The sequence below is a fragment of the Lissotriton helveticus genome, chromosome 2_1, assembly GCF_964261635.1.
Source record: "Lissotriton helveticus chromosome 2_1, aLisHel1.1, whole genome shotgun sequence".
Classification (NCBI taxonomy): domain Eukaryota; kingdom Metazoa; phylum Chordata; class Amphibia; order Caudata; family Salamandridae; genus Lissotriton; species Lissotriton helveticus.
In genome coordinates this window covers 1658344724-1658488902 of record NC_136059.1, presented here as the reverse complement: position 1 = coordinate 1658488902, position 144179 = coordinate 1658344724, and the positions used below count along the sequence as shown (strand labels likewise).

At 43.9% G+C, this 144179-nt stretch overlaps 2 protein-coding genes across 2 annotated transcripts in view; both read left to right on the top strand.

Moving 5' to 3' along the window:
• LOC144819888 (cis-aconitate decarboxylase-like) overlaps window positions 1–814 on the top strand; it is a 3158-nt gene extending 2344 nt beyond the window's left edge. Inside the window, exon 4 of the mRNA XM_078677605.1 lies at window positions 1–814. This exon is cut by the window's left edge and continues 108 nt beyond it. Within this exon, the coding sequence (XP_078533731.1) occupies window positions 1–814 (814 nt within the window).
• A 61738-nt stretch (window positions 815–62552) lies between these two features.
• LOC144819146 (uncharacterized) lies at window positions 62553–124478 on the top strand. The gene is made up of 9 exons (XM_078677126.1): window positions 62553–63326; window positions 85371–85641; window positions 110502–110582; window positions 117683–117933; window positions 118494–118548; window positions 120060–120247; window positions 121678–121770; window positions 122063–122268; window positions 122760–124478. The coding sequence occupies exons 1-9, from the start codon at window positions 62553–62555 to the stop codon at window positions 123679–123681; spliced, it is 2841 nt and encodes a 946-aa protein (XP_078533252.1). The 3' UTR covers window positions 123682–124478.
• Window positions 124479–144179: the final 19701 nt, after the last annotated feature.

The window sequence follows — 144179 nt, the reverse complement described above, 5'->3', positions numbered from 1 at the left end:
TCTGACGGGAGCACCTATGGCCAATGCTGCAACTCTTGCCAAGCCTCTCCATATTGGCAATGCGACCCGCTTTGGGATGGAAGCAGCACTTCTAGCTGCCCGTGGGATGGAAGCCAACCCACTTATCTTGGACGATGTGCCAGGCTGCTCAGGGTTCAGTGCTTTTTATGGTGACTACCAGCCCTCGTCCCTGGCAATGCCAGATCAAGATTACAGCTTTCTTTTGGAGAAGCAAGACATTGCCTTCAAGAGGTTCCCAGCTCACTTGGGCATGCACTGGGTGGCCGACGCTGCCATCTCAGTCAGAAACAGAGTCACCAATATAATGGGCTCCTTTAACCCTGCTGACATCCGCGCTGTTCTTCTGAGGGTCCCAGTCTCAAAGTATATCAACAGGCCCTTCCCAGAGTCTGAGCACGAGGCGCGACACTCCTTCCAGTTCAACGCCTGCACTGCCCTTCTGGATGGTGAGGTGGGCATCTCTTCCTTCAGTGAGGAAAGCCTTAGTAGACCAGATCTCATCAACCTGTTGAAGAAGGTGGTAGTGGAGCACCCTGAAGATAATGTGGCCAACTTTGACAAGATGTACGGAGAAGTAGTGCTGCTCCTGGAGAGCGGAGAGATCTTGACTGGCAGATGTGACACCTTCTACGGACACTGGAGGAAGCCCCTCAGCCAAGGATCACTCAATGAGAAGTTCCTCTCCAATGCTACCCATGTGCTCCACAAGGACCAGGCACAAGCAATTATTGAGGTGGTGAAGGAGATAGAAAGCCTTACAGACTGTTCACAACTGGCATCCTCTCTGCAGTAAACATGTTCAATCAAAATTAATTCCTCTCACAAAGTGGGGGTAAAACTTTAAATGAACTACAGTTGCAATTATCTTTAGCATAACTTGTTTTACACGAGATTGAAAATCGACTTAAGGAGAAGGACGTTACCAATTCATTCTATGAAACGACGAGAGTCAATGATGTCCTCTCATTTCTTGAAAGGTGCTGTTATGTTTCATGGTACAGTGAGGTCCCCTTTTAACCTAAAACAATACAGAAGCATCTGGCTGGCCAGAAAAAAAATATGCTTATGTTTCCTAGTAACTCATCGGTACTTTGTAAGGACTGTAAAATGCAACGTGTATTTATTGTTATTTATTATTTGTTTATTTGGCCTGACAAGGTAGTTGCAAGCTGCGTGAGCGCTTAGCGCGCACTTTTCTCTTTGCTGCTTTTAAAAACTTTAATTTCGTTTTTTGTCTGTTTACCCCTGTTTTTAACTGGCCCCTCACTTGCACTTTAATAGGCCCCCGCACCGCCGTTTGGGCGGGTCTGGTTCTGGGGTGGGTGCCCTGTCCGTTTTTGGCCGCCATATTGGAGTGGGGTGTTGGATCGTGGTGCCTCTAGCCTCCAGCGCTTCAGTGCGCAGGAGCAGCCTGGGAACACCTACTTAAGGCGAGTCCCTCCCTGACACCGCCCCTGACAAGGTAGTTGCAAGCTGCGTGAGCGCTTAGCGCGCACTTTTCTCTTTGCTGCTTTTAAAAACTTTAATTTCGTTTTTTGTCTGTTTACCCCTGTTTTTAACTGGCCCCTCACTTGCACTTTAATAGGCCCCCGCACCGCCGTTTGGGCGGGTCTGGTTCTGGGGTGGGTGCCCTGTCCGTTTTTGGCCGCCATATTGGAGTGGGGTGTTGGATCGTGGTGCCTCTAGCCTCCAGCGCTTCAGTGCGCAGGAGCAGCCTGGGAACACCTACTTAAGGCGAGTCCCTCCCTGACACCGCCCCTGACAAGGTAGTTGCAAGCTGCGTGAGCGCTTAGCGCGCACTTTTCTCTTTGCTGCTTTTAAAAACTTTAATTTCGTTTTTTGTCTGTTTACCCCTGTTTTTAACTGGCCCCTCACTTGCACTTTAATAGGCCCCTGCACCGCCGTTTGGGCGGGTCTGGTTCTGGGGTGGGTGCCCTGTCCGTTTTTGGCCGCCATATTGGAGTGGGGTGTTGGATCGTGGTGCCTCTAGCCTCCAGCGATTCAGTGCGCAGGAGCAGCCTGGGAACACCTACTTAAGGCGAGTCCCTCCCTGACACCGCCCCTGACAAGGTAGTTGCAAGCTGCGTGAGCGCTTAGCGCGCACTTTTCTCTTTGCTGCTTTTAAAAACTTTAATTTCGTTTTTTGTCTGTTTACCCCTGTTTTTAACTGGCCCCTCACTTGCACTTTAATAGGCCCCCGCACCGCCGTTTGGGCGGGTCTGGTTCTGGGGTGGGTGCCCTGTCCGTTTTTGGCCGCCATATTGGAGTGGGGTGTTGGATCGTGGTGCCTCTAGCCTCCAGCGCTTCAGTGCGCAGGAGCAGCCTGGGAACACCTACTTAAGGCGAGTCCCTCCCTGACACCGCCCCTGACAAGGTAGTTGCAAGCTGCGTGAGCGCTTAGCGCGCACTTTTCTCTTTGCTGCTTTTAAAAACTTTAATTTCGTTTTTTGTCTGTTTACCCCTGTTTTTAACTGGCCCCTCACTTGCACTTTAATAGGCCCCCGCACCGCCGTTTGGGCGGGTCTGGTTCTGGGGTGGGTGCCCTGTCCGTTTTTGGCCGCCATATTGGAGTGGGGTGTTGGATCGTGGTGCCTCTAGCCTCCAGCGCTTCAGTGCGCAGGAGCAGCCTGGGAACACCTACTTAAGGCGAGTCCCTCCCTGACACCGCCCCTGACAAGGTAGTTGCAAGCTGCGTGAGCGCTTAGCGCGCACTTTTCTCTTTGCTGCTTTTAAAAACTTTAATTTCGTTTTTTGTCTGTTTACCCCTGTTTTTAACTGGCCCCTCACTTGCACTTTAATAGGCCCCCGCACCGCCGTTTGGGCGGGTATGGTTCTGGGGTGGGTGCCCTGTCCGTTTTTGGCCGCCATATTGGAGTGGGGTGTTGGATCGTGGTGCCTCTAGCCTCCAGCGCTTCAGTGCGCAGGAGCAGCCTGGGAACACCTACTTAAAGCTCCTCCCCTAGCGCAGCGGGATCGCGCAGCGGGCGCGTCCTCGCGTGGCCGGAGTCGTGCCAGAGTCCTGCCCGTCTGCGCCCGTCCGCGCTAGGGCGCGCTGGGCGTCGCGGTACTCTGGTTATTGACTATTATTCCATCCTGGGTCCACCATGCTGACGTATTCGCGGGATTGCCTGTTTGCCATCGGTCAGGTAAGCCGCTGTTGTACCCTTCCACCGGTACACCCATTGCGTGGCCCATACCATTGCCCTTGTAATGGGTGGGCTCTTGACTCTCCGCGCCCTCTCCCAGGGATTTTGCCCTCGGAGACCCGCCGTACTACTGACATTCCTTCTACCCTGAGGATCTTGAATCTGAATGTGAGGTCTGCGTTGAAACACTACCAGAACATCTATGACCTCATTGAGGAGGAAGCTCCAGACTTATTTGCCATGACTGAAACGTGGCTACAGGATGCCGACACCGCTATCACTAATCTAGCCTGCCCACCCGGCTATTCTATGTACACCTTGAATAGGCGGTGTAGGGGTGGGGGTGTAGCGTTAGTGGTAAAATCCATCTATTCCTGTGTCTGGACTGCCCTAAGCATCTCTGGGTGTGAAAGTGCCTTGTTCAAGGTCTCTGTCAGCCCTGAGTTTACCCTGTCCGGGATGGTCGTTTACCGTCCACCCGGCAGTGATGTGGCGTTCAGAAATGCTTTCCCCGATATTGTTGGCCCTCTGGTCGCAGACTGTGCCAACTTCTCTATCATGGGTGATTTAAACCTGCATTTCGACACCCTCTCTGGCTTGACAGTGCGTTCCATCTCCTCTGACCTAGAGGCCTTTCAACTCCCTCAGATGGTTTCCCAGCCTACCCATTCGGGGGGGCATATTCTGGATCCCTTGTTCACCAATCTGCCGGGGATTCAAATTACCTCTGTTTCTCCGGTGGAGTGGACAGACCACTTCTTGGTGTCCATTCTATGCCCTGTCTCTGCCACTCCTTCCATCTCTTCGGCTAGACGGGTTCAGAAGAGGGCTTGGAAAAAGCTTCGGTTAGAAGACTTCCATCGTCTTCTATTAGAGGAGCCGCTCGGCCCTTTGACGGATGTAGAAAAGGGGTATGACCTCTTCTGTTCTTGGATCACCAGGGCCTTGGACTCTCTGATACCTATTGTATCAACTAAAATCAACTCCAGAGAGTCGAGTCCCTGGTACGATGGCGCTCTTCGGGCCCTAAAGGGTGCCTGCAGACGGGCTGAGAGGGCTTGGAGGAAGACCTATGGGGCTGATCTAAAAGCTGCATACTCCAGGTCCGTCAAGCTCTACCATCGAGCCATCTGCCGAGCTCGTGCGGCTTTTTATGCCACTGAATTCCGGAACAGTTCTAATCCGTCGAAAGCCATCTTTAAGGCCGTAAAAGATCTTACGACGAAGCGGACTACCTCTACGACCGTAAGCTCCCTTTCCCACTGTGAATCCCTTGCATCCTACTTCCTGGGGAAGGTGCAAGCTATTTATCGGACATTCCCTGGCATAGGGTACAGTGAGGAAAGTACTAATGGGGTTCACCATCAGACTACTCTGCTTGTTTTCCCCCCCCTCACCTTGGACGGTTTTGACAAACTTGCGTTGCAAGTTAAATCTGGATCTCCATCCGATCCAGTAAGGCCTGCTCTCTTTCGTGATCAGGCTTTTATGGGGCGTCCTGCTGTATGCTCCCTCGTCAACCTGTCCTTGGAAACGGGAGTTGTTCCAGCCAAGTGGAAACAAGCCGTGGTGTCCCCAATTATTAAAAAGCCCACCCTGGACCCGTCTAAGCCTGAAAGCTACCGCCCCATCTCGTTGCTACCCTGGCCAGCCAAGATTACTGAGGCCCATGTCAATCTGGCCCTGTCTGAGCATTTGGTACGGACCAATGCCCTCGATCCCACACAAAACGGATTCCGTGCTGGGCACAGTACGGAAACTGCGTTACTTGTGATGGTGGAACATCTCCGGGCAAGGCTGGATGCTGGTCAAACGGCGGCGCTTATTTTGTTAGACCTTAGCGCCGCCTTTGACACGGTGGACCACAGCATCCTCCTGCATCGGCTCGAGGAGACTGGCATTGGCGGTCAGGTGCTGCAATGGTTCCACTCCTTTTTAGATGACCGCTCCTTCTGTGTTGCCATCCCTCCCTTCAAGTCCAATTACCAACCGCTGGCCATGGGGGTTCCGCAAGGGTCCTCGCTGAGTCCCACGTTGTTCAACCTTTACGTGAGACCGCTGGCTGATGTCGCTAGGCAGTGGGGCCTAACTTTGGTCTAATATGCCGACGACACACAGCTGGCGGTTACTCTCAGCGGGGATGCGGAAATTGAGGCCCCCAGGTTTCAGTCTGGACTGAAGGCGGTGGCTAGTTGGCTGACAGGCAACTGCCTTCAGCTTAATGCCACAAAGACGGAGGTGATGGTCATCGGTAAGGGAGTGGAGCTGTGGGGCGACCAATGGTGGCCTTCAGAGTTGGGACCTACTCCGATCCCGGTATCGGAGGTGAAAAATCTGGGGGTATGGCTGGATGCTGGCCTTTCCTTCGTAGGGCACACAAAAAAAACTGCGGCCTGTTGTTTTGGACTCCTAAGGGGCTTGAGACCTGTTCTCAAGTTCTTTGATGCCCCAACCAGGCAACTGGTGATCCAGGCTACTATCATCTCTCGCCTGGATTATGCCAGTTCTCTCCTAGCTGGGGCTAACCAGGCCGAACTAACCCGTTTGCAACGGGTTCAGAATGCTGTGGCGAGAGCGATTGTTGGCCTGCCCAGATTCAGTTCGGTGGCAGGTGTCCTTCGCTCTCTACATTGGCTTCCGGTTAGGAAGCGCATTCTCTTTAAGATTTTGTGTCTTGCCTTTAAGATCCTGAGAGGTATTGGCCCGGAAATCCTGTCGAGCTGTCTTTCCTTTTATGTTCCCACCGCAGCCTCCGTTCCCAGGGTTTGGCCCTCGCGGTGGTCCCCAGATTCAGGCTCAGTCGCATGGGAGGCCGCTCGTTTAGGGTCATGGCCGCGTCAGCATGGAATTCCCTGCCTGTTGAAATCCGTCTGATGGAGGACCTTTTGACCTTCCGGAGGGCGATAAAAACTTTCTTGTTTTAGCTGTGTTGCTTTTATTTCCTGTTGTGTTATGTTCTACCTTGTCTCTGCGCCGGGACGCTCCTTGGCTGGAGTATCTGTGCGCACAATAAATCACCCTAACATAACATAACATAACATAACATTTATTGTTTAAAAAATGTTGACCTCATCTCACTGAAATACCATTTCTTTTTCCAACTAAGTAATCCTCCCCTAGTGGCCAAAGATAGGACGAGCTGGAACTTCAATATTGGTCTAGTACTGAATTCTCCCTATGCCGCGCTCTCTTATGTGTACATTTCTAAAAACACAGGACAAAATAGGTCACTGCAAGGACTTTCTTTTACAATCTCTCATGTTTGTCAGTGAAACGTATTTTGTGCTTTCTGTGCTTATTTAATTTTGAATAAAGTCTCTGAATTCATTGTACAGTGATTGTAATTTTTGATATGTAAAGCAGCTGACATTTTAGATGCTAACCACGGCTTGGTCACAGTGAGACTGGATTTTCTCACATACAGACCTTACATATGAAACTCTATTTTTCACCTGTTGCTCAACATGCTAGCCCTCCTACTAGAGTTTCACAATCTTCCCTGTTTTAAGAAACTTCCTTTACATGCACAACTACTCAAATCAAATCAATCAAGCTTTATTAGGTATATAGAATTATAACCATAAAACATTCTACAATAAAAACATTTAATCATTAATTTTAAAAATAAATTTTTCGTATAATAAAATTCCACAAAAGGCACATTTCCTCACAAATGTAAGTGAAGCGTATCATTAAATGTTTGCATATCTTTACAGTATGCACTAAAGATCGACAGAAAAATTATACATGAATCCATGCAAAGTAATTAAAAAAAAAGTCAGATAGCAGCTTATTGTCATTAAAAGCTTTGTATCAAGGTGTATAATATTAAAAATATATACGTTAAAATGCAATTTATTCGATTTCATAATTCAGCATTTGCAAATATGTAAGATCCTTTCTCCGTTTAATAGCCATCTGAATGAAACGGTTGACCGCATTACATATCGATGCATTTTCCAGATTACAGACATGATAAAAAGCAGATTTATAAGAATGCAACTTATTTATAATAAAAGTGGTCATAACATTAGTTTTCTAATGTCCCTATAAAAATTACAAAAAAGTATAAAATGCAAAGTACTCTGGAAGGTTTTACCATCACATGGGCACCTGGGTAAGTTAGAGCTCCACTTGCCCATCCCAGATAAAGCTACTTGAAAGTGGAGAGTACTTAACCTTAATCTTGTTAAATAAAATCTATGTATTACATTTCTTGTAAATATAAGATACGGTTGTGTGCCCAAAGAGAACGGTCCTTCACTGTAAGATCTGACACCTAGTTTTGTACTGAGTTCAGCTACCCTCATTGTTTCTCTAGATTTCAGGTATCTCTTCTTGAGCTCCGCTTTACTATAAATCTGGATGCTCTTGGGATCTCTAAAGTTAGTTACCATGTTGCACTCAGTTAAAAGTCTCTAGATGTAACTTAACCATGGTATATTCCTATAATAATCTAATTTAAGGCAATCCAGGATTATATCTTTAGTAAAGTGTGCTTCGTCTTTTGTCCAAATTCGATGCCACAGTCTGAGGGCAGCCACATTGATCAGGTCACTCATATATGGTGCATCTAGCTCTTTGTGAGCTATATTAGTAGAAGCTGAGTTTGGGACCAATAATACCCTTCTAAAAAATGTATTCTCAAGGGTTTGTAATGGGGAGATATCTGCCATGCCCCTTAATGCTCCACCATAACAAACCCCTGTGATGCACTTGCTCCCATATAACTTTAAGAACTCATGTATCGGCTTGTTGTCTATTTTCTGAGAGAATCTAAAGATAACCTCGCTTGATCTCAAAAACTTTAATTTACAAGAATGCACGTGTGTAGTCCACGGTCCTTGGCTATTAAAAAGTAACCCCACATAAAAAAAGTAGATGTCCTTTCAATGGGTGTCCCCCCAACATTATGGGTTCTGCTCTTAATTTTCCTTTTCCCACATGTCATGACAAGTGTTTAACTCAAATTTATTTTTAATCATTGAGGCATCCATCTCTGCTAATGTTCGTCATAACTTATAATGAATGACCAGGTCAAACGCATTTTAGAGGTTGACAAAACAAAGATGGTGTAGACCTTCTTTGGCAAGTGTATATTTCCCTATAAGTAGCTCGAGGTTGATGCACTGCTCAACCTTTCCAATACCCCTTCTAAAGCAGTACTGGGCTTCGGTTAAGATGTTTTTGTCTTTTACCCAACATTCCAGCCTGGATAGCAAAACTCTACCTATTATTTTAGAAGTGGAATCAAGAAGGGATATTGGTCGGTAGTATTTTGCGCTACCTCTGTCAAATTTTTTTAAAATCGGGACCATCACACTTTCAGCCCAGGTAACTGGTAACACCCCATTAATAATAGCATTTAACAGAATGACTAGAATAGGGGACCAGAGATCTACACCATGCTTAAAGACATCAATGGGGACCCCATTTGGTCCAGCAGCCTTTCCACTTGCTCTATTTTTTAAAGCTATTTTTTATCTCTTCTAGGGTGATTATTTCTATTTGGGAGTATTTATTATGGTAATGTAGCAATTTCTGTCTATTTCCATATGCTGTTGTGAAGGGTTACAAGTATTTTCAAAGTGGGTTAACCATTCTTCTGGCATAACTAATGTATCAGCCTTTGCAGATGAGACATCTTTAAACAGAGGTTGGTCTATACTTTTCCAAAAGAGGATAGAGTTCTTAGTCTCGACTGCTTGGATGAGATTATCCCAAGCATTCTCCTGTATTTCAGTTTATCTCAACTTTAGAGCTTGCTTATAGCTCTTCCGAAGACCACAGATTTTTTCTCTATTCCTAGGTTTACTCTTGAATTCTTCCTTCAAGTCCCTATTTAATCTGGAGCAGTGATGGTTAAACCAACTTGGACAATCATCACTGTTCTTCTTATTTTTAACTTTCATGTCCTTAAAGATTTCATCAGGCTGAAACAATGTCAATGCTTCTAGATAGTTTTTCCAGGCATGTTTTTATGTGATGGTTATTTTTTTTAAATACATTTCTCACAAAAACTGTAGGGTCAACGCCTGTCGACTTTATCGATCTCTCACTTTTACCTTGCATTTTGATATTGGTTGCAAGGGCACTTGTCGTCGGTCTATAATATAATTTGGAGTTTGTTATTAGCAAAAGGGGATGGTGGTCACTAAGCAGACTAGGTTGTATGAAACATTTATCAACCAGGGGCCTACAGTTACTATATATTAAAAAGTGGTCAATACATGATGGCAACCTAGCCCCCTCATATGTATGATTAACATGAACTCCCTCATGGGAGCCCAGCTCCATGATTTCTAAGTTAAATGTATACATACCATGATTAATTGTTTCACCATAAGGATTGTGAGGGAAATGGGGAATCTGATTGCCAAGAACGTCTTCATAGCCACTTTGGTCCCCTATAATACATTCACATAATTCGCTGTTAAAATCCCATGTCCAGATTAATATGTTGCCCCCTAATTCCTTCAGTGAATCCCATGTTTCAATGGAATTATCACAAAGTATTGGGACATTTTTTAAGACAATAACATATGGAGTGGCTTGGGGTGGTAAGCTAAACAATCCCCCCTGGTGCTTCTAAGGTCGATGATAGCCATCAGTCACTTGATTATGTTTTGTGCCATTTTGTGAGTTACCGTTTATCTTGTTAATATCAGATTGTGATCTAAATTATCCTGGTACTTCCTTTCCTTTGTTTGCAATACAGGCGGTTGATGATTGTTAGCCTTTACTACTTCACTTGCAGGGCTTCGAACATTTTGTTGTAATTTCTTATAATCATTCCTACTAAACATACTAAACAAGGGTTTCTGGCATATAATATTAACATTTGATGTCTGCAAGGCTGTGACCAGTTCCATTAGTGTGGTAATGTCTTTTTGCACTATTTTTATCTCAGACATAACCCGCCTTTCAATAGAGTCTATTTTTCCATGCCGTTTTAAAAAAAGAGTCTCAATGTCTTGCATGTGTCGTGCTGCGTCTTCTGGTCCTATCACAATATCCCTTTCGTCTTGTCTTGATGTCTTCCCCTTCATTTTACTTTTCAGGAGACTGTTCTTTGGCGGTGCTGGTGCAGTATGCTGCTTACACATTTTTGCGGGTGGAGATATCAAATCGGGTGTATCCGATGCTGTGGATATTTCAAGGGGGGTTGTCAATACACAAGGACCTGGCCTAATTAAATGTTCGGGTTTGGAGACGTTGGAGCTATTGTCCTTCAAGCTACTGTTGTTCCTGCCATATTGGTCGCCAAAATCCTGTGCTTCTAGCTCGGATTCAGTGCTAATTTCACTATCTAACATGACAAATTCAGTTTCCTTTTGGGCAGCGTTCAGGGCCGTTTTGGTAGCAGATAGCGGCTCCTCTACCTGGACAATCTCACTGTTAATGATACCCATTGCATTTTTCAGATAGTTTGTGATAGTTTTGCCTGCAGCCATTTCACTTGGCTGGCCTCGGTACAAGGAAGAAGAAATTAAAAAAGCCTTACCAGTGATTTATTATGTCAGATCATTGCTCCAAGAGAAAAGGCCCAGCGCAGCCTCGTCCGGTCTCGGATGGGCACAGATGGGCCCGCCCTTGGCCCGGGCTTTGCCCGGGCAGGCCCGCATGCATCCCGTGCTGCGGGAGCCCTGGCCGTTATTTGACCACCTCCTGGAGCTCTCCTCAACGTCGGCGGAGTGTGCACCGCAAGGGGTGCAGGAAAGTGTAGTCCCTCTGTTTCTGTCCCCCGCAATACCGGCAATCAAGAATCCAGCAGGCCAGTAGAAAGAACGTAAAGATGGCAATGTTCAAAGGCTCAACTACTCACATAACAGCAGGAATATACATATTTGAACAAGTGCCAAAGACTGAACCGATCATGGCACAAATTTTAAATGTTAACATTTTTCGGCTGTTGCCATCCAGTATCTATTAGTTAGATAAAACAATTAGAAGAAAGTTTTGAAACTCTCTGTGGAATAGTTTTAGAATTATTGGAAGTCCACCATCAACAGCAGGCAGGGAAGATAAAAGACTTCTATTTGTGAAAAACAAATTTTATTTAAGAATACACCTACTGAGCAAATAACATTGTTCTTTAACATAAGCCACTAATAGGCTCAGATTTTATATTGTATTGCAGTATTTATTTAGTGCTAACTACCCCTTTTTGGGGCACTGGAGTGCTTACCTAAATGTATAGCAGGCTACACCATATAGGGTGTGTGGTTGGAAAGGTGTTGCCTTTGTTTCGTGATTCTTTGTTGGAAGTTTTGCATGTGAGGAATGAGGACCACCGAGGTGCAGTTATCGTGCTACAGGATGTAGTGCATGACAGTGTGGTGAATGATGAATTGTGAGGGACAGACATGTAGTTTTGTGGCTTTCAGTAAGCTGGCAGCTTTGAATAGCTCTGAAAGTCCTTTTATTGTATTGCTTATTGTTATAGTCTGCTTAGCTGGTCCTCAAGGTGTTGTCCAAGCTGAGATTTTGTGTGTATAGTTGTGGTCATGTGCTGGAACAGTTGGAACGAGAGAGAGATGGAGAGATCTGATGGGACTAGCATTTTTTTTACAATCATTCCATATCTGAGTATCATTGTGGGATGTAAAGACAGGGTCAGAGCATATAGATATTTGGGATCTGCACTGGTGGACTAGATTAAAGTCCTCCAAATTGTCCAGCAGTGTGAGACCGATGTCTTCACTTAATCCATTCCTTTCCATTTGGTGACGTCTGGTTTTGGCTGTGTTAATTCATTTTTATACATTGGTAACTAGGACCTTTGAGGCATCGTAGCATCTGTACTATGAATTGAATACACATACATCATCCATCTATATAAATAAAAATGTAAATGTTTGTTTGTTCAAAATCGTAAATCTCCGAAAGTTCTTCACCGATTGCTTTGAAATTTTGACACAGCGTTGGATTCGAATACGCGCGTGTTTTTATATACACAACGTTTGATTCGAATACGCGCGTGTCAAATACGCGCGTGTTTTTAATCGAAAGCATGAACAGACACATAAAAATGTAAATGTTTGTTTGTTCAAAATCTTAAATCTCTGAAAGTTCTTCACCAATTGCTTTGAAATTTTGACATAACCTTGGATTCGATTAAGCGCGTGTTTATATATACACAACGTTGAATTTGAATACGTGCGTGTGCAATATGCATGTGTTTTTAATAGGGGTGGGGGTACTAGGCGTAGTCACGCTACGCGAAGCTACGCGAAGACATTCTCGCACTATGCGAGCTTCGCAAGCGTGCGTTGTAGCTTGTCGGGCCAATTCGCGAGGTGCTTTTCTTGCTCGGGAGCGCGTTGTGCGTGTTCGTGGCGCTGTCTGCGTGCTTGTGGATCATAGCTCGCGAACTTACCCATACGGTGGGCTATGGGCGTGGCCATCTTGTTTTTTCAATTGTCCCGCCCGCTCGCGTTGCCTTATTTCCTATTCTGGGTCGCGTATAACGTGTTCGCATTGTGCAAGTCATGTTCGGGAACGCTATCTACTTGTTCTCGACGACTAGTGCGTGTTAGCGAGAAATATCGCGCAAACTTACCCACATGTTCGCGGCGGGTGCGGCCCTCTTGTTTTTCACTCTATGCTAAGGTTCTGGGCCTAGTTTTCTATCCAGCTTTAATCTTTGAAATCTTAACTTATTTTTACTGTTTTTCTCACTTTTTTTAATTTATCGTCTCTCTGTCCACAAGTTTATATTTTGTGATTTGTTTCTACTTTTACTGTGTTTTTGTTACTTTTCTACTGTTTTATTTTACTTCTTTATTCAAATTCCTACTTCTTACCCCTAACTTTATTTTTTCCTTCTTTTCTTTTCTGCCTCCACCCCAGAATCATGGCCAAGGGCCGCAGTACCGGCTCCAAGGGCAGGACGCCGGCGCCCAAGAGCCGGCTGCCTTGCGGCAGAATGCACCCTGCAGGGGTGCAGGCCCGATAACTGTTCGGCGAGGTGGAGGTGGCCGCCCTGGTTTTCTTCGTCCAGCACCACCTCCCCTTGACCTTTGCAGCAGGCGGCAGGCCAGGCTCCGGGTACCTTACCCAGGAGCGTCACCGCCGGTGGGCCAAGGTGCACCAGGCAGTCTTTCGCTGCTCGGGGATACGGCGCACCCACCAGCAGCTATCCCACCGGTGGACCAACATCCTGGACCGGGAGCAGGACCCGTTGGGCCTGCTAGGTGTCGAGGTCGTGGGGCTTGGTGAGTAGCTAGTAATATATAGTAGTATAAGTATTGTGTATAATTCTTGGACGAATAACATGATTACTGGTGCGCTTAGTTACATTGCAGATCAATTCCGTTTCAAAATCTTCTGTGATTGTATGACGCAGGTGCTGCTTGGCACTTCTCTTACTTGTTTGTAACTTTGCGCTAGCTTGGGCTGATTATTGATGTTAGAGTTTACTTTAGAGAACTGAAGTTAGTTAATGCTACTGCTAGATAGAGTCTAGTCCTTCGATTGTCCTTCAGTGAAATAGTGGTGGATGGACAATAGGTTTACTTAGTATTAGTTCATGTTCATATTTTTTTACGGTCTGCGTGATGCCTCCTCTGTCACTGAATGCTTCTTACCCCAGTCCTCCATAGAACCTTTTTGTAGTTTTAATGAGTGGTAGGCTTAGCAATAGCATTGTCAGTCAGTAGCAGAACAACCTATGATGCAACCAACCAATAGTTTGGTGTATGCACAAATTTATGCATGTGTCCTCCATCCCATCTATGCATTTTTGCTGGCAAAAATAAAATGGAAATGCAGACTTAATGAACAATTGGCCCGTCTGGAATTGGTGGTGTAGGTCACGTGGTACTGGCTTTGTTAGTATTCTGCAATCAGAATGATTATGGAAGATTTGATTAGTGTTCATATAAGTAGACGGTCCGTGAATCCTGAAAGCCAGTAGTCCTTTAGATAGGTCAATTTTATTGCAATTGTTGTTTCCCAAAATGTTTGAGCGTTTTTTTTAATGATTTGTTTTACAGCACTCAATGTTTCTCTCTTTCTTTATTATTTCTTACATGATCAGCACCCAGGGGCAAGAAGACGGGGTCCGCGTCGGCGGGACAACCACCAGAAAAGCGCTCCTCTACCGAGGATCTTGCTGCTGGCCCCATTAAGTCCTACAGTGCTCATATTATTAACAATTATATTTCCCTAACTTTTTTTTTTTTATTGAGGTATTTTCCCCATTTTGATGTACAGGGCACAGCAAAACACATTAACATTACATTTACATTTACCACATTCCTAAAGTAGTCTTAACATATAGTGCAAACAAAATTAAAATACACATGTATAGCATTATATAGCAATCTAGCCACTATTTTCCTCCTTCCATCTACTTATAGGTTCCCAAATTTGCCTACCTAATTTCCTTCCCTTTTTCCCCCTCCTTGCATAAATTGCTTTCTCTAAGTTATAAGTCGCCAGTAATTTGGCTAGCCATTGATGATAGGTCGGTGGCAAGCAGTCGAGCCATGCAGAAGCGATACATAACCTTAACACTGCCATGGCTACAAAAATGAAGTATCCACCTTCCATCTGTCTATCAGCATCATTCACTCCAAGGAGTATTATCAATGGTGTTAAAGTAATCTCTATTCCTAATGACCTTTGAAAGAACACCTCAATATCGTTTTGTGTTGTTTGCAAGTGACTACACGTTGCAAAAATATGTACGATATCGGCCTCCAAACTCCCACATCTTGGGAAATTAATTCCCTTTGTCCACCTATTGTGCAATTCTTGCAGGTGTATAATATAATCGGTACAAAGTTTTATAATGTTGTGCCTGGAGAGGCGCTGAGCACAGAATGTTCTGCCCCATATCTAACGATAAGTGGAAGCACTCCCTCCCTATACCTAACTTCAGTGCCCATTTATCCCCACACTTTTCCAAATTGTCCTGCTTATACTCTATCAATTCAGAATAAAACCTTTTAATTGTACTGTCTGAGCCACCCTGGACAATCTCCATTACTGAGTTCTTTTCAAATCCGGCCGGCCCTCCCTTTTTTGTCGCTATAAAACTTCTCACTTGCAAGTATTTAAAAAATAGTCTTGAATCTAATCCATACTTTGTCTGAATCTCAGAGAATTGCATCGTTCCCTGTATGCCCATAATGTCCCCAATCTTTGTTATCCCCTGTCTCCCCCACTCTCTAAAAACTAAATCAGAAAAAATTTCTTGGGGAAATGTAGAATTCTAGTATACGCGTTGTATTTCCCTAGGCCAAATTTTTTCGTCAAAACCTTCCAGATGTTATGCGCTGCGATAATCGTCTTGAATCGGGTCCTTTTAAAATAACTAGAATCAGTGTGTTTCAAAAGTACATTCTCCGCCTCCCCCCCAGAGCTAAGGCGTATATTGCTATTGTACCCAGCTCATCCTGCCCTTCTACCTCTGCACCCCCCAGTAGGCCTGTCATGTACTGTAGAGCAGCTGCCCAATAGTAGAGTTTTAAATCCGTCAGCGCCCATCCTCCCCTATCCCTTGGGAGTGCCATATATCTCAATGCTCTTCTAGTCTTTCCCTTAGCCCAAAAAAACCTACTAATCATGTGTTCTAAAATCTTAAACCACTTGGCTGAAAAAAATAACGGGATTGCTCTAAAAACATAAAGAAACTTAGGGAGGAACATCATTTTCACAATATTGGTGCGTCCCACTATAGAGAGATGCAAGTTCTGAAGCCTGTCCAAGTCCTTCCTCACTTTAATAATTATGGGTGTTATATTTGCTTCAACTAAGGTGTCTAACTCAGAAGTAATCGTAACCCCTAAATATACTCCTGACTGAACTACCCGCTGGTCAGAGCAATCCACATTTTGGTTCTTTATTATTTGCGTTTTGGAGGTGTTCAAAGCATATCCTGAAACCTGGCCAAACTTCAGAGCCTCAATCTCGACCTGTGTTATAGCCTCTGTGGGGTTTGGTGTAACAACAGCCACATCATCGGCATATGCCAGTATCTTGCAATGACCCCTGTGTGTGGTCAGTGGGGTGATGTTATCATTCATCTCCATTCTACGTATCAAAGGGTCCAAATACATAGCAAATAACAGTGGTGAGCATGGGCACCCCTGCCTCGTTCCCCGCTTGATTTGTAGTGGCGAAGTAGATCTTGCATTTACTCGAACACAAGCTGCCGGGGCTTTATATAATGCTTGTATAGCTTTGACGTACCTGTCCCCAAAACCGTCTCTTCTTAAAATATACCACAGGTAGTCCCAGGAGACCCGATCGAAAGCCTTCTCTGCATCTAACAACATTACCGCCATCGGGTCTCCTGCAACTTCTGTGGCATCAAATAAAGTAATAACCTTCCGAGTGTGATGTGTGGTGCCTCTCCCTGGAATAAAACCATGCTGATTGCCACTCACCAATGTGTCTATTATACTAGCGAACCTTATTGCCAGTGCCTTAGAGTAGACCTTTGTGTAAGCATTCAATAGGGTAATTGGCCTATATGAGCCAGGTTCAGCAGGTGGTTTCCCCTTTTTCAGAATGATAACAATGTCCGCCCCTGCCCAGGATCCCGGTATAGATACCCCTGCCTGTGCCTGTTGCATTGTATTTATCATATCGTGACTAAGTGTATTCCAAAAAACTTTAAAAAATGCGATTGGGTGTCGATCTGGCCCTGCCGCCTTCCTGGAAGGGAGATTCATTGTGGCAGCCTTGATCTCTTCTGGCTCCAGGGGTGCGTCTAACCTTTCACGTTCTTCTTCAGCTAAAATTGCCACCGGTATATCCCGTAAGTATGCACCTATTTCATCAGGATTTTTTCCTTTCTTGTTCATCATATTTTAGGTAGCATAGAATTGCCTAAATACTTCGCGAATCTCATCTGGGTCTGTAAAGAGTCTTCCCGTCATGTCCCTAATTTCCCTTACTTCTCCTGTAGCTACTTTTTGTCTAGTACGTACCGCTAGGGTACGTCCCACTGTTTCACTAAACTCATGGCATCTCTCACTACTTGCTAGAAAGATCTTAGCAGACTTATTTGCTACATCCTCTTATGCATCCATTTTTGCCTTTGCCACTTTGATAAGGACCTGATCGAGCGGCGCCCCTGTTATCACACATTGAGACAACTCCTCCTCGGCGTCCAATACTGCCTTGGTTAGTTCTATGTTTTTCACCTGCTCCTGTTTCTGTATAAAAGTGTTAAAGCTTAGGGTCTCCCCTCGAACTCCCGCTTAAAGGCATCCCAAACAATGCCTGCAGCTGTACTGTCCCTATTAATCTCAAAAAAGGTTTTAATCCATTGTGTCATGTGTTGTATATAATTCTCATCATTCAGCAAAGCTCTCTCAAAGGTCCATACCCTCTCCCTTCTCTGCATTATTGCCGAAGTTAAGTTCAGAATCAGAGGATTGTGGTCGGAAAGTATCCGAGGAAGCCTTTCAATTTTTAATTGAGAGAGCAGAGAATTAGACGTTAAGAAGTAATCTATCCTTACGCATACCCTGTGTGGAGCTGAGTAAAATGTAAACCCTTTTTCCCCAGGTTTTAAACTACCTCATACATCTGTCAGCGCATTATTCCTTGCGAGGCTAAGAACTACTTGGCATACCCTCTTTTTCCTGCCTTGGTATCTCCCATGTGGCCCTAACCCTAAACCACCCGCACCATTAATATTAAAATCACCGGCCAAGATAATACAGGGGGACCAGGTAGCTAATTCCACATCCAAAAAGTCAAAAATCTCTGGATCATCTTCAGTTGAGCCATAAATTGAACCTAGGATAGTCCACTCCCCATTGATTAAACACTCTACAAGCACCCATCTACCCCACTGATCTTCAAGTTTCTTTCTCGTTATAATGTCCCTACGTTTGGATAATATAGCAACTCCTCTATTTCTAGACCCCTGTTTTGAGTATGCCAACACATGAAATCCTAATTGTTCTAAAATGTACCCTTGTGTCCCCATAATGTGTGTTTCCTGAAGGCATGCAAAATCCACCCTCATCTTTTTTAATAGTGTAGACACCCTTTGTCTCTTCTGCCGATCATTTAGACCACAGAATTCCATGTAACTAGTCGGGTACCCATTAAAATACATCCAGTGGTTGTCCCAGCCACATACCCCTACAATTTTTATTTTTTATTTTTCCTTCGTTACCTTCCTTGCATATTTCAATCGTTAACAGTTCATTACCATCTGTGCTCAGCCAACTTGCCACCCTTCCCAATTCACCCACATGTTGTTTCAATGTGCGGTGCCCTGTACCCACTCTCCCCCCCGACCTCCCGCCTGAGACCCCTCCCTGACGAGCCCCCCTTACTGGCAAATAGGTCAATCCTGACCTATATGTGACAGCTATGATCCCGGGTTGTCCCTCCCCCCTCTTTTCTTTCTTTTTTACATCCTTTTACATCTTTTTCTTTACTGGCACTACTGCTAATGCCTAATCTAAAGCTGAAGTCTTCAACCTTGATTACCCAATTAACTTTTCCATGTTACTATTGGTGTGACTTCCGGTTTGTCTGCCTCACAGCGACCGTCATACTGCTCTGGCCCCTATGTTCCCTAATCAATGTGAGATACTCTTGGGCCTTCACTTCTGAGTAAAACACCCTGAACTGCCCATTTATCCCTACTTTGAGGCGACATGGGAACATCAAAAAGGCTTCACACCCTAAGTTTTGAAATGGTGTTAATAATTGCCTCATCCGCCACCTTCTTTCGACAGTGGCGTGGCAGAAGTCAGGCCTAGCAAAGAACGTTGTGTCCTTGAACGTGTGTTTAGCCTCAAGCTTAGCCTTGCTCATAATCTCTTCTCTCAACAAGAAATTCCCTATATAAACCAGTATAGCCCTCGGCTTATCTGCTATGTTTCCCTTTCTCTGAATCAAAGGAAAACGTGGGCACGCTGCACTACATTTTCCCAAGCCCAGGTGGTTATTTCAGGGAACCCCCCTCTGAGCAAGTCAATAACATACGCCCGAATGTCTTGTCCTTCCTTTCCCTCTGCCACACCCAGCAGTCTTATGTTGTTTCGTCTTTGTCTGTTCTCGAAATCCTCGAGCTTCCATAAGACGTCTGATGATGTTTTCTCCTGGTCCTGTCTGAACTCCTGCCATTGTACAACTTCATCTTCCTAGATGGCCGCGGTCAGGCCGGAGGGAGTAGTCGCACTCTCTCCCCTCTCCCGTGGTTACTGACTACTACTGACTACTGCTGAGAAATAACGCAGATTATCTATGAAGTATGCTGAACTTTGCTGAACTTTGCTGAAGTATGGTCTTGATACCTAACTGGACCCAGCAGTTACTGTGGTGGCTCTTCTCAAGCGAGATAAAACAAGCACGCCCGCAGATTCTGAATTTGATCAGCGGGATAACGAGACAGTGTTGCCGCCTTGACAGGTGGAACCTGATGCAAGCTATGGCGCCGAAACCACAGAAAGCACCGAAGGAGCAAAAGGAGCAGAGAGAGAAGGACAAGGAGAAAGCGTGCTTAGTGATCCTGGAGTCCCAGCGGCTAATTTGAGAACAAAAGCACAGACCCGGAGACCCATGGAGAAGAATTTCGAGGAGCTCAAAGTGGCCGCGAGCAGCAAGAAAACAAAGGAGAAAAAAGAGAAAGAAAAAGAAAAGGGCATTGTTGGAAAAAGAGGCAATAAGGTACGGCAGAATGATGAGGATGTAATTAAGGAAGCTACTCTACGCCAACCTACCTTGTTCGAGGCTTTCGCCCCAGCGTCAATACAGAATCCACTGAGTCTACAGCCATCCATCCCTGGAGCAGCCGGAGGCGCGCACATCCAAGGAGAGTCGAGCAGCGATGATGCGGATCGGCAGGTTGAGACGCAGGCCGTTGTTGTGGTTGCCGATGGACAGACTACAGAGACTGGGACAGCATGCAGCAGCTGGGAACGCAGCGTGAGGACCTCACAGCGTCTCTGCATAGAATAGAACGCCGAGACCACCAGCCAAAGCAGGCCCGCAGACCTCCCAGGGCTCGCAGGTAGGGGGAGACAGTAGTGCGGGTTCGTTCAGAGTGGCAGCTATCTGCGCCTTAACTGAAAACGCTAGTGACTGTGATGGCGAGGGCACTCGAGGGGGTAATACTGGACAGTCCTTATGTTTGAGCAATGAATCAAATATGTCTCCCATGTTTAGTGGTACAGGAGCATCAGGACAGGTGGGGAAGAAACCTGGAAATAGATGCACTGAGATAAATGAACAGGCTACAGGGGAGCAGTCAATGAGCCTGAAGCATGCTATAATGGTGGAAAATGTTAACGAATTACCTGCTAATAGTATACCCACTGCACAAAGGCCACTCACTACCACTTTAATACCTGGCTTACCCAGTGATGATTGTTTCTTTTCTGTTAACGATGAAGACGGCAAGGAGGAGGAGGAGGAGGAGGAGGAGGAGGAGGAGGAAGGATCAGGCTCACTCTCGTCAGCTGCAGATAGTTGCACAGAGGATTCAGAGTTGGTATCAGATACTTCAGAGATAGAGGGTAACACAGTACACAGGGCCCGCTCTCACCGGAAATCTAAGAGCAGCAAGAATAGATCGCGCAATAGAGCAAAAAGGACATTAAGCCCTTCACAGCCAGAAGTGGCGAAGAAACTGGACTAGGACTACCCCGCTACCTCGCAGCTATATCAAGAGGGGGTAGGACGCAATTCTCAACAGCCACACTTTCAGAGTCAAACACAGACCTCCAGCCTTGACCTCGTATATACAACCTTGAAGCAGATGCAGGGGGAGGCCAGATCTGAAAGCCGTAGAGCTAGACAGGCAAACAAGAAAATACAGGGGTCACTGCGAAAAGTAAATAAACTATATGCAGACATAGCAGGCAGGGTTACGGAGGTCGAAGAAAGGAGGTCGAACTGGGAAGTTGGAAGATTACGTTGTAAAATGGCAGGAGTTCAGACAGGACCAGGAGAAAACATCATCAGACGTCTTATGGAAGCTCGAGGATTTCGAGAACAGACAAAGACGAAACAACATATTTCCCTAATTTTTAGCGCACCTTATATTTTCCAAACTGTTAATTACACTTCCTCCTAATTCAATTTTTAACAAAAGCTTCTTTCATCTTCATTATCTGTTTTCCAAATATTGGATATCCCTGCCTTTCATTCCCTGCCAACTGCCCCTGCTATGAATCTCTGTACTACTATTAGACTGTCTGTAGCTAAGCTTGCCCTGTTGGCCACTCTTTAGTTAAGGTTTTCTTTTGAATAAAGCTGTGATAGAACAATAGCTGTAGCCACTGGGTCCACTCCTGTCCTTTGCGTTGTCCTCTTTAATTTCTAGGCTTTGACAATTCCCACCAACAAAATGCGCAACCAGATGTTTGTCTAGTATTTTTTGTTAGGGTAGTAGTACATACTACTACTACTGTTGTGGGTAATCTGCACAGCCACATACAGAACTATGCACAAGAAAATAGGATGTTGGTGATGGGCGGTTGGACCCTACTTACACCTCAGTCAGAGAACTCAGAACCCACAATTCACTGACCGACTAGCTATAGTGTCTCAGTCATTAGTCATTATTATGTCCCGACCCCCCACACGAAGATACCTAATGATTTTATTACACAACCCAGAACATAACACCTTTCGCTCACTCACTCGTGTAAATCCACTACACCACTGACACTCCAAATATACCACAGAGTCTATGTGCAAGTTTAAAAGCTTTATTTTTTCTAATTATAATAATTAATAACAAGCTTTGTAAGTTGTTCCATGAAATTACATCCAGCTCCAACATGCAAAATAAAGAAGATTAAAAGAAAACATTTGTATAACTAGTGCATGATAGACATCTGTGTGAATTGTGGGAGACCCCTCACCGTTGAACGTATACTTGTTACATGCATCTTTCGTAAGCTCTGCAAATCTCTGGTTCACAGAAGGCAATCTTCTCATCTGTCTATTATGAGAAAAATGGGGCACGTTAAACAGTATGAAATAATATAATTATGCAAGCTTTTTGCAGTCAAGAGTAACATTATGGCTAAGCAATAGGGCCTAACCAAACTCCATAAAAAAGTGGCTTGTTTTTCAACCTCTTCACTTGTATACAACACTCATGTGGCATCAAAGGCGTCTTACTGCGCAACAAGCTGCGAGGTAACATGCGCAAAAGAGTAGACATGAATCTAAAATGGTTACATGACTCAGGCTAACCTTGCAAAGACTACAGTAGGAGTAGAGATGAGATGACCCTAGGGACCATATATAATACTACTAATGTCTGTCTACTGACTTTACTGTAGTACGCAATTTGGACTAGTGATGATTTATGTTGTACTTTAACTGTTTTTTCAATCTTCCTTCCTGGTGAAAACGAGTAAAAGAGGGGGAGGTGTACAGGTATCTAAAAGGCGTACTTGTTTTTATAGGGGCACTACCAGTACCAACTACCAGTGCCGACGGGGCCAGCGGCAATGCCAATGCTGCCATCCAGGAGGGGGCAGGAGATGCGGCACCTGCAGGAGCACCAGTGGGGGAGGAAACAGCAGCGGTGGGCGGTTGTAAGTTATATTCATTACTTATTGGCATTACTAGCTGGAAGGGGAACACTTCACTCACTGTACTGTGAGACTTATTAAGTGTGTATGAACTTGAAGTTGTACTGAACAATATACAACGGTTGAAGAAGAGAAGACACCATTTACTTAGCATTACCAATGCATTAGCAATAGCATTACCAGCGTGAGTTGAGTAAACAAATGCCTCTTCAATTAGACTCCAACCCAGCTGTGAAAGTTATGGAGAAGACTAAAAGTCAGATCAGATTGTAGTGTAGTTCCTATATTCTCAATAGGCTCTGCGCATTGTAATAATATATCCTGTAGCTTAGACGTAGGACTGAGGTCGACTACGTCTCTACCGAATATATTAGACTTCATTGTGAGTGCCAGCTAGCTCAGAGGTCACTAGAAACTTTCTCGAATTCACAAGAAGGGATTAGTTTCTGACAACCGCATAAACATGACAACTTTGTTTCCCAAGAATAAGAAATCAATCTCTAGAGTTGCGAAAACAATAGATAGCTATCAGTCAATTGTGCATGCTTCGTTTCACCAGCGGTGCTGAGAAATAGAGAGACAGGTGTTTTCAATAAAAAGTATTTTTTGAACAGTCTTCTTTCTCAAGGATAAGAAATGTACTGCTACAATCGTAATACTGGTTATAAAGTACAATGCATATAATACGAAAAGTATTATAAAGTAGTACTGTAAAAGCATGGTATGGTTTTTAAGCCATATAAAATAACATATAATACATAAAATACATACAGTGATAAATAATGACTAAAAGTACTCAACTGGTGCTTCTAAAATACGCCTACCCCGATGTACCTAACCTAAGTCTAGTTCAAGGGAAGAAGTAAGTGAGGTGTAGTTTTAGTTTTAGTATTCTTTGCCAAGAATCTATTCCAAGAATTCTCTAAGGGTCTAATCAGCTCTGTACCTTTGTTTTAGAATGAAGGAGGTCTTGCATCTCTCTCTTAGGACTCGATTTCCCAGCAACCCGCAAGGGTAGCCTGGAAACACTGGAGCTGGATTTCTCGGCAGGAGAAAAGACAGCGTCTCTCAGTGCGTCAGCTGGAGGGTCGGCTTCCTTCGGCACTTGCTGCTGCAGGGCGCGTTGGGCAAGTAGATAGTCGAACTGCTCCAAACCACCGTGTGTTTGTCTGGGCAAATGTAGGCATATTTATACCTTGAAGGTGCCGAGTTTGACGTATGATTGGACATAATAACATCATCAAAGACTCAGTTCTTTGAAAACTCCATGATTTTCTAGATAAATTAGTATTCAGGCAAGGGGAAGTTGAAGGACTGGACTTTTATCAGTACCAGCGGTGCCAGGGAACAACACCTATAACCTTCATGGGATACCTGTTTCGGCGCACAAACTACAGAGACACGGGACACTTCCTTCGGCGTCAAAGATTCAAGGTTTATTACTGCAGGGAACACAGAAGTCACGACAAGTACAACACGTGCAACTTGGGGAGACTGCTTCAAATTGGTTCTGTGGATCGCTCCTTTTATACAGATTTTACCCATAGGACATCATGATACACAAAGTTTACAACCCGGTTCCCATAATTATCTCTCAGAGGGGTCGCTTTGGTCACTTTGAAGCACATAAGGTCCGGAACATAAGTGCGGAAACATTTGGCGGTTCCCAACTGTAAAAACCCATCTTCCCAACATTAGTGAATTCCAATCGGCAGTAAAACAGATCGAAATAGGAACTAAAACAGGTGAAGAGGAAGATGGAAACAGTGAGAGAGTCGAAAAGGGTGTAAAGGGGAGGTATCGGGAAACACGAGATACAGGCATCAAAGGGACGTGCCTAATGAGATGCACGGCTGAGACAATAAACTGGCACGGCAAGATGAGCCTCGAGCGGGGCCATCTGCCTTACAGTATCATCCCCCTCATCATAAAGACACTTACAAAGAACATGTGTCTTCCGCAAATATCGTGGGAGTCCCAGGGTCGCGAAGCGGACAGTGTCCGTTCGCTGGCTACTTGAGGGCAAGAGACAAAATGGATGCCGTATCTAAGATGGAACCCGTGGGTACAGATGGAAAACTTACATATCAAATGAACGGTTTAAGTTAGCACAGCGAAACTGCGCACACTTACTAAACTCGTCATTTACGGTTCTTAGATACCAGACTCGACCATTTTCGTGCGAGTCGAAAACATCACCTAAAATTGTCACGGAACCTCAGACGCTCCTTTTGCCCTCATGTAGGCAAGCACTAGTCGGAGTCATATTCGATATTCATCAGATCCTCGAGATGTTGCTGTAGCATAGCTCTGTCCAATCGAGACCCTTTGGTAACAGGTGGCTGTCTCATACACGTTGTAGCACAGAGGCCACATAAGGCAGGACCGCACTGCACACAAAGGCAACATGTGAACAGGAACACTACAACGACTCCAATGATCGTCAGAATTTTCCAACCCCAAGTCGATATCAGGCCCCAAAACCATCCAAGTAGCGTCCAATCCCCTACATCCACGTGTATGGATTCGGAGATCTTATGTAACCTCGAGATGGCTTGATAGACAGTCGGAGCGTTATCAGGAATGAAAATACAGCAAGATGAATGGATCACCTTACAAACCCCACCTCGATCTGCCAAGATCACATCTAAAACCATACGGTTTTGTAACGTCATAAGTCTATCCGCCTGAAGTTCTGTGGTGATATTACCAAGGGCACTGGCAGTAATATTAGCTGTCGATTCTACCACTCGAGTCAATTGTCTTAGGTTTCTACTATTAACCATAGGTCCCCAAAACGGGAGGAAACCCTTGAAAAAGTCTCCTGCCTCTTGACCGGCAGTATCTTCTTCACTAATTACGCCTCTCACAATTCTAGTCTTGTGATAATCTGCATCTACAGTGAACGTCGGAGGCAACAAGTTGGCAATAAAGCATGCGCCTGTAAAGTCAGAGGGCAACCATGCATATGCACGATCATGGCAAATAAAGTAGGTACCCTTGGCAGCCAGGAACACAGGGGAGGAGACCATTGGCAGAATGTAATTTTCAGTGCAAGCACTCTCTCCAAGTCGGGCTTTCGATCTACGGCCGCGACCTATTAGACAAAAATTACCAATGTGGGGTACAACCCATATCGGAGGCGAACTTTTAAGCTGTTTTTCATTAGTGAACACACTATATTCGCCTCTACTTAGGACCCTATAGGCTTGTACTTCTTCTTCAGGGATAAGCGAAGGATCATAGATATCGCTATCTAAATCCTCTATTGCTATCGATAAAGATTTTTGGTACGAAGTAGGACCAGAGTAAGGGGAACGTGGTTCTCGAATGGGGTGGAAACCCAGTGCGCTTCGAAACATTGTTTGAAATGCTCGAGCAGACCCTTGGGAGCTATACGGTAACACCAGATATGGAATTCCCTTATCCGTAGTATGTGGCATCAACCCACACACCCAACAATTAGTAGTGTTAACCACTAACTGATGCTGATGAAGGAGTTGAATAAAGGAATTATTGCGGAATTCTGCACGTCTAGCCTGCTCGTGTTCAGGTAAGATGTGAAAAGAATGAGGAGAGTCAGTGGGGATGAGTTTAAGGTCAGGGGTAGGAATAGGTATGATAGAAGACAAGAAGTGAAACATTGTGTAATACACTGCACCTACCAAAAATGCAGAAATAGTCATAAACAGTACGAATATTTGGAATATAAAACATTTGGTACGACTGAGTTGCTGCAGCTTGAATCTTCTTGCTTGAGCTCTTTCCAAATCTATCAGCTTCAAAAATGCCATTCCCTATGACCGTCCGCAACGTTTCTTGACGCACTTCGTTCTGTGTAGCAATAGTCAATTCCTAGGAGTTCCCAGGAATCAACAGTCTTTAACCTAGCGTCAAGACCTACTAACCAGAAGGAAGTACACGCGCGGCCCTACGGCCTTTATTTCACAATATATATATATATCAAAAACAAATGTCTCTCAGCTGTGGAAACAAAAAGTGTAAGGAACGAAGCTCAATGAATATATACAAAATAATTACAATGGTGTGAGTGTTCAAACTGATCATGGAAAACGGGATAATGCACTTGTCAAGGGACAGAACGGGGTTTTTTTATTAGTCTTTAGTGCTGGATCTTAAAAAATATCGGGTTTTCCCAGGACGTGTCTGTTCGTTAAACAAAAGATCCGTTGAAGGGACAACGCCCTGTTGATCAGCTGAATGCTCTGGTCTTGAGTTTTATGATGACAAGTGTTCAATAATGCCTCTTTGCTGCACTGAGGATTCTCCGACAGGTTGTGCGTCGCTGAAAGGTACAAACGCCGGCAATCCTTCGGTTTCAGTTGATGCAATGCCTTTCCTCACCCACGAGTCTGCTGGCAACGGAATGGGGACTTTCTTGGTGTGGGTAGCATGCACCCAATTTCTGCGCCCCTCAAGACGAACTGCAGTTCTCGTGGCAAGGAGGACTTGGTAGGGTCCAGTGAATCTAGGGTCCAAATTGTTCTTGCGTGAGAAGTTGCGCGTCACCACCCAATCTCCGGGCTGGAGTTGGTGGCCTGGACCCTCCGTCTGTGTTGGCAATGCTTCGTAAACCTGTTGGTGAATTAACCTCAGTTTAGCAGTCAAGTCATGAAGATAATCGATTAACATTGGATACTCAAGTTCACAAAAGACACCTGGTCTAGGGACCCCCCAAACATTGGCAGGACGACCGAACACTATTTCATAGGGACTGAGCCCTACTCGGGAGTGTACAGTTGCCCTTGTTGACAGTAATGCTAAGGGTAAAGCGTCAGGCCACGAAAGACCTGTCGTAGCCTGAATCTTTGCTAGTTTTAGTTTAAGGGTGCCATTGTACCCTTCAACCAAACCGGCTGACTGAGGATGGTTGGCACTATGAAATTTTTGAACAATCCCTAATCCGCGACACACACTCTTCATCACGCTCCCAACAAACTCACTTCCGTTGTCTGACCACACAATTCTAGGCATTCCGTAACGGGAAAAATATTCTTTGAGTAAAATTTTTGCCGTGGACAAAGCCGTATTATCCTTAAGGGGGTAGGCCTCAATCCATCGGGAGAATGCGCAAACAACAACTAAAACATATTTCAGGTTATTACATCGCTCTATATGGATGAAGTCTAACTGGATAACTTCGAAAGGGTATGCAGGAGGGGCAAAATGGCCAGGTGGAGTGGGAGTGCCCTTACCAGGATTGTGCATCAAACACACCATGCAATTCTTAACCAAACGTTCAGCACATTTCGTAATACCATCATTCTTCCACACAGAAAACAGCAATTTACAGATACCTTTCGCGCTAATATGTGCTAACCCGTGTGCCATAGTCACAACAGCCAGCACATACGCATCAGGCAACATCCATCTTTTCTGTTCCGACAAGTCAATCCAACAACCATTCGCATCCAACTTCCCCGTACTTTCTTTCCACTTCGTCTTTTCAGTTTCGGTGGCCTCATTCTGAATTGCTTTCACACTCTCGATAGTGTTTTCACACATACTTGATTCTGCAGGCCACCTAACCGAACTCGTCACATACATTCGAGTGCTAAGGTTCCGAGCAGTCTCTTTAGCAGTTTCATCCGCAAATGCATTACCACGACCAACATCATCCGTCACCTTACGATGCGCACTACATTTAACAATCGCCACTTGCTTAGGCAACGTAAGTGCATCCAAAAGATCATTCACAAGCTGGCCATGCTGAATCTTCGTACCATGCGATGTCAGAAAACCTCTCTCTCTCCATAACCGTCCAAAACTATGTGCCACACCAAATGCATACTGGCTATCTGTAAACACATTCACCCGTTTATCTTTAGACAATACACACGCTCTCGTTAGAGCAACTAGCTCAGCAGCCTGAGCCGAATTTTGATTTAACCTTGCGCTCTCCACAATCGTTCTCAATGTAACTATAGCATACGCAGTCGTCACATCACCATTCGGCAACTTGAAACAAGAACCATCCACATACAAAGTACCATCGGGATCTGTCAATGGAGTATCCTTTAGGTCAATGCGACCCTTGGTTTCCTCCTCAGTTCTGAGGTAGCAGTCATGTACTGCTTCACTGCTTGATTCTGTGTCGATCGGCAGCAATGTTGCTGGATTCAACACATTACATCGTTTTATCCGTATATGACTGGCCAGCAATGTCAACTCATACCCAGACAATCTTGCGCTCGTCAGATGTTGAGTTTTCGTTCGGTTCAATAGAGTGTCGACTGCATGCGGAACCATTACCGTGAGCATATTATCCATGACTAGACCTGCAGACTGTCGAATGGACGCCGCAGCTGCCGCTGTTGCCCTTAAGCAACTTGGCAAAGCTCTTGCTACTGGGTCTAAAGTCGAAGAAAAGTAGGCACATGGGCGTTGCTTACCACCAAAAGATTGTGTCAAAACACTCAACGCGCAACCATCCCTCTCGTGAACGTATAGTGTAAACGGCTTACTGTAGTCAGGGGTACCCAACACAGGAGCCGAACACAACGCATCACGCAATTCAGAAAAACTTTTCTGACATTCTTCAGACCAAGGTACTGGGGATGAAACATCTTTGCACGTAAGGGCTATCAATGGTTTCGCCAATAATGAAAAATTTGGAATCCATTGTCTGCAGTAGGACGTAATACCTAAAAAGGCACGAACATCTCTCTGGGTTTTTGGCACAGTCATTCGGGAAATTGCTGCAATTCTCTCTGGGGTCAACCTTCTCCCTTCTCTTGACAATAAGTGACCTAAATAGGTAACTTCTTGGCAACAATACTGTAGCTTCGAAGGTGATACCTTGTGGTGCAAGTCATGTAGATAGTGCAATAATGATACTGTAGCCGTCTTGCAAATAGCTTCTGTATCAGCTGCCACTAAAAGATCGTCAACGTATTGAATCAAAGCTGCACCTTTAGGCAATACAAAGGCATCAAGCTGACCTTTAAGTGCTTGGCTGTAGATTGATGGACTCTCACAGTAACCCTGTGGAGCGCGTTTTAGCCTAAAACTGCGACCTCCTAATGAGAATCCGAACAGGTCTCTGCTTTCCTCTGCAATCGGAATGCTAAAGAAAGCATTCTTTAAATCGATCACTGTGAACCAGGAGGCAGATGCCGGAATCAGTGTTAATAAAGCCGTAATGTCGGGAACCACAGGAAACTGCGGAACCACTATTTTGTTTACCTCTCTCAAATCTATAACAAAACGATACACAGGAGGTTTATTTGGGTCAGTTCGTTTCAAAATTGGCAATACAGGGCTATTGCACACGTTTCCACGAGTTTCTTCAACAACACCCTTTCCAATGAGATCATGAACAATTTCTAACAGCGCTCGTTCGCCCTCAAGAGAAATACGATATTGAGGTAAACGCGGTAATCGCGCATTTGGTTTCAATTGAATCACATAGGGTGGAATGTCTAACAGGCCCACATCATTGGGACCTGTGGCCCATAAGGACGCAGGAAGGGAATTCAATTCCGGTGGGAATTTATCAACCGATAAATATATGGGAGAGATCACTCTCCTTCCCAATGTAAGTTCCACTCCTTCAGGGGAACAATACAATGTAGCATATAATCGTTTCAACAAATCTAAGCCCAAAAGATTTTCGCCACAACCTGTAGATAGAATCAGTGGAGCCGTTAGCTCACGAGATCCAATCATAAGAGGCAAAGGGTTAGAGACTGGGTTACTGACAGGGGCGCCAGAGAATCCGACGGAAACATTCGTTAAGCCAGACAAAGGTGCGCCAGGGAGTTTTGAATGCATGATGGAACTTTTCGTTGCACCAGTGTCTAACAGAAAAGGCTCAACTACACCTGATGTAGTCACTGCAACGTAAGGCCCACTCTGATCGACCGGAACTGACACTACTCCCTCTCTTTGTCGTTGGCTGTCCTAATAGTGGTCATTTGCAACAATCTCGTGATCTATATAATAATCATCCACATTATACTGTGCAGACCGGACTGACCCCGTATTTCGCTGGTCAAAATAATTATTTGCATCCGATTGATTTTGATAACGGTCATTCTGATTGTGGAATGTACCACGACCTCTACCACGTGGTGCCTGTTGAGGACCACTGCCACGATTTCCTCGTGCTGACACACCATTTAAACGGTCTTTTAAAGCAAGACACTCATATTTTAGGTGTCCTTCTTTCCTACAATATGCGCACTGATTATATCCAAGTGTAGATCTGGGATCAAAGTTGTCAGAACGCTGCTGCATCCTATCAGTCTGTGCTCGGGGTCGATACTGCTGTTGCGAATCATTTTGGTTCGATCGTGGAGGGTATGCTTGCTGCAACAAAACCTTCGTTTTGAGTTCTTTCGTTTTCTTTTCTACACGATCACTTTCTTCCTTTTCCCTATTCTCATAATACTGAGCCGTTGCTAATATTTGCGCAGGGGTTGAAACTGCCCACGCACTTTCTGAATTCTTTAATTTGTTGCATAGCTCAGGCAGCAAATTTGACACAAATTTGTCAACGAATAACCGCTGACCTCCCTCAGCGCCCATGTCCTGGCCGCTGTGGTCGATAAACGCTTCCTCAAACCTTGTAAAGAAATCTGAGACACTCTCGTCTTTCTTTTGCTTACAAGCTGATAACTTATCCCAGTTCACCTTCATTGCGGGCATGAGAGTTTTCATGAGCGTAATGATTCTCTGAGGCAAATCCAAGATCAACTGTTCAGGTTTAGCCCCACCAACTTGTAATGCATCAGCTGCTAGCAGTGCAACCCAATCACCCCCTAATTCAACTGCGTGATTAGCTTGACGAATTTTAGCCCAAACTGGTTGCGGTACAACATTGCCAAACAACATGTCGATGTCGGCAATATTCATAATAGAAGCTTCCACCAGTTGTGATAACTCCTTATAATAACCAGCCGGATTTTTACGTGGATCGGGTAAGGATTGCTTCACCTGCAAAACTTCCGATCGTTTCCATGGAAGATGTATCCACACCCTTTGAAAATGTGGTAAAACCGGAGGGTTTGCACCGGGGTCACCAGGTACCCATAGCGGCGGAACCTCTCTCATAGGATACTGACCAGGAACCGCTTTCCAGTTCTCAGTGGTATCATCTAATGACACTCGAGAACGTGCTGTGGGTCTGAATGCTAATAAGCGTTCCACGGCACGTCGTACATCGTCTCCTATAATCATACCATTCGAAAAGTGACTCTGGAGTTCAATTATGTCGGACGGTACATCATCTACATCATTATTGTACCATTCTTCTCTCAAAAAGTTACACATCTCCTCAAATACGAATCTCTGCGTAGGCTCATTAAACTGAGAAAACGTATCGAACACTACACGTGGAGTGTAATTGGCAGGATGTCTTATCCACCTGCGTGCCATTGTTATTAACGTCTCTTTCTCCCTACCACTAGGGATCTGACTCCGTCTCTGAGGAGTATCAGATGAATCCGACGAAAATAACGGACCAGAAAGAGGTGAATAAAGGGTAGCAACAGAGTTAGGAACACGCTTACGAACAGAAGGAGAAAGAAAAACAGGAGCAACAACACTAGAGGTAAAAGAAGGCATAGTAGGAACAGACAAGATAGTCGGAGTAGCAGAAACATCAGTCTGAGAAGGTGCAGGTACAGGAGCAGTAGGAACGAGGACAGGTGGTGGAACAAACGTAGGGTTAACAGCGGGCTGGCCCGCAGCCGCTGGAGCAACAAGGGGAACAACAGGAGGTATTACAGGAGGAACTACAGGAGCAGTAGCACCCTGTACATAAGGAGGTGGTGATTTCATCAAGTATGATAGCAAGCAATCCTCCTTCATATCTTCTTCTTTCTTTTCTAATTTATTCGGTAAAGCTGGATAACATTTATCTATTCTCATATGATGTAATCTAGTAGCTATTTCCATATCTTTTTCTTCTTTGTCTTGTCTACATTCTTTTATAGCTTGCATTATCGGAACAAATTCTTGCTTTTTATCCTTTTTAAGTTGTTTGATTTCTTTCTGTTTGGCCTCTTTACGCCATATCCGAAAAGAATCAAACATAGCTGGCCTAGCTTTCTTTAAAAATAATTTAGCCTCAAGATTATCTAAAATCGAAAGTTCAAAAGTCCCATGTGGTGGCCATCTAAGGTCACCATCTTTCTTTGTGTAGCGGATCCAGTAATCATTATAGATTATGGGACCCACACCGTGTCGACTATATAGATCATGAATAGGAGTTCCAACTGGAGGTATCGGACATGAGTCCTCCAACCGGGAATCCATTGCGCAACATTTGAAAATACGAAACAAATCACTATGGCTAGGCATCGTGCACACTAACCTAGTATCAAACTTCAAGGATTACCGAAGCAAATAAAACCTCGTGTAAGTCAAAACCCTCGGTTTTTGGCAATTGCAACTGTCAAATAATACTAAGAACCAATACTAAGAACCACAAATGCAATGGAACCATGCAATACAACAAAGCCGTAAGGCTATTACAAAGCTCGGAGAGCTATTACCACAAAGCCTGAGGAGGCTATTACAAAGCTCAATGAGCTATTACAACAAAAACCTTAAAGGTTAACACCAAAGCTTTCAAAAAGCTAAAAACAATCACTAAGGACTGGGAGCGACCCACAAATACTTAACTCAGAACTTCAATGGCGTCACCAGGAAGGCCCGTCTATCGTCTCGCTTTGTACAAAGGTCTACGCCGGGCGTCGAAGACAGGTCGACAGTCAGGGCATCGGTCCGTCGCAGCCGTCAGGAGGCGGGAATCTTCGCAGGGAAAAACTTCGGGCCACTTATTTCGACAACAGGATCGATGAAGCGGGGTGCACCTTCCCTCGGAGATTTCACACGAAGTTCCTCACGAACATCAGGCTTTGGACCGGACCGGTACCGCTGAAGTCGCCCCACGTTGGGCGCCAACTGAAGGACTGGACTTTTATCAGTACCAGCGGTGCCAGGGAACAACACCTATAACCTTCATGGGATACCTGTTTCGGCGCACAAACTACAGAGACACGGGACACTTCCTTCGGCGTCAAAGATTCAAGGTTTATTACTGCAGGGAACACAGAAGTCACGACAAGTACAACACGTGCAACTTGGGGAGACTGCTTCAAATTGGTTCTGTGGATCGCTCCTTTTATACAGATTTTACCCATAGGACATCATGATACACAAAGTTTACAACCCGGTTCCCATAATTATCTCTCAGAGGGGTCGCTTTGGTCACTTTGAAGCACATAAGGTCCGGAACATAAGTGCGGAAACATTTGGCGGTTCCCAACTGTAAAAACCCATCTTCCCAACATTAGTGAATTCCAATCGGCAGTAAAACAGATCGAAATAGGAACTAAAACAGGTGAAGAGGAAGATGGAAACAGTGAGAGAGTCGAAAAGGGTGTAAAGGGGAGGTATCGGGAAACACGAGATACAGGCATCAAAGGGACGTGCCTAATGAGATGCACGGCTGAGACAATAAACTGGCACGGCAAGATGAGCCTCGAGCGGGGCCATCTGCCTTACAGTATCATCCCCCTCATCATAAAGACACTTACAAAGAACATGTGTCTTCCGCAAATATCGTGGGAGTCCCAGGGTCGCGAAGCGGACAGTGTCCGTTCGCTGGCTACTTGAGGGCAAGAGACAAAATGGATGCCGTATCTAAGATGGAACCCGTGGGTACAGATGGAAAACTTACATATCAAATGAACGGTTTAAGTTAGCACAGCGAAACTGCGCACACTTACTAAACTCGTCATTTACGGTTCTTAGATACCAGACTCGACCATTTTCGTGCGAGTCGAAAACATCACCTAAAATTGTCACGGAACCTCAAAGTCTCTAGCTGCTGAAGGCGGGTTTTTCTAAGAAATCGTTGTTGATTCTCGGAACTTAGTGGAAGTAGCCATGCCGTTTTTGGGCTGCATAGGCTCAGTCTAAATATGGTGATGATTTCTATGGCTATATAAGGATTGGGTAATTTATACCAATATATGGGCATGAATCGGGAAAGTTACATCAGGGTCCTAGATTCCTACACAACAAGATGACCTTGATGGATGTGTTGAACAAAAAGGGAAAGAACTAGGGTGGAAGGAGGAAAGATGAAAGAGATGTAATACTACTAGCAGAGAAGGATACTTTGGAAGCAGCATGCAGGTGGCTGATAGGAATCAGATGCATGGGTTGTTGAAGGATGGGTGGAAGGTGAAAGAAGATGCCTGCCTGGGTGGGCGACACAATATGGGTGGATAGTGGATAGCAAGAATCATCAGCGGTGTTTGTGTCAAACCCAATGCCAAGGCAAGGAAGGAAGGAGTGGGCGCATGGGTGGTTGTTGGTGAAAGTGAAACCAGCTAAGGTTTGTTAAGCAATACCTTTAAACAAAAGAATGATAGACATTTACTTTTAATGGATGGATGCCCCCTGGAGGGATTGTATTCATCATAGGTGGAGACTGTCACTGGATGCAGACGAGTCTTACTTTAGAGATAATGTAAAAGAAAGTGCGCCAGAGTAGCAAAGCAGAGGCTCATCATATATTATATAAAAGTAGGATTTCATTTCAGAATACAGTTGATGACTCAGTAGGTTGCAAGTACATCATATATATTATCAAGCGCCTTCCTCTGAATCCAAGGACCACTTCCTACCTATGTTAAAAAAAATAGATTTATATTTATATGTTTACTTACCCGTAATTGTCCACAATCCATAGTTTTCTCCCCCCACCCTGCCCCTCTCCATGTCACCGCCTGCCAGCACTCCCACCTCTGACCGCTACTGGACTGATATGTCATTCCATATAAGTAATGATCATTGGATTATAAGTATATTATATTATTATTAATCTGCCTTTTTGTAGTCGGCAGGGCACAGTGAAAGTGAAATTGAGCAATTGCCCTTCATGTAACAGAGAGAGTATGGCCAGTGCCACCTGTAATCAAAAAATATACGAGCTTCCCCACCTGCAGCTTAGTTAATAAAAGTAACAGGCGTCTGCATATTGACTCGTATGTTGGTGTTGGACGCAAGCTTTGCTGACTGAGCTGGCTTGCCGACTACAGCCTTCAACAAGGTTATCTAATTCATGTCAACTAGATAGAAGAAAAAGACTGGTGTTCTTCTGTGTACTGGAGTGCATCCATAGTACTAGGGCAAGTATAATGCCGGAAAAAAACTTCAACAAATGTTAGAGGCCGGGGAAGCAGGAGGATAGATACTTAAAGTAACCACAAATGCTATGTACTTTGCTTGCTAGTGCTACTGTGCTACTGTGTGTTGAATTCATTTTGTGTTACTGTTTTGCTAAGAGTTTTGGTTATAATTCTGTTTCTTTCTTTATAGATACTCCTTCCCAAAAACCAACAAGGAAGGAGTTGGCAGCCAGGGCCCGGCAACGGAAACTGCAGGCCATCGTTGATGAATACCGCCGGCTGGTGGCTCAGGCCGAGGAGGAGGAGGAGGAGGCGGCAGCAGCAGCTGCTGCCTCTTCCAATGCCCCGGGCCCTAGACAGGCCCACCTGCAGGAGTACGGTGCCGCGGTCAGGCAGCCACCCACCGTCGCCATTTGTCAACATCTGCCAACCCCCCACATGGATGCAAATGTAGGTGCCGTGCGTTTCGCCAGCAACTTCTCCTCCGGATGGTACAGCTGGGGGACCAATTAGAGGAGGGCGTCAAAATCCTGGTGGACAAACACCTTGAAGCCCTCCGATTATAGATGGACCCTGTTGATTTGCCCCTTTTTTAATACTTTTGTTGGTGGGTGGGAATTGGGTGTTGGGGTTTCTCTTCTTTTTGGGACATTCGTTGGACTTGGACATTGGTTGGGGTTAGGGAGAGGGGTGGGTGAGGTGTGGGATAGGCTATTTTTGTAAAGAAAATAAATGTTATTTATTAATACTTACACATACAATGTTAGTGTTTTGTGGTGGGGTTACTGTTTCACTAATTATTGTACGTCACAAGGTTTACTTGCAGATGCAGAGCAGCAGCCAGTGTAAATAATCTGCCAATTTTGTGACATGCAAACAGATAGATGCGGTACCCCTCACTGAGTTATATTTGTCCTACCAGTACTACCAGTACTACCAGTCACTCCTCCTACTCCATTATACCTCCCAGCAAGCTTATCTTACCTGTGTTTGATGAGGATTAAGTTCGGCACAGCAATGGCTGCATGGTTTCCCAAGAGAATGGAGAAGATGCCGTGGTTGTAGTGGTAATAGTAGACACTGGTACTAGCATTTGCAAACAAAAAAAGAGACTGTCATTTGCCTGAGAGAGACTGTGGGAGTAGTAGAAAAGTACAGTACATAAGATTAAGAAGACTGCCAAACAAATATTGCAACTGCTAAACTAAAAGAAAAAAAAGGTGTCGGGGACAGCCTAGTACAAGAAGTTAAGAAGTTAAACTGTAGTTGTGTTGAAGGAGTCACTTAAACACAATCCTAATTTGTAAACTTTAATGCTGTAAATCCAATCAATGCCGGCAATTAATTATGATGTATTCGGTGGGTCCCTTTGGAAAATTAATTGGCTTGTACATACACTGAGCATGGGTGGTCAAGAAGAAGAAGATCCTCGCCCCTGCCTCATAGACGTTTAATTAGTGTTGCTTTCACCACATCTGCCCCAGCAAGCGTGTGATCAATTGTTGGTGTAGATTTAATGTAGTCACATCACACCTCAATATAAAACCACACAGCCCGGGGTAAGAGGGTTAGGGTTTGATGAATGGATGGGAAGGGGGGTTTGGGGAAAGGTTTGACAAAGAAAAACAGTACGCATGGAGACAACAAAAGCAAAACAATGAAGACGATGATGATCCACTATCCAATAAATCTATAAACTAAAGGTGGAAAAAGGAAATGCATGCATGATGAAGATAACTTGAAGGTTAATGAGTAGCACTTAGCTACTACTACACAATTCGACAGTACAAGGAAGTAGTATTATATGAAATTTGTCTTGGCTGTATGCCCTCAGAGAAACCCTAATTACCTGCTGTACCGGGCTGAAAGCTAGCAAAGAAAATTAAAAAATAGTTGTAGGGAGAAACTAGCAAACAAAGTCACACAGTCGTAAAATGAATGAAGAGACAAAAGGAATCAAATTATTAAAAATCCGAAAATGATACTAGTTACTTTATTATCCAGCTCCAAATGTGTAGTTGTATCTCGTCATTCATCTTGGTCCTCCCTTCCATGGACACTCTGAACATCATTCTTGGATGCCACTGGCTGACTGATGAGGATTGGTAAGGTAAGTGTGAGTTGTTGCTCCAAGTATAATCGCACTGGGTAAAAGGCCGGCCTGTAAGTGTTGATGGAAAAACAAAAGGGGTATTGAAAAATAAATTAATGAAAAAAAAACCATCAATTACGGTGTAGTGCAAAAAGACAAGACTCTTGAGCGAGAAGACTTTCAGACTGAGGCGACTTGGATACATTGTGTCTACTCTACTAGTTACACAGCATTAATCTATAAGAACAACAAGATAGGAGCCAGCACAGAACAGGCCCACAGCACCGGGCCGTGACTCTAACTCCATTTACCTTAATTTTTGACAGAGCCAGACAAAAGACATACACAGCAACCTAGCATTTTCCAAATCAAGTGACTAAATCAATGCGCCACTGTCAGACATCATTATACCACTATTCGACTCCACCACTGCACAGACATGTAGCCTAGGTCTGCTGTGTGTCTTGCTGATTGGTTGTGTTTACCTTTTATTCCACTTCCTGAAACGTATTCCATCAATCATCTCAGATCCAACTGACTGACTGCGTGCAAATATTGTATGGTTATCATCATCATCATCATCACGTGTGGTACGTGTACTTGTTGTCCCACAGACCAACAGCAACTCAGTCTGAAGTGAGTGACTCCGATTAAGTAAGTCCAGACTGCACCTGCAGTAGTAGGAGTACAATTGGTTATTATTAACCCCTTGCATGCTGCCGCGATTCTGCGCCTGTGCGGCACATTTCGATCGCGGGTGCGGTCATGACGGCCCCCAGCCGTCATCAGCGCACGAGCACTGTAGTGCATGACGGCTGGGGGCCGTCATCAGCATGCAAGGGGTTAAACAACATGGAAACATTGACTATCACTTGAGTCACTTCTAGGTTGTTATTATTTAAACTCCTAGTTTAGTTTTACTTCATGCACATTTGGTCAGAGTCAGCAAGCATCCAATGCAATGCATGGCATCATTTATTAATCATATACCTGTCTTGCTCTTCTCTTTGGCTCTCAGATCAGAGATGCCGAGCCTTCTGAAAGTGATGACGAGTTTACTTTAGTTTTGAATGCTTGCTCAAGTTCTGACAGTGAAGAGTTGTGTATGCCTGCAGACCGAGGTGATAGCCTTAAGACAGTGATGAGTTTTGGGTTGGAAACAAAACAGAAGATGGCTATAGTCACGTACGTTGCACTTGTTATGGAGGGACTGTTAGAGGCTACATTATTGTACTATTCCCCATCTCCATCCAATGACTGGCATGATGGAAATGTATTTAGGGCACGCCAGAAAGATGAAGCAGGACTCTGAGGAGTGGAGTGGACAGTTAAATGCACAGACGTGCAACTCCAATAGGTAAATAAAAATAAGAGACGGTGGTGATGGATTTGTTGTGGTTTGATTTGAACCAGTAAGACAGATATACACACAAATAAAGGAAGGGAGAAAGTAACAACCTGGTGGTTCGGACAGAAGTAGGTCAGGTAACCCACTACTTATGTCTTCGGAGTCGCTCTCTTCTTCCTGCTGTGTTTCTGGTATTTTGTAGTCTGGTGGTATAAAGTGCTGATTCATTTTGATCATGGTTAACCTTTCCATGCTTTTGGGCAAGAGACTGGTCCTTTTCACTGTTAAAATGGCACCAGCAGCACTGAAAACATGCTCAGTATCTGGCTTGCGACAGGGCACGCCAGATACTTTATCGCCAGCCTGCTGAGCACTCGCCATTGGCTTCTTTTCCCATACCAATACACCAATGGGCTTTGCTCCATGAACACCTCTGTTGTGCATCCAGATAGGCCTGGACCATCCGCTCAATGTTCAGTGGTGCTCCGATTTGCTTGGCCTCTTTTGACTTTGCACCAGCAACGGACTTACCCATCCCTTTCTGTAGAAACCAAGCAGCTATTTTGTTTGCTTTGTCTGATGAATCAGATCCTGTTGGTGCTGTTGTTGATGTTATTGGTAGTGTTGGTGACTGCTGGGAAGCAAACGCACTGCTTTCTTGCTCTGTAGAAGAACTTGACTCTGGAATCTGCCCTCTAGCACTTGCACTGTCCTGGGCTGGCACTGGCAGGCCTCTAATTGAGAGCCGTTAGTTTTCTAAATCAGTGGCTTCCTCAGCTATTAAAGTTTTGTACTTGGCAACATCCATTTTAGAAAAAGGAATTACTGTATTACTGTTCAGAGGAGGCTGCCGCCGCCTCCTCCTCCTCGGCCTGAGCCACCAGCCGGCGTTATTCATCAACGATGGCCTGCCGTTTCCGTTGCCGGGCCCTGGCTGCCAACTCCTTCCTTGTTGGTTTTTGGGAAGGAGTATCTATAAAGAAAGAAACAGAATTATAACCAAATAATTTGTACCGTGGATCCAAAATTGTGGCAGTAATGTAATGTCGATGTGACACAATCTTATTTTGAATCCTTGTATTGTCAGATAAGCGGACGGCTAAGGAGTTTGCCAAATAACATACGTCTACTTTGTCTTCCACACCTTCGTATGTTTCAGACACCTCCTTCAGCTCTTGCATAAGCATGTACAACAATGGGATAGCTTGGCCCATAGTAAAGTCCTACCTGCTGACTGCACGTGTGAAGACCTCAAAAGGAAATAGAATCTCTGTCAGGCATTTAATGAGGTCCCATTGTCACATCTCAACAGTCATGGCTTTCACAGTAGGATCCCCTAATCTTCTTGTCATGACATAAGCATTAAGTGGTATGTACTGCTCAAACAGACGATCAAGCATGTAATAAGTTGAGTTCCAACGTGTTGGCACCTCCTGGATGAGTACTTTGACTGGCATTTTATGCTCACGTTGAATGCCCCTTAGCTGCTTCAGGGCTTTAAAAGAAAGGTTGAAATGTGTGCATATTCTTCTGCAGTTGGTCAGTAAGTGGCTGACTTTGCTTTCATTTTTCAGAAAGTCTTGAACAACAATGTTAATGCAGTGTGCCAAACACGGAACCCTGAAATAGCCATCATCTTTCATGGCCTTAACTACATTACTGCCATTGTCCGTGGCAATAAAACCAGTGTTAAGCCCTCTTGGTCGCAGCCATTCAAAGACCTTGCTGTTAAACTCAGTCAAAATGTTTGCAGCAGTATGAGATTTCTCCATAGCAAACATGGCTACAGTTGCATGTCTGCGAGTCTCATTAAAAATATCAACAGTGTCAACACCTGCAGATAGTTTGTCTCTAACACCTGAAAAAGAGATCCAGTGTGCAGTGATGCACATGTAATTAGTGGCTTGGCAACTGGTCCACATGTCTGTTTTCAGGTGGATACTATGAACAGCACTCTGATGTAAGGCTTTTCCAAGCAATTCCAGCACGTCGTGATGTAGTGCTGGAACAGCAACTCTGGCAAAATAGTAGCGGCTGAGCACCTTCCATTTGGGCAGATGGTTGACACAAATTCCAGAAAACCCACCCCTTCAACAAAAGAAAAAGGGAGAAGGTCCAGTGCTAACATTTTAACAAGCTTAGCATTGTACAAATGTGCTATTGGGTGGTTGCGTTCGTACTTTCCCTCCTGTCGATACATGCTAAGAAAGCTGCTTGGTATTTTTTTCTGTTCGGCTCGACACAGCACTTTGCATTGCAGACTTCGCAGTATTTCTTGGTGTCTCCGGCTGACTCTTACTCTTGTGCCTCTGAGATATTGTTGATGCGGAGGATGTGGGCTGTACCACTGCAGTGCTGGGGACAGGGCTACTTTGTGCACCACTACCAGATAGAATGTCTCCCTCTTCTTCTTCTTCCTGTTCGACCGTGAGTGGACCTTGTACTAGTTTATCCCCAGCAACATCAATGGTTCCAGTTTTTATGCTACGAAGGTGGTCCTCCCACTTGATTGCGTGGTGTCTCCAGTACCATAGTTTGTACCAAGCTTACCAGGACTAACAGCGGAATGACAAATGGAGCATATAGCAATGTTCTCCTCCTTTATGCTAACCGTAAAGAAGTCCCGCACTGGGGAGCTTAACTTTTGTCTCCTGCTAGAGGTGCCACTTCTAATGCCGGATGAACTGGAAGGTGTGTGTTGAATTTGACTATTTGGCTGCGCAGTAGTACCACTACCTACTTCTGCTGAGGTGGTGCTTGTGCTGGACGTAGGACGCTGCCGGCCCTTTGCTAATGTAAATATGGAAGCTGGAGGTCGTGTTGGTGTTGCCTGTGTTGGAGGTATGTGTGCTACATCTCTACTAGTCGCAGCCATTCTGGATAGGGTAAAAATGTTGGTCTCCATGTCCACGGGGCCAGGAGTGATGCTTGTGATGACTGGGTCAGACTCATCATCATCATTATCCTGCTGTTCTACATTGACCTCCATAAGTATAAGGCTTTCTGGAACCTTCCATTTCCCTAGCATGGTCTTGGGACGTGTCTCCCACTCATGCTCAGGTTGTTGTGGCTCCCAAGTGAGATCTAGATCATCAAAAGGGATGCTTGGTGAAGCACTCGATGGACAAACCCTCCTTTGCCTTGGTGGGGCGTTGGAAGACAATAGATCTCCTGCATGAGTGGCTTCCTCTACTTCTTGCTCTGCATGAGGCTCAATTTCCTGAACTGCCCCTACTTCGGGAGGAACAACAACTACTATTGCTGGCGGTGGTTGCGGTTGTTGTTGTTCACCACTTATCTGCTGTGTTCCCTCATGCGTTGATTGTGTACTACTTTGCGATAGCGATAAGTTTAGGTCAGGCTCAACAGCACTGCTTTCCACCATTAAGTTGGCTACCTCTTCCACACTCATCTGCTTGGACCTGGGTTGGTGGGTTGGGCCCACTGATGCGGAGGTGCTGGCCCCAGCTTGCACCCCGGACACCGCTGCTACAGGCGTACTTTTTGGTTTCCCAAAAAAGGTTTTGGGGTTAACACCAGACTTAAGTGTCACTTCCTTCTTCTGTTCTTCCTTCTTCTTCTCAGCAACTTTCTTGGTCTTGGAGGACCTGGTACCTGCTTTCTTTGGGCCCATCTTCTTCAGATGTCAGCAGCACTCAGTTGCACAAGTTGCAGAGATGTCTGCTCAGGTCACACCACACATCACGTACAACAGAAGGACGTCCGTCTGGCAGTACAATGGGTGATGAATGATGACAGACACCTCCTCCTCAGTCTTTTGTGTACCTACAAGCAAAGAAGGCAGAAGAACATCCGTCAAATGTGGAATTTGTTGAGCTTTAATTGTAATTACTAGTAGTGTTAGTACATTCAGTAAGAGTAAGAATAGCAAAGAACTAAAATACAAAGGTTGTGGAAGTGGAACTTGTTTATCCTTAATTTGTGCATCATGTCGGATGGATGCAGCATCAGTGACCTGCAGCAGATAGCAATGGGGATGGAAACAGTAAGCCAACAGGAACAATGTTAAGACACACAGGCCTATGTGGCAAAAACAAAACAGCACACTACTACTAGCACACTACTACTACCACCACCACGGCACCCAGGCACATGGTCACTCATGACAGGCACATGGGTAAAGCCCAGAAAAGAATAAACTCAAGCAGGCCTATATCCCTGTATGGCCAGACAAAGGAGGATGCCTGTTACACATCACAGCTTAAAGCAAAAAAGAAAATCCATATGGCTAAAATGGTTGGAAAGTTACACAACAACAACACATACAACAAAGGCATTTATTAACACACATCCAAAAAGTTAACTACACCCCAAACACCACATTTGGGAATTTAAACCAATGCCATCCATGCCCTAAATGATGTTAAATTCAATAGACAACATAGAAACAGCTACATCAAGCACCCCCGATGACTACCTCTGGAACTCTAGGCCTACTGGCAGAATAGGCAACAAGTTTGGAAGCCTATGGCAAAAGCACAGTGAAAGATCACACAAAATGGCTGCCACCACATGGCCTGGCGACCCACAACAATATGAAAAGAAAGAGAAGACAGACAATACATGCCTATGGCAAAAGGACAATGCTTGGCTTCACAAAATGGCCGGCACCCACATGTTCAGCCCACCTTCAAACAACAAAGTACATACAAAGGACAGGAACAGGAAGTTGAGGTCTCTGGGGAACTTCCTCCCTCTTTTAAAAAATAAAATGAACAGAAAAATGACTCCATGCTCCAAATACTACAACTAAATGAGAACCTGAGTTTTTTTTTTAGCAAAATGAACACAATCATCATTTTTGAGAAGGTTTTATGCAACTCGAGACATATTGCTCACGAGATTTCAAATTCGGCGTGTTCGGCAGCGCAAACTGTACAAAAAGTCATTATCGTGTGTCCGAGCATGCAGATTGAGCATGCGAAGAAGACAAAACTGTAAGGTCGCGTTGTCGCACTGTGCAAAGTTACCAAAACTACGCGAGCTGAATTCCTGGGGTTACCTACTGGCAGAAAAAGCCATATTATTTACACACACACAAAAACGGAAATTCCACACCAAAAACCACATTTTGCAAATCAATCCAAAGACATCCATGCCACACATGATGTTACAAATTAAACAAACACCACAAAAACTGTTGATTAACTTTCATGCACCCATGATGACTCGATTAGTACCTCTGGGCCTACTGCCAGAGTAGGCCACAAGCTTGGAGGCATATGGCAAAAGCACAGAGGCTGGTCACACAAAATGCCCTGTATAGTAAAGTTTGTGTTCTTCTGTGCACTCGTTTGTAAACAAATCTATTTGAATTATAGTCTTTTTTTATGGTGTGCTACTCCATCCAAGTACGCTGTCTGGGGGTACTTATATTCAATGTGAACCATGTGCTGCAGAAAAATCTATTCCAAGGGATGTGTGCACTGTTTTACTCGAACAATAAAGTTTTCTTCTATATTTTCCATTCTTTAAATAATAAGTTTAAAGCATCTTTTCTTATATGTCAAATTGTTTTTATTATTTCCTCATTTTCATAATCAAAATCAAAATCTTTTTCCATCATCCATAGATACCATCATGCATATATTACTTCATTAGTTTAGTTTTCGTAAACCCAATGCATTTCGGGTCATATTATAGACCCTTCATCAGGGGTCTGTAAGGAAAGTACAAGAAACTATAATGAGCTAGTCTTAACAAAAACAAATTCATTTTACATGTGCAGATATCGTTTTCATTAAATAAACATAGTAATTAACATTACATACAAATTTGATTTTCGCAAGTGCATATTAATATTATGTCAAGCATGGCTATTATTATCAAAAATAAATATACAATGAAACTATGTTTCTATGTAATCCTGTACTGGCAGTAAGAATATCCTGTCCGGATATCGTAATTTCGAGTGAATCAGTTCTGGGTAAATTAGAGCGGGTGGGTGAAGAGAACGCAAGTTCGCTGGGAGACTACTATCGCTAATTCTATTAAACCTTGTATACAAGGTTTAATAGAATTAGCGATAGTAGTCTCCCAGCGAACTTGCGTTCTCTTCACCCACCCGCTCTAATTTAGTTGACTTTTAAAGCGCACCGGCACCTTACATCTAATCGTACCCAGAACTGATTCACTCGAAATTACGATATCCGACAGGATATTCTTACTGCCAGTACAGGATTACATAGAAACATAGTTTCATTGTATATTTATTTTTGATAATAATAGCCATGCTTGACATAATATTAATATGCACTTGCGAAAATCGAATTTGTCTGTAATGTTATTTACTATGTTTATTTAATGAAAACGGTATCTGCAATTGTAAAATGAATTCGTTTTTGTTAAGACTAGCTCATTATAGTTTCTTGTACTTTCCTTACAGACCCCTGATGAAGGGTCTATAATATGACCCGAAATGCATTGGGTTTACGAAAACTAAACTAATGAAGTAATATATACATGATGGTATCTATGGATGATGGAAAAAGATTTTGATTTTGATTATGAAAATGAGGAAATAATAAACACAATTTGACATATAAGAAAAGAAGCTTTAAACTTATTATTTAAAGAGTGGAAAATATAGAAGAAAACTTTATTGTTCGAGTAAAATAGTGCACACATCCCTTGGAACAGATTTTTCTGCACCACATGGTTCACACACAAAATGGCCGCCACCACATGGCCAGCCCACCCACAGAAAGTACATACAATGAACTCAAGCAGTCCTACACTAACTATATGAACTCCTAGGGTTACCTATTGACTGAAAAGCCAATATTTAATTAACACACACACAACAACTGAAATTCCACTCCAAAAAACACAGTTTGCAATTGAATCCAATGCCATCCATGATGTTTAAAAACTTGAAATTCAACAGACACCACAGAAACATGGTTAGACCCATGGGTACCTCTAGGCCTACTGGATGAAATTTAAAAAAAAATACAACTTGGCCCCTCATGAAAGTACAGGCCTCCCTCAACAATAATTTTCAACAAGGATTGAAAAGCCCAGAAAACTAGGTAAAAAAAAAAAAGCCCAAATCATAAAAACATGTACACCAATTCTCCAACTTACTTGCAAAAGAAAATTTCAAATCCAAAAGTCCTCAATAAATCCAATCGAATGATATGATGCAGCAGACATACACAAAAAGTAAGTATGGGCGGAAAATTAGTTCCGCTCACGGAATTTGCGAGTTTTTGGCAATTTCGCTATCCACGAATCGTGCGAAATTGCCCAAAAATCCGCAATTCGCGAGTTGGTGGATTTTTTTTTCTTGTTCGCGCTTCAAAAATACAATGTCGTGCGCGCTGCATTGACTTACCATGATTCTGTGTTCGCTGATGAGTTTTCCTCCCTGTTCGCGTGCGCTGCGAGATTTTGGTAGCTGGCCGAGCGACGCCGTGATCGTGAACACTTCATTGCGACCTAAAACATCAAATTGCGAACGTGAACACGTCATTGCGACCCGAAACAGGAAATTGTGCACGCGAACACGTCATTGCGACCCGAAACAGGAAAAAGGCATCGCAAGCAGGCTGGTTAAGTCGAAACAACATGTTCTCTACCACTGCGACCGCTTGCGCAAGTTCTCATTCCCGAACTGGTAAAAAAATCTTGCGAACTAGCAAAAAAAATATTTCGCAAGCACGCGGAATTTGGCGGATGTTTGCGAATATTGATTACGAATTTGCGCGAATACACGTATCTCTAATTCGCAAATTCTGCCCATGCTTAACAAAAAGTGATCCTTCCAGCTCCAAAATCGAAATGAAAGTGAACACCACATGGTCAAAGCACTGGGAGGAGCCTGATGGACAGGAACAGGAAGTTATAGACACAGGGGCACTTCCTTACTCTTGGAAAAAAGAGTAGAAAAAAGAGGACTCCTTACACAAAAGACTACAGCCAAATCAAAATTTGAGGGGTTTTTCTGAGCAAAATGACAATTTTCGAGAAGGTTTTATCATGCTCGAGAGATATTCTGTGCCAGATTGTAGTTTGTGCAAGTTCGGAAACGCGATCTTACCAACACTGCGCCGGAAGGAAGATCGCGCGTCCTAATGACGTGATCGCGCGTCCAAATGACATGATCGCGTTCGCACAGTCTCGCGGGATTGTGCGGCTGGATTTCAAACCTCGTGGCGCATGCGACCCGGAGAGAAAATCGAGAAGGCGAATGCAGAACCACGGTAAGTCGTTACCGCGCTCGCGAGAACGCTATTGAGCGGGCGAGAAAGAAAACAACTACGCTACGCTGTAGATTGCGAAGTATTCGACAACTTCACGTTCACTGCGAAGCGCGAAGTAGCCGCTACTTCGCAAACTCCGCGAGCGGAGCGTAGTTCACTGCCCAGGGTTAGTTTTTAATCGAAAAGGCCGAACAGACCCTATCGATTTGGTAGCTGCTCAACAACTACAAGGGACGCATAGAGACAATAGTCTACATATATTAGGATGGACAGTTGGTGTCAGGATGGCAGACCGGGAAGTGGGTGGAGGGAGGGGGGAGGAGTTGGTTCACTTTGCAACATTAAGCAGGGACGCATAGAGACAATAGTCTACATGTATTAGGCTGGACAGTTGGTGTCAGGATGGCAGACCGGGAAGTAGGTGGAGGGAGAGGGCAGGACTTGGTTCACTTTGCAACATTAGCGCATGTTTATATATACACAACGTTGGATTCGAATACGCGCGTGTACAATACGCGTGTGTATTTAATCAAAAGGCCGAACAGACCCTATCGATTTGATTGCTGCGCAACAACTACAAGGGACGCATACAGACAATAGTCACAAAAACATATTGTATACCCACAAGCATTGTGAAATGAAACATATTATAAATGTCTGCTCACTCTTTTCTTTCTCTTCCATTTAACCAGACTGAGCCACAGCAACGCATGGCAGGGAACAGCTAGTATATAATAAGAAACATATGAAGAGTAGATTAACTAAGAAAAGGCAAATAATGTGCTAATTATACACCCAGAAGTATAGTGTGCTGTGTATATGAGAAAGAGAGAGAGGACTTACATGAGAGTAAGTGCAGATGTGTACATAATATATAACACGGCATGAATGAGCTAATTGCAACAGTTGGTGAGGATGTATATACAGAGTTATTGATTGATTGACAGTACATGTATGTGTGCATTGCTAAAGATGTGGCTTAGGGACAGCCTGTTGTCATTTACTGTAGGGAAAGTGTCGGCATAGCATTAGCATTTTACTTAAAGAACTTCATGAATGGGGTTTAGGGACAATCTAATGTCATTACCTTAGAGAAAGTGGATCGCATCAACTTTTTAAGTTATTTTTTAATCAGTTGTTGGAAAATGGGTGTCACTCTTAAACTTTCTGCTTTCCTCCTCCACTTTTTGTGACAACATTTTTGTTGGACTTAGGACTCTGAGCGCTTTAGCACTGCCTTCCAGTGCTAACATGCATGTTATGTTATGTTATCAGCATTTGTAAAGCGAATGGCTGCCCCCGCATCGGGGCATCCCAGCACTGAGCCTGAGTAGAGGTGGAGAGAGAGGGAGTAGACTAAAGATTGGAAAAAAGCCATGTCTTCGTCAGCTTCCTGAACGCCCTGTGGTCCTGCATGCCGTGAGCAGCAAGAGGGATGGTATTCCAGTGGGCGGGGGCCAGTGCCCTGAATGAACACCCCGACTCTGGACCTGCGCACCTGCTGGACATGCCGGGCAGGGCACGAGCTGAGATATACACTGAGCAAAGATCGGTCAGAATTTGTGGTCCCAGGCCATGCAGTATCTTATGTGTGGTACATAAAGACTTGAAGTGAACTCTCTGTTCTATAGGTAACCAGTGAAGCCATTGGAGGAGGTCAGTGGCATGACAGTGTTTAGGTAGTGCAACAAGTGTGTGGGCAGCCGCATTCTGTGCCCGTTGAAACCTTGTTGCCACAGTTTTGTTAGCGCCAAGTATTAGTCAATTGTCTAAGCATGACAGCACAGTGGAGTGAGCAATTGTCTATTGAGCGGGTGCATTAAATAGCCCCAGGATGGGTTTTAGGCTTGGTAGGAGACCAAAACAGGCACCTGACACAGCCTTAGCCTGCAGTTAGAATGAGAGGGTGCTGTCTATCAACACTTCCAGATTCTTACCCATACTTTAGGCCACCCTTGATTGCCCCATAGGTGGGTATCCTGACCCACCAAAAGCACTTCTGATTTTGCGGAGTTCAATTTTAAGTAGTTATTAGTCATCCATTCAGAAATGGCTGTATGGTCTCGCCTGGTCTAGTTTAGTATTGCTAGAGAAGGTCTAGCAAAACAGAAAAGGTGGTAGGGGAAATTCGCGCAGGGAAGTGATAATAGTAATAACAATGGGTATCCTGTTAGATGCCAATGCTTAAGGTCACCATACAACAACCACCTCACGTTGTAAACTGTAGGCAAAGCCCACCAAAAGCTAATTAAAAGGTTGGTGATCCGAGCAAAAAGCATATAAATCAAAGTAACAAATAAAGTCCAAATGTATGTATAGGGAAATTTGTTGTTAAGAGGGCATGTATCCCTGCAGAAGTCCTTGCGACTTGCAGATCATAGGTCTCTTTGGCCAAGGTCAGTGGCACAGTTTTCTGTAAAAGAATGGCTTTCATTCTGTTTAAAGTATCAATTCGTATAGAAGAGATGTTCAGTGAAGGACATAACGGCGACTCCCAGTCCGTCTTGGTTTTTGGAAACAATACTTGCATACAGCAAGTGACCCTGGCTGACACAGTTACGAGATAGGGTAAACCTGGCATCATGCCACAGCAGCTGTGATCGTTCAACATAATGTAAGTTCCATGTGAAAGTTGGCCAAAAAGTGGATCAATCACTGCATCCGGTGAACCTTGCAGGTGGCAGTATAAGTTGGTAGTGGAACCATCGCAGGCCCCGTGTAAATTAATACCCTGACAAAGGAGAGAACCGCTTAGTGCGTTTTCACAATTTTACCACTAAGAAACACTTCTTTCCCCCCACTCCAACATCTGTGTGTGTATGGTAATTCCCAGGACTTCTTGATGTATTCTTTACCCAATCTTTCATATGTGCCTGCAGGTATATGTTTCAAGCAATACTGAAAATGGAAAATTGTAACAGGCAGAGTGATTGTTCCGTGTATTATCCATTCAATAGCTGGCTTTTCAGTGACAGTAAATGGCAATCTTTCCAGTTTTTCAGTGCTCCGCACCGTATAGTCTGCTCCCCTCTGTGCCAGTTTGATCTGTCTATCAGTGAGATTGAATTCTGAAAACAGTGACGTAGTATTGATCAAACGCCAAGGCACATAGCCTGAACGAAGGTTTTGCAATGTCCAGCCTAATAGCATGATAGAACGTAATTGCGACTGACCACTGAAGCTCTCACCTTAGCATTGTTGGCATTAGTCATCTCTCGGATTGACTATGCCAACGCTCTGTACGCTGGCATCCCACAATACCAAATTAATAGATTACAGCTGATACAGAATCAGGCAGCTCGCCTGATCTATCACCAACCAAAACACCACCACGTTCGCCCCCTCCTTAAAGCCCTCCACTGGCTTCCAGTCTCAGAGCGCTGCAAGTTTAAACTGGGCTGCCTGACTCATAAATCTTTGGCCGGTATTGGCCCCCACCTTCATCTCCTCCCTCCTGCACCCTTATGCTCCCTCCAGGCTACTCCGTTCTTCTCATCTTGCGCTCCTACAGACTCCCCGTTCTAGATGCAAAAAACACGGAGGCCTTAGATTCTCTTTTTTGGCACCTTCATTCTGGAACTCCCTTCCGCTGGAACTGAGACTCTCTCCCTCCTACATTCACTTCAGGTCTCTCCTAAAAACTCACCTCTTCCGTAGTATTCACACATAAGCCTTCCTCTCCCCCGCCCCCTGCCTCTCACCAAACAAAGTGACCAGCGCCAAGAAACCGTCCGGTGAATGCCGCGCTTTATAAGTAATTTTTACATTACATTACATCATGTTGCAGCATGACCAAGTCCTGTTCCATTATGTCTATGGCAGAGGATACTATGCTATCCAGAGAACATATCCTGGACGACAGAGTCATTAACCTATTGTCAACTACAGAGAGAGTTTTCTCTAAGTTAATACGATCAATTTCTCGTATTCTTTCTGCAGTCTCTGCTTGCGTAATCTTCCTTGCTTCATTATAAGCAGCATACATAGCGGCATATATAAAACGTTTATGACGAGGTTTACTAGGTCCTTGCAAGAAGTCCCTGAGATCAGCACCATCTTTAAGTAAAGATAAGTGTTGTTTTACATCTTTTAGTGTAGATTTGTGAAGCCACTCAAGGCACAGTTTCCCTACACTGTATGTTGTTACTATTCCTGGATGCTGTCTCTGAACATATCTTGGATCTGGCCTAGTGAATGTGAACACTTGTGTTTTATTCAGGAATAACAGGTGTTTGTGTCTGTGGGCCAGATTAACAATTTTTCCAATCTGGATCTGTTCTGTTGTGATGCAAAATAGTATGTACGTCAACCCCCCTCTGAAGTGTTATCACTAAGTTGTGTAGGTGCAGGTATGGACGCGTTGTTTAGGTTTTTGATCTTGGCTAACCCAAGACAAGATGTCTGTTGGATAGTGCCATTCAAAAACATTATTTGCTCTGGGATGATGCAGGTTCTAAATAAGGCTTCTAATCCCTGTACTTGCCAGTCTTTTGTGCCCCAGGCAGTTTTTGTCTCAATGTTGTCCTTCCAATAGTCGAAACCTAACAAAGACAGCTGAGCATCAAAGGCCGCAGAATACATTTGCTTGATATTTGCCAACACACTTTTCATTCCTGTCTCATTAACATTTGTATAGTAAAATGATTCTGGATTTGAAACATTAAAACCTGAAAAGTATTGAAATTTTCCATTATATGTTTTTGAGCTACCCTTTGGTGGCGTAGGACAATGTTCCCATTGGTTATACATCAGTACATTTCTAGGAATTGCAGATTTGTGCAAGAAATGATGACCATAGTGGTTATAACAATACATTTGTTCATAATCTGATGAACCTTCTAAGTATTCATGACTTGTACATTTTGCAGACATTTCCAAGTCTGACATCATATTAATAACAGTCTCGAAGTCCCAATCATCAGAAAAGGTGCTAGATGAAACAAAGTCATTCAATGAAATCTTGAACCGGTGCGGAATCCTCAACAGCTATGCTGGGCCAAAAATGTCATAGTCAGTTCTGTCCCAAGCTATACCACCAGGTATAGGAATGTCTGTCATGTTCATTGATGACAAGTCTCGTTGTTCACAATGAGATGATTTGTGTGGCTTGAGTAGTAAGTTGATGTTCTTACTTGTTGTGTCCTTTTTAAAATATCTTCCATTTATCAGCATTCACAAGGTTATTACCAGAGTCAACCAAAGTAGAAGAAAAAGTATACCCAACACAATCCAAAGTTCAATCCATGGTGAAACCAGATACGTCTTTTCCAGGAGATGAAAAAGTTCTGTTGCTTGTTCTTTGAAAGTTCTTTTACTGTCGTCGTTTCAGATTCGCTGGGATCCTCGGAAAACGTATCAAAGTTAATGAAATAGCCAGAGGCAGTTCTGTTAATTGTAGTGATTTCGTCAGGATTCATTGAAATCGCTGGAACCACTTGCTCACTTGTTACTTCATTGTAGACAGGTGTTTCTTGACGAACTGTTATTTGGCTCTCAAGAAGTACAAGTTCCATAGCTTTGTTGCTTAGTCCTTCATTTCGCACTGCAGATTCTGCAAAGGTGATGAGTCTCTCAGTTTGAACCTCTTGGATAGTAGCCAGATTAGGGCGTCTGCTACATTGTCGGAGTCCACTTGGCCTACTGCTTATGATAGGCCATATGATGTGGTTTGACCAGGTCGATGGACATGAACCTGTTCTTTTTACCAGCAAGGGGCCGCAGTAAAACTGTTCTTGATCTGTGGATTGCTAGGACATGTACTGGTTGTCTGTAAGAAGGCCCAAATTCCTTCTTGTCCGCGATCTTTTCTCTGTCTAGATCACCAAGCTTTGGGATCCAGACAGGCCTTGCTGGGACGGTCGGTTTCTCTTCAGTGGTTGTTGGCTTCAGGAACATGTTACTTTGTTTTGTTCTTATTTCATTTAAGTCCTGTAAAACAGCCAAACGGTCTTTGATATCAAAGGGTTTTTGGTCTACCACTGAAGTCTGACATTCGAGATCCGAAATTAACATTCTTGTCCCAAAAAGGACTTCATATGGAGTGATACCCCCTAGAGAACTTCTTGGCAGATTGTTAGGACTACATTGGGCACTTATTAGATGTTTGACCCACCCGTCACCCGAGCCTAATACCCTAGCTGTTATAGATTGCTTCATGTACCGTTTTTTTTCTCTCCACTACCGACTTTCCCTCAGGATGGAATGGACTAGAGTACCGCAATGCAATGCCCAATTTGGCCATGGCCTCCTTGTAAGCTCGAGAGCTAAACGCAGGACCCTGGTCATAATGTAGCGTGCCGACTGCGTATGTGCCGATAAAGACTCACAAATCTTTCATAACATTTCGAGCATCATCCGAGCGCTGAGGCCACATCCAAATGAATCTTGAACACAATTCCACTGCGATCATGATATATTTATAGTTACCATCCCTCTTTAAGGGACCGCAGTGGTCCAGGTAAACGCAAGCTAATGGTTTATCTGAGATTAACAGGGGCGTCTGCGCAGGACGTTTCACTGTAAAAACTTTCATCTTTTGGCAGATTTCACATTCCAAAACATAGTTTCTGGTCTGTTTCCTCATTCGGGGCCACTAGTATCTCTGTTTTAATAACAACACTGTAGCAGAAACACCTGCGTGTGCAGAGGCGAGTCCTTCATGTGCTGCTAAAACTAGTCCTAAATATATTCCATGTTTGGAATTAATCTATCCCCTACTCCAGGGATTCGAGCAAAAGTAACATTGTTCGCATCAGTTCTATACGAGTATTTGAGTGGAAAGCCTTTTGGTAATGTTTTACCACTGTCTTTGTTTGAAGCATTGACAGCTTGCATTATTTCGCTATCCATTTTCGTCTTTGAACGAGTGATTGCAGCTATGGAAGCCGTTTGCACAGCTGCCTTCGCGGCTTCATCAGCCAATGAATTCCCTGCAACGTGAATGCCATCACGTTGATGACTCAGTGTATGTATCACGTGAGCGTTTTGTAGTCCTTGTCTTAACTGAACTACTTGTTCCCAAAGTAATTTATGCTTGATTGTGCCACCTTTTGTATCTTTGTAACCGTTTTGAATCCAGTTTTGCAAGTATTCATTGTAAGATTAAACACAATAATACAAATCGCACACTATAAGTGTGGAGAATTCGCGATCAGTATTTTCAAGCGCCATCTTGAATGCTTGTAGTTCAGCTCTCTGAGCTGTACAATCTCCTAGAGATTGAGTTTTAGTGACCATTGGTCAGAATTTGCCATTACGCCAGCGACCTTTAACGATCAGGCACGCAGCACTATAAGCTTGTTTACCCCCCTTAGCGGGTTGGGCTGATCCGTCTGTATAAATTATACATTCATACTGCTCTAGAGGCAGAATTTCAGTAGGCAGAGGAAATTCTTGTTCGTATTGTAGAAATGCTTGTGTTTTCAAATATGGGTCAAAATGTATTCTATGTCTGTTGCAGCAAGAGAATTAACCCATCGTATCCATCTTGGATGTAAAGCTTTTGCATTTGGAATGCTCGCTTTTGTCACTGCCTCTAAGGCAGGCACAGTAGTAACAACCATAATGCGCTTATTCTGTGCGAGGGCTCTCTCTTTTGCTACTGCACTTTGAACCGCTGTCAGAATTTCTTCTGTAGAAGACAATTTCATTTCTGGTTGTATGTACAAGTGTGATTTGTAAGCTATTGGTACTTTTTCTCTTTCATTAAAGGTTAAGTATGTGAATCCACATTGTCCTGGAATGATTCAGATCACTAAGTTGCGTACGTTTGCACATGTTTGCAAATGTTTTGTTGCTAACATGTCTGTTTGCAATGAACGCAAAATTTCAGTGTGTTTTTGAGTCCAATTAACTGTTTTCAAATCAGGTTTGATTAGTTCGTAGAGAGGTTTAACCCTTTCTCCGTAGTTTAGAATGTAAGTTCTTCTGAAATTTAGGAAACCTAGAAACGACTGTAAGTTTTTCAGCGTTTTTGGAGGTAGGAGCAGTGCACATTTCTCTAGAAAGTTTGCTGCCAGGCTTTTGCCTTCACTTGATAATTCAAATCCTAGGAAAAGGAGGTTTAAATGCGCAATTCTCGATTTCTTGAAATTGAATTTGTACCCTTCTGAGGTGAATCCAAGTATGATGGTATTCACCCTGCTCAAGTGCCTATCCAAGTCATCGTCTGTTAGATAGATGTCATCGACATATGATAATGCCTCATCATCATAGGTTTGTAGTAACTCTGTTACTCTAGCTGAAAATAACCCGGGACTATTCTTGAATCCCTGTGGGAGATGACAGAATTGACGCTGTGTCCCCATAATTAAGAAAGCGGTCAAATACCTACTTTCAGGTGCAATGTTTGACAGAAGAAACCGTTAGAAGTATCAAATGTGGTTTTATACTTTTTATGCACAATGTTATTCATTAATGCTTCACTATGTGCATTTTGTACTGCAAATGTTTTGCAACAAGAGTTTAGATGTCTGTAATCCAAAACTAGACGATATGTATTGTCAGGTTTGGAGACAGGAAACAAAGGATTGTTCATAGATGAGGTGCATATTTCAATCACCCCCTGGTATTCAAGTTGATCTAATATCTCCCTGACCTATTTTTTAGCTTCTTGCTTAACTGGGTATTGCCTTTGTGCAGTTGGTTGATTTTTTAACTGGATTTTATGGTGAGGAGAATCCTCATCCCAGCCTACATGATTTTTATATAATGCAGGAGCCTGGGCCACTGCCTATTCCCTGGCATATTGTAGTAAGATGGGGCGGCCTCTCGTCCCAAACCACTCGCACAGCAAATTGCGCCATCATGGCTGATTATTTAACTGTTTCTACCTTGTTTAATCCATTTTTCACATATATTCCGAAATTTTGTAATTAATCAGTAATCATTCAACTTATATTCAACTCCACACGCGGGTATGTTGCCATTTTTCCAAACATCTCATGATGAAACTGTGCCCATCCAAGCCTCTTGTTAAATCACAACAGATGCAACAAGTTCGTTCCAGGCAGTGTTTTTATTTTACACCCAATGCATTTCGGGCGGAACGCCCTTCATCAGGGAACACTATAAAACAACATTAAAACGTGTCACTGTTACAAAACTGAATGGTATTTCATAACTGAAATGCTATATATCGCTGCCACAAGTTCTATGCCCATTAATCATCCTCCATGCTAAACTGTTCATTGTAGGAATAAAAAATAAACGGGAATAAATGGGTGTTGATCCCTGTTTACATAATGAAACCAACACTCTCTCTGTAGCATTGTTGTTAATCTGCAATAATTTGACCTAGCACAGTTACCCCTTCCTTATAAATATGTAGGTAAACATACCCCTTAGTAAACATCTATGTTATAACTCGCCATATATCTGCATGCCTTTCCTATCAGCTCTAATAAAACATATTTCTGCATCACGTGCTAGTCCAAGGTAGATGGCGGAACCTTCATAGAAATGCACCTGATACAGAAATTGCCACTATTTTAATTTTTCCCCTTGTCTAAACACTTGGGCAGGGATTATGTGCACACCGATACGACACCCGCCATCACAATGACAGTTCTAGCCAGAACTTTAAACATGAATTGAATAAAAGCACAGGTGCACCATAAATTAGAAAAGTGCTAAAACAACACAATTATCGCAAAAGCACAAATAGTGATGTCCAGAGGTCTGGTTTGTTTGGATGATTTATTTGTCAACAGAAAGAAAACGAACAGCCGACGCGTTTCGTCCCGGATGGGACTTCTTCAGGGCTGTATATACAGAAAAAACCACATAAACATGCAATTAAAAACTTGGACTATTATCTAACTCAGCCGAGCACAGATTAGTCACAATTTTAAAAAACATTGTGATAATGTCATACAGAGAACAATTTTTGTTGCTACATTCCTGAGCTTATCTAGTCAGAACTACCCCAAATAGGCACAAGTAAACATTGATTTATGGCACAGTACTCAAGAGAGAAATTCATTTGTAGAACGAAATACAATGTAGACGAATACATATTTGGAATTGCATTTTTAAAGACAATCTCATGGTCCAAACAATGAGTGAATAACGAGGATTAAATAACCATGCATCGCTTTTCAATATAGAAGAGAAAATGACAAGTGAAGTAACATATGGTCGCCACTAACAATTGAAATATAAAAGACCACACCTACCAAGAATCGTATATCAACTCCTTGGCGGTGAATAGAGGCCAGAGGGTTGCAGTCCGTTTCGTAATTTCTGATCAGAGACTGAGTCAAAGAGATAAATACACAAAATAAAGAAAAAGAAGAAAAAAAAAGGGAAATTTTATTAGAAAAAGACATGAAGAATTCAATGCTTTACAAAGAAAGCAGTATCGGAAAGGGGAAAGAGGGAGCATTCTGAATGGTTAAGGCATCATTAATTGCCTTTCCTAATATTCTCGAAATGAAGATGGGGGAACTTACTGTTAAAATGTATAAGATATAAGGGTCTTTAGGTAATTTCAAGCCTACAAAGTCGTTGTCCAGCTGGGCTAAGAAATATACTGTAAAGAAGAAAACGAGAAATGTATAAGAAATCTGAATTAAGTATGTATTATACTTGCTGGACAGCCTGAGACAAATGATGCCAGTCCTCTTCTTAGGGAACTACTCCAGCAGAGTGGATAGCTATTAAGATTAATTCACCGTACTTGTCACATGTAGATTATGAATATTTATATGTGACTGTGGCTTACCTAAATCAAGCTATCAACGATGAAGTAAAATTTAATTTCAATCCAAATATAAGTGAGTATGAGTGGGATGCACCAATCATGAAATGTGCACCTCAATCTAGGTAACAAAAGAACAACGACTTAAATTAAAAATATGATATTCGCAAGTTAGATAGCACAAGTAGAGTTGTGATAAAGACAAAAAGTCACCTGAAAATGTCCAATGGAACCTTCAAGTCTGTAATAGTAATGTATTTAAAGGCCTCTCCTTACTCCTCCACCAAGATTCTAAATATAAAATAGAATAATATTATAAGAATGGTTCACCATAAAGAACAGTGGATACATATTTTGAACAATATTGCTCGAAAGGTGGAAGGCTAATCGATATTTTGGATAATTCCTTGATCCCCAAGTGTGAAAAATGAAGAAGAAACTCAAGGTAGAAAGGGCGCTAGAAATAAACGTCAGATCACTAATTGCATAACATGTCTTTAGTATACGTATATTATGAGCTAATTATTAGTAACTCATAAGGATCAAAAGGTAATGTGGATGAATAATAGAAAAGCTCTCCACAGTGGTGGGGTAGCCAAAGGACGAAAAAATCTAAATGGACATGAAAGAGGGATCTTACTCCTAAAAGTACTGTATCAATAGCTAAATTTAATTCAAGAACACAGTTAATGTAAAAGATAAACCTAACTAACGATCATGTTATTAAGAAGAGACGGGGGGAAGGGAGCCCGAGTATTGCAAGTTAACTTACCGCAGAAAAAGTAAGAGCTGGAAATGGAAGCCCAGACGTGGTATCCCCTCAGTCCGTATAGCGCCTGATGGAGATAATCCATGTCTGCGCTCATATTTATACCCCATTAAATTGTTTAAGTGCGTTAACCTGAGTGGTAGTGGTACTGGGCCTGATCTAAATGAAGTAGCGTACGACGGCGGCCATCTTAGAATAGTGTAAAGGACTATAACTGTTAATGATATAACAAGGGATAACATCCAGATGCCGTTATACTGGTTGATAATCAATATATATATATGTAAACCGATCTCCAAAAACGTATACCAGGCGAGTACTTCTATAACTTAATATAATGTATGTAATCCGTAATCATATTGCAATAGAGACGAATAATCTTGGCGGCCATGTTGGAACAGTGTACGGGCGTGTATAGAAAAATCAGGTATTATCGGCGGCCATATTCGAATGGTATATGCATCAGATTTACACAGTTTTATCGTATTTTTAAAGAAACCTAAAAGGCGAATTGGGCATCCCATCAAATAATATTAACAAACCATAAAGGTAATTTTGAAATTCGCGGTTGATGAGGATACATCGAGAACCGAATCTGTGGGGGAATGTCTAAGGTATGATGGAAGGACTGCCGTCCAAAAATGTACGGGGACTCAATCATTAGTTACTGTCTATCATACGCATGTTATGAGAACTATGAGAAAAACATGAGGAAAAAGAGCCAAGGGAAACAGTAGCATAAACAATGACCATATTACAATGGTGATATATAATTATTAACTCCTAATTGGCCGAATGAGAGGCAACCTTGGCTAAGTATACATTTGTAGGTATGAATCCTATGAACCAAGACTCTGTTCCTAAAAACGGGGATTATCGTTAATAAGAAGCCAACGATGAGCCTAGAAGGAATTTTTAGAAATATAAAAAAGGGAAAAGAAATGGAAAGTAGAGAGTGAATTGCAATCCAGACCCCAGTGACGTACCATATCTTAAATTCACTTGTCATAAAGAGAAAAGGAAAAAACAGGGATTTCAAATATAGACTGAGGAAAAATGGGTTATAAACATATATGCATAAATTTAATTCGAGACATGTGCATGTTATGCTAAGAGAATCTAAACTTCTTTCATTTGTAATCAATAATTCAATCAATAAGATGTATACAACAGGTCTGTATAACATGCCTTGGTGTACATCTGGCACAATACCCCACTGCTCTAAATAGTTTGGAAAGTCAGCGAACAATGCGTTGGAGTATACTACATGGGAAAATCCTGTATACATTTGAACAGTTATAACAGAAGATGTGCAAGGGAAGTGTATACAACATGCTAGAGCAACAACCTGGAGCATGAGAACTGAGCATTTGGATACATATTGGTCAATTCACGCCAAACATTCATCATTGAAATTATGACCAAATTCTAACGTTCTCAATCTGCAAATCCACATCTCTTCCTTCTTGCGTAAGGCTAATAGTCTATCCCCCCCCTAGGGTTTACTGGGATATGATCTATGCCCAAGAACCAGATGGTATCATTGGGTAGTTGTTTTTCTTGCATGTGATGCGTCATCGCATATTTAAAGTCCCCATTCCTATGTGCCCTGACGTGTTCCTGTATTCTAATTTTGAGAGCCCTCTTTGTACTACCCACATAAATTTGATCACATGGGCATCCCAGTACATACACCACATAGGTGGTATTGCAATTTATGTAATGATCAATTTTATACCTGTGTGTAGTGTTGAAGCAGAACTCTTTTGTTTTATCTTTACCAAGACCGCACATATTGCACCCCCTACAGGTATAAAAACCTGTTAACCTATTGTTTAGCCAATCCACCCCTTTCTCTCTGGTGATGTAGCTAGCGCAGAGGATATTTCTCAAATTGGATCCACGTTTGTATGTGAAACTGGGTTTTGCAGGTACAATTCCTTGTAAACTGGGTATAGATGTAAGGAAATGCCAGTGCTTACAGAGAGTGTTATAAATTCTCGCACTCTCGTCAGTGTAAGGTGTAACAAGTGCAATGGCAGGGGACTTGGTCTTCCTATTTTTGACTGGAATCAGGGTGGATTCTCTAGGGACATCATTGATTCTTTTAAGTGCTTTGTTTAGAATCTGGGGAGGATAACCTCTATTGCGAAAACGATTTGTGGTCTCCCTGATATTTTGAGAGAAGGTTTCTGGGGTGCTGCAATTACGTCGCATTCTGATCATCTCCCCGTAAGGGATGTTGTTAATAACATGGCGGGGTTGTGCACTGGTGAAGTGTAGTGTGCTGTTGCAACTACTGGCCTTCCTGTGGGTTTTGCTATTTACCTTGTTGTTCTCCACAAAAAAGGTTACATCTATTAAATTTATTTCTTTGGCGTTGTATTCCATAGTGAAGTGGACATTGTAAGGGTTATTATTCAGGAAATTGAAGTCGGTCAACAGGGCTGGGACAGGTCCATTCCATAACATAATAACGTCATCAATGTACCTGCCCCAAAAGATCACGTGTTCTGACCATTCTGCAGCCCGGCGGCTCCAGGCATGCTCCCGCTCGAACCAGCCCATAAAGAGCCCGGCGTAAGCTGGAGCAAACCTGGAGCCCATGGCCGTGCCCTGGATCTGTTGGTACCACATGGAATCATATAAAAAGAAGTTTTTGGAAAGGATGATGTTAGTCATTTCAATAAGAACTTCATTATGGTCCAAAAATCCTGCTGCTCTCTGTCCAAGGTAGAAATCAAGTGCTCTAATGCCAAATTCCTTTTTGATACACGTATAGAGACTCGTGACATCAAGTGTCACGAAGATCAAATTGTCGGCCCATGTCAATTCCTCAAATTTAGCTAGAATGTCCTTGGTGTCCTTTATATAGGACGGGAGGTTTTGTACGAAGGGTTGTATATATGTGTCCACATATTCCGGGGGGGCATTCAGTGGGAGAATTTACCCCTGAAATAATAGGGGGGCCAGGTGGAAAAGGGCCGCCCTTGTGGATTTTAGGTAGTATGTATATACACGGAAATGTGGGCTCTGAGACCATGAGGTATCTGCATTCTTCTGCACTGATTAGTCCCTCTTCTCGCCAATCTGTGAGTCGCATGTTGATATGGAAAGTTATTCAATCAATGATGTCAGTTGAACTTGATAGATCTATTGACAGTGATATGGTTTGTGCGGAATTGGGTATAGTTGAAAAACTCACTATTGACAGTGGCTTAAACCCCCTCTCTCCAAATTCATTCCGGTAGGAACCCATTCTAACATTGACATTTTCAAACAGAAAGTCACACAAGGCTTACATCAACTCCTGGACCATCCCATCCGCCCCAATGCACGCCGACATAATCTCTCTGTTGAAGAGCGCTTAGCTGTGAACAACCTCAAAACAGATAGCAATATAGTTATCCGGGAAGCGGATAAAGGGGGCAATGTTGTTTTGATGAGAAAATCAGATTATTTTTCGGAAATTGAACGACAACTTTCCGACATATCCTGCTACACTAAGATTCCCAATAACCCCATTGCCGCCCCATTTTGCCCATATCAACATGCGACTCACAGATTGGCGAGAAGAGGGACTAATCAGTGCAGATGAATGCAGATACCTCATGGTCTCAGAGCCCACATTTCCGTGTTTATACATACTACCTAAACTCCACAAGGGCGGCCCTTTTCCACCTGGCCCCCCTATTATTTCAGGGGTAAATTCTCCCACTGAACGCCTCTCGAAATATGTGGACACATATATACAACCCTTCGTACAAAACCTCCCGTCTTATATAAAGGACACCAAGGACATTCTAGCTAAATTTGAGGAATTGACATGGGCCGACAATTTGATCTTCGTGACACTTGATGTCACGAGTCTCTATACGTGCATCAAAAAAGAATTTGGCATTAGAGCACTTGAATTCTACCTTGGACAGAGAGCAGCAGGATTTTTGGACCATAATGAAGTTCTTATTGAAATGACTAACATCATCCTTTCCAAAAACTTCTTTTTATATGATTCCATGTGGTACCAGCAGATCCAGGGCACGGCCATGGGCTCCAGGTTTGCTCCAGCTTACGCCGGGCTCTTTATGGGCTGGTTCGAGCGGGAGCATGCCTGGAGCCGCCGGGCTGCAGAATGGTCAGAACACGTGATCTTTTGGGGCAGGTACATTGATGACGTTATTATGTTATGGAATGGACCTGTCCCAGCCCTGTTGACCTACTTCAATTTCCTGAATAATAACCCTTACAATGTCCACTTCACTATGGAATACAACGCCAAAGAAATACATTTTCTAGATGTAACCTTTTTTGTGGAGAACAACAAGGTAAATAGCAAAACCCACAGGAAGGCCACTAGTTGCAACAGCACACTACACTTCACCAGTGCACACCCCCGCCATGTTATTAACAACATCCCTTACGGGGAGATGATCAGAATGCGACGTAATTGCAGCACCCCAGAAACCTTCTCTCAAAATATCAGGGAGACCACAAATCGTTTTCGCAATAGAGGTTATCCTCCCCAGATTCTAAACAAAGCACATAAAAGAATCAATGATGTCCCTAGAGAATCCACCCTGATTCCAGTCAAAAATAGGAAGACCAAGTCCCCTGCGATTGCACTTGTTACACCTTACACTGACGAGATTGCGAGAATTTATAACACCCTCCGTAAGCACTGGCATTTGCTTACATCTATACCGAGTTTACAAGGAATTGTACCTGGAAAACCCAGGATCACTTACAAACGCGGACGCAATTTGAGAAATATCCTCTGCCCTAGCTACATCACCAGAGAGAAAGGGGTGGATTGGCTAAACAATAGGTTAACAGGTTTTTATACCTGTAGGGGGTGCAAAATGTGCGGTCTTGGTAAAGATAAAACAAAAGAGTTCTGCTTCAACACTACACACAGGTATAAAATTGATCATTACATAAATTGCAATACCACCTATGTGGTGTATGTACTGGGATGCCCATGTGATCAAATTTATGTGGGTAGTACAAAGAGGGCTCTCAAAATTAGAATACAGGAACACGTCAGGGCACAAAGGAATGGGGACTTTAAATATGCGATGACGCATCACATGCAAGAAAAACATCTACCCAATGATACCATCTGGTTCTTGGACATAGATCATATCCCAGTAAACCCTAGGGGGGGGGATAGACTATTAGCCCTACGCAAGAAGGAAGCGATGTGGATTTGCAGACTGAGAACGTTAGAATTTAGTCATAATTTCAATGATGAATTGCATCACTTTTTGGCGTGAATTGACCAATATGTATCCAAATGCTCAGTTCTCATGCTCCAGGTTGTTGCTCTAGCATGTTGTATACACTTCCCTTGCACATCTTCTGTTACACTGTTCAAATGTATACAGGATTTTCCCATGTAGTATACTCCAACGCATTGTTCGCTGACTTTTCAAACTATTTAGAGCAGTGGGGTATTGTGCCAGATGTACACCAAGGCATGTTATACAGACCTGTTGTATACATCATATAGATTGAATTATTGATTACAAATGAAAGAAGTTCAGATTCTCTTAGCATAACATGCACATGTCTCGAATTAAATTTATGCATATATGTTTATAACCCATTTTTCCTCAGTCTATATTTGAAATCCCTGTTTTTTCCTTTTCTCTTTATGACAAGTGAATTTAAGATATGGTACGTCACTGGGGTCTGGATTGCAATTCACTCTCTACTTTCCATTTCTTTTCCCTTTTTTATATTTCAAAAATTTCCTTCTAGGCTCATCGTTGGCTTCTTATTAACGATAATCCCCGTTTTTAGGGACAGAGTCTTGGTTCATAGGATTCATACCTACAAATGTATACTTACCCAAGGTTGCCTCTCATTCAGACAATTAGGAGTTAATAATTATATATCACCATTGTAATATGGTCATTGTTTATGCTACTGTTTCCCTTGGGTCTTTTTCCTCATGTTTTTCTCATAGTTCTCATACCATGCGTATCATAGACAGTAACTAATGATTGAGTCCCCGTACATTTTTGGATGGCAGTCCTTCCATCATACCTTAGACATTCCCCCACAGATTCGGTTCTCGATGTATCCTCATCAACCGCGAATTTCAAAATTAACTTTATGGTTTGTTAATATTATTTGATGGGATGCCCAATTCGCCTTTTAGGTTTCTTTAAAAATACGATAAAACTGTGTAAATCTGATGCATATACCATTCGAATATGGCCGCCGATAATACCTGATTTTTCTATACACGCCCGTACACTGTTCCAACATGGCCGCCAAGATTATTCGTCTCTATTGCAATATGATTACGGATTACATACATTATATTAAGTTATAGAAGTACTCGCCTGGTATACGTTTTAGGAGATCGGTTTACATATATATATATTGATTATCAACCAGTATAACGGCATCTGGATGTTATACCTTGTTATATCATTACCAGTTATAGACCTTTACACTATTCTAAGATGGCCGCCGTCGTACGCTACTTTATTTAGATCAGGCTCAGTACCACTACCACACAGGTGAACGCACTTAAACAATTTAATGGGGTATAAATATGAGCGCAGACATGGATTATCTCCATCAGGCGCTATACGGACTGAGGGGATACCACTTCTGGGCTTCCATTTCCAGCTCTTACTCTTTCTGCGGTAAGTTAACTTGCAATACTTGGGCTCCCTTCCCCCGTCTCTTCTTAATAACATGATCGTTAGTTAGGTTTATCTTTTACATTAACTGTGTTCTTGAATTAAATTTAGCTATTGATACAGTACTTTTAGGAGTAAGATCCCTCTTTCATGTCCATTTAGATTTTTTCGTCCTTTGGCTACCCCACCACTGTAGAGAGCTTTTCTATTATTCATCCACATTACCTTTTGATCCTTATGAGTTACTAATAATTAGCTCATAATATACGTATAGTAAAGACATATTATGCAATTAGTGATCTGACGTTTATTTCTAGCGCCCTTTCTACTTTGAGTTTCTTCATCATTTTTCACACTTGGGGATCAAGGAATTATCCAAAATATCGATTAGCCTTCCACCTTTGGAGCAATATTGTTCAAAATATGTATCCACCGTTCTTTATGGTGAACCATTCTTATAATATTATTCTATTTTATATTTAGAATCTTGGTGGAGGAGTAAGGAGAGACCTTTAAATACATTACTATTACAGATTTGAAGGTTCCATTGGACATTTTCAGGTGACTTTTTGTCTTTATCACAACTCTACTTGTGCTATCTAACTTGCGAATTTCATATTTTTAATTTAAGTCGTTGTTCTTTTTTTACCTAGATTGAGGTGCACATTTCATGATTGGTGCATCCCACTCATACTCACTTATATTTGGATTGAAATTAAATTTTACTTCATCGTTGATAGCTTGATTTAGGTAAGCCACAGTCACATATAAATATTCATAATCTACATGTGACAAGTACGGTGAATTAATCTTAATAGCTATCCACTCTGCTGGAGTAGTTCCCTAAGAAGAGGACTGACATCATTTGTCTCAGGCTGTCCAGCAAGTATAATACATACTTAATTCAGATTTCTTATACATTTCTCGTTTTCTTCTTTACAGTATATTTCCTAGCCCAGCTGGACAATGACTTAGTAGGATTGAAATTACACAAAGACCCTTATATCTTATACATTTTAACAGTAAGTTCCCCCATCTTCATTTCGAGAATATTAGGAAAGGCAATTAATGATGCCTTAACCATTCAGAACGCGCCCTCTTTCCCCTTTCCGATACTGCTTTCTTTGTAAAGCATTGAATTCTTCATGTCTTTTTCTAATAAAATGTCCCTTTCTTTTTCTTCTTTTTCTTTATTTTGTGTATTTATCTCTTTGACTCAGTCTCTGATCAGAAATTACGAAACTACCTGCAACCCTCTGGCCTCTATTCACCGCCAAGGAGTTGATATACGATTCTTGGTAGGTGTGGTCTTTTATATTTCAATTGTTAGTGGCGACCATATGTTACTTCACTTGTCATTTTCTCTTCTTTATTGAAAAGCGATGCATGGTTATTTAATCCTTGTTATTCAATCATTGTTTGGACCATGAGATTGTCTTTAAAAATGCAATTCCAAATATGTATTCGTCTACATTGTATTTCGTTCTACAAATGAATTTCTCTCTTGAGTACTGTGCCATAAATCAATGTTTACTTGTGCCTATTTGGGGTAGTTCTGACTAGATAAGTTCAGGAATGTAGCAACAAAAATTGTTCTCTGTATGACATTATCACAATGTTTTTTAAAATTGTGACTAATCTGTGCTCGGCTGAGTTAGATAATAGTCCAAGTTTTTAATTGCATGTTTATATGTTTTTTTCTGTATATACAGCCCTGAAGAAGTCCCATCCGGGACGAAACGCGTCGGCAGTTCGTTTTCTTTCTGTTGACAAATAAATCATCCAAACAAACCAGACCTCTGGACATCACTATTTGTGCTTTTGCGATAATTGGGTTGTTGTAGCACTTTTCTAATTTATGGTGCACCTGTGCTTTTATTCAAATCTTTCTGCATCACCCCTGCTGCAAATCTCCCACTTCGTCGTGCTCGCGAATTCTCTCATAACATTCCTATATCGTTTACCATCATGCACTTCTCGCCTGCTAGCCTAATTCATTCAGTTTTTCTTCTGTTGCAGCTACAATTATCAAACCCCTCCGGTTTCCAACTGTTTTATCAGAGCTTCCCTCCCCACAACCATCGTGCACGTACCTGCCACTGCTGTTAAAAATGTGCCCTTCTCTCACATCACGTAGATTGTTTAACATCATATTGCCGCCCTCCCTTTAAACCATACCCTCCTGTGCTACTGACACCTGATTGGTGCTGCATTTGTCGTTTTCCCGTCAAACATGCTGTTCAAAACTACTAGCTTGATAAACAAACTGCAATACCCACAATGCGTTTTACTTGTTGCAACTTAAATCTAAATGAACATAGTCGAACTTTGCATTGGCTTTCGACAATATAACTGTCATATGATGTCGATTAATTACTATAAAATAAAATATTTCTGTTGTCATTACAGCCTTAATTTCTGATTATTTAAACACTTTTCTTTGACGAACCAAGATGATTTCTCCATCCGTGTGGATATTGGGCAAAGCACCTTACCAAGACGCATGCTTTTTTTACTGATAAGATTGGACAAGTTTTGGATTAAATATGAATAATAAGGTGTGCATCCCCTTCTTCAGAATTGTTTGTCACATTAATTGACCTACAGGGGGTAGCACCCACAAAGAGAATATAGTTGCAGATAAGAAGAAATGAAACATAATCACAATTTCCACACGGATGGAGAAATCATCTTGGTTCGTCAAAGAAAAGTGTTTAAATAATCATATGACAGTTATATTGTCGAAAGCCAATGCAAAGTTCGACTATGTTCATTTAGATTTAAGTTGCAACAAGTAAAACGCATTGTGGGTATTGCAGTTTGTTTATCAAGCTAGTAGTTTTGAACAGCATGTTTGGCGGGAAAACGACAAATGCAGCACCAATCAGGTGTCAGTAGCACAGGGGGGTATTGTTTAAAGGGAGGGAGGCAATATGATGTTAAACAATCTACGGGATGTGAGAGAAGGGCACATTTTTAACAGCAGTGGCAGGTACGTGCACGATGGTTGTGGGGAGGGAAGCTCTGATAAAACAGTGGGAAACCGGAGGGGTTTGATGATTGTAGCTGCAACAGAGGAAAAACTGAATGAATTAGGCTAGCAGGCGAGAAGTGCATGATGGTAAACGATATAGGAATGTTATGAGAGAATTCACGAGCACGACGAAGGGGGAGATTTGCAGCAGGGGTGATGCAGAAAGATGTTTTATTAGAGCTGCTAGGAAAGGCATGCAGATATATGGCGAGTTATAACATAGATGTTTACTAAGGGGTATGTTTACCTACATATTTATAAGGAAGGGATAACTGTGCTAGGTCAAATTATTGCAGATTAACAACAATGCTACAGAGAGAGTGTTGGTTTCATTATGTAAATAGGGATCTAACACCCATTTATTCCCGTTTATTTTTTATTCCTACAATGAACAGTTTAGCAGGGAGGATGATTAATGGGCATAGAACTTGTGGCAGCGATATATAGCATTTCAGTTATGAAATACCATTCAGTTTTGTAACAGTGACACGTTTTAATGTTGTTTTATAGTGTCCCGTGACGAAGGGAGTTCCGCCCGAAATGCATTGGGTGTAAAATAAAAACACTGCCTGGAATGAACTTGTTGCATCTGTCGTGATTTAACAAGAGACTCGGATGGGCACAGTTTCATCATGAGAAGTTTGGAAAAATGGCAACATACCCGCGTGTGGAGTTGAATATAAGTTGAATGATTACTGATTAATTACAAAATTTCGGAATATATGTGAAAAAATGGATTAAACAAGGTAGAAACAGTTAAATAATCAGCCATGATGGCGCAATTTGCTGTGCGAGTGGTTTGGGACGAGAGGCCGCCCCATCTTACTACATTGTTATATCCCAGGTGCCATATTGGGCAAAGCACCTTACCAAGATGCACGCTTTTTTTACTGATAAGATTGGACAAGTTTTGGATTAAATATGAATAATAAGGTGTGCATCCCCTTCTTCAGAATTATTTCCTGGCATAGGCATATTTTAAATGAATTGGAATGTGGTTGGAGAAAGCTGGCATAATGATATCTTCGCCATGTGGGCACTGACTGACAAATTGTGGTGGCCAGTCTTTTTCAGCTAGAAGAATGTCATAACCCTTAGAAAGCCACTCCCAAAAGAGTGCGCTCACTTTTCTTGGTATGTCCCCCTCCATCCGCAGAGTTACTTCATATAACTTATGTGGAGAACTAACCCTGGTATCCGCAGTTTCAACTTGGATGAATTAATTCAAGTCCACTGTCTCCAGATGATCCTTCAAGTTCTTGCGAGCTATGGTGACTTCTAGTGCACTGTCCAACATTGTCTGAGACCATTCCCCGTTCTTGAGTTGTGTCCTCAAGATCCTCGGCATGTCTGATTTTTAGACCTGTTACTTTCTTTTTGGTGAATTGAGGTTCCTTGTTTTTCTGAACGTGTTGATCGTCTTTGGACTTCACGCGTTCTTCCTTGTGTTCTGACCGTCCTCTTCTTTTGGATTTCTGTGACGAAGTCTGAAAGGTACGAGAGGAACGTGTATTAGTATCTTGATATCTATCAGGTTTTCTCAAATTATCCCTATTCCTGAGGTTATACCTCCTTTCAGAGAGCTCCTTTTGAGGAGACCTACCTCAGGATTGAGAACGCTTCTCTTTGGAAGTTTGTTTAGTGTTTACCCACTTCTTTTTAGAAGTAGTAGGAGTGTTTTTATTAAAGACCTTTAACTGTGTAATTCTACTAAATTCTGTATATTATTTAGTAATTCATCGTATGACATTGCTTCAATGTCAGGGTCAGGTCTGTAGTTAGCTAAAGCTAGCCATGTTGCTCCTGGTCTACCTAGTGGACCGAGCCTGGTAATGTGATTTATATGTTTTAGGGCGCCTTTAAACTTGGTATTTTAGTGGAATTTCAATATCTTCGAAAGGGATGTATTCCGCTGGTGGTTCATCTTCTTTGTAGAAGTGAAACACTTGTGTTCTTGGATCTGCTTCAGGGAAGACTATCCATGAATAGAATACCTCTGTTTGATGATATTCATGTGCCTCTATCACAAAAACTACCCTACCACCTCTTGCTGATATGCCATTTCGTATGAGTTTTAGTGATGGCTTTCCTTAAATTTTCTGGAATGCTTATAGCAGCCTCGTTGGTCTCTTGGAGACCTGTAAAGTTTAAAGCTTGTACGGCGTTGTCGCCTGTAGCTCCACCGGCCTGGGTATTATTATCGAGGGACATTTTTGTTGACTGAATGTTTGCAGAGCAAGTTTCAAGGAAACAAAGATAAGGTGTACAATATTTTGGAACACTGTATCCTTCAACATTGAAAAAAACAAAAACTAATACATAGGATTTTTCGTCCTACTCAGCTATGGCGGATATTATCCCTTTACCCACTCCAAACGTCTATTGGAGTATTATGGAAAAAGGGGTCTCTGAGAAAAGCACGACTGAGTTACTTTAGTATCTAGTGTTAAATTAGTGCCTTACAAAACGTTGGGCGCCATGTAGTGTAGTTAATATATTCCCAATAGGCTCTGCGCATTGGAATAATATATCCTATAGATTTGACGTAGGACTTAATTCAATAGGTCTCTATTGAATATACTAAACTTAATAGTGAGTGTGCCAGGTAACTCAGAGGTCACTAGAACATTTCTCGAACAAACAAGAAGGGATTAGTTTCTGACAACCACATAAACATGACAACTTTGTTTCCCAAGAATAAAAATATTTCTCTCAGAGTCGTGGAAACAATAGATAACTAGTTCACTCAGTCAATCGTGCATGCTTCGTTTCTACAGAGTTACATCGAGTTACATCGAAATAGTGAGATGGGCGTTTTCAATAAAAGGTGTATTGAACAGTTTTTTTTCTCATGCAAGAGAGGTGATCTGCTACAATCATTAGGCAGAATGCAAAGTATAATGCGTACAGAGTAAACAGTAATATGAAATAATACTGTAAGAGCATTGTATGGTTTTTAAGCCATATAAAAATACATATAACATAGACTAAAAGACTCATCTGGTGCTTCTAAAATACGCCTACTCCAATGTACCTAACCTAAGTCTAGTACGTGGGAAGAAGTAAGTATTGTCTTTTGCATAGGTTTAGTTTTGCCAAGAATCTACCAAAGGTTTCTCTAGGTTCTAACACAAACCAGACTAGGTAGGGGAGGGCCTGAGGGGAGAAGTGTTTAAAGACTTAACGGTACCTTGTCCCCCAACTAAGTAATACACAACACGAGAGGTACCAGAAGTCTATACGCGGGAGCCTATGAAGTACTCACTCTGTGAAAAGACAAAACCAACAGGTCAATGTACAAATTATCCACGATTGACATATAATACCAGGAGAAGAGAGAAAAACCTAGAGGGAAAGAAGAGCCCCAGAGGTCCTAGAAAAAATTCCCATCAGCCCGCTCAATAGCGGAATGTCGTCATCTGGGTAAAATGGTTGATAAAGGCAATGTCCATAATGCCCTTCCTTAGGAAGCACCCAAGGCTAGCATAACTTTGGACTATTGCGTTGACCCTCAACCAACAGAGACACGGACTGAAAAGGGTTAAATTGCAGTGCTCAAAAAGATGTGTGAAAAGGAAAAGAAACAAGGTTCATAATCCAAGTCTAGACTCATGATTAATAGCAATTCTTTGCATGCTATTTGCACTCTGCTTTTAACCATACCACCTTGATGGTCAGACCCAATAAAGTTTTTTATGACATCAAGGTAGGTATTTTTAATAACACTTGGATTATGAACCTTGTTTCTTTTCCTTTTCACACATCTTTTTGAGCACTGCAATTTAACCCTTTTCAGTCCGTGTCTCTGTTGGTTGAGGGTCAACGCAATAGTCCAAAGTTATGCTAGCCTTGGGTGCTTCCTAAGGAAGGGCATTATGGACATTGCCTTTATCAACCATTTTACCCAGATGACGACATTCCGCTATTGAGCGGGCTGATGGGAATTTTTTCTAGGACCTCTGGGGCTCTTCTTTCCCTCTAGGTTTTTCTCTCTTCTCCTGGTATTATATGTCAATCGTGGATAATTTGTACATTGACCTGTTGGTTTTGTCTTTTCACAGAGTGAGTACTTCATAGGCTCCCGCGTATAGACTTCTGGTACCTCTCGTGTTGTGTATTCTCTAGGTTCTAATCAGCTCCATACCTTATTAGAATGAAGGAGGTCTGGTATCTCTGTCTCGGGACTCGATTTCCCAACACCCTGCTAGGGGAGCCGGAAACACTGGAGCTGGATTCTTGGCAGAGAAGGGCAGCTTCCTGATCAGTGCATCAGCTGGAGAGTCGGCTTCCTTCGGCACTTGCTGTAGCGAGCTGCGTCGGGCAAGTAGGTCTTCGAACTGCTCCGAAACACCGTATCTTGCCATAGCAAGTGAAGGTATATTTATACCTTGAAGGTGTTAAGGAATGCCATAGTTTGACGTAAAGTCGGGCATATGAACATCATGAATGAACCCCTGGGGAATCGTTGTTCATTGTAAAGTAACTGAGTTCTTGGAGAAATCAATATTCAAGCAAGGGGAAGTCCCTAACGAATTAAGCTGGTTTTCCAAGAAATCGTTGTGACGTTTTGTGAACGGACGGAAGTTGCCATGCCTGTATTTGGGTAGCCTGGGCTATGCCTAAATAAGGGCTTGATTTCTTATGCCTATATAAGGGCAACGAGAATTGTACCTGTATAAGGACATGAATCGGGAAAATTCAATCAGAGCCTAAAACGCCAAACAACAAGACAGGCTGTGAAAGTCATGGGAGTTAGTTTATGCCATGGGCTCTTCATAGAAGGCAGGCGGGAGAGTTGTAGTGGGGAACCTTCCACGGAGAGACGCAGTGAGATGAAATAATGATCCATCCAGAGCATCGGAAGGGGAGGATTAGCCTCCAAAGACTCTAGGTTCATAAATACGGGGTCAAGAAGGTGACCAGCTACATGGGTTGGCCCCTCGATCAGCTGCAACCAAAGAGTCAAAACTACCTGACCTCAAATTTCAAGATGGCCCTAACAAGAGGGTCCAGGACTTACAATAACACACCGGTGCAGATAGCTAGACATATCAAAACAGTCCATTAGTGAATAAATTTAAACAGAATAGTTTTTCATTTTTATTTTTATATTCTCAACAGACATTTTATCAAATTTTAATAGATTAAATACATAGCGCAAATAATGCTCAACAACAGATTATTATAGTTACCATGTCCCACATTTCACATTCACATTACACAATCATACTGTCATACATTCCAGATTCAGCAATTCATCATACGACACAACAACCTATCATCACATTAACAAGTACATAAAGATGGGACAACTGCCACATGATGGTTGGATGACAAGCTCTCAGAAAATCATCCACAGAGAACCGATGGAAAATAAAACGTCCTGCCTCAGCTGACATGCGGCCATATCTCCCAAGAAGCGGATGGTCTCCTGTGACTCTTTGCAGTCTAAATGTAAGTTAAGGTCTCTGAAAATGCTAAAATTGGCAGTCTCTAATGTTAGAGTAGCAACGGTATTGGCTAGAGGTTCCTGGAATGCTTTTGAGACGCCCGGTGGGTGGTATATAAGCAACCCAGATAGTGTGAAATTATGTGTCAGTGCAATCTTAAAAAGAGCGCTTTCACAGTCAGGGATATTCTGAGGAATAATGATACAGGAGCACCCTGACTTGAGTATGATAGGAAGCCCCCCCTTCCGACTGCTCTATTCTGGGATTACATTGAATGCCCTGCAGGTGTGGCCTGGGCTGGGATGGGATGGCCACCGAGTCAGTAGTGATTCCATAAGAAATAGGATGTCCGGTGCTGTTTCTTGTATGAGATCTGATACCTCTGTGTGGCGTTTTACAAGAGATCTACATATAAGGCTGCTGATGACAAAGCTTTTCGACCTAGGGGTCGTAGGCTGCAATCAGGAGCAGGTACCTGCCCCAAAGCTGCAGATGTTGAACTGGGGGGTCAGGATTCCAGGTATATTTCCCGCAGGTGGTAGTAGATTGAAGAGCAAGCAATACTTCTCTTGTGTACCTTTGCCTGTGGGACACCCCGGAACCAGGGCTCCTGGCATCTAGCGATGTCCAGGCGTGGACGGGCGCAGACGGGCTGACTTTGGCGCGCCAGGGTTGTGCCCGCTGCGCACATCTGCTGCACGTCGGCACCATTCCTGATTTAAATATCAGCAGGGAGGTGCTCTGCCTATAGACTAGACCGTCTTTCTTCCCAAAATTGCACCTGGTAATGGCAACCAGGAAGTGAGAGAACCAGAGGCCAGGCTCTCCCTCCACACAATCAGCACAAGTGCTGCGGTGGACCGTGGAGAGCAGCAATGAAACAGCAGCTTGGTGAACTAGCGAGCTGTGGCAATTAATAGAAGCATTCTGGAAAGTTCTGCAGGTTAGTTTAAAAGCGTTTAAAAATGTTGTGCAATTAAGCTGTAGAACAAATAAAAACGATTTCCCCAGGAAACTTATAAATAGCTTTATGTAGCACACATACAGTATGGACAAAGTGCAGTTGTATCCTACTGCCTACCTCTAAGTGCTCACTCTTATAAATATGGTAATATTGTGTTATACCCAATTGGCGTATTTAATTTACCTGTAAGACCCTAGTAAAGTTCACTGCATGTGCCCAAGACAGGTAAATTAAATTATACTAGTGGACCTGCAGCACTACTTGTGCTACTCACTTAAGTAGCCTTTTAACCAAGTCAAAGGCCTGCCACTGCAGAGCTTGTTTGTGCAGTTTACACTGCCATTTCGACCTGACAAAATAAAACTTTTGCCAGGTCCAAACCTTCCGTTTTCATGTATATAAGTTACCCATAAGGTAGGCCCTTGACAACCCGGGGGCAGAGTGCAATGTATTTATGAAGCAGGCAATGTACTTTTACGTTTTGCAAGTCCTGGTAGAGGAAAACTCTCAAATTCGTTTTTAATGTGTGCAAGGCCTATCTCGCACATAGGATAACATTGGGATTACCTTATTATATTTTATAAATGTACTTTCCAGTTGTGAAGAGATAGACTTTTCAAGTTTGGTGTCTCCGGAATCATAATTTAAAATCCTAACTTATGGTGGAGTTACATTTTGAATTGCAAATCTGAAAAGGCCACTTTCAGCAGCAGGATAAGATAAAAGGTACCCCATTAGTGGAACAATTTGCTACATCCAACCACCCAGTATAGAGCCTCAAATGATTTGTATTAGAAAAGGTCACCATTAATCCCAGGGAAGGGGATATTACTAATTTCCTTAATATGTACGAGAGTAAGTGGATACACCTCCTTGACACAGTTTCAAAAGGACTTAATGAGTTCGAGGAAATTGCCAGACAGGCTGCTCTGTTGAGTAATTGTTAAGCTTACCTTTAACCCATTAGCATGATATACTCATGACATTATGACTGCGTGTAACATGGGTTTTTGAACCAACTGACAATCCCTCCCATATTGGTCCAACTGTGCATCTGTTTTACTTGTGTTATGGTGAGATTAACAATTATGACTGTATACACTCAAGGAGGTGAAAATGTTGTCAGGGCAATGGCAATTGCTAAGTTATATACAACTCCTTGATTAATTTTAATATTGCCAATGACATTGCTTGAAATGTTATGTTTCTGGTGCATAAACTACTTTGATTTGTAATGCCTAGTATAGGCCTGATTTACATTTAGGCAGGCGGGTTACTCCGTCACAACTGTGACAGATTTCCCTCTGCCGAAATCTAAATCTCATAATCCATACTAATATTATAAAGAGAGAGCCCAAACCTTTGAGGCGGGTAATCTCAGTAACCACAGCACCAATCACAACACCCAATACAGCGTTGGAAAGGGCAGTTGGAGCAGAAGGACATAGGGTATGCAGACGGATAAAATAATTTATAAAAAAAATTGCAAAAAACTACATCATCCAGAAGGCCGAGGGCCAAAATAACATCAAACAGGAAATGATGTAATAATGTGACTCACTATATTGAGACTGAGAGCCTGGAGCCAAATTGATCGTGAACAAGGGATATGCTATCCCGAAACTCGTAGATTTGTGCCTGCCTGCTTGAGAAACTCCATGCTGTGAGGATTAAATAAAAAAGCACATAAGTGAAGAAAAGCGCAAGTTCGTCCCGTTTTTCTCCCAGCTGGGGAAATTGGTTGTGGATTTAAATGCGGCGTGGTTCTGCCGTGGGGATTTACGAACCGGCGAGAGAGCGCTGCAAATTCCGGCGAAAAGGAACCGAGGGGTATCAATATATATATATATATATATATATATATATAGCCATACTAATATAATAAAGCGAGAGCCCAAACCGTTGAGGCGGGTAAGCTCCGGAACCACAGTGCCAACCGGAACACCGCATACAGATTCGGAACGGCGTGTATAAGCACTGCAGATGGACATAGGCTATACACCAGCCCAACATATACATTACAAGGGAAAAAGACCATTAGGGACGAAGTAGTCAGTTGTGGGCATTGTGCTGTAAAGCGAAAGTAGTCAGTTGTGGGCGTGGGCGTAGTGCTGTACAGCGATGGGCGTGTGCTTGAAGTGGGCGTGTCGTGCGGGGGGATAGCGTTCTGGGGTGTTTGACGTAGACGCACTGTGTGGCGTCTAAGTGCACTACGCCATGCTTGTGGAGTGCGTATTGTGCATGACAGGACCGTTTAAGGGCATCGGTGGGAGCGGACACACACGTTCGCCTCCTGCGGCAAGGACACAAAACTGCAGAGCACACGCTCACCTTCAGCGCCTTCAGTGCAAACGCGCAAACGATTGACGGATTCTGAGGGCCCACACAGACGGAACTTCTGCACATTCATCTGCAGGTGCAGAGGTGCTTGAGCATCACTGGGGCGCTATTAAAAGTGTCACGGACTGTTGGTGACACACGCACAGCATCGAGTGACCGCTGTTGGACACTGTGAGGCCAAGGGGCAAAACTGCATCCACACGCGCTAAACGTTGGCGCTGCAGAGGCACCTATCACTGTGGCGCTACCCCACACTGGCTGGACAAGCGGAGGCACATGTTCGGCTGCAATGGACACATAGCGTTATACAGGTAATAAAGAACTTTCTAGACTTTCATTTTCATCCCCGGACAACGTCGGGCGGGCCGCTAGTATCATATATGATTCATATTTCGGTGGACGGGATATCTGTCACCGTTGTGACAGAGTATCCCATCCACTGCAATATAAATTAGGCCTATGTGTTTGACCACCCTACGAGGTGACAGAGATGTTAGGGCATCAGTAATTGCTAAGTATGTATCACCCCTTAATTAACTCGTAATACTGCCATGTTAAAGGAATCATCGCTTGTTTCAAAACTTGTTTCACATTTGTAGTTCTCGCCTATTATGTGGCTTGCATTTGATTCTTATAAGCCTTTACATATTTTCCAGGCCTGAAAAAGCCTCTACATATAAGACGTTGACTACGACTAATTCAATTGTTTTATTGTTATTGATTTTAGCGCGGCTCCACATTTCGTTCATTTGACCCATATGAGCCTTTTTGTTATTTGTAGGCCTGCCACAGCCTCCAGATACATGGCGCTGAGCAAATCTATTTGTTTAGAATATTAGTATAATTTTAGCAGGGCACCGTATTTTATTTACCCGTACTCCACTGACAAGAGTGGTGCGATCAAGGGCTGACGGTCGCAGCTCCATAACACTAGACCGCTCAGCAAGCGGGTGGCCACATTTGCAGTAGGCAACAGTGCCGACACACTGGCATGCATGCTAGCGTCATGCCTGGTGTGCCTTTGTTAGATTTGAAATGTAATTCCTGTAACACATGTGATTACCATGCTCTATTTCTACGTTTGAACCCTTGTTCTTCTTAAGTTAGCATGCATGGCTCCATCTTTATCGGCGCCATGTTGCTTCATAGCCAAGATCGAGTGTCTGTTTCTGTAATGCTTGTTTCTGCGAGAAGGCCACCCCACCCCTCTAACTTGTATCCCTCAAGGTTGGAGCTTTGCTGTCCTAACGAATGTACTGTTCATTGTTATATGTTTTTTTGCCAGTAGATATGCTCGTTCTCACAGCTTTACATGGTAGAGAGCTGCTGTATGGCCTTGAGACTAAGATAGAGTGTTCCTTGCACAGTGGCACAGCCCATCTTATGTGCCTCCTGTTGTTCACTGTGGACTGAGCTGGAAAGTTCAAGTTTGGGCGGGTTTCTAGAGGTGTAAAATTGTATAACTGATGTGACCATGAGGAGGGAGACCAGAACCCTCGGCAGTCCTCTCCGGAGACTGATCAGATTGGGCTCCGCTGCAGCGTATATGTACTAAACTAATTGGTTTGTATTCTCTACGGTCTGACCGACTCTTCATTATTTGGGGAGGCATGTAGGTGGTCGTGAGTGACCCGAGTGACCCCTTTTCTGGCCTCTTCCTTTATTTGGCGCCCAAACAGGAACTCCATCGGGTGTCCCTTCCTCACCCGTAACCAGGTGTAAGGATGACAGGGTTACGTCTGGTCAGATGGGCAGATCAGGGTCCCCTTCATGATAGAGCTTCGCACTTGCAGCTGCCCACCTGTCTGTTTGGGCGGCGCCTCGTCCAGTGCTTATCCAGCTGGGGTTCTCAAAGGCAAAAGCCTTGGAACAGGCTGTTTGGTCGGGAAGAGTCGGCAGTGGAGAATAATCTTGTTCGACCTGTGTGCACCAGGTGAGTTTTTCTTGATTTTCTTTTGGTATGTACGGCGCTGTACTGAAGAAGTTTGGATGTGGTCTAGAGATTCTTTTTCTTTGTTTTGTTTGCATTATTGGTAGGTCTGCGGACCGTCTTGAAGACACGTGGTGTCTGTGTGGGTTCTTGGTCAGGTGATTGGGCGTTTTGCTTTTCTTTTTCTTGGAGAACGCCTGAGATTGGATTAATGTTCGGGACTCGCGAGGTGGAGTCTACTTTGAGACATTGGTGCGGTTTGGTACTTGATTTTTGTGTTTTGGGATTGCTTACTGGATGAAAAGTAGTGAATTCACTCTCTGCACTTATAGGAGATGCCTTGCTTTACGAGGTTTGTTGGTCTGGGTGCTGATGTTGTTCCGCCGATGCTCGGTTGGAGGAAAAGCAACCCGCACCTCCGGAAGGCATTCCGAATTTTGATATGTATGTGAAACATGGCCTTGGCCCTATTATGTTTAGTACACTGTTGGCACAAGTATACTAGGGACAACGCTGTGTTATCGCGGTTTTTAACTGGTCCAGTTGACAAACAACATTTGTATTTCCTGCAGGACAATTTGTTTGGAAAGAGAAGTAGGCAGTCAATGTTCGGTAACCTCCAGGGATGGCAAAAGGAAGCTAAGCAGAGAAGGATGAGAGCGGGGAAGGAGGCTCGGAGAAGAACGACGCAGACAGTAACGCAAACGTAGCATGTGAGAGGGAGAAGATAGAGAAGAGTATAGAATGTGCTGTTCGAAAATTTAGCTTGCAATGCGATAAGTCTTATGCCACATGGGAAGAGGGTGATCCTTTCATGCAGGATCTGTTGGATGTTCGACACCCTCCCCCATATGCCCCGCAAACGGTAAGTATGCTGGTTGTACCTGTGTCATCAGCTGTCCCTGGTAACTCTGCCCCTAATATATCTGTTTCCCATCCTTCCTCTTCCCCTTCAGTGACCGGGACAACAGGAGTGCTGGCTCAATCTGCTGTTTCTGTCACCCCGGAGTCTGTTCTATCTCTTTTGCATTCACTTCTCCCACCGACATTGATGTCCCCAGTTCCTGCCATGACAGCAAACGCACCCCTCCTGTTTCCACCCTTGCAGTATGTGGGAATGCCACTGAAAGGTGAAAGTGCGGAGACTCTAGAGGCTGCCAAAGAATGGATGAGGAGAGTGTTGATGAAATCTGATGTGGAGGATGCAGAGAAAAAGATGGTGGTTTGTCAGGCCTCTCAGTTGGCTCGGAATCCTATTTACAGTGTGGAGGACATGTGGAGTGTATTGAAAGAGTACAAGACGTTTGTGTACCAGCATGCCCTTAAGCATATGTCGGCCACTTTGATTGGGTTATGGGCGCAGTGTTTTAATGATGTTGCCCCTCAAATTATCTATGACATTGGGGATAATGTGTATGAGGCCGGGATGGCTCATAAGGATGTCTTTTGCAGTGTTGCCACGTTAATTGGTTAACGAAGCAGGTTAATCCAAAGGAGTCCGATTGCAGTGTCCCAGTTTCCTATGAGAGAGGTACATCCCATTTACAACCAGAGTTATGAAATTCACAAAATGAGGTTATTAGACAGTGAGTGGAAGGCCGTTTTCAGGAACAGTGGGTATACCCCTTGAAAAAGGAGTGAGGTTTTATCTCTTAAGAACCAGTTACCGGATCCTCGAAAGAATCCGACTGCTTCTTACAAAGAATTGATGGAGGTTTTGTCCTCGTCAGTGATAATACTGGCTGATACAGAAATGTTTTTTGGTTTTCTGGTGCCGGTCGATATCTAGCGGCAGGTGCACATGCAGGATCATGTAGTAGAGTGGGTGACAAACCTAGAGCCCAGATACTAGCGTTGCTGGGTCGGATTATCACGTAAATGCACTCCTTGATTCCACCGAGGGGAGTGGATTGGGATAAATTGACTGCCTGCCGCCAGAAGAGGGATGAAAGTGTGTCTGATTTTTTCACTAGGTTCAAAGGGGTGTTCTTGGACTTTAGTGGGCAGTATTTGTCAATGGAGGGAGGTATTCGACTATTTGTTAACTGATTTAATACAAACCTGCTTCCGGAGATCGCGACCCGGTTGCAGACTTCAGAAAGCATTGGACTACCTCCTCTCCATCAGTTATTTTGGGCATGGCTCAGTATTATGAGCACAGGGAGAACGAAGAGAAAGAGAGGCTGGAGAAGAAAAATAAAGATTTGAAAACGAAGGTGTTGATGCAGCTGGTGTCCCGAGGCAGTAGTAGAGGTAAAGGTATTGGTCTGGCTTGGCAGCTGCCCGCACCAGCCAGAGTACTGCACCCATGGGACCCAATCAATGTGCATATTGCAAAGAGGAGGGGCTTTGGCACAGCGAGTGCCCTGCGTTGTTACAGAGAGTTGAGGCTCAAAGAGTGCGGGCTCATGGGGAAGAGGCAGAGGAACAAATGGATATGGGAGGAGCGGGAGGGTGAGGAGCACACAGGGCGGTTGGTGCAGAACTATTTCAATGATTCAAGGGAGCCACGGCTAGGACAGGGTAGGGGATCAGTCCAGATACCTGTTGACCAGTGCGGACCCTATGTCACCGCTGATCTACAGGGCTCAACAAAACAATTCTTGGTGGATACAGGTGCAATGAGTAGCTCTATTTCTCATTCACTGGTCTCTGAGACAGCTCTGTCTGACCACAATAATGTGTTGGTAGACTTCTCAGGCGTACCAGTTGTGAGCCCCATCTCCGAGCCTCTGGCTTTGACTATTGGTCCTTTTACTTTAGTCTCACCTTTCCTATTGACATCGAATTGTGGAGAAAATTTGATGTGGTTAGATCTATTGAAGAAGTTGCATGCAACAATTTCGCGCTCCCCAGATGGCGTCTATATGATGATTGGACCAAGTGTAGTGGCTTCTAAGCAGTGCTTGTGCAAAGACAAGCCTATTCCTGCTGAATTTAGGGAGGTGCCAATGACATTATGGCTATGAGTGACACAGATGTAGGACTGTTTAAGATACCTCCAGTTTCCATTAAGATCAAGGATAAGGCTGTTCTCCCTCTCCTGTCCCAGTATAATATACCACAGGCGCTGCTCAAGATTGTGCAGGATTTGATTGCGTCTGGTGTGGTTGAGGAAACAAGTGCTAATGTTTGCAATAGCCCTATTCTTCCGATTCTGAAAAGGCCACCCTCTAGTTACCCAGATGACCACCCTAATGTTTATCGTTTTGTGATCGATTTGCATGCTGTGAACAAGATAGTGGTTCCCCAGTTCCCTGTCGTTCCTGACATTACTGCCCTCTTGGCAATGATTCCCCCCACTGCTACCTATTTCTCTATCATTGACTTAAAGAATGCTTTCTTTAGTATTCCCATACACCCAGATAGCAGATATATATTTTTTTTCCTTGGCTGGTAAAAGCTTTAGATTCTGTCGAGCCCCTCAGGATTATACTGAAAGCCTTAGTATATATAGCCAAGCCCTTAAAGCCCATCTGGACTCCCTCACCTTTCCCTCTGGTAATTTTTTGCTCCAATATGTGGACGGCCTCCTCATTGCTTCCGACACGGAAGAAGGATGCAAACAGAGTACAGTTAAATTGTGGCACCATTTGGTACATCATGGACATAAAGTGTTCCTTTCTAAATTTCAGTATTTTCGACATGAGGTCAACTATTTGGGTCACCTACTGTTGAATGAGGGAAGAAGACTAACACCTGAGCGTGTGGCTACTATAACTAAGTTTCTAAGTAACTAAGACCCAACGCATGGATACGTGCTTTTATAGGTATTACTTTGTACTGTCGCCACTGGATCCATAATTTTGCTTTACTAACAAAACCTTTATTGCAATTAACCACTAAAGATGTGCATGCACCCCTGCCCTGGATGCATGATTGTCAGCATGCTTTTGAGTAGTTGAAGATAGCGCTTTGCTCTGCACCTGTGCTTGGCACTCCGGACTACCGGCAGCCGTTCATGCTGTACATACACGAAATGGCTGGCGGCGCACTTTCTGTCTTAACACAGACCTTTGGAGGTAAGCAAAGGCTGTGTGCCTACTTCTCTGCCCTGCTTGATAATGTCACTAGAGCCCTCTCGAGCTGTCTGAGAGCAGCCGCAGCAGGGTCCATTTCTATTCGGCACGGCTCGTCCTTGATACTGATCTCACAGTCATGGTCCCGCATGCTGTGGACATACTTTTGAACAGAACAAAGACACATCACCTTACAGGCGTATGTCTGGCTGTCTATGAGCTGACCCTGTTTGCACCACACATCACCATAAAAAGGTGTGCTACTCTGAACCCAGCCACATTACTACCCCTCCTTTCTGAGAGTGAGGAGGAGGATGTGCATGATTGCATCTTCTGAGAGACAAAGGAATGGGTAGACTTGAGTGATGTTCCCTTATCTGAGCCCCAAGGGGAGCTATATGTTGATGGCTCCTGTTTCAAGCAACTAGATGGCCCCACAATGGCAGCTTATGTTATTACCACATTATGCACTGTAGTTGAATCGTCCCGGGTTCCCTACCAATCAGCACAAGCTTCAGAGCTTGTGGCTCTTTTTTACGTGCCTGTGAGTTAAGCGAGGGACTGGCTGTCAATATATATACTGACAGCCAGTACGCATTTGTCATGGGCGACTATGGGCAGGAAGAGGGTTCTTGACCTCGCATTGCATGAAGATCCAGCATGGCCCCCTGATACATAGGTTCTTGTCAGCCTTGACACTCCCTAAGAAACTAGCAATAGTGAAGTGCAGTGCTCACAAGGCAATAATAGATGATGTTGGAAGAGGGAATGTGTTTGCAGATCAGACAGAAAAGGAGACAGCTCAGACTAAAATGAAGAGAATGTTTGTAGTGGGCCACGCTTGGTGGGTGCCTGAGAATGGGATGTTTGAGGAGACCCTAGACAATGTGAAAGAGATTCAAAGTGAGGCGACAATTGAGGAGTGAGCAACATGGCAGGAAAGCACAGCTAATTTGTATGAGGATGGGTGTTGGACGGACGAATCTGAGAAGCAGAGACGGATGGTCCCAGACGTGTATGGTCACTATAGCACATGGACTGGCACACATTAGTATGAAAGGAATTTGCAAACTGCTAGAACCCATAAGACGAAATGGTAACATTCCCAAGGTTGCAGCACACCTGGTTAAATATTGCATGGTTTGCTTGATTCATAATCCCGGAAAGGGTACTCCCACTCTTGTTGGCAGTTTTGCACCTTCTTCCTTCCCTTTCAAGGTTCTCCAGATGGACTACATCAAGATGGGAAGGGTGAACAACTTGAAGTATGTACTAGTGGTTGTTTGTGCATTCAGTAAATGGGTTGAGGCTTATCCCACTAAAGAGAACACCGCCATGGCAACGGCGAAGGTACTCTTGAAAGAGTTCTTCCCACGCTTTGGGATGCCCCGTTTGACCTGGAGTGATAACGGCAGCCATTTTAATGCCAAAGTCATCCAGTTGGAGTGCGATGGGTTGACATCAGACAGAAGTTTCATGCAGTGAACCACCCCCAGTTAGCAGGACTGGTTGAGAAATATAACGACATTCTCAAGTTGAAAATGGCTAAGATCAAAGAGAGTACAGGATTGAAGTGGCCCAATGCTCTGCCCCTAGCACTGATGTCCATGAGACTCACAGCGCACTCTAGAACAGGTTTGTCCCCTTATGAGGTCGTGTTTGACCGCCCAGCGAATGTTTGGGGCGTCTTGCAACCTCGGAAATTTTCAAACATATATTACCCCTTGTTGATTGATTACCTTTATGAGTTGACTGAAAATGTGTGTTCTGTTTACCAACAGGTTGCAGAGGCCCTGCAACAGCACCCAGAGATTCCTGGTCACGATATCCAGCCCAGGGACTGGGTCCTGATTCATAATTTTCAGAGGAGCAGCTTGGAGCCACCCTGGAAGGGACCTCTGCAGGTCCTTTTAGCTATTTGGACTGCCATGAAGGTTGACGGTTGAAAAAACTTGATTCACACCCACTGCATACAGGTGCCCCTGCCGCTGCCCTATGATCAGCGGGCAGCGGATGGGATAGGGGACTGTGAAGGAGAACAAGTGCCACGATTTATTCCCTTTTCGGATGCTCGGATCACGTGGGCACCATCGGGTGAGGCAAGTGATGCCGTGCTGACTAAAGCGGTGCCACCTGAAATTAAGGCCATCCAGGAGTCTCAGCCTGGAGGTCCACCTTTGATTGAGACATGCCGACCATCTGCTAATTCACCTGAGTCTGCCCATGTGCCTTCTAGTCCCCTTGAATGTGAGCCCTTCTTTTCCGACCCTACTGTGCCTGGAGTGTTGAGATATAATTTTGCGTCCCCGCAAAAGGAATATTGCACCAGAGGGTCAGTTAGGTTAGTAGGGAAGAACTACATTGCTGAAGAATAGAGTGTGTACTGTACTTGTAGTACAAATCCTAGTTTAGGGATTGAATAATTGCTGCGGTACTTGAACATTCATCAACCAGGGCTGAGAGGACTGAGTATTTGAGGAGAAGGTGTTCTGCCCTGCTATGTGGGATCCAGGCAAGAGCTATTTAAATAGCTCCAACGCTGGTGCTCAAAAGCACCAACAATAAATAGACAATATATAAATTTGATTTTCCTTTTTCTGTTTTTTTTATTCCAGCTTGGCTCCAAGTGTAATACTTTTCTGTTGTGTCTGTGTATGCATAGATGATACATGTATTCTTTTGGGCGCCCGAATCAGGAGGAGGAGCAGCCCTTAGATGCTCTGCGTCCTGAGCAAACTGGGCCTGTCTGGTCCACCTGGTCTTTTAGAAGTAAAGGTGTGTTTGTGCTCATCATTTTGATCTCCCTGATACTGGTACTCGGGGTGACCTATTACCTTGAAGAGAAATACCCTGCACGTGTTTGGATGGGCACTACTCCTATACCCCCCCGAACATATCTTCGTCACCCTGGCCCCTCACAAGGAGGAGCATAGAAAGTTTTCATTAAAACATTGCACCAGACTCATGCTGCTTATAACACAACAAAGTGTTGGGTGTGTGGTCTATTGCCTTCAGTAACACATAAAAATTTGAATTTATAATCCATGTCCTTGTTATATGTTAATAGTTATGAAGGGTGGTTTGCCTTTTTGAGCATGATCCAAAATTTCCCCCAGATTGATATATTGGAACGAAAAAGTAGTAGTTCTCTTACCTCGACACAGGATGTGGGCTCTCAGCATTGAGTTTTCCCCGCTGCCCCCGCAGGCCAAGAGCCGTTTGGTAGGTTATTTTTAAGTACTTGCATGCAGGCATGTATGGGGGTAAAAGGAGAGAACTGGTCTCAGGTGGAGAGGGATAATATCCAACAATTTAATTAGTCTGAAATGTCACAGAGGACAAACCCATACGACTGTCAGTGATGGATGCTATGGCTCCTTTCTGTGTCCAGGGGACAGGAGATATAGAGGTGGGGGAGAGCAGGTGTAATACTACTTACAACTTGAGGGTTATGAGAAGTCCACCCCTGATTCTACCACATAATGTTTATTTTTTTTGTGGCCACCATGGTTATGTTTGGCTTCCCAAAGTGTGGTCAGGGAGATGTTTTCTTTCCTATCTTTTACCACTGGTGTATGTAGCTCCTCCTAACTTCCTTCCCCTTTCATTAAGTAGAAGAGCCAGCATGCACTCCGCTGTCGTCTCAACTCTAATGAACGGCCAGAGCGTGCATCAGCTGCATTCAAGTTGCGGAACTCAGCCACTTTAAGTGAGTTTCCCTGCCCGTTTCAATTCATTCATTGGGGATTAGGGATCAGAAGCAAATAGATTCTTCACACATATACTCACCATTGTCCTTTGTAATTTTTGCAGCCCATTCCAGGCACAATTTTCAGGAAGGGTTCTGTCATGATTTATTGGGTACGTTTCCACTACCTGATTTAAATAGACAATTAATTTGTTTACAAATAATCCACCAGTTTCTTGGGGAATATAGTATAATATATTTTGTTCCCCTTTTAGTCAATTCCTCCAAACCTATCTTTCTGGAGGGCTCTTATCAGTCGTGTGCAACCAACATTAATGCTCAGTGGTAATTTGTTTTTATTACTCTCACCTTGCCTTTGTCCCACCAACCTTTAACAATTGATCTAATAAGGCCAATTATTTCACACACAGATATTGATAGCACAAGTAGGGCTGCCATCCTTACCACCCCCATAAATCCCTGTCGAAAGGTGTTATCTTGTGCAATTTAAGGTAAGCATTTGTATGATTCTCAGCAAGCCTTTCTTGTTTTTACTTATGCCGAACCCAGTTATAATCTACTTCTACCTCACCATAGAGGTTGCTCTCTCCCTCCCCCATGTCCTGATGAAGACCCTCCTTGATGGTTTTAAGCAACCTCGCTATTCATAGGGTCGAATCGTTGACACTCTTTAAATGGCGCAATCTTATTCCCCTCTGAGACTTCTAAGGAACTCTTCTAGTTGCCCCTGGCATATTAGATCATATTTCTGTTGTCACACTGCTAACAGGCAGCTTAGCGCGAAAAGGTCTTTCATTTTCTCTGTATTTTTTCCTTCAGTCACCTTCATTGTTTCACATGTCCCTCTGCACAAGAACTTTTGTCACACCTTTGCACAGAGAGGAGCAACCAATCAATGATATGTACATAGATTGCTCAATGTACTTTGAACTGAATAAATGCTGTGAGAAGTAATGTTCATTCAGGTTATATGTCTTATTTATTTATTTCTGTTTGCTTGAAAAGTTATTGAATTAGGCTCTTATGGTTTCTCAAAGAAATATAGGTCCTCCTACAAAATTGTGGTTAGTAACGACAGGGCTTTCTTTTTTGCATCAACTTTTAGAAAGTCAACATTTTCGTACTTTAGCCATTTGATGCCTGCTGCCTGTATCTGATCATGTCTGGGATGGGTGACAGGCTGTCCAAGGAGCCACACACAATGGGAGCTGATGTGTGGCTGATGGGCCATCCTGAGAGGATGAGAGGGAGGAGCTGCACCCAGCCTCACTTACACTTGAATGGGCTGCATCCTGTCCCCACACAAAGGATTGCGTACCTCTCCCCTGTAGTGAGTCTAGAGCCAGAGCAGCAAGGGAGAAGAGCTTTGCACTTCAAAGGCATTTCTTTGAAGTCTACCCCACTTCAGAGGCACAGCTGGATATGAGTACTGGACCTCTGACACAACCACTTCAGTACACTACTGGACCTATGAAGAAGGACTACTGTGCTGCTACAAATACACATGTTATGTTATGGACCCAATGCATTTGCCTTTGGAACCTCCCCTGCGCGACGCTCCTACCAGTGCAAGGTATTCGCATGCCTGATGATAGCCGACTTGACGACGAACCTCTCAATCACAGCTCACCGTTCATCAGCGTAGAATCATCGCCGCTGCTGGGTGGATCAGAACCAGTGCATGCCCCCCCTCGCTATGTGCATTAGGACCGGCAAAATTCCGCCACTGTATGGATCGCACCAACGCATCTGCGATGTCGACGCAACCAGGATTAAGGTACTTTTGTTCAGCGGGCTTTACTTGGTCCCTGTATCCAGCCTGTGCTCCATCGCGATTTGCCTGAATTTTTTGCTTATTCTTGGTCCAGTGCAACCAGTTATCTCAAATAAGCGCTTATTGCTTAAAAGTGCTATTTTACAGTTTATTCTTTACAAATGCATATCTCAAATACTGCCTTTTAGATTTTTGTCGTTTTGGTCTTATTTCATTTATTAAATCAAGGTTTTTGTTCTAACCTGGTGTTGAATCTCTCTGTGTGGTGTTTTTACTGTTGCACTCTTTGAAGTGTTGTGCAAATAATTTACACATTGCCTCTAAGTTAAGCATGGCTGCTCTGCACCAGGCTGACAGAGGATGAGTGCAGGTTAATTTAGGGTTTACCTGTTTCCCACTCTGACTATGATTATGGTTGCTGCTTGACTAGGGCTCATACTACAGTCAATCTACAACCCAATTTCTAATACAGCTCAAGGGATGGGACTTGGCGAAAGTGATGGGATACTGTCCCAGATACAAAGAGCAGAGGCTGAGAAGGACTGATCCGTCCGTTTGTAGAATTTCAGAATCTCTAGCTTAAGGGTCTCTTTGCTCCAGGCTGGGTGTTTGCCACTGACAATGTGAATCTTTTGTTATAATTATACTGGTGATGGAGCAAGGTTTGACATATACTGAAACTTGCTTGTACTCAGCCCTCTCTAAATAACCTGTAATATATTGAGCAACATGTTTTGTTTACTAATATTTGCACTACACAACCGTTCTAGTATCTAGGGGAAGCTTGCCTATGTGCTTTTACTAATAGTAACTCGAATGCATTAAAATGGCCGCCGAAAACGCGGAAACCTTCTGCGCATGCGTCTGTCATATCTACATGGCTTGACGTACCCTTTGCTTGGTGAGAAATCTTTGCTTCTGCGCACTAGTGCCAGAAATGGCTGCTTTAAATTTCACATGCTATCGCTTATGCTGCAGCTTGTACTAAACTTGTTCATTCTGCTTAACTATTAATGCACACGTTAAAATAGAGTAATGGAGTTAGAGTAGAGATAAGTGGTATCCAGTGCATTCATTTATTTTGTATTCTAATATGTTTCTTTTTGACTTTGCTACTAGCTCGTACTTTGGGCATGAATACTATCACATCTTCCATCTTGGACGATGCCGCGCACGCACACTCTGTCTCTGAAATTGCTGAAGCATTGGCATTGAACCTCGGCCAAGAAGCATTTTACCCACGATGTCTATGAGAAAATGCCCTTCTGACCTCAGGAGGAAATTAAGCTATATATAGCAAACTTGTTGAACAGTATTGTTGGGCGGAATAAAGTCATTGGAATTAAATTGTGGGTGGGGATTCAATCAATATGAACTGAATTGAAATTACATCATCTTAGTATGGTGTGATGACCTCTCCTCGTCTTTCCAACCAATCACTGAAGGGGAACACATAGATTTGCAACTTTTAGGGGTGGTACATTGCCCTTGAAATGGTATAACTAAGGTAGGTTTAGATAGAGAAATTGTCTGACTTGTCCGAATAGCTGACCTGTCACTTACCCAACGCACTCAATAGGTGATCGAGAAGCAGAGGGGCTGGAGGAGCACTCTGTCAGAAGAATCGATTACCCAATCCGGGTTCTATTTGGCTTTTCTTAGAGAGGGGGGTGTGATGCTGGTGTTGCACTTAGCTGAAGACACCTGTCCTGATCTGCACCTGTCTCGTCCCGGGGGCACCTGATTAGTCAGGAGCCTGGTCCTGGTCTTTTAACCCCAGCCCATGGCCAGGATTGGTCATTGCACCACTCTAGGTAAATATAATCCATGTGGTATGTCCTTGTACTATTTCCCTTTCTCACCCTTCCCAGGTACCAATGTCTAAAGGTGTTACTGTGATTTCTTACAAACTTTATGTCCTACTGGTTATATTCTTGCTTGTAAAACTTATGGTCACGAGATTGTGGCCCTTTTCATTTTGACTCAGAAAATCTCTCATAGATAAAGGTTTTAAAACTTTTGCCGAATCTGTGGTTATTATAAGAAAGGTAAATATGTTTAAATATTGCCTGTTTATTCTAACTCCCAATGATTCGCAGGACTTATAATAAGGTGACGAGGATTGGTAAATCATGGTTTACAGGTATAAGACCTAAACTGACCTCTGGGCAAACTGATAGGGTGACTAAATTAATAATTAGTTAGGCAGGACTGCTAGTTCAAAGTGTGAATGTTATATGGGCCCTAGGTGAGTATGGTAAAACTGAGCTAGTAGGTCCCTGCGCGCTCTATCAGTACTCTTTTCTTGGTAGCAGAGCTATGGTTAGGGATTAGTTAAAAATAGGTAGTTAGTTATGTATTGACTATTATTTATTGATTATGGATTGTTTATTGATTTAATGTGCTAACCAAACTGCTTGTATTGTTAAATGTTGTCTGGAATATCCCGGGATAAAGAAAGCAGTTGGTAAATAGAAGCCACACTGCAGTGAGGTTACTTGCCTTGAGGAATAGGTGCGTAAAGTTAGGTAAAACTTGAAGCACTAGTTAGGGTTTATTTTTTCCTAGAATAAATGTGATTGGTAGAAAGAAGTTCGCTGGTGAAACTTTGGTCTTATATCACCTAGAAAGGGTAATTCTGAAGGAGTAGCAGGTTCTTTTTGCTTAAGTGAAGAGTAAACAGAAGGTTGTTTTACTCGCAGTGTATGTAAAGTAGGTGGAACTCGGTTTACTCGTTGTGAATGAAATTATCTTTCCTTTGAATTTAGTCAATCAGGCACAGAAGCGAATGTTTCATGTTGTTAATTAATGAAATGTGTAATTGAATTTTGAAAAGAAATTGAATTATTATATTACCTTGCAAAGGAGGGAGTCAGTCGCGGGTGCTGCACTGACGTAATAGAAAGCCACGCTGGGATAGGTAGAAACAGCAGGTGTGTAGCCGTGAGAAAATTATAAAGGAGGGGTGAGTGCAGAGAGTGAGATTTCACGTCACAGAAAAGCCACGTAATTATTGGTTAACGCTGCTTGTAAGTCTAAAACTCATTGGTCATTAAAATAAAGAGACACGCTGGTATTGGAAAAATATTTCTGCAAAGTAAACAAACTGAATTAATTGAAGTTATTGACATTTCGTACAAAATTAAATAGCGGGATATGTGGCATTTCGATCCAGCATTCATAGGAAATCGTCCTGATAGAAAATATTTAGGATTTGCGAGAGGACAACAAATTAGAGGAAGACTTTATATCATGTATGGAGAAAAGAGAAAGATGTTGCTTTTCAAAAGAATAAAGAATTATTTCAAAAATTAAAACTAGAGAAGGGATTATTATTCCACCACCTAATACGCCCGCATCATACATGATGGTAGAAAGGGGCTATCACACATGTGTGTGGTTTGAAAACTGGATAGAGTACACGAAGGACGACGGTATTTTGGCATTTCCAGAACATGGTACCTTCAATGGTAGAACTTTGTACAATTTAAGAAATCGTATGAATAAGTTAGATCCCAGACCAAGATTAACGCAATATGAAGCTCTAGAAGAGTTGGAGACAGAGGCGTTTGAGCCAGACAGGTCCTGAAGTGACAGAAATTGGAGTAAATTTTATCCCAGATTTCCAAAAGAGACAAAAGATAAGCAAATGAAAAAGTGGAGTCAGGCCATGCTAGTGGAAGGATAATATCCTGTTTTTACCACAGGAGAACCATCAGGAAATAAAGGTATAGGGAAAAATGTAATGACTAGTGGTGATTCGGATGATGAATTATTAGATGACTTGTTGATGAAAAATCTGCCACCTTATTGAGAAGAAACTCAGAGAGTTACTCTTAGTGCTCCGTTTTTACATCCACCTTTAGTCTCACAGGTTATACATGAAGCCTCATTAGAAAAGGTACTTCAGGAGAGAGAAAAGGAAGCTTTAAATAAACAGCGTAGTGAATTAATTCAGAAAATCTCCCGATTAAATACAAGTCCAGAAGCTCTGACAATACCTTTAACAATAGGTCCCATAGTTCCTTTATATGGAGACAAGCAAGTTAATCCTAAAACCCCTGTTCTTACTACACCCATAGTTTAGCCAAGAAAAGAAACCCTAATAGTTGATGATCAAGCAAGTGAGTGTGAGTCTGTAATTTCCCTAATGGATTTACCTATACGAGAACCAGTAAGTGACTCGATCAAGAAAATTACACCCCCATGTTCAAAAGAGGTACAGATTGAGACATCCTCAGGAACAAGAAATGCAACTGGAGTAAGCCCAGAAGAATTAGATAGATGGACTCGAAACATGGAGAAGCCTAAATCACAGTCGACGGTATTGGACATATTCAAATTGAGGGTGGAATTAGAAGAAATGGTAGCAGGAAATGTGGGATTGGACAGACTGAACTCATTTGATAAAGACGAATTATTGTTTATATGCAGAAGTATTACTCGCAATACAAAAATATATTATGAGAAATTAACAAATTTGGCTTTGGAAATGGGAATTGACATTGGCAAATCGAAGTTGTTCCAGAAATCGTATAGGGTTGACTTTTCTGACAAAGATTTGGAAAACATGAAAATGTCAGGTCGTAAATTGCAGATAAAAGAATTGTTGTCATTGTTGCAAAAATGAGATGATCTAGACAAATGGAAAGTTAGATGGACAAAGAAAAAGGAAGAGGCATAGGCAAATAAAACGTCTGCTGAATATTTACTAAAAGAAGCAGAAAAAGTCGAAAGGTTGTGTCCGATGAGAGAAGTGCCAGGAGGAGGTTATGTACATGTCCCATGGTCCCAACAGAATATTTTATCATTTACTAATCATTTCCCAAAGCTCAGAGAATAACCTGTAGAATGGTACCGACAAGTTGAAAGGTTTGTGAAAGTGTCAAAAGTGCAGTTAAAAGACTTAGATGGATTATTTGACATTGTTGTTCCAGCTGATTTATGGTTCGAGTGTAAAATCACAGTAGATTGGCCAAATGATGAATACCCTAGAGATCCAAAGACAGGAGCCCCTTCCGGGGAAGTGATGAAGAAACACAATCAGGTGATAACTTACTTAAAAGGGAAAATTCCCCCAAAAGAAACTGATTGGACTAAAATAGACAGAACCACCCAAAATAAAGATGAGTCTGTACATGCATATTATGAACGCCTCTTGCAGGTGTTTAAACAGTACAGTGGTTTAGAAAACATTTATATGAAGGACATGACACATTTTATTCATCATTTTGTGTCTGAACTAAAACCTGAAATCTTCCAAACGATTAAAGAGCATAAACTGTGTTGGCAAGCAAAGCCTGTCGACGAAATTCTCAAGTATGCAAAATACTGTGAGGATGAAATTGATAATAAACTAAAGAAATTAGAAGAAAAGGTAATGTGGGCTCAAGTTATAATTGCAGAACAACAGGAACTTCAATTAAGTCAGCAAGCAAATAATCAGAAAAGAGGGGAAGTCCAGGTGAAGGAAGTGGGGGCAAACCCGGAGGGAAAATGAGTAAAGAAGAGGCAAAGAAGAAGTTTCCTTGTCCTGGGTGCGGAAAATTAGGGCATTGGAGAAACAAGTGTAAATTAATACAGAATAATAATGTCCAAACTCAAAATTTAAATCCACAGACGCAGAATGAGGTGTCAATGAGACAGCCACAACAGGTAATACAGAATCAATTGCCTCAAGCCCCTATGCCAGATTTTGTGTGTCAACCAAAATACAGTGTGGACACCGAATTTCGGGAGGGAAGTGGTAAGAAAAATACAGTAACACCACAGTTTTTTTTTACAGGACACATTTTTTGAGATGGAGGATGACACATACTGACGATGCCTGAGAGGAGGGGAAGAGAATTGTGTACTTGGCGCATCCTTACCGGTAGATCAGTCAGATCCTTACATTGAAGGGAAAGTGGAGGGATTATGTTACCTTTTTGTTGTACACTGGTGCTACCCGTTCTACTGTGAGAACAGCAGACATCCCAAACTTACCCCTCTCGGGAGAAGCGATCCAAGTAGTGGGCGTTTCTAATAAACAAATAAGGACCCCTGTCACAGAACCTATGGAACTTTGTATTGGTCACTACTGAGAAATGCACAAATTCATAGTGTGCGATTCTAGTCCTGTAAAGAATCAAAATAATTTGAAACATGAAACTACCCCAAACTCAGAAAGAAATCAGAATGTTGCTCTGAGTTGTAGTTACTGCAGGCAGTGGATTGTGGAAGTTGCAGTGCTTGCAAAGCCATTGATTCAAATGACAAAGAAACGAGCAAAAGATCCCATTGAGTGGGACGATGAAAGCATGACTGCCTTTTTCAAAATTGCGTAACAGTTTATGTGAAGCTCCAGCATTAGGGATGCTTGACTATTCAAAAGAGTTTGCACTATTTTGTCACACGAGAGATAATTGTGCACTTTCAGTCTTAACCCAGACTCATGGGTTAATGCAACGACCTGTGGCATATTTTCTGCAACATTGGACCCAGTAGCATCTGCACTGCCTGGTTGTCTAAAAGCAGTAGCTGCAACATGCATGAGTCTTGAGCAAAGTGAATCTATTGTCATGGGACATCCTGTAACAGTGTATGTTCCACATTCAGCTGTGATTCTGCTAACCAGAACACATACTCAGCACCTAACACCTAGTCGAATGACTAAGTATGAAAGATTTATCCTTGGTTCAGAGAATGTGACAATAGTGAGATGCACTATTCTAAATCCAGCAATCTTATTGCCAAATGCTCACTTTGAGGAAGTCAGAGAGGAAGTTGAACATGACTATATAGACTTAACTGAATTCAGTACTAAACCTCGCGCAGACATACAGAAAGAACCTTTAAAAGACCCAGAACATTAGTTATTTGTAGGTGGCTCGTGTATGCGTCATGAGGAAGGAGGGCTAAGCGCTGCTTTTGCTGTATGCACACTATCAAATATAGTCGAAGGATCCTATTTACCAGGAGTCAAGTCTGCACAAGTAGCCAAATGGATTGCTTTAATAAAAGCGTGCAAAATTGGGAAAAATTGGAGAGTAACCATTTACACTGATAGCCGGTATGGTTACGGGGTTGTGCCTGACTTTGGCCAGTTATGGATGCAAAGGGAGTTCATGACTTCTTCAGGAACTCCTATCAAAAATGGACAATATGTGAAAGAATTACTTGAAGCAATTGAATTACCTAAAGAATTGGCCATGGTCATATGTGCTGCTCACCAATCTGGAACTGACAGAGTGACAGCTGGTAATCATTATGCTGACCAAGTGGCTCAACATTGTGCCAAATATAAAATGGCAATAAACAAGAAAATTGAAGCATGTGGAAACAGCTGCCAACTTATGCTATTGAGTGGTGTGAATACATGGGAAGAAGTGAGAGATTTACAAGGTGAGGCAGAGCCCAAATAAAAGGAAGACTGGCAGAAAATAGGGTGTCAGGTGAGACCTGAAGATGGCATAATAGTCTACCTAGAAAGGAGACCAGTGTTACCTGACTGTATGCTTGCACCAATGGCTCGAATGTACCATGGGGACACACACATAGGGAGAGATGCTATGGTGAGACTGTTTAGAAGGGACTGGTTCAATGCAAAGTTCAGGAACATAGCTGAGAGTCTTTGCCAGAGATGCCTTACATGTCAACGATTAAACCCTGGTAAGAAAACTGTAGTGTGCCCGGGGAAAATTGGGAAAGCAGAAGGCCCTTTTATTAGACTACAAATTGATTTCATTCAGTTACCTGCTTGTCGAGAATTAAAATATGTTTTGGTCATTGACTGCCTGTTTTCTAAATGGGTGGAAGCATACCCTATCCACAGGAACGATAGCATAACAGTAGCCAAAAATTTCTTAAGAGAACTCTTCCCAAGGTTCGGTTTTCCAGTAACGATTGAGTCAGACTGAGGAAGGCACTTTAATAATGAAATTATAAGTCTAATCTGTGAAGCATTCGAAGTTGAGCAAACATTGCACTGTGCATATCGCCCAGAGGCTTCTGGAGTGGTAGAACATGTGAGTGGCACGATTAAAGCAAGATTGGGAAAGATGTGTGAATCTACCCAATTGGAGTGGCCGGATGCTTTACCTCTTGTCCTGATGGGACTCAGAAGCATTCCAGACAAGAAAACAGGCTTGAGTCCCCATGAGATACTCATGGCAAGGACAATGAGGCAAGCATGTGTGCCAGGACATCAGCTGTTAACTATATCTGATGATTTAGTGTTGGAGTACTTAAAAGAGTTGGCTGACCAAGTGCGTTCTATCTCTCACCATGTTGGGGAAGACGTAGAAGCCAGACATTTAACTCCAGCACATGATTTGAACCCTAGAGATTGGGTTGTGATAAAGAATCACACTTGGGAATCTTGCCTAGCACCAAGGTGGGGAGAGCAACAACAAGTGATATTGGTTACCACCACAGCTGTTAAGTGCAAGGGAATCCCCAACTGGATCCATGCAAGCCACACCAAAAGGATACCAGAACCTGGCGAAGTTGAGGCTGAAGGTTGTGCAGCTGAAGGGTCTCAAGAAGTTGATCCTGAAGTAGTTGACAAAGAGCAAACGAGCACCAGTCAGGATGAATGGATCCCAGTGGTTGACATACCTGAAATCAGAGTGAGAACTCGAAGCCAAACATATTTAGATAGCCAGACTGATAGTGAGGACGAGATAGGCATAGAAGAACGTACTCAGATTACAGAAATCCAAGCTAATGGTAATCATGAGGAGGACCAGATAAGGAAAGAGCAATATACTCAGACCAACAAAACACCTACCAGAACTCCATTGTCTGAGGCGGGACAGATAGGCACTAGTCAAAACGCACAGGCGGAAGACAATCAAGAATCTGCAAGACCTGTGCAGGACCAGACAGGATTAGTCAAAGGGATTCAGGACGAAGAAAAAACTCCAGGCCCAACAAAGTCATATCCTGAATCAGGTCACATTAGAATAGAAGGATTAATACAGGCAGAAGGGTCAACTGTATTAAGCCCTGGGGTAGGTGAGTTAGAGAGGAAACCTGAAGTTGACGAAAATCAAATTGTGCCACAACTTAAAGAAAATAAAAGAACACTTGAAGAATCAGAAAGCACAGTGCCAGCTAAAAGACTCAGAAAAGGCGATAAATGGCCTGATTTTGTTAAAAGACTGAAATAACGCCTAGTGACAACAGATGAAGAACCTGGACAGGTGGACGAAGTAACCAGTCCAACTGAACCATCCACATGCAATCAAAGAAGAAGTACATGCCTGAAAAAGTTGCGCAATAAATTCAAAGGCCCTGAATGGACATACGTCATCATTGAAGATTTTGAGAATCTGGAAATCAGTGATGAAAGTGTTGAAGAATTGATTGCTGATCAAGATATTGAAGTGAGGCCAACTTGAGATAAAACACAGGTGTATTCTGTAAAAATTCTCAAAAAGGGGTTAAGCCTCCTTATTAAAAAATGGCTGATAAAAGAGTTACTGGAAACTCGAAAATAAGTTGTATAAAGACATGCTGTAGGATTTGCATATGTAGTGTACTCATAGTACTTGTAGTATGGCTAGGACTGACAATAGCAATACCGTACTTGATGGCTGCAAAGCAAAATAACACTAGTATACACGGAGAGATAGCGCACCACAAACAAGATAGAGTAGACTTAGAAGCACCAGATGAGATAGAATTACATCACGTTAGAAATAGAAACGAAACCGAAATTAATGTATTTGCTAGTCTATTAGTACATTCTTTAGAGACTATGCAAATTAGTGATTGTTATGTCTGTATGAAATTACCTACTTGTGTAGCTGAAGGTGTTACCTACCACCATTTACCCCTGACCTATGGCATTTCCTGTAGCATATTAACTAGTTTGTTTTATAAAACTGGAAGGTTGCAGTATTATTATTCTAACATAGATGTTATTTTCCCTGAGATTCCTGTCCGTAGAAGAATTAATTCTGTCCTTAGTGCTAAAGGAGCCCAAATCTCTGATGATTTTTTTCTAACAATGAAAGAAATAGATACAGCTAATGCACACAAAGACAATCTAACCTGTAATTTACACGAAGAGGAAACAATATTTTTAAATTTAGTAGAAAAAAGGAGGCAGGATTTCCATAGAAAAGCCACTGAAAAAAAAAAACAGATACCCAAATGGGCTGAAAGGGAGGAATTTATGCCAACTGGCAAACCTCATTCTGCTATGTCTTTGGACTTTGAAAAGATGGGGAAAATCTGTCTCCATAGAAAGAAAACGGAGTATACCAATGTATTCATCGGTTCCAGTGAATGTGAACACAATTTCCTCATAATTGGGGGTTGGGGACTAAAAGGGGGAACTGATCCAGTATTTCCTGGAGTCTATTACATTTGTGGGAACAAAGCTTACTTTAAGCTGCCTGATTATTGGTATGGGAGTTGCTATTTTGGAATAGTATTCCCAAAGCTATACCATATAAAAAGAATCACTGGAAGCAATGAACACGAAAATGAACTAACACGTTATAAAAGAGCTCGTTTTGCAGAAATTGTAGGTGATATATTTAGTGCATTGATACCTTCAGTGGGAGTGGTTCTGAATAATCAAAGAATTTGCAAATTGTCTACCGTCGTAGATCGCTTATCGACTGAAACTGCTGGAGGATTCTTATTGATCAATACCGAATTGGTTGCATTCAGATCAATGGTTTTACAAAATCAACTTGCTATTGACATATTATTAGCAAAAGAGGGCGGAGTCTGTAGAATGTTGAAAGCGCAACATTGTTGCGCTTACATACCTGATAAAAGTGTTGAAATTGGAAGGCATGTTAGTAACATTACTCATTTGGAAGAAGAACTGAAACCACTGGAAGTTGATAGTGCACGGAAGAGACTTACTGATGGTCTCTCCTCTATTGGTACTTGAATATCTAATGTAGGTAGAAGTATTGTAGGTAAAGTACTGATGCCAATAATGGGAATATCACTAATAATATTGGTGATAATGATTTGGTGCAAATGCTGCAGAAATAGAAAAAGATACACTATTAATGAGTAAATAAAAAAAGGAAGATTAACGAGATTCAAATGGAAGAGTTAAAGGGGGACATATATAAGAGAATGAAAGTTAATCAGAATAATGGTAAAAAGAAAACTCCCCAAGTAATTGAAGAAATTGAATTGGAAGAGTGTTGAAGTTGGCATCTGGTTCCTTAATTTGTGATGATATAAAATATCATCAAAGAGGAGATGGATGGAGCAAGGTTTCACATATACAGACACTTGCTTGTACTCAGACCCCTCTAAATAACCTGTAATATATTAACCAACATGTTTACTAATATTTGCACTACACAACATTTCTAGTATCTAGGGGAAGCTTGCCTATGTGATTTTACTAATAGTAACTCAAATGCATTAAAATGGCCGCCGAAAGTGCGGGAAACCTTCTGCGCATGTGTCTGTCACATCTACATGGCATGACGTACCCTTTGCTTGGTGGGAAATCTTTGCTTCTGCGCACTAGTGCCAGAAATGGCTGTTTTAAATTTCACATGCTAACTCTTATGCTGCAGCTCGTACTAAACCTGTTCGTTCTAATTAACTATTATTGCACAAGTTAAAATAAAGTAATGGGGTTAGAGTAGAGATAAGTGGTATACAGTGCATTCATTTATTTTGTATTCTAATATGTTTCTTTTTGACTTTGCTACTAGCTCTTACTTTGGGCCTGAATACTGTCACATCTTCCATCTTGGACGATGCAGCGCACGCGCACTCTGACTCTGAAATTGCTGAGGCATTGGCCTTGAACCTCGGCCAAGAAGCATCTTACCCACGATGTCCATGAGAAAATGCCCTTCTGACCTCAGAAGGAACTGAAGCTATATAAATTGTATCAAAGTTGTTGAACACTATTGTTGGGTGGAATAAAGTCATGGGAAAGTAAATTGTGTGTGGGGATTCAATCAATATGAACTGAATTGAAATTACATCATCTTGGTATGGTGTGATGACCTCTCCTCATCTTTCCAACCAATCACTGAAGGGGAACACATAGATTTGCAACATTTAGGGGTGGTACGTTGTCCTCGAAATGGTATAACTAAGGTAGGTTTAGATAGAGAAATTGTCTGACTTGTCTGAATAGCTGACCTGTCACTGACCCAACGCACTCCATAGACGATCGAGAAGCAGAGCACTCTGTCAGAAGGATCGATTACGGAATCGGGGTTCTAAATGGCTTTTCCTAGAGAGAGGGGTGTGATGCCGGCGTTGCACTTAGCTAAGGTCACCTGTCCTGATCTGCACCTGTCTTGTCCCGTGGGCACCTGATTAGTCAGGAGCCTGGTCCTGGTCTTTTTAGCCCAGCCCGTGGCCAGGATTGGTCATTGCACCATTCTAGGTAAATATAATCCATGTGGTATGTCCTTGTGCTATTTCCCTTTCTCACCTTTCCCAGGTACCAATGCCTAAAGGTGTTACTGTGATTTCTTACAAACTTTATGTCCTACTGGTTATATTCTTGCTTGTAAAACGTATGGTCATAAGATTTTGGCCCTTTTCATTTTGACTCAGAAAATCTCTCATAGATAAAGGTTTTAAAACTTTCCCCGAGTCTGTGGTTATTATAAGATAGGTAAATGTGTTTAAATATTGCCTGTTTATTCTAACTCCCTTTGATTCGCAGGACTTATAATAAGGTGACGAGGATTGGTAAGTCATGGTTTACAGGTATAAGTCCTAAACTGACCTCTGGGCAAACTGATAGGGTGACTAAATTAGTAATTAGTTAGGCAGGACTGCTAGTTCAAAATGTGAATGTTATATGGGCCCAAAGTGAGTATGGTAAAACTGAGCTAGTAGGTCCCTGCGCGCTCTATCACTGGGTCAGTTTAGTCAAATCTTTAGTAGATAATGCTTGCTAGTTTGTAAGCGCATCCAAATTCCAAGACCGGAATCTGCCACGTGCTACACTGAAAGGAATCAGCCAATGGATGGTTGTGGGAGTGAGACTGATGTTGTCCAATTGGCAAATTGAGGCGGGAGAGAGTATGCCAACGCCTGTTGACAGCTCACTGTAATTAGTTTTGAACCCTTCCAGGGTGTCCAGGTGTGCATGTGTACACGAGTTGATGAGATAGAAATTCAATACATACATATTATTGGCCTATTATATACAATATAACCTTATAACCGCACTTTCACAGTATATTGTACACATTATATTATTTGATTCACTTTGTTGCTGCTTAAACCTGTTGGTATGACCGGAGCCATTTTGTTTTGTCTCTCCATTAGCCAGTTCTGTTTCCCTGAAATCATGTGATTAAGCTTTCTGCATGAACCTCCGATGGCTGATTTAGCTGTCTACCCACTTGCTAGTTTGAAGCTCGGAGAAACCCAAGGTCACACCTGCCCTTCTTGTGGGATGCGCACATTCTAGCAGATCTTGTTCTAGCGCTCCCCGAGCTACAGATAGAAAGGGAGGCACCTTACTGACCTGCCCCCGGAATAGCTTAGGCCTAGGCTACTAGCAATCAATTGTGCCTTATATGGGTATTCCTGCTGGCTCACTGACAAGTTGTATCTTTCCTAGTAAGGCGACTTCGTGAAGTGTGTGAAACGTATATATGCCTTGTGTCATTTGTATGTATTCAGTCTCCTCTGCGCACCTCTTAGGGTCATGTAGACTGAGGCTCCCCTGTCAGGGTTTGTATTTGCTGAATAAACGATTGAACCTTCTCCATTGCCAACTGAATTACTTTGCACGAATAAGGTATATGGGCTATTGGTGAGTATGGTCCATTAGTATAATATTTGGTTCCTTCAGTTGGCGACTCCGCCGGGACTCCGCTATAGGGTTGTCCCCTCCTATAAACAGGAGAAAGAGGGACAGGGAGGAGTTCTGGCCGAGTGGGTGGACAGAAAGAGGATCCTGATTTGAAACACCCGTTTGTGGTACGAAAACAAGTAATTCCACTCTCGAGCCCAGTATCCCTCCCAGCTGCTGAAGACCATACGCCGGAGTCCTACGGGCTTAACCTGAGAGAGGAACAGACTGTGTCGGTCTGTTCAGGAGTCGGCAGTGGAGAATTCGCAATCAACCTGAGTGCACCAGGTGAGTGAATTTTGATTGTATTGGATGCGAAATACTTGGAAGAAGTGTTTCTTTGGTAGCGGTTAACTGTTTTTGTTGGTGGCCAGGGAAGCCGGACCAGAAGGGAATCTGGGGGTCTGACGTTGCGGCGAAGTGGCTGCGCGCGTAGATACCTCACGGACTTATTTGGTGAAAACTTGAGACAACACCTGGTGCCTTAGCGGAGTACAGAGTTACTCGCTCGGCCGAATCCTCTTCGGGAAAGCTCTGGGAGCAACTGGGTAAGCTAGGGTTCTGGAGCTACGTGCCCAGACACCCGGCCCAACCAGAACAGGACAATGGGATGGCCTGTAAGAGGGTTCGTGGTTCGCCTATCAGGTGATCTCAGAACAGTCTGGTGACTGTTTCTTTTGTGGTAGAATTTTGTTGGTCTGGAATTCTTTTGAATCGATGCCCAGAACAGGAGCGTCATTTGCATAGAATAAGTAATTGCCTTGCGACACTTTGCAGCACTTTATTTGTAAGAAAGAGGAAGAATACGAAAGTGTGAATGGTGAGAAGGACGCGTCCGAATGTGAATGTTGTCTGGAGTATATGAGTAGAATTGTGTATTATTATCATAATGCCTTGTTTTAGTAAATTATGTTTTGGGTGCTGCTGTCGGCGAGGTACACGGCTTGAGGAAAGACAGCCTGCTCCTCCCGAAGGCAGCCCCAGTTTTGATATGTATGTAAAACACGGTCTCCAAACAATTTTGTTTAACACGCTGTGGCATAGGTATACGAAAGACAATTACGATTTGCAATGGCCTCTAACGGGGTCATTTGATGAGAAAAAGATCAATTACATTCAAAATAAACTGTTTATGAAGAAAAGCCATCAATCGATGTTTGATTCCTTGAACCTATGGTTAAAGGAGGCAAAACGATGACGGATTAGAGAAGAGAAGTTGGGAAAGCTTAAATCAGGACAGACATGCACCCAGAAGGCTATAGCTTATGATAAAGGGAAGGTGGAAGAGAACATTGTACAAATGGATAGACAGTTCCGTTTAGAGGCGGACAAAAGTTATGTGGCTCGATCCGATACTGGAGACGAATTAGAGCATTTATTAGAAGCCCGACCACCTCTTCTTCATGCTCCACAGGGTTTATACCCAGCCGTGCCTTTGGTACGAGCAGATCAACTTGGAGCGGCATCGGCCGTGGGAGCACCGGTAGGAACGGTCGCCACGGCCCCTGCTGATGGATCAGTACGGAGTGCGTTACTTCCCCCTCCCACTCTCCAACAGACTACCTCACCCTTGATATCCTCACAGCCGGACGCGGCTGTCCCCTCCCCTTCGGACCCTGTTTTTCTCTCCCCTCCGACTCAGACTGCTATAGATCCCTGATATACGGTTTGCCTAGATACCACACCCAAGCGACTTAGATCTGACTTGAGTGATCAGCGAGTCTATACCCGGTCGCTGTTGGGTGTGGAATAAAGGAAGGCCATAGTAGTTCAGGCATCCCAGTGGATGCGGAACGCCATCTACACCTTGGAAGATATTTGGAGTACCATGAAAGATTTTGAACCATTTGCACAGCAGCTGGCTTTAGAGAACATGGCGATCCGACTAATTTCACAATGGGAACAGAGTTTTGAGGAAGGACTTCCTCCTCAAATCCTGCGAGATATAAGAGATCGAGCTCATAAATTCCAATTACAGGCTGATGAAGTATATCAAAATGTAGCAACTCTTTTGCATTATCGTGAACGAATGCACCGAAAATGTGCTGATTGGGGAGCACAGCACCCCATGAGAGAGGTGCACCCCTTCTTTTATCCTGAACTACCGGAAATAAGAGATGCCAATAATGCAATAACTAGGGCTCGTGTGGATGCGTGCCTTCAGGAACAGTGGGTTTATACCCCTTGGAAACGAAGCGAGGTCCTCACTCTAAAAGCTCAGCTCCCGACCCCCGTAAAAATCCTACTGCCTATTATAAGGAACTGGCGGAGGCCGCCAATTCTGCTATCATGACGATACCTGATGTAGAGTTGTTCTTTGGTCTCTTGATCCCGGTAGATATTTGGAGACAAATACATGACACGGACCATGTTCCCGAATTAGGAGGGACGTGGGACCAGCTGAAAGCCTGGGACAAGGAGCGAAAGCCTGGAGAGAAACCTAGAGACGAAGTACTAACAGTACCAGATAAAATTATTGCGTATATGAAAACTCTCCTCCCTCCTAGAAAAGTTAATTGGGACAAATTAACAGCCTGTAAACAGAAGAAGGATGAAAGTGTGTCAGATTTCTTTACTTGATTTGAAAAAGCCTTCATAGATTTTAGTGGGCAGGACCTATCCACGGAAGGTGGGATACGGTTGTTTGTGAACAGGTTTGTTACAAATTTACTCCCAGAAGTTATGTCTCGTCTCCAAGCGGCCGAAAGCACGTGGACTACGGCTGCTCAGTCAGTAATTCTTAGTATGGCTCAATATTATGAACATCGAGAAAATGAAAGCAAAGAAAAGTCAGAAAAGAAGACTAAGGACTTAAAGACTAGAGTATTGTTGCAGCAGGTCAGTAGAGGACAGAATGCAGGATGTGGAGTGCGCGGCTCATTCCAGAGGGGTGTAGTAGCAGAAAGAGGTAGAGGAGGTCCCCCGAACATTGGCATAAATCAATGTTCCTATTGCAAACAGGAAGGGCACTGGAGGGCGAATTGCCCTCTTTTGCTAGCAAGGAATGGTCCTAACAGAGGACGGGGAAGGTGTCGAGGAAATATTGACCGAAATAGCATGCAAAGAGAGGAAATGCAACATGAGGGTTCTCGGAAAAATTATTTTGACGATCCCCAAAACAGACAGTACTATAACGAGATGTATAGGGATGCTGGGTATGACGAACAGGATTATGCATGAGACAGCCATGGACAGAGCGGGGGCCACATTACAGTACCAGTTGACCAGGAGGGACCTTATGTACAAGGGGAACTGTTGGGAACATCGGGAAAGTTTCTAGTGGATACTGGGGCAATGAATAGCTCAGTTGCCCATACACTGGTCCCAGGGGCTGCTCTGTCTGGCCAAAATAACGTATCAGTGGGATTCTCTGGAATACCGGTGGTAAGTCCCGTTTCGAAACACCTGCCTTTTACTATAGGCCCCATTTCCATGCATACGCCTTTTCTTTTAACTTCCAATTGTGAAGAGAATCTTTTAGGTTTGGACATTTTGAAAAAATTAAATGCACAAATTTATTGTTCCCCTGATGGTGTCTACTTGACAATGCAAAAACCATCCTTACAAGCAGCTCAATATTTTGCTAAAAATGAGAATCTTCCCCCTGAGTTTTCTACAATTCCTTGGACACTGTGGGCTACAGGAGACACCGATGTTGGCCTGTTAAGAATAGCCCCCGTGTCAATAACCTTGAAACCTAATGCCCAGCTGCCCCGCATTCCTCAGTATAAAATTTCACCAGAAGGTGAACAAGCCTTGTTGCACATTATTCGTGACCTTATTCAGAGGGGAGTAGTAGAAGAGACAGCTGCTAACGTTTGTAACAGTCCGATTTTACCGATTTTGAAGAAGACACCGATTGATGGTGCTCCGGATTATAAGAACACATATCGTTTTGTAATTGACCTCCGGGAGGTCAACAAAATAGTGGTCCCACAATATACAGTGGTACATGATATTACTGCAATTCTGACAATGATTCCCCCTACGGCCCAATATTTTTCAGTAATCGATTTAAAAAATGCTTTCTTTAGCATCCCAATTCACCCTGATAGCAGACATTCTCATTAGCTGGCCGAAGCTTTAGATTTACACGCGCACCTCAAGGCTATACTGAGAGTCCTAGCATATATAACCAAGCCTTAAAAGCAGTTCTTGATGAATTAATATTGCCAGCAGGGAATACGATCATCCAGTATGTGGATGACATTTTGGTGGCCTCCGATACAGAAGAAGGCTATAAAGAGGCCACGGTTAAATTATTGAAACATTTGGCTGAAAAGGGTAACAAAGTATCCCTTTCTAAATTCCAATATTGTCGACAGGAAGTGAACTACCTTGGCCACTTACTGTCGAAAGCGGGGAGACGATTGACTCCAGAACGAATATCTGTGATAACTAACATGTCTGTACCTCGTACTCAACGTGATGTTCGTGCTTTTCTTGGCATAACCTCTTACTGTCGCCAGTGGATTCCTAATTATTCACTCCTCTCTAAACCCTTGTTGTATTTGACGACCAAAGATGTGCATGAACCCCTACCCTGGACGGATGAATGTCAAGAAGCCTTTGATTCTGTAAAGTCTGCTCTGTGTTCTGCACCTGTCTTGGGTACCCCAGATTACCGGAAGCCTTTTTCACTTTATGTGCACGAGGTAGAAGGTTGTTCACTTTCAGTGTTAACACAGGGTTTTGGCGGAAAGCAAAGACCCTGTGCATTCTTTTCATCAGTCTTGGATATCGTTGCACGAGCCCTTCCAAGTTGTCTGAGGGCCGCTGCTGCAGTAGCGGTGGCCATCCGGCAATCGGAAGGAATAGTCCTGAATACGGATCTCACAGTTATGGTACCGCATGCTGTGGATATCCTTTTGAATCGAACTAAGACCCAGCACCTTACGAGTGCTCTATTAACGGGGTATGAGTTAACTTTGTTTGCACCCCATATCACAATTAAAAGATGTGCTACTTTGAACCCAGCCACATTACTGCCTCTCCCTTCGAATGATGGAAAGGATGATGTCCATGATTGTATATTTAGAACTGAAGAAGAAACTAAAGGGCACGTAGATCTCACTGACATCCCTTTACCGGAGCCCCAAGGAGAGCTGTATGTAGATGGTTCTTCCTTTAAGTTACCAGATGGCACTGCGACAGCTGCATATGCTGTTACGACATTAAAGACGGTGGTGGAAACCGCAAGGATTTCTCATCACTCAGCCCAGGCAGCTGAACTAATAGCTTTGTTAAGAGCATGCAAATTCAGTGAAGGGCTGAGAGTGAACATTTATACAGACAGCCAGTACGCCTTTGGCGTGGCCCATAGCTTTGGGAGGCTGTGGAGGGAGAGGGGTTTCTTTACCACACATGGCCAGAAAATTCAACATGACCTTTTAATTGATCGATTGTTATTTGCTTTGACATTACCAGAGAAAGTGGCCATCATCAAGTGCAGCACCCATAAGAAAGTCATTGATTCTACTGGAAAGGGAAATGCTTTTGCTGATTAAGTAGCAAAAGAGACAGCCCAAACTAGAATGAATCCCATGTTTCCTAGCACTTCGGCCCAGTGGGTGGCAGAGACATCCCTCTTTGACAATACTATTGAAAGCGTGAGAGAACTACAGAAGGAAGCAACAATAGATGAAGTACGGAGATGGGAACAGGAAGTAGGAAAATTAGATAAGAATGAATGTTGGATAGATCTATCTGAAAAACAGCGATGGTTACTACCTAATGCATTAGTATATGCTGTAGTGACTATGGCCCATGGTCCAGCCCACATAGGCGCGAAAGATATTTGTGCCGTGTTGGACCCAGTATGGAACAACCCAAACATTCCCAAAACCGCAGCACATATAGTAAAATATTGTCCTGCGTGTTTACGACACAATCCTGGGGGTAGAGAATCCGTTTTGAGCGGAAACTTTGCACCACCATCTCTGCCATTTGAAGTAATACAAATTGATTACATTCAAATGGAAAGAGTGAATAATTTGAAGTATGTATTGGTGGTGGTATGTGCTTTTAGTAAATGGGTTGAAGCCTACCCCACCATAGAAGCCACTACAGTTGCAACTGCTAAAGCCTTGATTAAAGAATACTTCCCCCGATATTGTTTACCCCGGGTTATCTGGTCCGACTACAGGCCTCATTTTAATGTTCTGCTAGTTCAAAGTGTTTGTGATGGACTGCAGATAAAACAAAAGTTTCATGCCGCCAGACATCCCCAGTCGGCTGGTCTGGTCGAAAAGTATAATGGCACTTTGAAATTAAAAATGGCTAAGATCTGTGCAAGTACTAGATTGAAGTGGCCCGACGCATTCCCATTAGCATTGCTGTCATTAAGGACAACCCCTCACACCAGAACTGGATTGTCCCCTTATGAAGTGATCTTTGGCCGCCCCGCCAATGTGTGGGGAGTCCCCAGATCCCGATCCTTTAGGGATATTGATTATCCTTTGATGACAGACTACCTGTATGCTTTGACTAAAGATCTGTGTTCTATTCACCAACAGGTATCGGACACCTTGCAGCCACTACCGGAGGGTCCTGGACATCGCTTGGAGCCTGGCCAGTGGGTTCTGGTGAAGAATTACCAACGGAAATCGAGTTTGGAGCCAAGGTGGTCGGACCCCTACCAAATCATCTTGGCAACGAGGACGACGGTGAAAGTGAATGGAAGAAAGCACTGGATCCACGTCAGTCATTTGAAACGCCTGCTGCTGCCTTTGCCATTTGATTTACGAAACAGCGAAGGAATTCCGAGCCAGGAAGGAGAGATGAATCAAAGCTTTGTGCCCTTTTCAGACACCCAGGAAAGAGGGCAACCGAGTGAGGTATTGCCCACAGTTAAAAGTACGATAGCTCGACCAGCGGAGGCTGTTGTTTCCAGGGCATCACAGGTTCTGAATGCATCAGATGCCCTTGCAGAAGAATTGTTTTCTGACCAGGAGCAGCCTGGCCGTTGTAAATACGACTGCGGGCCCCCGAAAACAGCGCGGTACCCCAGGTTCCAATGGTAGGAGCTAGACAAAGACTTGAGTTGAGGAACATCGGATAGAACTGATGGGGTACTGAGCGAGACACTGGACTGAACTCGTTGAGAGCTTGGAACATTGTGTTAAATAGCTCTGTTCAGAAAGAAAGACTGAGTTAAGGGCCGCGGTCGTACTACTGGGTTATATAAGTTGGTTCTTTTTAATGAACGATAGGAGTCTACCTGTGAGGCTCTAACGGACACAGGGAGAAGATCCCTCAGTGGGAAGAAGAACCCTCTGGTGGTGTGCGTGCTTTGCGGATACAAAGATTAGATTTGGACTTTTAGAGAGGGACCAAGTTAGATTTTGGACTTATAGAGAGCATGTTTCCTTTTGCCCGATTTGCAATGGAGGATGAACGACCACTTGCCCCTCGACGGTATATTGATAACAGGCAATTATTTTCCGGATGGCCCACCAGAGTGAAGGTGGCATTTGTTGCTTTTATTGTTATAATCACAGTAATTTTGATGTGTGTATTTGCGTATTTAGAATTTCAGCACCCTGTACACAAACTATTAGGAACTACCCCTGCTCCAGAGGAACACCTCTTTTATTCCTTACTTCCACATAAGGCTAGGCACCGATAAACATATGCAAAAAATGTTTTTATTGAAATGTTACATCAGACCCATAGTATGACCAATAAGACGAATTGTTGGGTCTGTGGGTTACTCCCGTCAGTAATGCATCAGCATGAATTGTTCATTTCCTTACCCTTGTCCCACTTGGCTAGCTGTGAAGCCTGGTTTCAATTATTGTCACTGATGTATTCTCACTATGTAGCTAACCCTAAGATATATACCGAAAAAGATTATGAGGCCATTTTGAAGTATATAGAGCAGCACCAGGGATTTGATGCCGAAGGTAATGGAGGAGAGGAATCCTTGGACCCAAAAGCTTGTATGAATGTATATACTGAATATAAAAATGTTACTTGGTTACAAGAGGAAATGCAGGATTTTGAGCTTTTTAACTCCACCATGTATTTTCAACATTTCAAAGAACGGAACGTCACAAATGACAAAGCCTTGCCAATTCCCATTATAAACACTACCTCTCGTTTTTGCATCCAGGGACGAGGTCATGTTAAGGTAGGGAGCAATAAGTGTAACTATACCTACACCCTGCAGACGTATAGCACTCCCCCCGTGATCACTCCCCCTAATGTATATTTTGTATGCGGTAAAAACGCATATACTTGGCTTCCCCGGGGATGGGCAGGACGATGTTACCTCTCATTCCTTTACCCTCCTGTTTATATTGTCCCACCTGACTACCACAAGACACATCAACTGGTTCGGAGAGAGATAGCAGATAACCGAAGTATTAGGAGTTTCGATACTGATAGTACTAATCAGACAGACACCTCCTTGCAACAATTTGAGGATTTTGCAAAAGGTCTCACCCCTTTTTGGGGACCTATTTTCAATAGTTGTAGTATTAGACGTCTGTCGAGAATAGTGGAAAATGTGGTACAAACCACAACTGAGATTCTGACCAACATTACCGTCGAGCTTCAGGCGACGAGGCTTGTTTCGCTTCAGAACTGAATGGTTCTTGATGTCATCCTCGCAGATAGGGGCGGAGCTTGCCGCGTGATCGGCAGCTCTTGCTGTGTTTTCATACCTGGCTCGGCCCCTACCATACATCTTGCAATTCAGAAATTGCACCGGTTGGCCAGCGAAGCACATGTGGAAAACGGTACTTGGTCCCTTAGTGGATGGTTCTGGGGTCTTTTATCTACCTGGGGTTGGAAGATATTTATGGTCCTTGCTGGAGCCTTTGGAGTCATATTTATTTGCTGCCTATGTCTCCATTGTGGCCCGGCTTGCTGTTCTTTCTGTGCAGCTAAATTGACATCTGCCTTGACCATCTCTCGTCAAGCCAAGGTCGAAAAGCAAATGATTCAGAAGGAGGTTTCTGATCTTATGCAGATCGATGAGGGAGTGTTTGTAGAATAAATCTAGTTATATTGGCTATAATAGGCCAAAAGGGCCGTCTGATGAGATACAAATTCGATATATACATATTATTGGCCTACTATATACAATATAACCTTATAACCGCACTTTAACAGTATATTGTACACATTTTATTATTTGATTCACTTTGTTGCTGCTTAAACCTATTGGTATGACCAGAGCCATTTTGTTTCGTTTCTCCATTAGCCAGTACTGTTTCCCTGAAATCACGTGATTAAGCTTTCTGCATGAACCTCCGATGGCTGATTTAGCTGTCTACCCACTCGCTAGTTTGAAGCTCGGAGAAACCCAAGGACACACCTGCCCTTCTTGTGGGGTGCACACATTCTAGCAGATCTCGTTCTAGCGCTCCCCGAGCTACAGATAGAAAGGGAGGCACCTTACTGACCTGCCCCCGGAATAGCTTAGGCCTAGGCTACTAGCAATCAATTGTGCCTTATATGGGTGTTCCTGCTGGCTCACTGACAAGTCGTATCTTTCCTAGTAAGGCGACTTCGTGGGGTGTGTGAAACGTATATATGCCTTGTGTCATTTGTATGTATTCAGTCTCCTCTGCGCACCTCTTAGGGTCGTTTAGACTGAGGCTCCCCTTTCAGGGTTTGTATTTGCTGAATAAACGATTGAACCTTCTCCATTGCCGACTGAATTACTTTGCACGAATAAGGTATATGGGCTATTGGTGAGTATGGTCCATTAGTATAATATTTGGTTCCTTCAGTGTGTCATGTGGGCAGCGGATCTGGTGTGAGCAGGATTAACCTCAGTGACAGACATGTGCCCACCTCAGTGCAGATGATTCTATCTGTTGCTCAGCAGACCCAGACAGGCCGTTGCGGGCACCGGGCAATCCCCCGGTGCGCCGCAAGGGTGGGGGCCGGTTTTGGGCCCTTGGGGGCCGTTTTGTTACAGGGCCGTTTTTGCAGCATAGCTCGCAAAATCGGCCGAAAACTGGCCCCAGCAAAGAGCTCGGTCGCACCCCCAGGGGGCCGGCCGAGCACATTGCCAGGGCCGGTTTTGGTTGTCAATCCGGCCGTGGTTTATGCTCAGGGCTACTCCTTCACATTGATATGTATATTTGTATGATAGAAGGCTGCACCATGACGTGTGTATCAGTAGCTCTTGATTGCAAACAGCTGGCACAGTCCCCCCCCCCTGTCATTCACTGGCATGGTGATGATGCTTTACATGCAGGGTGGATGTATGTATGTAGGTCCCGGAGTATCGTGCTACTCACCGAAAAAGCGCTTCAACGCCTCATCAGGTCTAGTAAGCGCTATATAAATGCAATTACAATACAATACAATATGTAAATGGAATAGTAATGTGTATTTCACACTCTTGGGCATCATGGCAGTATCAGCATGAGTGTCAGTTATGACTAGCAGACCCCAGGCACCCTGAGAGAGCCCCGGCCTAGCTGAGCATTGGAACTCATCCCTGGGAGACTTGTGTTTGAGCAGAACTCTTGCACCGCTGAGCAGCACCACGGGATGGCTGGCACATTGAGCATCATTTGAGCAGTGAGCAGACATCTGCCGCTCTGAGAAAGTCTCCACCTTCCTCAGCATTGGTTTTCCTCACTGGCGGAATCGTACTACTACAAGCATAGGTGACAGAGCTGGGCAGCATCACAGGCATGCTGGCACACTGAGTGAATTATTAGCAACACCTGTGCACTGTTAGCAGACCCCTAGCACCATGACCAGGCCTCTGGTCCTCCGAGAAAGCCTCATCCTATCTGCGCATCAGCGCTCATCCCTGGCAGACTTGTTTTTAATTAGAGCTCCGCACAACTGAGAACCCCCACGGCAGGCTGGGATATTGGGCACCATATTAGTAACACTAAGGGCTCTATAATTGAGAGCACGTTGGAATATTTGAGAAACACTTAGATTTATGTTGGCGGAAGCCTGCCATGTAATGGCAGTGCCCAGACATGTACCAGACTAATTTCTGATAAGAATGTTTTAATGGAGTATTAACTGGCAGAGCATCAGAAATGAGCATTTAAAACTGGTGTCATTTTCCGATGGATTTTCAATGAGTATTTTCCAGTGGACACTTTATATCAGATAGGTTTTGCTTCTCCCTTGGTACCAACAAATTTGCCTGTTGTGTGTCCTGGGTTTGTAAATCATATTTCTGACCCACTTAGTTTTCAACAGTCTTCTGCCAGGGAAACCCTGCCTTCCTCAAAATCATAGTTGTGTGGTAGAGACTTGTACAGCTAGACCCATCACCGGCCATAGACGCAAGGACCAGATCAAGGTGATCTTCAAGTCACTCCATTGGCTCCTGGTCACAGAGAGATCCCAATTTGATAGCCTTAGTCCTGTCCATATATCTGTCCATGGGCGGGCTCCCAGCTATATAACCAAAGTCTCCTGAATAGACATCTGAGATCTGCTAACCAGAAGAGTCCGACCACACGCTCTACAAGTTCCAAGGATGTGGCAGAAGATCCCGACACGTGCAGGGCCTGACGCTCTCAAGGCCTCCTTCTCTCAAGAAACACAAGGCATTGACTTCTAGTTAGAACTGTTGTCCACCACCCGGCCCAACCATCTCTACTATCTCTCTGTTTACCTTTTAACTCAAAGCGCCCTGAGGCAGCATTAATGGGCTATGTATGGCTGCTCAAAACCATAAATAACTGTATTGTCAGTGCTCAGTAATGTGACGTGTTCATGCGTCTACTGACCAGTTGTACCCCTTGTTAGAGTGGGGGGGGTGTTGAGGTACAGCAGCCCCTGCTCTGAAGTCTCGGATATCAATGAACATCCCAGACTGTCTCTTTAGACCGAGGTGCTGTCACTTGTGGCTCCAGGTCCTTCGCAGACCTGTGGAACCAGCTCTGTGGGAGAGACAGGGAGGAGCTGGTATGATGAAACGTGCCCTATAGAAGGCCACCCCAAATAGGTGTTTATTGTTTGTAACTTCCGGGATTTCCTAACTTCGGAAACAGACGCAGTGAGTGGAGCTCTCTGCAGGTGAAGGGGGGGGGGGATACTTGAAGAGAACGCCCGCCTCCGGCGCCCCCAAAAGTGATGGAACTTCCTGTTCAGATTTTTAAGATTATTATAGGGAATTAAAGTTGAATCTTCATCTCCCAGTCTGTTCCCCTTCCTTTTCAGAGATATGACATCATAGGTTTCGAATGATAAATTATTTATTTTACTGTTTAAAATACATTATTAAGAATACATTCCAACCATGGAACGTAAAGAGGACATATCGTTTTTTTAGTTATTTCTTATAAAAATGATGTATGATGCCCTTAAATTATGAGAGCGAGGTATGAGAGAATTATTTAAAGTGGTTTCGAATGCCTGAATGTAACTGTTCTTTTGTAAACAAAAATCGCCGCTATATTTTTAGAGAGATGCTTAGAATTGTAGTCACAGAGTCACATAGACAGAGATAAAGAAATGCGTACAAACACATACGCACACACGTAGAGAAATGACAATTTTAAATAGGGCATTCGCATGAACTATTTACTATGTTGTATTCAAATGTGTGAATGTAAATATTTTATTGTGAATACAAATGGTTGTTTCATAAATACATACATGCGCAGCTGTATAGGCATACAGAGATAGATACAGATGCGCCTTGAGACCCTCGCCGGTGAGTTCCCGCGCTTTATGAATCCCTTGATTGATATGCTCGCGCACAAGCACTCTTAATATCACTATCACTAGTATGATCTCAGTTCATCCTCCATTTTAGGAAGCTAGGTGGCGGCGACACGTACACTGTGGATCAGCCAGGGGTGTCTTCCTTGGAATTCCCACGGGCCCCTCTCTCTTTGGTCTTTTCTATGGTACTTTAGGAATTTCCCAGATGTCTCCCTGGTCTTTCCCAGAGGATGACCCCTGGCGCTGGTTACACCTCGCTCGCCCCTTTTAGTGACGTCACTCTCCACAGGGCTCGATCTCACGCGCCTCTTCAGGGTATATAACCTCTGTCAGGAGAGAGACACATCAGCCAGGGGATGAGGTCAAATGGGAAAACAGCAGCTCCTACCTGGGGGTGACTCTGGACTCTAAACTCAGCTGGAGAAACCACATAGAGAAGACCTGCCAGAAAGCAGCATCCAAACTGGCTGCATTATACCCACTCCTGAAGTCTAAGTCGATGCCCATGCAGAGCAAGGTGCGAGTAATCACCGCAATAATCCGACCAACTATGACATACGCTTCACCAGTTTGGAGTGGCTGCCGCCCACAGCTGCGGAAGGACCTACAAATACTTCAGAGCAAGGCCTTACGGATTGCAGCAGGTGCTCCCATGTTCACACGAACAGCAGACCTCCACAGAGACCTAGGCATCGAGATGCTGGACGACCATCTCCTCAAACTCAACAGGACATTCTACAAAGGACTGGATCAAAAAGAAAACCCACTGATCCGGAAACTTGCAGATATCGCTACAAACCCATTTGACCGCTATCCGCGTCCCATTGAAGCGCTAACCTTGCGAAGCTGAAACAGCAACGCAGCATCCAAAAACTCATTACTGCCTGAAGGCAAACGCCGGCAGATACGCAAAACTCACCGCTGCCCTGATGGCATAACAGCCTCGGCAAGCACCTAAAACCCGCTCACTGCCGGCTGGCATTAGCCGCGGCAGGCACCCAAACCTCAACACTAACAGAAGGATCTACACGGACAAAGACGAGACTCTCGAAGGAAACATGCTGACAATTCTGCAAACACTACTGACCGCTACCCGCGGCCCATCACTGAGCTGACCATGTGATGCAACCTCAACTGTGACAAAGCGTCACACACCAATAAGACAACCTAAACAGCGACTACAAAATTCCAAACGAATATGGAGTAATGAGGCTATTGCCTCGGTATCCAAAAACTCACCACTGTCAGAAGGTATCTGACAGGAGAAGACAAGAAACAGACACATCAGCCAACACCAGAAGCTCACCTGCCCTCAGCACCGGAGAGAGCGAGGCAGAGCGAACCACTGTCCCAGGACAGAGACAAAAGACACCCCTCTCAGGTCGACGGAGATAGAAAGACAGAGACTGCTCGCAGAGACGGGAAACTCCTCTCAGGACAGAGGCAGACACTAGTGGAGAGAATGCTTCAATGCGCCTTCCAGGTGAGCCCCCGCTACAGGCATCAGGTTTTGGCAGCTTTGATGGCTGGATTTGTATATTTTTTGTCTGCTTGGGATGTATAATTTATTTCCCTTCTCCACTTAGGTTGGTTGAAAGCATTTCTCTCGACCTCGCTATTCATATATTGTTTTTTACAGAGAGATATCTTTTAAAATACAACAGAAGGTGCATTCCGTTGTTAGATAATGTATGTGGCTATATTATTGCCTTCATTTGTTTCTTCGTTTTTTTCATCTTGGCTTTCTCATGCTTTTTATGTATTTTTTACATTCTCATATTTTTTAATAAGTATTTGTTTGGTTTCTCAATATATGTTTGTGAATAAAATGAGAGCCCCTTTTATTCTTACCTTGCCACGTGTTTTAATATTGCCAGTTCTGAGACCATTCGCTATGTGTTCTGTGATGTTCATAATACGGACGTCTCTGTCTTCCGTGAACATTGCAGAAGCATTCTGGGTAGTTAAGGTCTGTTATAAGATGTTCGCCAATAGAGGCATAATCCTCAGAAATACGACAGTAATATTTAAAACGTCTTCGGGTTTTGCTGAAATTCTGTTGTTTGTAGCGCTGTTGCTGTTAAGCACAGCCTAGGAAGCATACACAGCAGCAGATTGCACTAAAAGGAGTTTGGGCCTTTATTGTAAGTATTTGTTTCTCAAAGTAGGTGTAATAATGCACAGCGTACACAACGTAAATAGAGTTCAACAATAGCCAGAGGTTTTCGAGGCATCCCTGAAGGGGAATTTTCGAAACAACAATTTATTTTAGCCGATCTGAAAACTGTACTCATATAAATATGGTGTCCCAGATCACATGCATGTGCCACTTGATACATAGTGCCTTGGAGGTGCACTGTGGCCCAAGAGGCATTGCCTTTCTTGCATCTACGGGAGGAGCAAAATAAAGAGTTTCACACTGTGCCAGCTGATATCATGCTTCACACTGCTTCTCTGCCAACATCCAATCAGAATGCTTGCACCAGAACAGAGACCCCTGTTGAATGTGATAGGGCGCTGGCATCATGCGACAGCCTGCTGGCATCACAGGCCAAAAGATTGGCATCACCCTTTATAGTGCTGCGATCAGATGTATGCCAACGTAAGGTGCTGGCATAATACGCCAGCATGTTTCCTATAATGTCAGGGTATGTTCATCATATGTCAGTGCGCTGACTTCATATGCCAAGGTGCTGGCGTAATTTATCAGAGTCCTACCATCATACGTGTTGCCAGGTGCAGGCATCATATGTTAGGATGGAGCCTTTCATACCTGTGTGCTGCTCTGTTGTTGGGCCAGTCCTGCAGCTCATATGGCTGTTTATACTCCATGCTCTACCTGCTGATATGTCAGTCAATGTGCCATGCTGGGGCAGCTCATGTTCCAACCTTGAATTGCTAAATGCCAGGCTGAGACTGCTCACGTGCCAGGCAGCAGTCACTCGCGTGCCAGGCTTGAACTGCAGTTTGACAGATTGCCCTTGCTAGCTGTGAACACCCTCAGATCTCTCCTCTGGTATTCCCCCTTCTCTGTCCTCTTCCCCTTCTCGACTCTGTTACCTTGTGTTCCACTCTTTTAGCCCTGTCCACTCCCTTCCATGTTCTTATACAATGAAACAACTCGGCTAATATTGCTTTCTCCCTTCTTCCAGAAACCACACGCCATCCTCAGACTGTCCAGGCAGGTGCACACAGCGGCGGTGGAAGGTAAGTGTGTACTCACTGCCAGGGGCGGCTGGTGACATTTTACAGTGGTGGGGCGCAAACTGATTTTCAAGTGCGGGCCCCAGGCCACTCAGGCCGGCGGCGACCCCCCCCACCCACCCACATACACAACACTCAAAGAAATGAAATGTATTCACACACGCATACACACAAACACATCCATTCACAACACTCTCCACCAAACATTCATGCATACACGCACGCTCGCACCAAACACTTTAAAATAAAAGAAAAACACACACTCTTACCTTGCTGCCGGTCCCAATCCGCGCCACCTCTGGGCTCTGCTCCCCACAGGTCACAGGCTCACAGCGCCCCTGGCCAATCCTGGCGCCAGGGGCACAGGTACCCTCTCGCCCGCAGCACGCCCATTAGGGCTCCTGATGGGCATGCGCAACGCCGCAAAAACACAAGTGCGCATGCGTGGGCAAAAATTCACCCTCCGTCCCCACGCATGCGTACTTGTATGTAAATGTATTTGAGCTTGTAAAGCGCACTGCTACCCGTCCGTAGGTTTCCTGGCGCTGTATAACTCTGGGGAACCCGTCCTGGCTTTCCCTGTGGGATGTTCCCTGCTGGGAGTCCCCAAGGTGGAGCCAGGCATCCCCGGAATTGATGGGGCCGTTGTGGAGATTAGGCAAGCTAATGCCCAGAGTTGCCGAGTGGAACCCCTGATTAGAGTAAGCACCGAAGCGAGAATTATCGAGTCCGCTGACCCAAGTCCACGACCCTGCCGCGTCGGGAATTGAACCCTGGTCCCGGGCCAACTTCTGCTCCCGGGTCTGCCACCTCTAACCAGTGAGCCACACTACTACACCTAACCAGTGAGCCACACTACTACACACTTCTTGTGTTGCCGCCTGTACAATGTCAATCAATCAACATGACGCCCGCCCGGCGGTCTGACGTCATGTTGATTCATTGACATGATTGTCATGAGGGAGCTGCGGGCGGCGTCGGGCAGGGGGGGCTATGCCCCCACGCCCCAATGGACGAACCGCGCCTGCTCACTGCCACTGGTCTGAGGTCACGCTGTATTTTTTGTACGCAGTTAATGGCTCTGGTGTCCCCTCCCCTGGTCTGAGACTACTCGCTATATCTTGGTCCCAGTTGCTAGTTCTGGAGTCACTCTCCCTGCTCTGATGCAGCTATGGATACCCTAGGCACAGTTACTGGTTCTGGAGTCACTCTCCCTGCTCTGATGCCCCTCAGTATAGCCTGGGCCCACTTACTGGTTCTGATGCCACTCTTGATGGGCCTGGATTGCTCTGGGCCCAGGTACAGGTTCTGGTGTCACTCACCCTGACTTGGGTTCCTTATGCCATGGTTCCAGTTACTGGTTTGAGTCTGCTGTCAGTGTAGAACTTCAAAAGTCCTGGGTAGTGATTGTCCCATAAAAACAACATCTGGTTTTGGTCTGAATCATCTGGATTTGTGCCTGATGCCAGCCCAGAATGCTTGTAGTTCTGATCCTGTCTCTTCTCTTCATTCAGTGCTGGAGGGGAGCCCTCTGGAGAAGGCGGTCACTAGCAGCTTTGCTTCATTCATACATGGAGTTCAGACAGATCACCTGTCCCAAACTGTGCGGCACCGAAGCAAGCGTATGATCCTGGACAGCATCGGCGTTGGACTGGTGGGAAGCACGACCCATGTGTTCAACATCGCCCTGGGATACTGCCAAGTAAGAGGAGGCATTGAACACACTAAGCATTACACTCTGCAAAATACAACAATTAAAAACCCTATTTAGTCTCAGAGTGTGACTGTATTTTTGCAATCCTTCCATGTAAAAAGTTACAAGCACCACAGCATGGAACACATCAAAGAACACCAATGTAAAATCCATCCATTAAAGGCCTCTAGTCCAGCAGTCTCCACCATCTCCCTTTGATCCAGCCTGACACATGGGCCAAAGCAAGCACATCATTCGCCACTCAGCAATTAAAAACCTACTAGGCCATAAAGTCCTTGTGATCCTATGAGTTAAAAGCCGACAGGGTCCAAGCTAAAAAGTAGGGGTGGGGGGAATTTGCAGAGTCGCGCTATGGAAAGCTCTGTGAACGCTAAAAATCTCCACGAGCAAGCAGAAATTCAGCGAACACGCAGAATTGCTTGTTTCACACATTCGCAATGCTTTTTTCCTGTTCGTGAACGCTGTTTGCATGCTCGGGGGGAAATATCTTGCAAACAGGCATTTTGAAAGTGCGAACAAGCTAAAAATTCCACAAAGCCGCGGATTGCAGAATTTTTGGCAATTTGCCGTTCTCAGGGAATGCAAAATTACCCAAATTCCGGAAGCGGAACAGAATTTACCGCCCAGGCCTACCAAAAAAGCACACCAAGGACTACACGTGCATTACAACCCTGTACATCAGCAGAGTGCACCATCACCCAGGAGTCATGCCAGTTAAGGTGAATGTGGTAGCAAAATGAACAGCACATCTTGTAACACACAAGCATTAAAACACCCTGCAATGACTCAAAAAATTAGCATGGCCTTGAGCGACTCAAAGAGAAAAGGAGACATTGACTTAAAACAACATCTCATGATGCAAACCATCCCTTGATCAAACCCCCTTTGAGACATTAGTTGTTCAGTATCACCATGAGATTTTACCAGGTTATTATCCAAATCTTGGATCTAACCAAGCAACACACCATGAACCCCTCACCCATTAAATAACTCTCTAGAATGACAGCAGGACCATCTACCCAGAATCATAGGTAAGAAGAGAGACAGACAAAGTCACAAAAGTCACCTTGCTTTACTCATCCACCATGAAAAATCCACCCACTAATCAAACCTCAGGCTGCCTTCAGATTTTAAGCAGTTCATACAGTGAGACACTAGCAGGACTGTGAGCATGGACTATGGTACCCAAATAAACATTGGGACCTCTGATCCCCTGTACGACCGTCCTTCAGAAACACTACATCTACTCACTGAGACTCCATACCTGCTCCTGCATTTCTTCTAACAGGCACCACCACATAGGTTGAATCATCCTCGGTATAGAGTTGAGTAATCCACATCCCCTCAAGCTCAGTTGTTCCTCCACTAGGTGTCTAGGTACACTGTCCATTTCTAACTTTTAATTCTGTCTCTCACAGGACATGTACTCCTTGTCTGCCACCAGCTCTGTGTATGGAAGGAAAGGATTGAGGCTCCCACCTACGCTGGCTGCATATGTCAATGGAGTAGCGGTAAGGATTTTGAAAGCTATCACTTTATCCATCAATCACAGACTAAGAGCGATGAGTTTGTGAGAAATTTAGTTAAATGTTGTCTCCGCCAATGTTAAATCTTGTCTGTTTCCACTCCTGTAAAGAGTCTGTATTGGGCAATGGCACAGTCACTAAACAAAATATTAGAATATGGATCCTACACTTCTGTAAATTGTGTCCATAGGTTGATGACACTATTGCTCTGCTTATCTTCACTTCCTGACACACCCATCTCTAGGTACCTACTAATCCTCTACTACTCTTTTAACAGAGTCACTCCATGGACTTCGATGACACTTGGCATCCTGCCACTCACCCGTCAGGTGCTGTGCTGCCCGCTCTAATGGCTGCCTCCCAGATGTTGCCTGTGGGCTTCCGACCCAGCGGCTCAGACTTTCTGTTGGCATTCAATGTTGGCATCGAGGTGCAAGGAAGACTCATGCGTTTCTCCAATGAAGCCAGCAATATCCCTAAAAGGTTTGTATGATGCCCACAAAAAGGCAGAAATATCCTATGGCCAACACACGATGCCCACAGGGGGCGCCAGTGTCTCCAGAGCATGGCTAAGATGCTGAAAGAGAATAGAAATATTCCATGTGTCATATGTGAGATCCATAGAGAGAGAGAATGTTATGTTGTGTGCCTGATGGAGGCAAAGAGCAGAAATATCCGCAAGAGGAATCTAACGCAAACAAAATTATGCATGTGGATAGCACACAATATAATGTAAACATGGTAACATTTATTTTTCCGTTCACTGTAACTAGATTATTTGTTTGTGTCAAATGCTTGATTAGTTCCTAGCATTTTTTTCTACGTTTCCTCGTACTGCATGATAGCATTAATGTATGACATGCTTTAAGTAATTTACCATAATTTACACTTATTGTTAGCTTTGCCCCTCTTCTAAACCTATTTTGGCATGATCACTATTCCATGTCTGACACAGTTCTTTGTATTTCCTTCAGGTTCCATCCGCCTTCTGTTGTTGGCACCATGGGCAGCGCTGCTGCTACAGCAAAACTCCTTTCACTGAATGCAAAACAATGTGCCCAGGCTTTGGCGATCGCTGCCTCTCTTGCGGGGGCACCTATGGCCAATGCTGCAACTCTTGCCAAGCCTCTCCATATTGGCAATGCGACCCGCTTTGGGATGGAAGCAGCACTTCTAGCTGCCCGTGGGATGGAAGCCAACCCACTTATCTTGGACGATGTGCCAGGCTGCTCAGGGTTCAGTGCTTTCTATGGTGACTACCAGCCCTCGTCCCTGGCAATGCCAGATCAAGATTACAGCTTTCTCTTGGAGACGCAAGACATTGCCTTCAAGAGGTTTCCAGCTCACTTGGGCATGCACTGGGTTGCAGACGCTGCCATCTCAGTCAGAAACCGAGTCACCAATATAACGGGCTCCTTTAACCCTGCTTCCATCCGCGCTGTTCTTCTGAGGGTCCCAGTCTCCAAGTATATCAACAGGCCCTTCCCAGAGTCTGAGCACGAGGCGCGACACTCCTTCCAGTTCAACGCCTGCACAGCTCTCCTGGATGGCGAGGTGGGCATCTCTTCCTTCAGTGAGGACAGCATAAGGAGACCAGATCTGATCAATCTATTGAAGAAGGTGGTGGTGGAGCACCCTGAAGACAATGTTGCCAACTTTGACAAGATGTACGGAGAAGTAGTGCTGCTCCTGGAGAGCGGAGAGATCGTGACTGGCAGATGTGACACCTTCTACGGACACTGGAGGAAGCCCCTCAGCCAAGAATCCCTCCATGAGAAGTTCCTCTCCAATGCTACCCATGTGCTCCACCAGGACCAGGCACAAGCAATTATTGAGGTGGTGAAGGAGATAGAAAGCCTTACAGACTGTTCACAACTGGCATCTTCCCTGCAGTAAACATGTTCAATCAAAATTCATTCCTCTCACAAAGTGGGAGTAAAACTTTAAATGAAATACAGGTGCAATTATCTTTGCATTAACTAGCTTTACACAAGATTGAAAATCTACTCAGGGAGAGGGACATTACCAATTCATTCTATAAAACGACGAGAGTCAATTATGTCCTCTCCTTTCATGAAAGGTGATGTTATTTCTCACAGTACAGCGAGGTCCCCTTTTAACCCAATACCAATACAGATGCATCTGGCTGGCCAGAAGCAATATGCTTACGTTTCCTAGTAACTCATCAGTACTTTGTAAGGACTGTAAAATGCAATTTGTATTTATTGTTATTTATTATTTGTTAATTTATTGTTTAAAAAAATGTGACCTCATCTCACAGAAATACCATTTCTTTTTCCAACTAAGTGATTCTCCCCTAGTGGCCAAAGATAGGACGAGCTGGAACTTCAATATTGGTCTAATACTGAATTCTCCCTGTGCAGCGCTCTCTTACATGTACTTTTCTAAAAACACAGGACAAAATAGGTCACTGCAAGGACTTTCTATTACAATCTCTCATATTCGTCAGTGAAACGTATTTGCGCTTTCTGTGGTTATTTCATTTTGAATAAAGTCTCTGAATTTATTGTACAGTGATTGTAATTTTTGATGTGTAAAGCTGCTAACATTTTAGATGCTACCTTACAGGATGGCCACGGCTTGGTGACAGGTAGACTTGATTCTCTCACACACAGACCTTACATATGAAACTCTCCTTTTCAGCTGTTGCTCAACATGTTGACCTTCCTACTAGTGTTTCACAACATTCCCTGTTTATAGAAACTTCCCTTGCATGCGCAACTACTCTTATAACAGCCGGAATATATGTATCTGAACAAGTACCAAAGATTGATCCAATCATGGCACACATTTTAAATGTCAACATTTTACGGCTGTTGCCATACAGTTTGCACCACTGTGGAATTTCTAAATCGCCAGTGCTCACAAACTGGTGCCATGTGTGCTGGAAAGTGGAGCATATTGTTAATCAAACGTGGAAAGTACACAGAAAATCAGACATTTTGCCAACCTATTCTGTGAGCCAATCTACTCAATCAAACTTACTGACCAATATTTAGAATCGCATATAGTAAACCTACTGATGATAAAGAGAGGTGGGAAGTGTGGCTTTTTGATCCTCTCCTACATGCATTCGTGATTGGATTGCCCTTTGTGCTGTATGCAATCTCATATCTCTATTGAGCTTTGTCGGGAAAATATAGACACAGTTTGCATGCTAAACTGAATGTGATTCTAGTCAGACAAACATTAGTCCTCATGTATGCGGATGATTTGTTAATTTATTTCTAATAAGTCAGCATCTCTAATACAACTTTACCTTAAGAAGCATAAAATCCTGGGTATTTAATTTACAGGTTGAGAAATTTGGAGATGAGTATTCTTTGGTGTTTCAGTTCATTGTGAATCTACTCACAATTATTGGAGAGCTTCTCAAGCTTTGTATTAAATACTTTAGTATTAAAATATGTTGATATTTGATATGGACTGATTATGGGACTATATACTTACTGCCTCCTATAACAAATGTTTGTTGTTTGTATTCTTCAGGCCATGTGTTTGCCACTGAATTTCTTTAACTGTCTTTGCCTGTGATTGTTACAGTTTAAAATTGTAGCTTTAACCTGCCCATGATTGCATAATTTATCACATTTTTTTTATTTAAACTTGTGGTTTTTCCTGCCCGTGACTGTTTCCATTTAACCTGTTGAATTGTGGGATTTGCAGTCCAAACTCTGTCGTTTTTTGCTTTCATTCCCCGTGACTATCAGTTTTTCCCTCCAAATTTCTCCTTTGCTCTGTGCTAAGATATGTATGTTAAGCAGTGCACCCCCAGCCCACCATTTTGTGTTAACAAGTCAGTGAAACCAGCCCTCCTCCCCAGCAACAGGGATATTCTACAACAGAGGGTGCTCTAAAACAGCAGTAATCTGCTGTGAGCTGTTTAAACTGCGTGTTTTGGCCAGGAGAGGTAGTAAAGTTTTATTCAAACATTATTGTTAGAGGACAAGTTTGTTAGGCCCTTACCTGCAGTCCAAAGTGTAGGTTGAGACTGTCTGTCTCCTAGGAGATTTCTGAATAGAGCAGCAGCTTCTAACTCCCTGGCCAGCAAACCTTGTCTGAGGTAGCTGGGACCTTTTATAGTCTGCTATTGTTTGGTACATGTGTACACTGTTTGGTGTTTCTATTGGATTAGGGTTAGTGTCCTCCCTCATTGGTTGGGTATTTGAGGGTTTTGATTAGTTTCTGGGTCTGTGATTCAATCAATGTAGGGCTGGGACTAGGGCTAGGGTTAGGATTTCTATTGGCGGTAGGGACTAGGGCTACCTCTGATATTGGTTGTTGGGACTAGGGTGGGACTAGGGCTAGGGTTAGGCCTTTAATTGGAAGTAGCGATTAAAGGCTTCTGGTGTGATTGGTTGCTGGACTTGGGTTGGGTCTACTGGTAGGGCTAGGGCCTCTATTGGACGTACAGATCAGGGTTTTTGAAACTGATTGGCGCTTGGACTGGGGTAAGATTGGCTTCAAGGTCCTGGTCTCCTACTGGTTCTAGATTTTAGGGGAAGTGTTGTGATTGGATGGTGTTAGGGCTAGGGTTCTCATTGGCTGAAGGGGTCACCTGTTTACTAGGGCTATAAAAGCCCAGGCTTAGGGTGTCTCAGCTAGGGGTGGGCGGAAATTGCGTAATTGCGTTAAGGAAATCTCCGCGAAAAAGTAAAAAATCTCCACGAACACGCAGAAATTCCGTGAACATGCGGAATTGCTTGTTCGCAATGCTTTTTTCCTGTTCGCATGCTCAAGGGGAAATATCTCGCAAACACGCATTTTGAGAACGCCAACAAGCAAAAAATTGCGCGAAGTCGCAGAACCCAGAATTTTGGGCAATTTCGCATTCTCCGTGGAACGCTAAATTACCAAAATTCTGCAAATTCCGTGAGCGGAACGGAATTTAACGCCCAGGCCTAGTCTCAGCCCAGGCATAGATGCTAAGGGCAGAGTGGACAAGGGCAGTTGCCTGTTTGAGCCTGTTCGAGACTGCTTGGGACCAGAGCCAGAAATGCTGCCCATGTTCCCATTCAGTGACACCCACCCCACACCATCCACATCCACATCCACAAACATAGAAATACACTCACACCAAATGTACACCACACACAACCCTATGCACAAATCAATGTACCAGCACACACTACAAACCAACCAAACGACATCTATACACCCTTCTATGATAACTACCACACATACCCACCGGCCTCTCATCATTTGTCCAAATAATACCGTCCTCTTCCCTCTACCATAATAACACTAACGCACAACACATACAATGCACACCACCACACTTTTCAACTCTTGCAACAAACCAGTCTAAGACAGACACTCTTACCTCTACTTCCTTCCCTCCTACACACAATATACACTCTACTCATAAACACAAACCACCCCCTCTACCTTACAGCCTCCGCTCACAAACGATACTATACAACCAAATCTATTGCAACAAATACACTAGCACCCTTTTCACTACTCCTCAAAACAAAACATATTAAGCACACCAGCACAACAAGATCTTCAAAGCACAACACCTCATAATACTTACCATCACAAAATACAAACATACACCCATCTTTCAAACCACACAAAGGAACAAACTCCAATGCAAAGCGTTCTCCGTTCCACCACACTTAACACAGATAGAGCAACACCGCAGCTCTCTTCTAACCACCTTTCATCCATTGGACAATTTAGAGCCTTCCTACATGACTCACATGCTGCACCACGAACCCTTAACTCATAGACCTTCTGCCTTAAACACATGCAAACAATATAAGCAATGTGGCACACCTCACAACTTCACTTCCCCATGTCTACTGCACAACAATGTTACACCACGAGAACAACACAGCACACCAAATCTCTGTCAAACACCATCTCCCACACATGCATACATTTAACTGATTTCAATCTTTATTTCGGCCAATTTGACCATCAAAGATATGCAGTAAAAACACATATAGTACAATATAAAACCATCGGAAATGTACAAAAAAAGGCCATATATTAAAATTCATATTCTTATAGTTGAGTGGTCAACTGCGACTTTAGAATACGGGTGCGTGTATGCCAGACATTTGTAAGGAATTTGGCTAGTGCAAACACCGTTGGTCCCGAGACGTCAGTTTTTAAAATTCTATACATTGGGAGGTATTCCCTACAACCAAAGTTTCTAATAAGTGGTAAAAGCCAATATTTCCTAGCGGCTTTGTAAGTTGGACAAAACAAGACCACATGTAGGTCGCTTTCCTCAGCACAGGTGCATGCCGGACATTGCTTGGTAGAGGGCGGTGTTGACCAGGAGCTAGTGTATAACCGCAAAGGCAGTGTGCCATATCTCCATTGGAGAAATAGCTTCCTGGCCAACACAGGAGTCATCCCGTCCAGGACCCTCTCCAGCCTGTAGGAATCCTTGCATTGTGTAAATACAGATGTTAATGACCCCTCGCCCTGACGATCTAAAACCATAGCCAGTTTCTGCTCATAATAAGCATTGGCCAAGACTCTTCGTGGGATCCTAAGTGACGCATTAGCTGGATCAGACCATAGGTCCGGGAACCCCATTCTCATACAGGACTTTTTTATATATTTTATCCAGGGAATCTGTAGGGCTTTGGGGTGGGTTAGAAACTCCCTCAGTTCTGCCCTGTAGGTAAAGAGTTCCTCACTGCTCCATAACCTTCGCCAGAAGGCTATGGGTCTGAGGCCCAATTCGTCTGCTATGGGTCTCAGGCCCAAGTCCATCCTCAGAGGGAGGAGCGGTGTACTAGACCGGAGTGCAACTATCTGCCTAATAAATTTGTTCTCTGTTATAGACAAATTGTGGGCAGATGTATGGCCCCACAGTTCCGCCCCATATGTGATGGCACCCCTGGCCTGTGCCTTATAAATCTGGATAACCGGCCCCAGTGGTCGATATGTGGAACTTTTCATCATCCTTACGATGCCACCTGTGGTCTGCACTAATTTGAGGTTTGCCCTAGTCTGGTGTGTTCCCCAGGACATGGTTTCATTTAGCGTTACACCCAGATATTCAAAGGTGGAGACTCTCTCTAAACGTGATGATCCCAGCAGGGGGTTCGGTCGCGATCTTTGGGTTGGATTCAAGACCATAAACTTAGTTTTCATAGCATTGATCTCCAACCCCCTTTCCGTGCAGAAAGCCTCAAAAGAATCAAGGATCCTCTGTATCCCCATAGGGGTTTTGGACAGCAGCTGGGTATCATCTGCAAACATAATTGCAGGTACCCTGCTGCCGTTCAATTTTGGAGCATCAGTATATTCAATGCCATTGAGATGGGCGATTACCCCGTTGACAAAGAGGCAGAACAGGGTCGGTGCCAGTACACAACCCTGCCTAACCCCTCTGTCAATGGGGAATCTGTCCGTTAGTTCCCCAAGCTTCCCGCACCTAACCCGGGCATAGTTGTTCTGATGCAATCTCTGTAGAATTGCCAGAATGTCCGGGGGGAGCCCCATCTCGGCCAGAACACTCCAGAGTTTCCCTCTGGGCACCAGATCGAAGGCGGCCCGCAAGTCCACAAATATGGTGTACAAGCTGCCGCCTTCGAATATCGCTGTCCTCCAGTAGATAATGTTCAAACGAAAGACCTGATCCACTGTGGAGACTCCCTTCCTGAAGCCCGCCTGGTATGGACTGAGGGCGTTAGTTTCCTCCACCCAGTCCTGGAGGCGATTCAACAGTATCCTACCAAAAAGCTTCTGAGGCACGTCAATTAGACTGATTGGTCTGTAGTTGGCTTGGAACAGAGGCGAGCCCTTCTTGAATATAGGAACCACCTCTGCCCCCAGCCAAGTGCTCGGAATTTCCATGCCATGTAGGACTGCATTGAATACAGTAGCAAGGTAGGGGGCCCAAATATTGGGCTCCTGCTTGAACAGGTCCCCAGGGAGACCGTCCAATCCTGGCGCCTTCCCCGATGCCAGACCTGTAATTGCTGCCCTAACCTCCCCCAGTGTGATCATGTCCCCGCCAAACTCTGCAGGTCCACTACCGACTGCAATCATGGTTTCTCCCTGCTCTGGACTATAAAGTGACTGAAAATGTGCCTGCCACGCCCCTGCTGCAATATTTGGCTCTATTGCCGAATGGAGGCTCCCCGATCCCCCATTTACTACTCGCCAAAACATTCGGTAGTCCCTTGTTACGAGGGCGCTAGTAAGCTCCTCCCATTGGCCCTCCTCCCATTCAGTTTTGGCATGAGCAACTAGTTTTTTATATGCCCGTCTACTTTCACGTAGCTTCTCTCCGCCTATTCCCTCTTTGATACTTCTAAGAAGTTCTCCCTTTGCCTTCCTGCAGGCTGCATTGTACCAGGAGGATTTGTGTTGTTGCCCCCTCCTAGAATTCTGTACCTTGCTAAAGAGCTCGACCATACATTTAACATCTATGTTACTCCGCTGCTGTTTCTAGCGGAATCATTGGGAGCTTTTGTTTTCTTGGGGTAGAGTCGATGAATCTGTCCAGTCGGCACAAGACTGTCTTGCCTCTGTTTTCCATTGGCTGGCCCAGGCTCAGCTGCAGTGTAACGAAGGGAAGTCTGAGCTTCTCTTGTATGGGACCGGTCCGGTCGATTTTAGAGATAAGTTGTGGCCCCAGGCTTCCCCCTGCCTAGTGCAGGGATAAATATTGCTAAAAATCTAGGGATTTGGTACTCTGAGAATCTGAATTTCTCCACACAAGTTAAGAAACTTGTCGAGACCTGTTTTGGCACTTTAAAAGCCCTGAGAAAGTTTCTCCCCTTTCTTCCAGGACCTGCTAAAGAAACAGTGGTCCGCGCTTTAATTCTATCCTGCCTGGACTACGCTAATGCCCTGTATGTTGACATCCCTGGTTACCTCTTAGGTAAATTGCAGGTTGTGCAAAACTCTGCTGCCAGACTCCTGCTAGGCTTGTCCAAAAGGTGCAGTGTGCGGGCGTGTTAGACCTGGCACCATTGGCGTGGGTCTCCCTTCCATTTTTCGCAGTTGTCTTCTCTGTTTTGCTGGTATTATATGCTCTGCCAGTCAGTGCCACAGCACAAATGCTCCCTGTGTAAATATGACTGTGAATTGGTATATCCCTGATTGGCTTATTTGGTTTACCTGTTAGTCCCTAGTAGTGTGGCCTGTGTGTGCCCATGCCTGGTAACCCAAATGCTGCTGGTGGGCCTGCAGCGCTGGTTTGCGCCACCCACAGAAGTAGCTGAGTGTACCTCAGACCTGCTACTGCAGTGTCTGCGTGCAGTCCGGAACTGCCATCTTGGCTATGAAGTGCCCACACTTCCCAGCCCCTGACCCTTCCCTTAGCATCATGTCAGTCACCCTATGGTAGGTGCATTGTGTGTGTAAGGTAGGACATATCTTGATATATGTAGCATGTCCTGGTAGTGATTCACCCTCCATTTTGTTTTCACTGCTGCAAGGCTGCCTGTTCTCCATAGGCTAGAATGGGCAGACTGGCTATTACATCTTGTAGTCCTATCTGACTCAGGGAACATGGTAGAAATTAGAGTTTAGTATGCCTGAGCTCAGAATAATAAAATGCACCTATTAGTGAAGTTGATTTTAATATTCTGTGTTTGAAAATACCACTTTTAGAAAGTAAGTATTTTCTTGCCTAAGCCTCGAATGTGCTCTGCTGTTATGTGTATTGGCTGTCTGGGTTTAGAGGGGCAAGGCAGGCTGAGTCAGACCTGGGTTGAATAGAGAAATCTGCATTGAGTACTGGGGAGGGGTAGCTCCTTGTCCTGAATAGGGCTGTGCCTGGCAAGGTGAATGGTGGCTCCACCTCCTACTGTGCGTCTGATGGCAGACCCCCTCTTTCTGAAAGGAAAGATGCAGCCTGGTAAACAAAGTGCTCCAGGCCTGAGCAGAACTGGTTCTGGCTGGGTTCAGTGACTAGAGACTTTTGAGAACAAAGACTTTTGGGGTATAAATATCTGTGCCCAAACCCCTGATTTTTGTATTGCTCCTGGATGCCTGAAGGAATCTGCAGGAGAGGACTGTCCTTGTGCTTGCGTGCTGTTTCTTGGATTGGCCTGCAGTAATTCCCCTTGGACTTTGAAGAAGGGGGAAAAGGACTTTTGAGAGACTTTTATTTTTGCTAAGCAATCACCCAAGGGCTAGAAGAGAGCTAGCCTCCTGCTGGAGTCACAGGCACATCTGACTCCCCCACCAGCCTCCTGATTCCTCCTAGCGAGGATTTCTATCTGCAGGTGAGGCCCCTGTGAGTTCCAGGACCTCTAGTTCTACTACAGAGAAGAGAGAGCTGAAAATCGTCGCTGGCGCCATTTGCGAGCCGCCGCAGCTGAAGAGCGTAAGAAGAATCCACGCAATGCGGCCGCCGATCGCTTGCAAACCAAAGATCATCGCATCGCATGCTTGCGGGCCCCAAAGTGCTCGCTAACCCCAGAGATCATCGCATCACATGTTTGCGGGCTTTCCGAAGGTTCGCTGACCCCGGAACATCGCATCGAAATCATCGCAGTGCGGACGCCGGTCACCCACCATTTTCCTCGCATCGCACCCGGATCGTCGCTCCCTCGCGGAGCGCCATTTACTTTCATCGCAACAAGATCGCACACGCAACAGGATCAGCGCATCATCCTCCCTCTCGGCAAGGATTCAACGCATAGCTGGCCTAGCATGAGGAAATCTGTCGCTTTGTCCCGCACACACCCGCATCCCGGCGCATCATCCTCCCTTGTGGCAAGGATTCAATGCATCGCCGGCCTAGCGTGGGGAAAATCATCGATACAGCTCTTTTGCGACATTTTGTTGGTTTTGCTATGAAATCCAGGTACTTTGTAAGTATGAGGGTCGCAGAGACCACTGCTTTGAACTGAACCCCTATTTGAACCCTTTGAACTCTTTTTCCAGCTTTTCAAGAGTACCCCCATTTTCCAGTATTGTGGCTTTTTACAGTTATTGGTCTTGTGTTAAGTCTATATATAAAGATACTTATTTTTTATAACTACTTGTGTGGTGTCCGTTTGTCGTGTCCTTCACTGTGTTACTGTGTATGATCATAAATGCTTTACACACTGCCTCTGAGATAAGCCTAGCTGCTCTTGCTACGTTACCACAAGGTTGAGCAGGGGTTATCAAAGGGTGTAGCCCCCTTACTCTGACTTAGGAAGAAGGGTCCCTACTTAAACTGTGGCCAGTCACTGCCAACTAGAGACCCCCATTTCTAACAGGGCGCATTTGCGTTCTCTGCTCTGGCTCCCTGTGGAGGCTCGAATTCAATTCAAAATGCTTTCCATCGCCCATAGGGCCCTTTATGGCAGAGGCCCTAGTTAACTTCAGAATTGATTTGTTTTTTACACTCCAGCTAGACAGATGCGTTCCTCTTCTCAACTGCTGCTGCAGACCCCCAGATTCAATCGTCAAAGGTTGGGCAGTTGTTCACTTGTCAGGAAAGTAAAGCCTGGCTTGGAACGCTTTGCCTTTGGCGTTTAGGATCATGTGATTTTTAAGAAAAAGCTTAAAATGTTCCTCTTTTAGATGACCCTCTGGTACCCTTTGCCTTTACCTTTGCACGCGCCGGGACACTCTGTAGAGTAGCTGAGCACTATACAATTTCATGTAACATAACATAGCATAACATACACACACAGACCCATCAATGCCTTCTTAGCATGTTGGATGAGGAACATGATACAGAACAGCTACACAATTGCTATCCTAATACAGCTAATGCCAGCTCTAAAAACACACCTGCTACAAACCCACACAATACTGATCACTCTTCTAAAAACAAAGTCTCACTATCACCAAAGGCCATTCTCTAAACTGTCTACTAATAAACGCTCAATCCCTCTCTAAAAACAAACATCATATCTACGACCTTCTCATAAAATGCAAAACCAGACATACTATTCATAACTGAATCATGGTTGGGAGATGATATTGCTCCAGTCCTGCATGAAGCCATTCCTCTAGGCTGTCAAAAGATCACCCAAAATCGCACAGGCAAAAAAGGAGGAGGTCTAGCTGTTGTGTTCAGGCAAATATTACGCCGGATTTTAAATATCCACCCCGCATGTGGTCGGTGCTCAGCCGAGTTAGGTGCTGAGTTCCACGGACCCGGGCGGTGGAACATTGCAGCGGCCATCTTAGGTGGGAGGCCATCATGTTAGCAGTCTAGTCGCCAGCATAAAAGGAGCAAGCTGGGGTAGGCGCGAGACTTTGCTGTTAGTCTCCTGAGGCGGAAGCCGGGAGACGTGCTGTGTACCTTTTTGTAAATTTGCTTGTGCCACTCGTGCTAAATACTTTATTTTAAACCTCACCTTTCACTTTGCCTTAGAATCGCCGGATTTTAAATATCCACCCCGCATGTGGTCGGTGCTCAGCCGAGTTAGGCGCTGAGTTCCACGGACCCGGGCGATGGAACTTTGCAGCGGCCATCTTAGGTGGGAGGCCATCACGCTAGCAGTCTAGTCGCCAGCATAAAAGGAGCAAGCTGGGGTAGGCGCGAGACTTTGCTATTATTCTCCTGAGGCGGAAGCCGGGAGACGTGCTGTGTACCTTTCTGTTAATTTGCTTGTGCCACTCGTGCTAAATACTTTATTTTAAAACTCACCTTTCACTTTGCCTTAGAATCGCCGGATTTTAAATATCCACGCCGCATGTGGTCGGTGCTCAGCCGGGTTAGGTGCTGAGTTCCACGGACCCGGGCGGTGGAACATTGCAGCGGCCATCTTAGGTGGGAGGCCATCACGCTAGCAGTCTAGTCGCCAGCATAAAAGGAGACGGACATGCCTCCGCGTAGCGGACGCGCCGTTATCGTGCCGGAGTCACGCCTGAGTCCAGCCCGTCTGCGCCAGTCAGCGCCGAGGAGGCGCCAGTCAGCGCCGAGGAGGCGCCAAGGGCCAGGGAGGCTGGCACTATACATCTTCACGCCTTAGCAAGCCCCCTCTACTCTCTGCAGGAATTACAGGCTTTAAAACCCCTCTGGCAGCCCTTCCATCATGTCTCGCCACCAGAGATGCTGCTCGGTGGCTCTAAGTGTAGGTGTACTAATAAAGGAAGCTGCCCCATCTCCTCAGTCCCTACAAAAAAGCAGCCCATGCCTAAGAAGCAAGACCCTCCTTCACTGAGTAAGGAAACTGGTTTCCTCATTAATGCACAGTCCCTAGTCAAGAACAATATTGCGTTCAGGGACTTTATCTCTGAAAGACAACCTCCTGGGCCTTTATCACTGAAACCTGGGCATCTGAATTCACAGGGCCCGAGCTTCTGAATGCCATCCCCAAGGGATACGCCCTAGCTAGAATGGATAGAGTGGGTCGTAGGGGGGGTGGACTGGGCATACTGTATAAAAGCCCTATAAAATGCCGGACTGAGCCCCTCCCCTCCCCTCTGGACTCCTTTCAGGCCATGTACTTCTCTCTTAACTCTTCTCCTACTGTCTCTTTTTCTGGAATTTTGATCTACAGGCCCCCGGGCCCTAGATCTGCTTTCAGCCATGATCTACTGAAAATTTTGGAACCGTACATCGACAGGCCCAATATGACCATCTTAATAGACTTCAATTTCCATTTGGAAAATATAAACTCTGGTGATACCTCTCTTCTGGTTGACTCCCTGGCCCCCTGCGGTCTGTCTGCGGTCTGTCGCAAGGAGTGTGAAGCCCCACCCATTTAGCTGGACACACCTTGGATGGGGTTTTCACAAACGACGCTAGGTTAGCAATAGGTTCCCCTCTTCCCCTCTCCTGGTCAGATCACATGGCGTCCCTCTTGAACTTACATCCCATCGCCCTTTAGTGTCCCTATCAGACCGTAGAAAGTGGGAACTGAAAAGGAATTATAGGGGAATTAAGAATGAGACACTGCACCCTTTATGTCCAGTCTCGGGCCCTCCGTGTCGAGGGATACCAACACGGCCGCCCTTCTTCTTTTTAACACCATTGCGAGCGCCGTGGACACCCTGGCCCCTGTCAAACAGCATTATTCCGCCAAGAAACGACCTTCCACTCCCTGGTACTCAGACACCCTCAGACTACTAAGGCAGGGCTGTAGGAAACAAGAGATACCTTGGCGATTGCATCTCGATCCTGGGGAAAGGGAAAAACATAAAAGCCTCCTTAAGGGGTATAAAGCAGCGGTGATTGCGGAGAAGAAGGCTCACTTTGTTAAGTTGACGGCCCTCTTAGCTCCCCCAGTGAACTGATTAAGACCATAGACTCCCTGTCCATCCTCCAGTCACCTGACCCTATAGTGGCTTCTCAGGAACTATGCGACCAGATTTCCACCTTCTTTGAAACCAATATAGCGGATATACATACCACTCTGGAAGCTCTAAATTTAGATTTAGAGGTCTCAATCTCCCCGACGGATCCCCCAACTGAAGTTCAGGACAATGGACTCTGTAGTAGCCTTTCTAGCTTTCCCCCTCTTACCTCTGTACAACCAAATCTGCTCCTGGATAGGCTTAAATCTGGATCCCCTTTGGACCCTTGTCCTCTGAAGATTCTTAAGGAGTGCAGGGAGGTCATGCTGCCTCCCCTTCTGGAAGTGATGAATCTAGCTATCTCCGAAGGTACCTTTCCTGCCTCTTGGAAAATGGCGATTGTCAAGCCCTTACTAAAAAAGGCTTCGATAGATCCCTGAAGAACCTTTGCCCCATATCCGTGCTCCCTGCCCCCGCTAAGATGCTCGAGGCTCATCTCAACCACCACCTGAGTGCCTTCCTGGATAATTCCAGCCTACTGGACCCCTCTCAGCATGGCTTTAAGAGGGCACACAGTACTGAGTCCACTCTCACAGTAGCTGTCAATAACATCCGCACTAAGGTCGACAGTGGCCAGACCACCCTCCTGGTACTGCTCGATCTGACAGCTGCGTTTGATACCCTGTCCCCCTCCATTCTGGCCGCTCGCCTCAGGGAGATGGGAGTGAATGGATCAGCACTGAGCCTCCTAACATCCTTTCTCAACCAACGAGAACAAAGGGTCAAGCTGGGTGACTTTCTTTCTCCCGCTAAGCCTGTGCAGTGTGGGGTCCCTCAAGGCTCATCCTTGAGCCCCACACTTTTTAACATCTATGTGGCCCCACTCGCCAGGCTGGTTAGATCATTCGGGCTGGAAGTGTTATCATATGCTGATGACACCCAGATTATGGTCTCCCTCTCCCAATCGGTGAGTACCACCGCCCTTAATTTCAGGAATTGTATGGAAGCCGTCTCGTGTTGGATGGTACAGAACTTCCTGAAATTAAATGGGGAGAAAACCGAAGTTCTTACCTTCGAGGGCAAACAGGAGATCTGGTCGAGCGACTGGTGGCCCTCTGCCCTTGGAGCCTGTCCTTTGCCCTCCCTTTCTGCTCGTAACTTGGGTGTAATGCTGGACACCACGCTCTCCTTCGACAAGCAAGTCAGTAGGATGGTCTCAACCTGTTGTGGTGTTATTAGAATCTTGAGAAAGATCACTCACTATCTCACCCCTGAAGCCCGAAAGCATGTTCCGGTGGCCCTCGTTTCCTCAACGCTGGACTACTGCAACGCACTATGCCTAGGCATCAATAAAAAGCTGACTCAACGCCTGCAAATAGTGCAAAATGCGGCGGCCAGGTTTGTCGTTGATGCTCCAAGACTCTCATCAGGCTCCCTCATTAGGAAAGATCTTCACTGGCTCCCTATCCAGTCCAGGATAAACTTCAAGATCTTATGTATCACCCACAGCGCCCTGCATGGGTCTGGAGCCGAAGATATTAGGTCCCTTGTGTCCCTCCATGCCCCCAGCAGGGCCCTACGGTCCTCCAATAGGAAACTTCTTTCTGTCCCCCGAGTCTCCAAAGCAAGATGGGGCCTTTTCTTCCCTCGCTCCTAGTCTATGGAACTCGCTCCCTGCTGAGATAAAAGGGCAAACATCGCTTGCGCTTTTTCGTAGAGCATTAAAAACATGGCTCTTCGCAGAAGCCTACCTGTAGTCGGGGCACTTTTTACATCACTAGCAGCTATAACATCTTTAAGCGCCTTGATGCCCCTGGGCTAAGTTGCGCTCTACAAATTTTTATTCATTTATTTATTCATTCATTCATATCACTAAAGTTTATGACATCTCCATAAAGATTTGTGAGGCTCTTCTAACAAGATGCAATCCTACATCGTTTTCCTCCTTTAACTTACTGCTCCTTTACAGACCACCACATAGCAAGGTGACATTCCCAGACACACTTCTAGGCACAGTTTCAAACCTGATAACAATACACTCCAACCTATGCGTCCTGGGGGATCTCAACTTTTGGTTTGGCAATCCCAATATTACCCATCCAAAAACAATCATCACTGGCCTAGATGCACTGAACCTGCATCAGATTGTCCACAAACCCATACACATCGCTGGACATATCCTAGATGTCATTTTTGCTAATACTGAACTAGGTACCTTTCAAACTATAACTCCAGTCACATGGTCAGACCACCACATGCTTGCTTTCCAACGTGAAAGAACACAAAGCGATTCACCTAAAACTACCTTACATCCATCCACCTATCAGCTGGGGAACAAACTCAATTTGGAACACTTGGAAAAACAACTAACATCCAGTACAAATCTGGTAATAATAAATTCTGTTCAAAATCTATATGAGTGGCTACAGGAAGCTTTTAACATCTTGATACCACTCAAAACCACACAACAGAACAAAAGAAAAAAAGTGCCTTGGAGAAACATAGAAATAAAAGGCATAAAACAACAAATTAGAAACCTGCAACGTACCTCGCTCAAAACAAAAGCCAAACAAGACAAACTTCACCTACAGAAAATTAAAAGATTATACAAGTCAGCTATCAAAAAAGCTAAGAAAAGGTACTATTCAGACAGAATTCAAAATGCTAAATGTGCAAATAAAGAACTCATCCTGTTAGTCAAGATTTCACAGACAAACTGGCAAATCATTACAAGGACAAAGCAAATACATTGGACTCGTACTTAAAACAGAAACAAAACACCAGCACTAGCCCTTGTACAAAACAACAATCCAAGAATACTCTAACCTAGCCTCTCCGTTCCTTACAATACATCTCACACGATGAATTTATGGACCTGGTCAAAGCAAGCAGGCCTGCCGCCAGCCCCTCTGACCCCTGTCCTCCACAAACTTTCAAGACAAATCTTTTAACAACTACAGACCCATTACAAATGGACCTGTCCTGGGCAAACTGATAGAAAGAGCAGCTTTCGCCCAGATGTCACAATTCATTGAAGAGAATGACATACTTTCAGACTTCCAAACAGGATTCCGTCCGGGAAGAGGTACTGAATCTGCCCTCCTTGCCATCTGGGATGACCTAAGGAATACAGTAGACCGCAGTGGGGTTGATGCGCTACTCCTCTTGGACCGCTTGGCTGCCTTTGACATGGTTGACCATGACACTCTGAAACAAAGACTCTATGAAGCCGGCATAGAGGGAACTGCTCTAGACTGGATCGCGTCCTACCTTCAAAACAGAACTAATGTCATCCATACCCCATCTTTCTCATCCAAACCATTCTCAACAAAAGCAGGGGTCCTTCAAGGCTTTATCATCTCGCCCATGCTTTTCAATATCTACATGAAGTCATTACCAGAACTGATCAATCAGTTTCACCTCATATGCTATAACTATGCAGAGGACACTCAAATACTCCTTAAACTGGAATGCCCCATAGACATTGGAAAATCCCCAATTTTCAGTTGTCTCGGAGCCGTGGATCAGTGGATGAGTTGGAGCCATCTCCAATTGAATGCTTCCAAAACTAAAAATACTCACATGTGGTGATTAGAAACATTATGATCCACTTGCCGCCTGGCCAGATGAACTGGGATCACCGCCTAAAGTATCGAAGGAAGTAAGAAACCTTAGAATGACCATGGACTCCAAGCTGTCACTGAATGCCCAAGTGGACAAACTAGCAAGATCAAGCTTTGTCACTATAAAAATGCTGCAATGAATTTTCCCTCATTTGGGATTTCCACACAAAGTCCAAGCTACCATCTCCCTTGTTCTGTCCAAACTCTATTACGCCGATAGCCTCTACCACGGATCACCTTTAACGACCATGAAAAGACTACAACGATCCAGAACTCGGCTGCCAGACTACTCTTGCATATCAAATCACGAGACCACATCTCACCTGCCTTGAAGGCCCTGCATTGGTTACCGGTTGCCAGAAGATCCGGCGTTCAAGCTACTTTGTATAACCCACAAAGCAATACATGGAATCGGACCGCTCTTCATCAGGAATAAAATCACCAAACACATTCAACAAAGGAACCTCCGCTCTAAAGGGGCAACTCGCCTCGAAATCCCAAGATACAAGAAAAAAAACATGTTTGGCACATTCTTCTCTGTTCAAACAGCCAAACTATGGAACTCTTTACCCCCAACATAAGATCCACCGACAACCACCTTATCTTCAGAAAACTACTCAAGAATTGGCTCTTCCCCACATAAGCACCATACGCAAACAGAAATTTACAGCATATACCTCTGTATATAAGCATTTATTTTCACTATAGATATGTACCTATCTTTGTGTAATCCTTTATATAAACATGTAGAATAATTATGTTCTTAAAAAAAAAAAATCATCTTTGGTCTACATGTACTTGCTTCCATTGTGCATCTATGTACCTCCATGTACTTGGATGTGTGTGTCTGTTACTTTTCTCCTAAAACAGCATATCCAATGCACAACCCTTTTCTCATCCTGTACCTCTATCAATGTCTTTAATCTACATATACTTACCTCCTTTATGCATCTATATACTTTCAATGTACTTATGGATCTATATATTTATCACTTTCTTCTAATTTGGCATTTCCAACGCAGTACCCTATTTCTCAGCCTATACTTCTCTCAATATATCTTTTAGCCCAACTTTCTGACTCATCTGAAACTTCATTAGCTTTTCTCTTTCCAATGCACTACCCTATCTCTCACCGTATACATCTATCAATATACCCTCTATTACCACTCTCTCATTTATCCCAAACCCTATACCACTACTATGATCCCCAAAATAACCCTTTCTTGACTCTCTCCTACTCTACCCCTCCTTGCATCATCTGACACCTCTTTTACTATACCAGTCATCCAAAACAAACCTTTCTAAACTATTCCCTCTGACTCTTCCCCCAATAAACCTTTTTGCTCACCCAAAACCCTCCTCCTACTGCTATGACCTAAAAATAAATAAATACATGAAATCCTTCACTCTTCTATCACTCCACTATCATTTAAAAAAAAAAATAACAGATTAAAATGTTCACTTTTCAGATTTCATATTCCACTATACTAATTCACCACTAATCCTTTATGGGTTCCAGAGTAGCGTGCTACTCGCCAATAAATCGTTTCAACACCCCATCAGGGTTACAAACGCTATATAAATGCAAACCCTTTCCCTTTTCTACCCCTCCCCAACCCTTCTGAATCCAAATAACTGAGTAACATATCCACCACTCAAATTAATTTCATGTTTCACCATACTAATTCACCACTAATCCTTATGAGTTCCAGAGTAGCTTGCTAATCGCCAATAAAGCACTTTGAAACCTCATCAGGGGTAGCAATCGCTATATAAATATAAACCTCTTTCCCTCTTCTATCCCGCCACCTACCCTTCTCTATCCAAATAACTGATTAACATATCCACCACTCAAATGACTTCATATTTCACTACACTAATTTTCAACACTAATCCTTTATGGGTTCTGGAGTAACGTGCTACTCGCCAGAAAAGCGCTTCAACACCCATCTGGGGTAACCGGTGCTATATGAATGCAAGCCTTTATTCCCCTTCTATCCTTACGCTATTCTTCTCACTTCAAATAACTGACTAATATCCACCACTCCAATTACTTTATTATTTCACCATACTAATTCACCACTAATCCTTTATGGGTTTCCGGAGTAGTGTGCTTCAACACTCCATCAGTGGTAACAAGCGCTATATAAATACAAACCTTTTTTCCTCTTCTATCCTTCTGCTATCCTTCCAAATCCAAAGAACTGATAACCTACCCACCACTTAAAATGTACTTGCATGTTTCACTATACTAATTTAACACTAATCCTCTATGGGTCCTGGATTATCATGATACTCACTGAAAAAACACTTTGACACCACGTCAGGGGTAGTAAGCGCTATACAAATGCAATTACAATGCGATACAATTACAATGTGACAATTACACTAGGTCAGTTTAGTCAAATCTTGAGTTGATAAAGCGTGCTAGTTTGTAAGCACATCCACATTCATAGACTGGAATCTGTCACGTGCTACACTGAAAGGAATCAGCCAATGGATGGTTGTGGAAGTGAGACTGACGTTGTCCAATCGTTAGATTGAGGCGGGCAGAGATTATGGCAACTCCTGTTGGCAGCTCAGTGTAATCAGACTTGTACCTTTCTAGTTTGCCCAGGTGTGCACGTGTACACGAGTGTTGTGTGGGCAGCAGATCCTGTGTGAGCAGGATTAACCCCAGTGACAGACATGTACCCCCTTCAGTGTAGATGATTAGGACATGCACCCACTTCAGTGCAGAGCATTACAGCAGATGCTCAGGGCTGCTCCTTCATGTTGATTAGTATATATGTATGATAGAAGACTGTACCATTACATGTTTATCAGTAGTTCTTGAGGGTACATAGCTGGCATCCCCTCCAATGTGAATCACTGGCATGGCGATGATGCTTTACATGCAGGGTTGATGTAGGTAAATGGCATAGCAATGTGTGTTTCACACTATTAGGCATCATGGTATTAGCAGCATGAGGGTCAGTTATGACTAGCAGACCCCTGGCACTCTGAGAGCACTGCAGCCTAGCTGTACATCAGCGCTCATCCCTAGTAGGCCCGAGTTTTGAGCACAACTCTTGCAGTGCTGAGCAGCACCACAGGATGCCTCCCATATTGGGCTCCATGAGAGTATTCCAGTTGTTAAGGTCCATGAACTCTCTCACTGGGTAAATAATGCCCCTTTCTTTTATATTCGAGGTAGGATGTGGCTCTGAGTTTGGACCTTCCTTGCCCCTCTTATTATTAACTAGCAGCCTGTCCCGAAGTTGTCTGGGTATGAAATAGAATGTGTGTAATGTGTGTATTCAGATACGGTCATTCGCGTGTTCCCCCGCTTGAGGCCCAGCTGCAGCCCTAGTTGATGTTAGCAGGCATGTGTCCCCCCGCTTGAGGCCCAGCTGCAGCCCTGGTTTAAGTTAGCAGGTGCATGTATTAGTGTAGTGATCCGCCGCCTGAGCCAGGCTACAGCCCTGGCTGATGTTAGCAGGCGTGTGTAATTTGGTTTAATGTGATAGTTCAGTAACAGCACGCATGAGAGGCTGCAGTAATTGTCCCCGCAGACACGCTCAGTCACGTGTGCCCCCGCTTGAGGGCCAGCGGCGACCGTCTAACAATTAGAATTGTGTGAGTCTTGAATGATTGTTTCCCGCTGTTCTTAATTTTTTATGACCCACACCGACGCTCTTCGGCCCGAGTGCTTTTTAGACGCACCCAGGCCAAGCCACACACTGCGTTTGGCCCTTTCAGACTCACCCAGGCCAAGGCACACACTGCATTCGGCACCCCCAGTATGTGTGAGACAACGGGCAGTCCCACAAGGAAGTCTTGCAAATGGTTACTTACCACGCTTTGAGGTGAACGCCTTTGTGACGCCCCCAGAACACGGCCACAGCAGACGATCTGATTATTGTGCGACCCAGATGGCATGAAGTGCGGAACGTAGCACACGCTGCCAGCGTTTGTCACGCCCCCAGTGTGTCCCTTGATGCGGAACAATTGCGTAATTGGCGCTTCACATGGCATGAAGGGCGGACACAAGCCCACAGCGCGGACACGCGCCCACAGCGTTTGTCGAGGCCCCAACGTTTCACGCCCCCAGGGTGCCCCTTGATGCGGCGCAATTACGACTCAAATGGCATTAAGGGCGGAACGTACCACACGCCCCCAGTGTTTGTCACGCCCCCAGCACATTCCTATAGCAGAACGCAGACACGCCCACAAGGGACTACTTTGCTGGCACGGTTCTTTTACCTTTTAAATGTATATGGTGGCCGTCTGCATAGCCTATGTCCTTCTGCTGCAACTGCCCTTTCCAACGCTGTATTGGGTGTTGTGATTGGTGCTGTGGTTACTGAGATTACCCACCTCAATGTGCTTTTTTATTTAATCCTCACAGCATGGAGTTTCTCAAGCGGATAGGCACAAATCTACGCGTTTCGGGATAGCATATCCCTTGTTCACGATCAATTTGGCTCCAGGCTCTCAGTCTCAATATAGTGAGTCACATTATTACATCATTTCCTGTTTGATGTAATTTTGGCCCTCGGCCTTCTGGATGATGTAGTTTTTTGCAAAACATTTTTATAC

Coding starts and splice junctions, on each gene's coding strand:
- LOC144819146 (XM_078677126.1), top strand. CDS start 62,553: ATGCGACTCACAGATTGGCGAGAAGAGGGACTAATCAGTGCAGATGAA. Junction 85,642..110,501: donor GCCTTCTAGTCCCCTTGAAT/GTGAGCCCTTCT, acceptor CTCACTATGTAG/CTAACCCTAAGATATATACC. Junction 118,549..120,059: donor GCACACAGCGGCGGTGGAAG/GTAAGTGTGTAC, acceptor CTCTTCATTCAG/TGCTGGAGGGGAGCCCTCTG.